This window comes from Ricinus communis, chromosome 8, assembly GCF_019578655.1.
Source record: "Ricinus communis isolate WT05 ecotype wild-type chromosome 8, ASM1957865v1, whole genome shotgun sequence".
Classification (NCBI taxonomy): domain Eukaryota; kingdom Viridiplantae; phylum Streptophyta; class Magnoliopsida; order Malpighiales; family Euphorbiaceae; genus Ricinus; species Ricinus communis.
In genome coordinates this window covers 7676525-7787065 of record NC_063263.1, presented here as the reverse complement: position 1 = coordinate 7787065, position 110541 = coordinate 7676525, and the positions used below count along the sequence as shown (strand labels likewise).

The 110541-nt window shown below is 32.3% G+C and overlaps 9 protein-coding genes and 1 long non-coding RNA gene across 17 annotated transcripts; 6 read left to right on the top strand and 4 right to left on the bottom strand.

Annotated features, from left to right (window-relative positions):
• Positions 1-15511: 15511 nt before the first annotated feature.
• LOC8266962 (protein ROOT HAIR DEFECTIVE 3) lies at positions 15512-25243 on the top strand. Its single transcript, XM_002527359.4, has 23 exons — positions 15512-15691; positions 16464-16613; positions 16972-17038; positions 17136-17238; positions 17799-17869; positions 17977-18040; positions 18126-18191; positions 18353-18400; positions 18474-18536; positions 18641-18697; positions 18990-19148; positions 19229-19297; positions 19431-19522; positions 19871-19949; positions 20592-20757; positions 20889-21013; positions 21410-21672; positions 21762-21858; positions 21964-22128; positions 22645-22749; positions 24186-24280; positions 24371-24467; positions 24624-25243. The coding sequence occupies exons 1-23, from the start codon at positions 15688-15690 to the stop codon at positions 24858-24860; spliced, it is 2442 nt and encodes an 813-aa protein (XP_002527405.2). The 5' UTR covers positions 15512-15687; the 3' UTR covers positions 24861-25243.
• Positions 25244-37745: 12502 nt separating this feature from the next.
• LOC8266961 (protein HOTHEAD) lies at positions 37746-42353 on the top strand. 2 transcript variants are annotated; one of them, XM_002527358.4, is made up of 6 exons: positions 37746-37957; positions 38831-39224; positions 40530-40840; positions 40950-41335; positions 41477-42045; positions 42144-42353. In XM_002527358.4, exons 1-6 carry the CDS (start codon positions 37879-37881, stop codon positions 42196-42198), a joined length of 1794 nt encoding a protein of 597 aa, XP_002527404.2. In that variant the 5' UTR covers positions 37746-37878; the 3' UTR covers positions 42199-42353. The 2 variants fall into 2 exon arrangements, with proteins under 2 accessions (XP_002527404.2, XP_015579817.2); XM_015724331.3 differs by having other exon boundaries at positions 37748-37957; positions 38843-39224.
• Positions 42354-43930: 1577 nt separating this feature from the next.
• On the bottom strand, positions 43931-49931 carry LOC8266960 (receptor-like serine/threonine-protein kinase ALE2). Of its 3 annotated transcripts, none has more exons than XM_015724343.3 (11): positions 49502-49931; positions 49000-49113; positions 47610-47735; positions 47322-47504; positions 47087-47215; positions 46898-47005; positions 46414-46785; positions 46048-46338; positions 45410-45802; positions 45037-45280; positions 43931-44897 (listed from the first exon to the last, which is right to left on the bottom strand). In XM_015724343.3, exons 2-11 carry the CDS (start codon positions 49061-49063, stop codon positions 44240-44242), a joined length of 2568 nt encoding a protein of 855 aa, XP_015579829.2. In that variant the 5' UTR covers positions 49064-49113; positions 49502-49931; the 3' UTR covers positions 43931-44239. The 3 variants fall into 3 exon arrangements, with proteins under 3 accessions (XP_015579829.2, XP_015579828.2, XP_002527403.2); XM_015724342.3 differs by lacking the exon at positions 49502-49931 and adding an exon at positions 49337-49484; XM_002527357.4 differs by lacking the exon at positions 49502-49931 and adding an exon at positions 49337-49484 and having other exon boundaries at positions 47114-47215.
• A 14838-nt stretch (positions 49932-64769) lies between these two features.
• LOC8266959 (NDR1/HIN1-like protein 13) lies at positions 64770-66026 on the top strand. The gene has a single exon (XM_002527356.4). It carries the CDS (start codon positions 64984-64986, stop codon positions 65773-65775), a length of 792 nt encoding a protein of 263 aa, XP_002527402.2. The 5' UTR covers positions 64770-64983; the 3' UTR covers positions 65776-66026.
• Positions 66027-69181: 3155 nt separating this feature from the next.
• LOC8266958 (chaperonin CPN60-like 2, mitochondrial) lies at positions 69182-76056 on the top strand. 2 transcript variants are annotated; one of them, XM_048377806.1, is made up of 18 exons: positions 69182-69450; positions 69555-69576; positions 69802-69933; positions 70418-70577; positions 71119-71294; positions 71599-71694; positions 71776-71880; positions 72118-72204; positions 72312-72401; positions 73288-73368; positions 73443-73511; positions 73583-73660; positions 74550-74645; positions 74725-74824; positions 74904-75007; positions 75095-75200; positions 75290-75427; positions 75532-76056. In XM_048377806.1, the coding sequence occupies exons 1-17, from the start codon at positions 69413-69415 to the stop codon at positions 75382-75384; spliced, it is 1635 nt and encodes a 544-aa protein (XP_048233763.1). In that variant the 5' UTR covers positions 69182-69412; the 3' UTR covers positions 75385-75427; positions 75532-76056. The 2 variants fall into 2 exon arrangements, with proteins under 2 accessions (XP_048233763.1, XP_002527401.2); XM_002527355.4 differs by having other exon boundaries at positions 69185-69450; positions 75349-75427.
• A 435-nt stretch (positions 76057-76491) lies between these two features.
• Positions 76492-78952, top strand: LOC8266957 (putative pentatricopeptide repeat-containing protein At1g17630). The gene has a single exon (XM_015724335.3). The coding sequence runs from the start codon at positions 76637-76639 to the stop codon at positions 78833-78835; it is 2199 nt and encodes a 732-aa protein (XP_015579821.2). The 5' UTR covers positions 76492-76636; the 3' UTR covers positions 78836-78952.
• A 153-nt stretch (positions 78953-79105) lies between these two features.
• On the bottom strand, positions 79106-81170 carry LOC8266956 (LOB domain-containing protein 22). Its single transcript, XM_002527353.3, has one exon. It carries the CDS (start codon positions 80762-80764, stop codon positions 80027-80029), a length of 738 nt encoding a protein of 245 aa, XP_002527399.2. The 5' UTR covers positions 80765-81170; the 3' UTR covers positions 79106-80026.
• Positions 81171-82382: 1212 nt separating this feature from the next.
• Positions 82383-85713, top strand: LOC107261918. Its single transcript, XR_001535824.3, has 2 exons — positions 82383-82901; positions 85306-85713. It is a non-coding gene; the product is annotated as an uncharacterized LOC107261918 (long non-coding RNA).
• Positions 85714-88011: 2298 nt separating this feature from the next.
• On the bottom strand, positions 88012-95284 carry LOC8288580 (beta-galactosidase 17). The gene is made up of 19 exons (XM_048378518.1): positions 94957-95284; positions 94767-94874; positions 94405-94600; positions 94213-94301; positions 93871-93951; positions 92934-93028; positions 92666-92736; positions 91786-91876; positions 91598-91715; positions 91417-91512; positions 91276-91324; positions 90585-90772; positions 90415-90486; positions 90040-90189; positions 89581-89631; positions 89184-89343; positions 88844-88989; positions 88676-88741; positions 88012-88398 (listed from the first exon to the last, which is right to left on the bottom strand). The coding sequence occupies exons 1-19, from the start codon at positions 95137-95139 to the stop codon at positions 88294-88296; spliced, it is 2115 nt and encodes a 704-aa protein (XP_048234475.1). The 5' UTR covers positions 95140-95284; the 3' UTR covers positions 88012-88293.
• Positions 95285-100482: 5198 nt separating this feature from the next.
• LOC8280380 (protein indeterminate-domain 7) lies at positions 100483-103514 on the bottom strand. 4 transcript variants are annotated; one of them, XM_015724338.3, is made up of 4 exons: positions 103206-103514; positions 102707-102913; positions 102195-102594; positions 100483-101728 (listed from the first exon to the last, which is right to left on the bottom strand). In XM_015724338.3, the coding sequence occupies exons 2-4, from the start codon at positions 102906-102908 to the stop codon at positions 100672-100674; spliced, it is 1659 nt and encodes a 552-aa protein (XP_015579824.1). In that variant the 5' UTR covers positions 102909-102913; positions 103206-103514; the 3' UTR covers positions 100483-100671. The 4 variants fall into 4 exon arrangements, with proteins under 4 accessions (XP_015579824.1, XP_048234007.1, XP_048234008.1 ...); XM_048378050.1 differs by having other exon boundaries at positions 102707-102908; XM_048378051.1 differs by having other exon boundaries at positions 102707-102878.
• Between the last annotated feature and the right edge of the window lie 7027 nt (positions 103515-110541).

The following is a 110541-nucleotide window of genomic DNA, read 5'->3' as shown; positions in this document are numbered from 1 at the left end:
GTATTTTTTTTAAAAAAATAAAAAATATATATTTTTGAAAAAATTACATAATAAAAATATATTTTTTTATTAATTTTAAGGCATTTCTAAAAAGTTCCCTTTTATATTTTTGTTTATTTTATCTAACAATTGGCAAAAATTTCACAGATAGTTTTTGACACAGATTTTCCAGACAAATATTTTGATTTTTCAATTTTGTATTTTTCATAAACTGTCTTCTAAAATTATAGTGTGAGAAAAGCAAAAATAAAAAATAAAAATAAGTTGCTTGCAACATAGTTTTTCTTCTTGTTTATACTTCTTGCAAATTCGATGCAAGTTTTTAGTTTATTATTTCATTTCAGCTTATTTATTTCAACAATCAAATATAGTTTAATTTACTAGTGTATAAGCTTGAATCTACATAAACTATCAAAAAAGTTTAGAAATGCAAGCAATTTTGATAGTTTGTGTACTGCAACACATTTACCACACTCGTAAAAAATAAAGACTCAATATATATCTCTTTTGGTTTTATGTCATAAAGAATTAAAAAATTAAAGATATATCTCAAATTGTTGTCAATTTAGTTGTGTTCTATTTAGAAAAATTAGAGACATATCCTTATTTTTATATTTTTTTTTTATTTCATATATAACAAATAGCATGTAATTTAATCGAATCAACTCACAAGCTATTCATCGTCAAGCTTATTTGATGTTATTAACTTGATAGATTTGCTAAGTTTAACAAATTTTTTATTATTTTAATTTTTTCGAACCAAATTAAGTATGATTATATTATCAATATAAATTTAAATTAAAAATAAAATAAAATTTATTATTATTTTATTTTTTACATAAAATTTAAATCAAACTCAGTATATTAAAAATATCACTAAGTCGAGCTTGAACTCAAAAAATAAACTTAATAAAACCTAGTAAAATATTGAATTTTTAGATGGAGTCTATTGGCAACTCTGATTCAATTGAGTGAGCTTTGGGAGTCATAAGGCATATACCATAATTAATGAAGAGATAAAGCATGATGATTCTCATTCAAAATTATTCCCATATAAAGTCAAAGGATATGATTGGTGTTCAAGATTTCTAGGAGCAACAATGTAACGCCTGCATTTTCTCATCATCCATGTTATGTGCATTTACATTTAATCATTGGGCATATGATGGTATATCAATGATATTTTTATTTTATGAGAACATATATATATTAATTATAAGTAGAGAATAAGAAGCATGATATTAGATTATTAATTTAGATAAGTTGATTAAGTACTTGGGTTATGTGTATTAAGCCTTAAGACTTAATTGAACCAATAGTTGAAGGTTGGGTAAATAGATTGGACTTAAAAGATACAATTAAAAGTTAGTACCTATATATGGTTAGTAAGAATTAATTTAGGGTGATAAAAATAGTTTAGTAGGTGGTGGCATTAAGAGAGGAATATTGGAAATTGGAACCATGAGTAAGCTCATTTTACCTCTTCATTTCTCTAAAATTCGTTCTTGGCCAAAAACACAAAATTTGGAATAAGAGAGAGGAGTGGAATACCTAGAAAAACTTAAGATTAAGATAGGATTTTGCCAACTATTGAAGGAGCTAAGCTAAAGCTAAAGGATTTAAGCATATTAGCAACCCAAAAGCTGAAATTGGTAAGTTGTTACTTGAGTGTTATTAATTTGTCATTAGGGTTCTTGATTACAAATTGGAAAAACTTCATTTGATGGTCTCATTGATTAATTAAAGGTCTGATTATCATGAATTAGTAGAGTATTGAATGATTGCATAAAGATTAAGCTTGATTTAAGTTTAAGTATGTTAAGATAGATAACTGTCAAAATTCCAGCAACCTTGATATTCTGTATTTTAGGCATAACATGGGTTATATAAGTCCAAATTAAGCTTAATTGGTGTCTATGGAAAGTTTAAAGAGTCCTCTATAACTTTGTAGTTTTGTGATTTTGCTATTTTTGCCGTTTTGGTTGCTTAAATTGAGCAAACAGATTGCTGCTCGGGTACAACTAGCTGTATGACCCTTGCTCAGTGAATTTGAAAATAATTAAATCTATAGAAGTCGGAATTGAGTAATTCTTCTTGGAGATGAAACTAGACGCATAAATGGATATGTCAATTTAATATGAGATTTTTGTATTAAGCCAATTTTGCCCAGCAATAAATATACCTTGGTACTAAATTCTGTCTAGAAAACAGAAATGTTGGAGATTAGTTTTATACAATTTATTGATGTTAATTTGAGTTAGATTGGTATTTAACTAGATGGGAAATGTTTATAGGATATTAAAACAGTAATTGAGAGTCTTAGAGGAAGAGTTAGACCTATGAATTAGAGAGGGGATGATCTTGTAATGCATTAGAACTCGCATTTACATGAATATTTGTAATATGCATGAAATGTGAATTGATGAATGTGTTGACAGGTACTCAAAGGCCTCGGAAAGGAAGTTGTGGAGAAAGGAGGTTCTTATATGCTAAAGGAATAAGTATATTTTGAGTAAGTAAATAGTTAATATTTGCTATGTTCATATATTTAATCAAATGTTCGCAAATGGTTGCGTTTGCTTAATATTGCTTATGTTTGAATGACTGAGATGGAAATGATTGGTGTTGAGTGGAACAATTGTTATTGCTGAAATATGATATAAGTGAAATGATTGAATTGTGATGTTAAGTGCATATGTGCATGTGAATGGTGGATTCCCTATGAAAAAAAAAAGATATATATATAAAGCCTTGGGAGGCTAAAGCCTAGAGAGGCTATAAAAGTGTATAATGTGAGATGAGGCGAGCTTACGTGTGTGATATGTGAGGATGAGGCGGAGCAGCACATTAAAGGGGATCCACAAGCCGTGAGAACTAACCATAATTGTTGAATTGTATTTCTTCTATGATGGTTGTAATGAATTGAGTAGAATGGTATGACTTTATACCTAAACTATGAATATCATGGAAAGTTATGTGATTGGGTGGAAATTGTATTAAGTGTATGTGATATAGATTATGTTGATTATTTATTTACCGAAATGGAGGCTCACCCTCTCCAAAATTTTTCTTTTCAGGTTTGTAAATAGTAGTGCATCCGTTGGTTGTATGCGAAGTCTAGCTTTTAGCAGCTTCCAAGTTGGGCCGGTTGTGAAGTCTCCTCCCGATGCATTTTTGTATGCAGTTATGTGATATATATGGAAGTATGCCTTATAAGGCATAAGAAGATGTTTGTAATACTTGTTAAATGATGTTTAAGTATAATCATATGTTTATATATTAATAACCTTGTGTCTGGATTCTTAACAACCTACATATTGACCTATCTACCTGTAGTATATATTCTACGACGCTTGTATGCTTCCTGGCTAATGTTTATTGGTTAGTATGTGATGGGGGTGTTACAAACAACCTCCTACATTTTTTGGTAATTCAGTAGATGGTTGAAACTACAATCAAGCTATACCTTTGATTTATTTCTTTCCTTAACTTTGTGTAGCTAATTTTACGTGAACAGCACAAGCCACAATTGTATTATATATCCTGCTTCTTTATACTTGAAAAAGTAGGCAAGAAATAATAAAAAAACTATTGTAAACCATCTCCAATTCTATTTTTTCTTTTTGGTATCAGAGCGAGTGACGATCTATGTCTTGCTCATTCCTTATATATATCATGATCTTTTTATCTCTCAAGGTGGGTAACTTTGTTACTCTGAAACTCACCTCTTCCAATTATCCTTTATGGAGAGAACAAGTCTTAGGCTTAGTAGAAAGCCAGGATCTAATACATCATCTTGACGCAACAACTCCCATTCCACCACAATATCCCTCACCAAATTTAGAAACCATAGACACAAGCATTACTTCATCAACACCAACAAAAGAATTTGTTGCCTGGCAAAAATCCGATAGGCTTTTTAGAGGCTGGATAATTGGTACTCTTTCTGAAGAAGCACTCGGATTAGTCATTGGGTTAGGCATTGTGTCTGCAGTTTGGGACGCACTCAAAGAGGCATATGCCCAAGACTCTCAATAACGTGAGTACATGCTTCACCAATAACTCACTTATCTGCGCAAAGATGAAAATAAAACCATTACAGACCATATACAGACATTCAAATGTTTATGCAATAATCTTGCGGCCATTGGGAAACCCATTCCAGATCAAGAATTTTTTTTTTGTCTACTTACTAGTCTTGGTCCATAGTATGAAACTTTCACTACAACAATGTTAAAACCTCCAAGACCAACATATTCGGAACTGATCTCTCAATTACAAAATCTGGATCATCGTCGGAACTGGTTCTCAAATCAGCCCGACATTTCTCATCTCTCTCCACACTTAGTCTTTTATGAGCAACACCAAAAATCAAATCGATCATTTTATATCTTGCAATCAAATCAATACCTTCACTTCAACTAGTCGTGGGTTTCAAGCCCAGCAATCTCGTGGTCAGCTCAAAACTAATTCTGATACTGCTATTCCTCAACAGCACAGGCCTCCACCACTTGGTGAACGAAGGATGACTGCTGCAGAACAAGATTTATACAAGGATGCTATCTGTCAATTTTCTGATAAACGTGGACATATTGCTAAGATTTGCTGGTGGTTACCAAAGAAAACGGGTCAGAATCATAAACTACCACAAGCACTTGCAGCTCTTACACTAGATAACTTGATCGTTGACATAGAATGGACATCGGACATTGGCGCATCAAACCACATGACTGGACATCAAGGTATGTTAACACATATTCATCAATATAATGGAACTGATTCCATCCTTATTGGAGATGGATCTTCCTTACCCATTACAGGTATTGGAAAGTCCTCTATCAAACAAAAAAACCATTTGTTACCTCTTCATGATGTTCTTTTAGTGCCTAGTCTTAAGAAGAATTTACTTTATGTAAGTCAACTCACTTCTCAATTTCCTGTTAATTATGAATTTTCTGACGTTGATTTTTGTGTAAATACGAGGAACACAGGTTATCCACTCATAACAGGAACACGAAAGGGTAACTTATATGTCTTGCCAAATGCGTCAGAAGCACATTTTTCTTACCAATTCAAATCAGGCAATTCAGAAATATGGCACCAACATTTGGGTCATCCCCAATCTTCTGCAATTCAATTATTGAAGAACAAAGGCTTCATTGAAGTTATAGGCCCTTTTAAAATGAATCACTTGTGTGATAGTTGTCAATTAGGGAAATTGAGTAAACTTCCATTTGGTTTATCTACACACACCAGTTCTAATGCTTTTGATAAAATACATTGTGATCTCTGGGGTCCTGCTCCAATTTTATCTCTTAGCAAATTTCGTTATTATGCATGTTTAGTCGATGATTTCACTAAGTATACTTGGATTGTTCCTTTGCTTAATAAATTAGATTTCTTTACTGCTTTTCTGGCTTTTGAACAATATGTTGAGCGCCAATTCAATAAGAAAATAAAATAAAAATTCATTTTGATGGTGGGGTGAATTTGTTAATTCACGCCTATCATCTCATTTTTTTAACACAGGTATTGTTCATCAGATTTCATGCCCATATACTCCTGAACAAACAGGTATGGTTAAGCGTCGACATCGAATTATAAGAGAATTAGATATAACCATGTTATTTCATAGTCAAGCACCTCTATACCTCTGGTTAGAAGCTTTTTCTACTGCTGTTTTTCTTCTCAATAGATTACCATCTTATTCTCTTAATTTTAATACTCTATATTTTATGTTGCATGGTCATCATCCCGACTATGCATCTCTTTGAATGTTTGGTTCAGAATGTTTTCCATACACATAGGATACAAAACATACCAAGTTTGATCTTAAGACTATCTTATGCATTTTTTTAGGGTACAGTGAAAAACACAAAGGCTGTAAGTGTTTTCATCCATCCAGTCGAAAATTTATCATTTCACGTCATGTCGTCTTTGATGAAACTGTCTTTCCTTTTAAATCCTTTAACTCTTCTTGTAGCACCCACACTCAAACATCCAATTGTACAGCAATATATATATATATATATATATATATATATTTAACTTCATAAACATAATTTACTACTTAGTTACAATATACATTCATACAATCTAAGTGACAAGACATACTTAATATATATAAGGAATATTCATACATTATCTTAAATCAATTTTGGAGAATACAGCTGCCCCTCTGAGTTGATCAAGCAAATCATCAATGCGAGGTAAAGGATATTTGTTCTTGATAGTAACTTGGTTCAACCTCCTATAATCAATGCAAAGTCTCATACTTCCATCCTTTTTCTTCACAAACAATACTGGAGCTCCCCACAGTGATATACTAGGTCGAATATAACCTTTCTCTAATAAATCCTCAAGTTACTTTTTCAATTCCTGTAATTCTGCTGGTGCCATTCTGTAAGGTGCTATAGAAATAGGAGCAACTCCTGGAATAGTTTCAATTTCAAAATCCACTTCTCTTTGAGGTGGCAATCCAGGTAATTTTTCTAGAAATACATCTGGAAATTCTTTAACTATTGGTACCTCTGAAACCCCTAGACTAACAATTCCAGTGTCTACCACATTCACAAGATAAGCATCACACTCAAATTTCATTAAATGAAAAGCAGTAGCAGTAGAAATCAAACATGTAGGCACAATTTTCCTGTCACCCGTGAATACTGTTTTTATTTTCCCATATATAACCATTTTTACCCTTCGTTAAACAATCAACTATGACATGATTTCTAGATAACCAATCCATTCCCAATATCACATCAAAATCTCGCAAATTGATCACAATTAGGTCTACTGACATATTTGTACCACAAATCATCACAGAACAAGCCCGAACTATAGTATTTACCATTATTACTCCTCCAGCAGGCATCGAAACATAAATATCATGTCCTAAAGATTCAATGGCACAATGCATTTTCAATGCAAAATCACATGAAATGAATGAACATGTAGATCCAGGGTCAACTAACACATATGCATCATGCCTACAAATAGGAATTATACCAGTTATTATCTCTGGAGAAGTAGTTGTTTCCTGCCTCGTAACAGCATACACTCTTGCCTGCGGTAAGGATTGGTTTGCATCTTCAATATGGACATATGCTGCTGTAGCTGCACTTCTACCTCCCCTACCTCTTCCACGACCAGTCGTTGTAAGTACTACATTATCCCCAACACTACTTTGTCCTTCTGAATGGTAGGTACTTGATGCTCCTCTACCTACTACACACATTGGCATAATGCCCAGGTTTCCCACATCTATAACAAACCTGCACTCTCGGTCCCCAACACTCTCCTAAATGGGTCCTTCCACAAGTGCCACAAACAGGTCTATATCCTCTACCAGTAAATCCAGAATTACCTCGCATGTTTGCTGATCCACCACTTCTACCCAAAGTTATACTACTTGGCCCTCTAAATTGATAACTACCCCTTCCTCTAAAACCTCCTCGCTGACTTCCTGATACTCCCCTAGGTATAAATGAGGCACCTCTAGAGAAAGATGGAGTAAATGTCCCAATTATCTTCTTTTTCTTTGCTTCTAATATATTTCTTTCTAAGAATAATTCTTCTGCTCTTGTTGCAGCTTCCAATAAAGCAATAAAGGTAGGTGGTTGCACTGCAACTTTTCACGTATCTCCAATCTCAAACCCCTCTCAAATCTATTTCTCTTCAGTTCATCAGTTGCCACTTCCTCTGGTGCATACCTAGATAACCTTGTAAATTATAATTCATAGTCGGCAATAGACATCTCATTTTGTTTCAATTCAAGGAATTCAAGTTTCTTCCTCTCTTGATATATTGATGGCATATACTTCATCTTGAACTCCTTTAAGAATTCTTCTCATGTCATTGTCAATGGTTGTGTCTGGCTACCTGGGACTATCTCCCACCAGTTTCTAGCATCCTTAAGAAATAATGAGGTTGCATACCTCACTTTCATTTGGGTTGTCGGTTGGGTATTAAATTATGTAAACACACCTTTAACAGACTTTAGCCATTCCTATGCTACAATTAGATCAGTTGTCCCCTCAAACTCTTTCTCGCCATGCTTTCTTAACTTTCCAAAGTTTGCATCCAATGCAGGTACATTTAGTGGAGGTGGTGGCTGTTATTGAGCTAATCTTCTTAACTCTTCAGCTATTTGCTGAGCATACTCTTCAGCTCTTCCTTGTGACTGTTCATTTTCATGCATCTGTTCTTGTTCAATATGATGTGCATGAACTGACTCATGTGAACCTACTGGGCCAGTGGAGTGCTCATCCATGCCTATATCATTAACAAACTTCACAACAATAAATGGTTGTGCATAATTAATATATGCTTGCATGTTATGCTCTTAATCCCCTCTATTCCCATCAATTCAATCACACAAGCATTTAACATATTGGAACATATTAAAAATTCCAACTCACTTTAACATATCACAACACATACACACCTTCATATAACATAACATAAACACAAATATAAGTACTCAAACTTATGTCCCAATGGTCTAATCCCCGCTCTGATACCAAAAACTGTAGCACCCACACTCAAACATCCAATTGTACAACAATATATATATATATATATATATATATATATATATATATATATATATATATATATATATATAACTTCATAAACATAATTTACTACTTAGTTACAATATACATTCATACAATCTAAGTGACAAGACATACTTAATATATATAAGAAATATTCATACATTATTTTAATTCACATAAGTTCCCAAAATGCCCCAATGCTTTAGATAACTCCTCTGGCCCATCTGATAATATTGACTGATGCAAAGAGAGCAATGCACAGCTAAGGCTATCTACATCTGCACTAACCTGAAAAAAAAATTTGCTAAGGAATGAGCTAGCGACTCAATAAGCATTTAATTTACTAAACTATAGCATATTAGGCTAGAAATATCAAGTCTTTATCAATATAGAAAATTATATCAACACTTAACTAACAATCACAAAATCAACCATTTCAATTATTCTCATAAACAAATAATTTTATCTCACATAATGCAAATAATCTCAAACTCAACCAAGTCAAATAATTCAATTCCACATTATTTCTATCAAATTAGGATCAGATGACTCATCCTTACATTTTCTCACATTTTTAAATTTCAGTAACCACTTCCCTTGCCATCTCACATACTCTGGTAGCTATCCGCCCGGCTCAGCTTTCCCGATCACACAATATCCATACAAGAGTCATCAATCTTTAATCACAATAATTTCACTTCACAACACATCACAATCAATTCACTTCACAACACATCACAATCAATTCACTTCACAACAAGCCAAAAACATAACTTATATTAACTCAGTCAACCAAGAAATTATCAAGTAATCAAACAACAGTTCCTACTCAATATACACAAAGTTTAGTCTATTAAATACTTACCAAAATTTATAGGAAAACAAAGTAATTCTATTCTTTTTCTCTTATCACTTCCTTTCCTTGGGATGAACCTATTCACATATTCAATACAAATACAATTCAATCACAAGACATAAATATACATATCTTTACTATCCATAAAACATCACATTTCAACAAAATAACATATATTCTAGATATTAATATGATGCATGAGATGAATGACAACAAATCAACATATTTGTTGATGAAGGCAGCTTGTAGGTACTGAATTAGAAATTACACCAAAACTTATGTACAATTAATAAAAATCTCATATTTTTCAGAATTATACTTCCATTTTTATAAAAACCATAGCAGAAAGAATTAATTCAAAATCATTAGTATAGAAATAGTTATGGCATTTTCTATACAGCTGCTCCAATTTCTATCTAAACAGAACAGTAAAAAGTTTCCTATTAAATGACCAATCAAACAAATAAATTTTCTGATGAAAATCTCCAGATATAAAGTTAATGTTCTAAAGTTTCTATAGACACTAATTTTACTCAATTTGGACTTTTCTAGCTCAAGTTGTCAAACACACAATTAGCAACAAATTTCTGAATCCTAAGTCCGATTTCTGCTTAAAACAGTTTCGAGCAGGCCATATTAAGTTCAACATATCTCACGTTATACTCAACCAAAAATTATGAAATTTTGCAGACATATACTAGATATATAAATGAACAACTTTCATGTTTAACTCTCTGCTTGGTTTAGCCTTTAAATGCCTCAAAATATCAGCACAAAAACCAGGTCACCTGCTCAACCATAAACAGAGCAGCAGCAAATCGAACCTCATAAGTTCCTACTCACTCAACGATCTGTAAAACCATTTTACAGAGATATTTTTGAAACATATACCTACAACTTTCATGTTTAGAAATTTTCGAGATAAAGCCTCTAAGGTCACGAAATCAGAGGTGAAAAATCTGCCCATAAATTTTAGCTTCAAGATCACAAGTAATAGCATGTTACTCTTGATTAAACAATTCCAAAACACATAATCATCAACAATTTCATATCATTAATCCTAATTTACAGCAAAATCAAGCAATTAAAATTACTCACCTTTGTTTTCCTTGATTAAGAAAGCCCAAATCTTTCAAACTTAAAAGAAGAATTAAATTTTCACTTACTAAAAGTTTGTAGAGTTTGATTTGGAAAATCAAAGTTGAAGAAGAAAATGAGAAGAATGAGAGAGACAAATAAGAAGAGGAAATAGGAAAGCATGCGTAGAAATGAACAAATGAAAGAGGTGGTATATTGGTGTAAAAATAGGCAATTTTACAATTTAATACTCTTTCTTTCTAACTTTCCAATTTAGTCCAAAATCATTACTTTTCAATTAAATCAATATGTAACTAAATAATTTATTTATCTACCACATAATATAATAAAATAGATCATACATAATCATGATGCAAATGACATATTTAATGACATGCTAATGAATATTAATTATTAATAAAAAAGAAATAAATAAATTTGGTTGTGACACTTCTCCTTCGGGTTCTTATGTGGAAACTGTTTTTGATACTTGGCTGTCATCTAGTATTTTTGAATCAGGTCTGCCTGTATCGGAGTCCAACTCCCTTTCTCTGTCGGACATCGCCTTACCAACCACTTCGTCTACGGTTACTACAGATGATCATTCACTACCCACTTCACCCATTAATTCTGAACTGTCCCTACCTCCTCTGCATCATGATGTCCTACCGTCAGGTGCAGAACTTCCCACTCCGGTTATGTCCACCACACCTGACGATATGTCTCTTGCTACTGTACCTACTCCATCTTCACAAACCACTTCTCACCCCATGACTACTAGCTCTCAGGTTGGTATTGTCAAACCTAATCCTAAATATGCTTTGACTGTAATTCCTTTTCCCATAATTCCTCGTGAACACGAAACAGTTCGAACAGCCTTGTTCCATCCTAGATGGAAAAATGCCATGCTTGATGAACTCACTGCTCTTTGTCAAAATCAAACTTGGAAACTCGTCCCTCGCACTTCCGATATGCATGTCATTGGCTCCAAATGGGTCTTTAAAACAAAACTGAAACCAGATGGTACCTTGGATCTACTCAAAGCCCGTCTTATTGCAAAAGGATACCACCAGATTAATGGTCTTGACTACACAAAGACCTTCTCTCCCATCATTCGTCCAGGTGCAATTCGTTTAATTCTAACCGTAGCTCTTGTAAAACGGTGACCTATTCGTCAACTGGACGTCAAAAATGCTTTCTTGCATGGTCATATTGTTGAAGATATATACATGACCCAACCTCTAGGTGTGACAGATCCTGAGTTTCCAAATCATGTTTGTAAGTTGTAACATGCTTTTTATGGGCTTAAACAAGCACCTCATGCTTGGCTTGATAGACTTAGTAATTTTTTACTCTATTGTGTTTTTTTTTGTAGTCTTGCTGATCCCTCTCTTTTTATATGTCACTTTGATCAAGTTGTACTTACCTTGCTTTTATATATGGATGACATGCTCCTCACAGGGTCTTCCTCTATACTTGTTAACTCTTTTATTCACACTTTAAGTCAGGAATTTTCCATGTAGGATCTTGGCCCTGTTCATCATTTTCTTGGTATTATTATCTCCCCTACATTCGGTGGTCTCCATCTTTTTCAGTCTCACTATGCTCTCACAATTCTTGAGTGGGCTCATATGGTGAATTGTAAACCCATGTCTACACCATTGGATGTCAAACTTCAACCTTCTGTATCGGCTCCTTCTCTTGCAGACCCTAGTTATTATCGAGGCATTATTGGAGCTCTTCATTATCTTACTCTTATGCTACCTGACCTTTCTTACAGTGTCAATTATGTCTCTCAGTTCATGCATGCCCCTATGACTGCTCACTTAAAATTAATTCACCGCATCCTTCGGTATCTCAAAGGCACACTCTCCACCGGTTTACATCTCACCTCCAATACCTCGCTTACTTTATCTGGTTTTTCTGATGCTGACTGGGCTGCCTGTCGTACAACCCGAGGCTCTACTACTGGCTACTGTATTTTTTTTGGGTCCAACATCATCTCTTGGTGCGTAAAAAAACAACATACCATCTTGCGTTCCAGCAGTGAAGCTGAGTATCGAGCTATGGCTCACACCACTGCTGAGCTCACTTGGCTTTCCTATCTTCTTAATGACCTTCACATTTATGGTTCACCCTCTCCAACTCTCTACTGTGATAACATTAGTGCTCTTTATCTTACTATTAATCCAGTTTTTCATACTCGTAGTAAACATATTGAACTGGATTACCATTATGTTAGTGAACGCATTGCTCGTGGACTTCTTGTCACCAAGCATATTCCTTCGACTCATCAGGTTGCTGATCTTTTTACCAAATCTGTCCCAAAGACCACCTTGGCTCGATTTCTTCCCAAACTGTGCCTTCGTCCTCAGCTCAGTTTGCGAGAGGGTATTGACAACTCTGATTCAATTGAGCGAGCTTTAGGAGTCATAAGGCATATTCCATGATTAATGGAGAGATAAGGCAAGATGATTCTCATTCAAAATTATTCCCATATAAAGTGAGAGGATATGATTGGTGTTCAAGATTTCTAGGAGCAACAACTTCCTACATTGTTTGGTAATTCAGTCGATAGTTGAAACTGCAATCAAGCTGTACCTTTGATTTATTTATTTCCTTAACTTTTGTGGCTAATTTTACGTGAACAACACAAACCATAATTGTATTATATATATTGCTTCTTTGTACTTGAAAAAGCAGGCAAGAAATAATAAAAAAACTATCTCCAATTCTATTTTTTCTTCTAGTCAAACTCGAATCTAGCAGTATTTCAATTTCGATTCAGCTCTAATTAGGCTTTTAATAAGAAAAATGCCAAGTAAAGATGTGTTTTTATTAATTAAAAAATGATAAATTATAAAAAATATATTATATAGCAGTGTATTTGCGACGGCATCTACTGCCTTCTCAAAATCTGCCTTTAATGAAGTTATGCAATACCCTATTGGTTGGACTTCGCCCATTTCATGCAATAAAATTTTAATTTTAAAAGAAAAAAAACATAAGTTCATTACCTATTTTAAATTTGGAGTATGGCATGGATCTCCTTGTGTCACTCTTGAACCCTTCAAATAAAAATCGAACTATAGTTGAATTCAGATTGAATAAAGGTAAAAAGAAAAAAATCACCTTATTTAAATTAATAAACATTTAAGCAAATATAAAATATTTTTATTTTCGACCAGGATTCAGGCTTAATTATGCTGAAACAGCACTACTTTTATTTCTGATCTTCACCAACTGACATCAAATCATCGATCATTTATAAAAAAAAAAAAAAGAAATTAAAATCCGGATCTTCAAAATTAAATAAAATCCAAAAGAATTATCAAAACCATAAGAATGTTGTTGGTCAGAAATGAGTTCGAGTGTACCGAAAGTAATAACAAGATCTACGGCAGCTTAGTTGAGCGTGTCTATACGCGCTATAAAGGTCTACCAGATCGCACCGTCCACTTACATAAAAATGATACAAGGGCGGCGAAGTGGATCCCACTAAAGCCGGTTTGAAGAAGGAAATAATATACGTGGGACCATTTTACTTTTCTTTATTATTTAAAATATGCTTAGCCATCAATATACTGACACGTCATCAGAGCACTAAAATCAATTTCATCAACGGTTGGTCCCAGAAATGATGAACAGGCATGGCTGCTGATCTGGACCGCTGAATGATAATTAGCCAATAGGATTAAAGTGATGATATAAGTTTTAGCTTTAATTAGACTTTTGATAATTGTAAGGAATTATGGGCAAATTCTTTCTTTTCTTTTTTTAATTGACCTCATGTGTTTGTGGGCATTTATAAGACTCGTGTCTGAAGAATCTGTAAACTAAAAGAGGGTACATATGCACGTGTTATTGTATTTACTCAAATTGGATTTTTCAATCCTAAGAAATTTAAAAAGATGCTAATGTCAGTTTTACCATACTCAATTTGTTATGTTACGTCTCTAATTAACTAGTTTAATAATAAAAATTGAACAGAATAATTTATTTAACACTATTATTTAGATATAAAAAATTACTCAATTAATTTTAAATTTAATAAGTCATGAACTATCATATAATAATTTTTTTGTATGTATGTTTTTTGAGACAACAGTTATATAAAATTAAAAATTATTTCACTCTTAAAATATATCGATTAGTAAGAATTTAGTAATACTTATTTTCATTAGTTATCATTATCATATTTTTATATTTAATAATATGAGTTTAGATATTAATAATTTAGAATTTATTATTTGACCATTAAATTAATTTCACCAGATTAAACTTTTTTTAAATTGTGATTTAATTTTAAAATAATAGAATTGAGAGTTATTAAATTTTAAATTTACGTCACCAAACACGAATAATATGATAATTATCACTGATTGAAGTAAAAATAGTTAAAAATTATTGTAAATTAATTTTTTTATGATAAGTTCTTTTTATCATTATTTGTGACAATATATTTCTCTATGTGAAAAAGAAATCGCATACTACAAGTAATAAAATAGTAAAATCACATAATATTATTTTTACTTAATTCATATTATAAAAATGGCAAAAACATATAAATATTGATGAATGATAAATAAAAAATTCGAATTCTAATGCAGCTATAATTCTTACAAATTAATATACCAATCTGAATACTTTATGCTAAATATTTTTATATTATCTTAATTTTAAAATAATTTTATATTATTAATTTTTAGGTTTAGTTTTATTTTTTATTAATCCACAGAGGAAGATGAGGTTAAAGAGAATTCTAAATTTGTTGTTGGCTATATCACTAGCATTTAGTTAATTTTTATTTTATTTTATAAGAGAAAATTATATTAAATTATATGTCCACCATTTTCTTATTCATCTTTCAATCGTCAACTATTCTCATTACTTAACCTTGTTTTTCAGGGGAAGAAATCTTTTTACCTTCTTTAGGCATATTCTTTTTACCAGAAAACCTGAAATCTAATTTATTTATTTTTATTATTATTGTTATTAAAAGAGACAGTCAAGCCTTTACAACTTTTAAAAATAAAAGAAAAACAATTGAAAGAAAAAAAAAAAGTTTAAAAGAATTCGTATTACCTTTTAAGATCTCTCTGCTTTCTTCATCAATCAATCGATCTTCACTACCCAACCTTATAGTTCTTAGGTCAAATTGAGCTCTCAATCCTCTCCACTTTCGATCCAATTCAAATGGGTAATCTCTCAATTTCAATCTCTTTGATCCATTTATTTATAATATCTCTTTCTTCATTTACATTTAAACTCTTAATTGAAGCTGTTTGAACCTTTATGCATCTGTAGTTGCTTTTAATTTCTTTGTAGTAATAATAAATTATCTTCATGCGTTTTGAGATCATTTTCGTATATAACTGTTTTTGCGGGTCTCTTTTGTTGTTAAAAGGGTGAATTATAACGGATTTATGTAAATTGAAACTTGTAAACAATAAAAGCAATGAGAAAGTTTTCTCTTTGAAAGATAGATTTGACCCAATTCGATATCCTAATTGGAGTTTCAAGAACTTTTTATGAATTGCAGATTTGTTTTTGCGTTTCGAATTTGGATCACTTTTGGTATTTGGGAAACTGATGGAAAAAGGAAGAAGTTCTATGTTTGGGGTATCTTTTTGTTGGAATTTGAGGAATTTTTTCATTTTCTTTTTTCTTTGTTTTCTTTTTCTTAGCAAACTAAGCTGAGGATTCCTGGTTTTTGCTTATTAATGGTTTCAATATGTGTTTTATTATTATATTAGCCTTTTTGGGGGGTGTTGGCGAAGATTTAGTCTTTATCAAGGAGTTCCTAGTTTGAGCTCATTGATAATTTTCAATTTTGGAAGCATAAATGAGTTATATGTTCTGAAGGTTATACATGTATAATGTCTTTCAAGCTTCAACATGAATGATATGAGATGAAAATTTGGAAGCTGTAGAGTTCATTTCCAAATTAATATGTTAATTTTTTTTCTCAGCAAATAGTGAAGAATCTTGCTCTACTCAGCTGATTGATGGAGATGGTACATTTAATGCCGCTGGACTAGAACACTTTACCAAAGAGGTGAGGTTGGGGGAATGTGGACTATCATATGCTGTAGTATCCATCATGGGCCCACAAAGTAGCGGTATGTATTCTTAGTTTCTTTCTCCATTTTCTCTAGTTTAAGTTTCTCTGCTGGTGGTGCTTCTTGTTTCATTATTTCATACTGTGATTTTCAATTTGTGCCATTATCTGTGCTATAAGTTAGAACAATATGACTCAGACAGCAAACAATTAAAATGCTTTAATTTGAATGTTCACCTGGAAGTAGATTCTTATTTGGAGGTGAAAACTGAAAAGACATTGTTGCTGTATATAATATGATCCGTTAATATAACTGTTTCTTATGCAGCTGAAAGCTATCATCATTTTCTCTTTCCAGCTCTACTTTTTCAATTGTGCTCTCTCTAAAAGTTTGACTTTGTTTTCTCTCAATTGAACAGGGAAAAGCACTCTTTTAAATAATTTATTCGGCACCAACTTTAGAGAGATGGATGCATTTAGAGGAAGGTAGTCTTGTGTTCCTCCCATATTAGATGTTCTTCTATTTTCTTCTTGAACAAAAACTATTTGCAATTTCAAAAGCTTGACTTGTTACTCTTTTCAGATCTCAAACCACTAAAGGAATTTGGTTAGCTAGATGTGCTGGCATTGAACCATGTACTCTTGTTATGGATTTAGAGGGTACTGATGGAAGAGAACGTGGAGAGGTGCATCTTCTTCATTTTTCATATCCTGTTTTGAGTAACATTACCTTATTTTCCATACATATTTCTCGTTTTTTAGCTCTCTATTCTCTCTAAACCTTTTTTTAAAGTATAAAATCATTCAAAGACTATGTTTCAAAAATAGTAACGTAATGCAATCGAGTTTCTCAACTTTTTGTTCGTCTACCTTCTCCACATAAAACCTTTGTCATTATAGTATCGGCAAGGTAATTGGTGGCAATATGGTCTTAAAATTTAGAATTGAACTTCATGATCCTTGTATATTTAGTGCCTGATGCTGTCTTGTACAGATTTAGATTTTTAATGTGCGGGGTTTAAATAATTAAGTTGTTGTGGATTGGCTATAATCTGATTTAAGCACTTGTAGAATGCTCTGGTTAAGTCTCTAGGCAACAGGTTGCATAGGATCTTGACTTTAAATTATATATATTGATATTGGTCACAAAAGGGCATCCCCACATGATAATTTGCCACAATCCTCCCCCATCCTTCCCTTCCCTGATGTTTCTCTCACTTATCAGTTTTCTTATCTCTTGTTTTAGGATGATACAGCCTTTGAGAAGCAGAGTGCTCTGTTTGCCCTTGCTGTCTCAGATATAGTACTGATTAACATGTAAGAATTTTGTTGAGTATTGGTTCTGAGTTGTTAAAGATGTTGGCTTTGCATAAAGCGGTTACCCATAAATAGTGTGCATGATCTTGCTGAGACATGATTTTTAGGTGGTGCCATGATATTGGCCGTGAGCAAGCTGCAAATAAACCTCTTTTGAAGACTGTATTCCAGGTATTCTCAGTTTATGGTTGTTCATAAGCTTTCAATCAGGATTTCATAGGTTTCTATGGTTCTATCTCACCTTTTTTTTGCCTAGGTCATGATGCGATTGTTTAGTCCACGCAAAACAACGTTGATGTTCGTTATACGTGATAAAACAAGGGTGTGTTTCTCTCTTTCCTTTAGTTAATGTTATAACTTGAGAAAGATATAATCTTTCTTAGTATATTTATATTTTCATACTTTTAGTCAATTGTTGCCTCCTAGTGTTAAGCAAACTTCGGTTAAATATGTTACTGTGGTTTGATCTTTCATTGTTTACAGACACCCCTGGAGAATTTAGAACCTGTTCTAAGGGAAGATATTCAGAAGGTAAAAATCGTTGCTTCCCTTCTTATTTGTTGACTTATGCACTGTTTGCTCACCTTCTTCTATTTAACTGCAGATTTGGGATGCTGTTCCCAAGCCACAAGAACACAAGGAAACACCATTAAGTGAATTTTTTAATGTGAGATATCATGCTTTGCTTTGTGATACATTTGCCCTCCTCTTTAAAAGGGAAAGCTTAGAGCATTTATGGCGGTCTTCTGTCACTTGTGATGTATTGGACAGGTTGAAGTTGTTGCACTTTCGAGTTATGAAGAAAAGGAAGAGCAATTCAAAGAGCAGGTAAGTCAGATGCTTAACTAGTTAGCTTACATCCTTTCATCATCTTGAATATTGATATTTTTGCTGTTTCTTCTAATTGCTGAAGAAGAAAGAAGCACTCAAGTTAGATTTATAAAGAAATTGTTGAATATATTTTTATGGTCTGATAGTCCTCAATGTTGACATGCGAGTCATTTCACCTGTTGCCTGAATTATATTCTGTAATGTAAAATATAGGCTAAATTTCTAAGCCAAATGAACTTGGCTGAAATTCATTTTTAAGATTTTTTTGGTTTACTGGTTCTTAATGAAGGTTGCTAGCTTGAGGCAACGCTTCTTCCATTCTATTGCACCTGGTGGGCTTGCTGGAGATCGAAGGGGTGTGGTTCCTGCTTCCGGCTTTTCTTTTAGTGCTCAGCAAATGTGGAAGGTTATCAAGGAAAACAAGGATTTGGACCTCCCAGCCCACAAGGTAAGTTTTGAATATTTGCTTGCACAGGGTTGATAAGTTTGTAGCACTTTGTTAATGGCTTCTATTACTCCCATTTACAGGTCATGGTTGCTACTGTACGTTGTGAAGAAATTGCTAACGAGAAGTATGCTAATTTCACTACAAACGAGGTATAAGGTTTTCACATGCTCTTCCACTTTTTGGTGTGTTTAATACCTTAATCTTGATTAGTATTCTAATTTTTATATTGGTTAAAACATTTTTAAAGGCTCATCCACCATGTTTGTTTAAAATCGTCCACAGGAGTGGCATCAAATAGAAGAGGCTGTACAATCTGGTCCAGTCTCTGGCTTTGGCAAGAAACTTAGTTCGACTCTAAGTACTTCTTTTTCAGAGTAAGTGTGTTGTATCTCCAATTCACAGTCCATTTATATATTCACACATTCTAATGTAACTTATGTGGTAAGTATGACTGTATGAGATTCCATATATCGAACTAGTCTGGTGTTTCAGTTGGTCATTTCTGCTTCACCAACATTACAAACTGGTGCCAATTTGTTCCATGGCGGTCTTTGTATGATAAATAGCTTTTGATGGAATCTCTATTTGGTTGTCTACCCTGGATGATATTATATTAACACCCTTCTTTTTGGAGCTCTTATTTCATGGTTTAGAATCATCTTCTAAATCCGCGTTGGTACATTTGTTAACATCATTAACTTTTTACTGTATTGTAATTCTAGGTATGATGCAGAAGCTATTTACTTTGATGAAGGAGTCAGATCTGCAAAGCGAAAGCAGCTTGAAGAAAAATTGCTGCAAGTAATCCATCTCTTGATTAGTATTTAGTACATTTGTTGTAGTTTTAAGCAATTTTTGATGTACAGAGAAGACTTCTGCATTGCCATTAAACAAAATGTTTAATGTTGGTTTATGGGTCCATGTCTGTCCACAAGTAACTATAAGCATTGGAATTACTGATTTAGCATCATGATTTGTTTGCAAGCAATCATTTTTAGGGTAGAAGCATCAATCATGTGGTGAAAGAGAGTATCCTCTGTTATATAGCTCCAGGTGTGATGGAACTTCCAATATATCTACTAATAATAATAAGAATAAGAAAAGAATTCCATGTGATTAGAATCAAAACTACTTCGGAATCAGTGGTTTCTTGTGTTGGATTGAGCTGTAGGCAGAAATTAGAAGAGGCAAAAAGGAACATGTTTAATTTGTATGCATGTGGCTAGACTGTACCTGCATATCTGCCCCTTGGGAGAGCTCTATACATCTCATTATGCCACATTGCATTTCATACTTTCAATATTTTGTGCATGGAAGATACAGCATCTTTGCATTTTTTGTGGAGTTTGACTTCCACTTTGTAATTAATTTTTCATTAGACAACTTGAAACAAATATGCATTTTCTTGAACGTCTCATAACATGTTTTCTTCATATTTGGTAGCTTGTCCAACCGGCGCACCAATCCATGTTGGGACATATTCGGTCAGGAACTCTTGACAAATTTAAGGAAGCATTTGATAAGGCTCTGGCTGCAGGGGAAGGATTTTCCTCGGCTGCTTATTCTTGTACTCAGTATTATATGACTGTCTTTGACGAAGGATGTACAGGTATGGTTAAGTCTTTATATATCACGATTCGATTGAAGGATGTAGAGAGAAAGATGAAAAATTAAAATGAGAAAGCACTCGACATGTTCACTTTGTTGAATTATGGACTAATGAACATATAATCATTACAGATGCTATTATTGAACAAGCAAGTTGGGACACTTCTAAAGTGAGGGATAAGCTTCGACGTGATATAGATGCGCATGTTGCTTCTGTCCGTGCTGCTAAACTTTCTGAACTTACTTCATCATTTGAGGTATAACTGGTTACATATTGTTTTCCTCATTAATGATTTTATTTCATTTGGCTATTGTTCCTCATGCCTGGTGAATGTTTAAAGTTTCTGGTAATTTGAAATTTACATAGATATCTGTGGATATGTTGGAATTTAGCTGGATGTTTGCTTGGGTTGAAGTGAATGTTGTTGGAGAAAGCATGTAGATCGGTGCCATTGTTTGATTTGATAATTCATTGTTCATGTTCATTGTTAGAAAATTATTAAATTTATCAATGTACTTATTATGCTACAAAAGCTTGTTGAACATGTCTAGCGACGACTTATGATTAGGAATCGATACGTAGGACTTTTAGAAGTTTATCCTGTTTTACAAATCCTCGATATTGTAATAAAGTTCACTGGGATAATTTACAGGCAAAACTCAATGAGGCATTGTCAGGACCTGTTGAAGCTCTTTTAGATGGTGCTACTAGTGAGACTTGGCCAGCAATAAGGAAGCTTCTGCAACGCGAGTCGGAATCAGCTGTTAGTGGTCTATCTAGTGCACTTGCTGGCTTTGACATGGATAAACAAAGTAAGGATAAGATGCTTAGTAGCTTGGAGACTTATGCAAGAGGTGTAGTTGAAGCAAAAGCAAAGGAAGAAGCTGGACGAGTCTTGATCCGTATGAAAGACAGGTAGCAACTCCTTGAGATTTTTTGGACCTAGTTATTTAATTTAGTTCTCAATGCATCTTTAAAGGCTTACCTGTAAATTACATATGCAGGTTTTCAATGTTGTTTAGCCACGATTCTGATTCAATGCCACGAGTTTGGACTGGAAAGGAAGATATTCGAGCTATTACCAAAACTGCCCGCTCTGCAGTATGTTGAAATTCAAGTTTTACCTAATATTGAATCATAATATTTCTATTGTTGTTATTTTTTATTGCATTTGGTTCTTAATTAATTTGATTTAACCTTTTCCAGTCCTTGAAGTTGTTATCTGTAATGGTTGCGATCCGTTTGGATGATGAAGTTGATAATGTTGAAAGTACCCTATCATCTGTTTTCTTGGATACCAAGAACAATGCTGCTGTTACAGAGAGAAGCATCACGAAAACTGATCCACTGGCCTCAAGCACGTGGGATGAGGTTGACTTTTTTTTTTATTGCTTTTCTTTTATGCTTGGACTAGAATAATAGGTATATCTAATTGCTTAAAAGAAAGGGGACTTTGAAGGAACACATTGTCCATAAAAATTAGACTGGTTTTCTAGTATAAATGAAGGCTGGAAACTGCTTATTTTGTATATATTAGAATCACCAAGCCTATTTCAATATAAAGTTTTTGGATCTTTTAATTTCTATCATATTCTACCTTTTGTAATTTAACTTGGAATATGGTGTGTGGCGTGGTAATGGATTTATTAATGGTACAACTATTAGTTTATATCTTCAAACAGGTTCATCATGTTAATACCTTCTGGCTCCTAGGTACTTTATATCAATGTCCAGATTCATCTGATAGATAAACTCTAGTATAACACACTTGGATAAACTAGTATGGATGTTGCACCGTGGCCTAGATGATTGCTCAAGATTTCTGCTTGTCCTTTTGCTTTACCACGAATCATTAATGAACACATGTTACTGATTCTTCTTTTACAGGTTCCCTCATCAAAGACATTGATCACACCTGTCCAATGTAAATCTTTGTGGAGGCAATTCAAGGCAGAGACGGAGTATAGTGTCACTCAGGCCATTTCTGCTCAGGCATGTTACTCTTAGATATTTCATGTGTGCGTGCCTGCGTGTGCACACATGCATGCAAACACATATGTTTTCTGTTCCCACCTGTACTTGAACTCCTAATGTCATTAGGGCTCCTTGTTGGATTAGGATTCCTAGTTGAATGAGGATTCCTTGTTCGAGTAGGATTCGTTGTGCTACATGGGTTCTCATCACCTGGTTATCTAGAGAACTCAGGATAGAGTTAGTCTCTATGTTTGGTCAACAACTATTGAGTTACATACACAGTTGCACATATAATGATAATCAGAATCAATTATAGATTGTCTAAGGTGCAGTGCTAAAGATCTGGTCGGGCTATTGAGAATAGTATAAATTTCCATCTTAAAGGGAAGTATTGCATGCTTATCTGCTTTATGGTCCACAACTCTCTGCTATCATAGCTGCTGTTATGTGGTGTCTTAGGTGCTATATTTTTTTCTTTTTTTTTTTGGGTCAACCACCAAATCATTTAACCAGCATTACGACTACATAGCTCTAAAAACAATCCAAGAATTAGAGAAAAACAGAAGAACAGCTGCAAGAACTATCTCAGCTGCTTCCAACTACTGTAAAAATATACAAAGTTCTACATATTCTGCATCTTTGAATACATCTTCAGCAGAACAACATATTTAATGTTTGCAATAAGTTTTGACTTTGCTAGCATTTGCATTCTGAAACGCCACCTCATTTCTCTCTCTTCAAATCTCTTATAATCTGGCAAAGAATATTATTATCTTGAGCTCTCCTACTATACCAGCTCCATCCTCTACTCCATATTAGAACATTCTGATTTAGGCTAGGTTTCAGAACAGCTTTTCATACAGTACAAGAGAAAAGGAAATGGAAAAAGTAGGTGCTCCCCAGTTTTCTTATCAGCCCTGCAGAAAACAGAGGACTCATCTTGTACACAACCTCATTTCATCAGTCTAACCTTCACCTATATTTGTTTCTTTCCACTTTTCTAGAAATTGGAAGTCTTGGTATTATAGTCAAGATATTGGTAAATGCATGTGATGTATTTTAAATTCCTTTTTCCCCTTCGGTGGCCTGTATCCTAATCGTGATCTAAGCTCATCTTGGTGAAAGGGCCTTCACAAAATTGTTCTTCTTCCGGCAGTAGAGAATTTTAACAAGTAATTTTGTATTCTTGTGTGGATGTTTAGGAAACTTAATAATTTGGTAGGACTATTTAGCAATTTCTTATGTTTTATTTCTCTGCATGAGATTGTAGCCTCTATAGGCATATTGGACTTTTGACTGAATTGGAATTTCAAGTGTAGAACTAAGTGTTTTCTTTTTTCCTTTTTGTTGTTGTTTGAAGCAGACCAGGGTTCTACATCACATTTCTCATGAATATCTCAATTGTTTCTCTTTCTTAGTGTATATTCCATTAATTTGCTCTCTTTCTATTCCAGGAAGCCAACAAACGCAATAACAACTGGTTACCACCACCATGGGCAATTGTTGCGTTGGTTGTGCTGGGATTTAATGAATTTATGACACTTCTGAGGTCCGTCTTTCTGTTATGAATAATATTTTGGTGCAAAATTGAGATCTGTCGTATGCTAACTTCAATTTTTTGGGGTAATTTTCATGGCAGAAATCCCTTGTATCTGGGTTTCATCTTTGTAGTTTTTCTACTTGTTAAAGCCTTATGGGTGCAACTGGATGTGTCTGGCGAATTCCGCAATGGCGCTGTAAGTGTCATGTTTGAACTGTCTGAATTAGACCACTAAGAGTCTCTGTCACGGGTGTTTAACTTTGTGCTTACCCAACTGTTGCTGACTTTTCTGCAATAAAGTAACTTTTAGTTTCTGCAAAGTTAAGCCTGATTTCAAATCTTCTGTTTACAGCTTCCTGGGCTAATTTCATTGTCAACAAAGTTCCTTCCTACTATTATGAACCTTATCAAAAAACTAGCTGAGGAAGGGCAGAAGCCTGCTACTAATGATCCCCAAATAAACCCAGCACTAGCAGCAAAGAGTTTCCGTAATGGAGTAGGCAGCAGCGATGATATGTCAACTGCTTCGTCAGGGGTAACTTCCACAGAAAATGGTACTGAATTCTCGAGTGCCTCGAAAGATGACTAGGGAAAGAATTATCCTATCAGAAAACACTTCTATTACTGTTTCAAGATGTCAGTATTCTGCTCAAAATTGTCACGTCTGTAAGCATGCAAGAGAAACAGATTTTGAAGGCATTAATTTTAGAGCATGTGCCGCATACAGGGGGCTATTTGATTTTGAGAAAGCCCCATTCGATAGTGTTCTTATGGTTTAGTATAGGTGTTAAATTTTTTTTTTTTTTTTTTTTATATTTTTCCTTTTCGTCTCAAATCCTTTTTCTATTTATATTTCGGTTCCTTATTATATGGGGCAGGCTGGTGGCTCTTTGTCTAAACATAAATAGAGGTTGATTTTGCTGGTTTGAATTCAATTTTGTCTTGTGACAAGTAATTGCTGTGTTTGATCAATTGTACTTGTCTTAGAGTGTTTTTTTTCTTTTTAATCCTTTTTCACTTTAAACTTCCTTTTTTTTGGTGAGAAGAAAATAGGGTGTTTCAGTCTGGAAGAAATTGTATGCTTTGGTTCTTGTTGCAGGGCTTATCTGCCTAAACAGATATGTAGTTTCGTATTTTTATTAAATTTAACTCTTACTAAAAACTTTATATAACTAATTCACAAACTTTTAGTATCTGAAAGAGCTGATATGACATTTTTCAGCAAAAGAAAATATTAACACATGGATTTGATTTTATTGTCTTTTTTTTTTTTTGTTGGTTGTGTTTTTACCCTTTTCAAATCAAGTAAGTTTAACTTATTTTATTTATTTTAATTGTATATTATTATATTAAAGGTAAATAACAAATTAAAAAAAATTATAAGAGAACTGCTGACGAAACAAATTAAGCAAAAAATACTGTTTTATATTATTCTCAACTAAACTGATTATAAATTTAGTATTTTAGCTTTTTGATTTTTTATATTTAAGTGTTTGAATTATTTTTTTGTTTAATCAAGTGTCTGATTCTATTAATTTATATATATTATGATGTCTCTTACAGGTTTTACAGGTTAAAGTAATAATTTTTAATTCATTTTACACGTAAAATGATCTAAATATCTTTATTCATTCTTGCAATTATATATATATATATTTTATAGAATCTTCTTTTAACACTAAACAAAATGTTGGATTCAATTCTTTTAATTTCTATTTATTTTTTTTAAAAAATTACTCATCATCTTTTAATTTATAAAAATTATTTTTTAAAACACTTAATACTTTTCTCTTTCTCTTCTTATTATTTTGAGGTGAAAGAATATATTTTGTTTTTACTTTTTAATGCATGAAATTTTTTTAAAAAATTTAATAGCATTTAAATTTTTAAAATGTACTTTGGCAAAATGTACTTGGTTCTATTTTCTTTAATATGTTCTCATTTGAGTTGTCCAAAACAAGCAAAATTATCTACATATAGCACTGCTGGACTTTTTTTATCAAATGGGAGATCACATGTTTCTTTGATATGTTGGATCATAGATCTCAGTCATATGCATTCTCTACTAACCTCGTGCATTGTCAATATTTCAGCATGATTAGATATTATGGCAATTAGAGTTTGCTTAGTAGAACGCCAAGATATAACAATGCTACCATATGTAAATAAGTAACCCGTTTATGGTTGAGCTTTATGTAGATCAGATAAATATCCAGTATATGCATATTCAATTGATTCTGACTTCGAGTCTTGTGAATAAAATAAGCTCATGTCTGATGTACCATGTAAATAACGAAAAAATTATATAGCTTAATTGAATAGATTTCTCGAGATTTTGAGCTACATGCTTCAAGTATTTTTAGTGCTTCAAGAACTTTTATATTTGTCATTATCAAGTGATCCATATAAATTAGTTGTAATAACATCCATAAAATGCATATGAAGTCTTTCTAAACTTGCCAGGCTAATTAAAAATCTAATTATAATTACATCCACAGCTAGAGAATAAGTTTCTTCATAATCAATGTCAGGTCTTTGCGAGAATCCTTATGTTACAAGTGGTGTTTTGTAGCTCACAATTTTATTTTTCTCATTTCGTTTATGCACAAAAATCCATTTATAGCCTACTGGCTTAATATCTTCAGGTATTAAGACAATGGGTCCAAAGACTTGGTGTTTTTCTAATGAGTTTAATTTTGCATGGATTGCATCTTTTCATTTAGGCAAATCATTTCTTTATCGATATTCGATGATAGACTTAGGCTCAATGTTCTCACTTTCTTTTGCAATGTCAATTGCTACTGCATATGCAAATACATTGTCGATAATAGTTTCACTTCGGTTTCATCTCTTATATGAAGTGACATAGTTGATTGAACTCTTATTGTTTTCATCTTCATGCACTTTAACCTCTTATGGGGTTACTTATTCATCTATGTCTTCTGTTATAGGCCCTTCAGGAATTTCAATTTTAAGATTGTCACTTGGTTTATTTTGTTCACTTTTCATTCTTGGATTTTTATTCTTTAGACCAAGTGGCCTAACACGCTTATGGCGTATCATGGAATTATTTACTATAATATTAACATGTCCTACTGGGACATCAATTCTAGCTCGAGCATTTTCAGCTCATATATGAGATTTAGTAACTCTTTTTGGATCACAAAATGTATCTGGCAATTGGTTTGCTATACTTTGCAAATGAATGATCCTTTGAACTTGTAGTTCACACTGTTTTGAATATGGATTAAGATGATTTAATGATGGCTCATTCCAAACAAGTTGTTTCTCTAATCGTTTATTCTCTCCCCCCAACTTAGAAAATAAAATCTCAATAAAATGACAATCATTAAATCTCACAGTAAAGACATCCCCCGTTAATGACTCAAGATATTTAATTGTAGATGGAGATTCATATCTAATATATATTCTTAATCTCCTATGAGGTCCCGTTTTTATGCGATGTAGGAGATCAATTGGGAGATAAACAACAAATCCAAAAGTTCTCAAATGAAAAATATTTGGCTCTTGGCTAAAAATCAACCACAATGATAAAAATTTATGATAACTAGTTGGCCTGATGCAAATAATAGTTGCTGCATGTTAAATCACATGTCCCTAAAAAATTATTGGGATGTTTGTTTTCATAAGTATTAGTCTAGCTATTAAATTTGAGAAGTTTAATAAAAGATTATGCTAGACCATTTTGAGTATGAACATGAGCTACTAGATGTTTAACAATTATTCTAGTTGACATGCAATAATCAACAAATGCCTTAAATGTAAATTCACCAGCATTATCATGACAAATTGTCTTAATAGCATATTCTGAAAACTGTGCTCTTATTTGAATTATTTGAGCAAGAAATCTAACAAATGTCAGATTTCAAGTTGATAATAAACATACATGTGACCATCTTGTTAATGCATCTATTAATACCATAAAAAATATTTAAATGGTCCATATGGTGGATGAATTGGTCCATAAATATCACATTGTATACGTTTTAAAAATCTAGGTGATTCATTTTAAATTTTGCTCGGTGAAGACCTAATAATCAGCTTTCTTTGAGAGCAAGCCAAACATGAAAATTCATTAGATTGAAGAATCTTTTGGTTCTTCAATATATGGCCATAAGTTTTCAATAATTTTTTTATATCCAAGATAACCTAATTGATCATACCAAATAAGAAAAATATTTGTCAGTAAACTTCTGGTTTACTACCACATTTGTTTCAATAGTACACATATATGTATAACATAAGTCAGAGGAGAAAGTATGTAATTTCTCTAATACACATTTTTTTCCTATTGTAAGTGTTGTTATATAGAGATATTTAATATTTTTCACATTTGTAGTTTTAATATGATATCCATTTCAGAGAATATTTTTAAAACTCAATAAATTTCTACAAGATTTTGGATAGAATAATGCATTTTTAATAAAGTAATATATACCTCAAAGTAGTAATATATTTGCTCTTTCGAAGCCTTCAATTACTCTTTTACCACCAGATATTGTATTGACATAAGTTTCTCCCATTGTTAAGTGAGAAAAATATTTCTTATATTTCTGCAAGATATAAATCTGCATAATTTATTTTTAATCATACTAATGATTTAGTAGAATTCATAATATTTTACCTTTCTATATAAAATATAAATAACACATCAATTAGTATCAATTTTTTAGAGACTAATATATTTAGTTCTTTAGGAATATAAAAATATTAATTTCTTAATAAATTGGGATGCTAGATTTCAAAATACTTAATTCTTCAAAAACTTATGGTCAAAATTCTTCTGGGATTTATATCTTTAATTATTTATTTAATTAGTTCTTCAAGAACTAAAACTAAAACTAGTTCCTTAGTAACTAAAATTTATAATACAAGTCATTCAAAAACTAAAATTTATGATACAAGTTCTTTAAGAACTAAAATTTATAATATAAGTTCTTCAGAAATTATATATAACACTAGTTCTTCAGGAACTAGAAATTAAACATTAACTAATATTATATAATATATTTACAATAAATACATAAATAAAAAATAAGATTGAAATAAAATAAAACTATAATCCTACAAAGTATACAAATAAGATTATAATTACAATATAAATTAGTATTTGGCTAAAATAAAAGAATTTTGTAAAAATTCAAAAGTCACAAAATCAAAATAAAAAAATAGGTGTTATTTACTCATTAAGACTGTCACGACCCCATCCGTGGGCCCGTGACCGGCACTAGGGAATGGGTAGGCTTAAGGCCACTGAAACCCGTAGTAAGCCTGACACTCACTGATTTAAACAAATCTCATCTCAAATTAATATTATTAAAACCACAAATTATCTTAATAGCTACATTCTACATAAATACTTGATGCGCGGGAAAACTAGGCGAGACCGGGAAGCTCGGAAAATTTACAACTGATACATTTACTATTACTACCGCGGAGAATCTAAGATTTACCAATTTACATACCAAATCAAATACATCACCCGATGATAAAGGAGTCGGGTTCTTGAATAAGAGTCATGGAGAACTAACGATCACAAATCAAAATAAGTAAAAATGAGATCCGGTCCTAGAGTGAGTTAAAATCATATATCCGGGGACTATTGCTTCTTCTCGGAAAACATAGATTATTCAAATCGATATCAAACCATACTATAATCATACCCTACTATTTCCTTCACATAAAATATTAATCATTCGAATCAAAATATCAACCATGCACGTAAATACAATCCATATTATAATCATACCATAATAAATAAATAAATGAATAAATAAAAATATATTTTTATTTTTACGGGACGAGTGGCTCAAGAGAACCCTAACCCCAAATTCTAATAGCCTTTCGGCTCTCTTAATCCAACAGTCCGGCACCCAGAGAGCAAGCTCGATCGGGGTCCTTACCTCCGACCGAACACTTGAATTCCAAATAAGCCGGCCCCGAGAGAGCATCGCTCGATCGGGGACCTTAACTCCGGCAATCAATCGAACTCGGCCAGAGCAATGCTCGATCAGGCGGTATAAATCCATAATAATCTTATATCCATGATCATTCCGATGTAATCCATCGGTGGCATGTTCTACAAGCCACATTTCCCAAATCGCAATCACCACATTTAATAAATATCATTATCTGATGAACTCATCCAACACATATCGAAATAAAGATTAAAGATTTAAGATAAAACAACGTGCAATTTGTGAGGGGAAAAATAATAACGTTTGTCTTATTATAACATACTAATAATAATATTTATATTATTTCAAATATTAATAATCAAGTGAAATCATTTATCTTGCGATACTAATAATCATATTAAGCACAAATTCTAAATAGCATATTAAAATCAGACTAGCAATAGCGCAAAGATTAAATGACTTTAACTCACAGGATTAGGCGACCTCCTAGCTCTGCTCCGGTGCCTCGGTTGGAGCAAGCCGAACAGACAGATCATCTAATCACGGAAAACAATTTATCAAAACGCTGAAACAATCGATCATTAATCCTAGGTCTAGACTCCTGGGGACCGACATCTAAGAATTCGACTCGGAGAATTCTACCGAAAATCCCGTGAACCTCCCCTACAACACGAACATTATCCCCCGTAAAAACGGGTCCAGGACCTGCCAGAAGGACACTTCCAATATCCAACAATTTAAACAACGGGAGTCGGGTCCCCAAACATCACTATTTCCCGACTCCGCCACACAGCACAAAATACAAGGCAGGCAAACTGACAGACAATTATTTTTGACTCACAATATCATCAAATACTCAATATAAACCATTAGACACAATTAAACCAAGAATTTCTAAAATTAACGGGCCAAAGAAAAATTACCGAGACGCTCGGTCGCTCGGTCGACTCGCCTCCGGCCGCCGGAGTCCGATCGACGATCCGAACACACCATCGGACTCACAACGATGCGCTGACGATGATTCCCGCTTCCGATTTTCCGATCTGACACCCGATCATCCGGAGAGATTTGCGGACGATCTCGACCGTCGATTTGCCAACGAAGCCCGATCGCCACGAAACCAGTGCCATCGCGAAGCTTGAGCTGAGGAGAGTCGGGATACGTCCTCCGATCATCCATCCTCCGCCGGAGCTCGCCGAAAAAGCCCAAAAACGCGGCTGCCTCCACTTCGCCGGAACTCTCTCCTCCGGCCACCAAAACCGACGCCGCTGCCGCCAAAAGGAAGCTCTCTCCAAGGGGAGTTGATCGCCACCGAGATCGGCCGGAAAGGCCACCGGAAACGGCCGGAACGACGCTCGGAAGCCGCTGCCACACGTCGCGCGATTCCGCCGCCTCACGCTGCCGCTTTTGCCGCTGCTGCTGCGCTCGCCGACGCCAGCAGCGCCTTCGGCCGGCATCGCACGCCCGGCAGTCGGCCGCCACCGGCTGACGACGCAGCACCCGGCTCCTCCTTCTTCTCGCGCGACGCCCGCTTTTTCTCTCTCTTCCTCTCTTCTTCCCCGATTTCTTTCCCTTCAATATCGACATTTGACCCCTGAACTTTTCCTTATTACAATTTGGTCCCTCAACTTCTTGAATTACTTACAATTTCATCCTGCAGAATTCCAATTTAACCCTCAAACTTCTTTTTAGCCTTTCAATTAAGCCCCTAACTATTTAATTTGGGCCAAATCCGAATTATTGAAAATACACAATTACAAAAATACCCCTGACCGACATATTTATTTACAAAAATACCAAGCTCACAAATTTCCATTAAAACCCCATAAAAATAACATTATACTTTCAATCCTTATTCCAAAATAAATTTCCAATTTAGTCCTAACACATAATTAAATTAAATAATCAAATTCCAACTTAAAATTTAATACTACTAATCAATTATAATACCAATTTTCCCAAAATTCTTTTATAAAAACATCCTTTATAATTTCTTCCAAAATTTTTCAATATATAATTTTACTTATATAAATATGCATTTGGAAAAATTTTGAATAACCAAAATATAATCATTTCTCAAATAATTTACTTGAATAATTTCTTAAAATTTCAAACTAATTGGGTATAGAAAATAACTGATTTATTTGATTAATATTAAATTTTTCATTAAATCATTTCAAATTAGACCCAATAAAAATAAAGCTAAAATTAACTTAAATAAAAAACTCATTATTAAATATATAAAAAAAAATTCCGGGTGTTACAAAGACTATCAAAATGGGTCATTGTAATTCAATAATGAGTTCAATAAAAATAAAGTATAGCCTCATGTAATTTTTTTTTTTTAAAAATAGCTATACCTTGAATCTTATTTTAAGCAATAATGTTTATATCGTGTTATAAAATAAAGTGCAACAATAAAGAGTATTGTAAATAAAAAACATGAATAAAAATAAGAGAAAAGAAAGAGTAATTTTTTGTACTTGTATATATATATGCGTATTCTATTGATTGTAACACATATTTATAGAAATATGTGTAAGTGTAACGGAGATAGAGTTCTATTTACATAAGAAAATCTATCTATAAACCTAATGATATACATCCAATATAACCAAAACACTTTAATATTATCATAATATATATATATATATATATATATATATATATAAAATATTAAATTTGAGACTTAAAATTTTTGTTTGACATGTCCGCTTAATTTTTAACATATAAATTTTTTGTTTTGATATGTGTAATTATTTTTGACACATGAAATTCAAATTTATATATAATTTTATAAATTTTCTATTAATTTATTGATTAATAAGTTATGTTCCTAACTCCTAATTAAGCACTAATTCAAATTCTAAGAAATAACATATTAATTATATTTTAATATTATACTAATTAATAAATAGTTTTCTAATAAAAAAATTGATGCTAATCCTATTTTAAAAAATAACATATTAATTGTAATTAGTATTATATTAAATAATAAATTAATTCTCTAATTAGATAATAATTGTAATTCTAGAAAATAATATCTTAAATTATATTTTTAATATTATATTTAATAATAAATTAATTTTTAAGTATATAATAAATATTTAATTTAAAAAATAATAATATCAGTTATATTAATAGTATGAATTTATATAACACTAAAATTAATTAATAAATATTTTTAAAATAATTTTATATTATTATACTAATAAAATTAAATTAACTTGTTTTTAAAAAGTAGAACAAGTTATATATATTTTCTAGAAAGTAATAACAAGTTAAAAAAGTTAGTTTGGTATTATTTTTAAAAATACTATTAACTAATATTAAATATTAAATTTTTTGTTAAATTATATATAACAATTTAATCTTATAATCAAAATAATAATAACGACCGTGTAATATATGGATAACTAATTAGTTAAACTAAATTTATAAATTAATTTTTTGTTAACATGTAAAGTGCAAACATCATTAAAATACTAAATTTGATTTAAATATTTTAGCTTGTGATTAAATTCTATAAATCTTTTTATATTCACGAGGATATATAACTAGCTTTTTGACCATCGAATATGACGTGTAATTTATGCATTAAATTTGGTTGGTTAATAACATTAAGGGTTGGCCAGCTTAAACCATCTCATCTGTAACAACTGTATCTGACAGAAGTTGAACTACTGCCATCTTTCTGTTAAATTGTTATGACATAAAAAGACCATCTTTCTATTTTTCTCTCATTTTCTAATGCTCTCTTTTCTTGTCAACCCTGAAACCAGAGATTAAAGACTGATTCCACTCAGCAAAATCAATTAATTAAGCTTTATTTTCTGTATTATAGTTGATCATAGTTTAAAATTATTTGGTATCACGTGATACTGCTATTATTTTTAATAAAAATAAAATTATTAATTTTTTTTAAAAAGATTATATAATTGATGAAATAAAATATAAATATTGTTAAATTTTACGTTTATATTTTACCAGTATCATATCACACTGAATCAATTACCTTTTAAATTATTGAGAAATTTAAATGTTTGCATTAGTAAAACTATTTAGAAGAGAATTTGAATCATAAAAAAGAAAAAAACAAACTTTTTTTTCTTTTAATTTATGGGAAGCTCAATGAATCGGGGGCTATACAACTAGAGTAGACATCCTTTTACACTCATAATAATAAAAATAAAAACTCACCTACCTAGTGAGGATGTGAGAATTTAAGCTCAGATACAATAAAAATAAAAACTCATATAGTGAGAAAATGAGAACTTAAATTCAAAAACCCTATTTCTCAAGAGCAAACATTCCTACCACTTAACTTAAATCTCAAGATTTTAATTTTATCATATATATACACACACAAATATAAACATATAAAACTCCATGGCCCAGCTCATAAATTGGTGGTGCCATATATAATAAGTGTTACAGTATGGAAATGTTGTTTCCACCCCAGAAGCAATTGATAGATGGGAGATTTCTTTCACACATATGTGTCTGAATTATTTATTGATACAGTCAGTGTCGTACATTTTCCTCTTACATTAATTGATAAACACTTGCTCCTGCAATGATCTGTAAACTTCACATGAAATATGAGAGAGAGAAAAGAATGCATCATAATAGGTTAAAGTTCAGCAGAAACAATTTCATTAAATACATGTGGTAAATGCTCAAACAAGCAACACACAGTGTAGAATCATGTTATTATAAGTAATTAGTTTTTGTATTATAAACAGAAGAGAATTGGTTCATTTTCTTAACTTACCACATAAATATGATTATTTCTTTTTGTTTTTTTTGTTAACAGCTGGACAGGTGCAACTGTCTGAACATCAGAGGCATCAATGAAAGGGGTTTGGGGGTCGGCCTGAAAGTCTTGAATGTGAAAGTTAATGCAGTTTATCAGACATTGTTTCCAGGGGTAAAGGAAAATGGGTCTGGCTGGGACGGGACTTTAATATTAGGTACTCTATTTATCTTCTTTTTTTTTTTTTCTTTTCTTTTTTTTTTTTTTGCAATTTTTCACTCCTTCAGGATTTATGTATTTGGACTGCTCTAATTAATGGAAAAAAGAAGCTAACTATATAAACCAAGATTAAGATTAATAATTTTACCAACATTCCATTTTAATCTCTAATTACTAAAACAGTCTTTCCTTTTCTTTCCCCCCATTTTCTATCATTGCCTGAGAATTGATTGATTGCTCCTGTTTGATATATAAGGCAACTACCGATGCCATCAAAGTTTAAATAGGAAATGAAGTCTCTTATCAATTCTTTACTATCAAAATCATTGTCCTTCAATTGACTGGATTCCTAATTACCATTTAAAAAGAGAAGCTAAAACTTATTATATGCACCAAATGATTCAAAATTAAGATAATTAGAAGATAAGAAATTCAATAATTATGTATAATGTAAATTCAAGATTATCAATAAACTAGAACTATAAATAGATATGGGTAATTTAGGTGGATGTATCCCTTTGCATTTATTTTATTTATGCCTTTGATGCAAAATTGCTATTACCATTCTGAAAATTTTTTGGTTATCGATCCCATCATCATCTTTAGTATATAACCCAGAATATTAATTTGCAATTGTACTATACTCAGAAAGCACATTTACTTCTAGAATTAATAAGGTGAAGGTGAAAAAGAGAGAAGGGCCTGTTGTTGGTTGGTTTGATTTTCTTTTATAAATAGAAAGTTTTTGTATCACAAGTATTTATAAGGGGAAAGCTACCCTCATCACAAGCACTGATTAGACTTGACCCAATCAGCTAAAGAACTAGAATCCTGCAAAACCTGACCATATCTAGATTTGATTGACCACTCATGTATGTTTACACCAGGTGAGTAATTAAATTAAGATTTACCCATTGCAGAAGACCACTTGTATAGTTAACATTATTCAGAAATCCATTAATCATGTTCAGATGTTCTGATTTCCAACTGTTTATACTTGATAGAATTATGATAATGTGACACCTTATTATTGGAGGAGGAACCATAGCATTCCCAATGTTTAGGGTGAAGTGACATTTATTATATTCTAATAACAAAAATTTAACTAAAAAGAATGACATTTATCTTTTACAGTTTACAGTGATCCGGTCCGAGACAGCAAGCAATCATATATACATACCAAAAATCAAATACATATGAAGATGGTTGCTAGCAGAATTCTCATGAGATACTATTTGTGTACTCGTATGCATCCATTTCAATATTTTCTTTCTTTGTTCGTAATAATTCTTTCGAATACTTGTGCAAACTTGTTAAGTTTTTCCGCTCTACCATGACAACTTGTTAAACAAGCAAAACCTTGATGTTTCATGAAAGTGTAGGGTGTAATTCGAACTAGCCGTTGTATTTAGAAAATTTTGTAACACAAAAAAAACAAGAGAGAATTAATAGGAACTTAATTACTTAGAGCAAAGTAGCTATAGTTGCCACTGGCCCAGTTTTGAGGAACATTAGTGTTTCAATTTTAGCAACTGTCTAATGATCAATTAGAGAACATCTCTCTCGTACCCTATTTCCTCACAAATTTCTCTAAACCCTTAGGTATTGGATGTTATGTATGGCCTACAATTGATTCATGCATATATATATGTGTGCTTAAAATGGTCCCTTGATTTACATAACTCTCTATTTAAATGCTTCCTACTCCTATCAATTATATGTTAACTATATTTGTATCTTTCACATTATGCTAACTATAATCTGTCATCATCTAGTTTTACAATGAATAATTTCTCTAACTTGTGCTGCCACTGAATTCCTTGACATGTTTTTACAATTAATGGTGAGAAGCAAAATTTGTTAGGTTTATTTTATTCATTATTCATCAAAATAGCATTTCCAAGCTAATCAGTCTAATGGTAGATTAGTGGATACGATTTAAATAAAGTCTCCAATTCGAAAAGAATAGTTTTTTTTTTGTTTTCCTTTTTGAACAAATAATCATTAAATATACCTTTTATTAATTAACATTAATATTACCACATATAATTAGTTCTTACATTTTAATTTTTAAAATTATACTTTTATAGAAAAGTTTAATAAGGATATTTTTATAATGATAAAAGTTAACGACATTAACTAAAAAAATCTACATTTATAATCCATAACCGGCATATAATTTAAAGTGAACTCTTTTTTAGTATGGGGAGAAAGTAGTTAATTAATTTTATTGAAAGGAAAGCTGAGTGATGAGATGGACTGTGAAAGGAGCTAGTAATTGACTGGATGGATGGACATGATGAGATCAAATCCAACGGCCGATTATCATCCAACTGTGGCATTCATAACCACCATTAATGTCTCCTCCGTCCAGCTATAGTTTCAGTCATCTTTTATTATGAGTGAGAGAAGAGCTGCATTCTTTGTCGCTTGTAACTTTTCTTGCTTTCTCGTAATTAATGATATAAATGCAAATTGTTTATAGACCATTCTTTTTCTCTTAATTATTGAAATGGTCTTTCTAATAAATTTTCTTGTATACTCTGTACAGAGAGTGCATAAATATATATATATAAGAGTGTAAAATACACAAAACAAGGCCAACCAGGAAGAGCCACATAGAGGTTGAAAGAAGCAGCAGCTTCTTCTGTGACTGAGAGTCTTTTAGTTGGCTTTGTCTCTCTCTGTCTTCAATGGCTTCTTTTGGGGCAGTCAAGAAAAACCTCTCTCTCTACTTGCTTTTGCTGCTTTACACTCTCTCTTCTTCTCAAGGTTCTTCCCTATATCTTTAACCATCTATAAACCTAGAGAGATGCATCTTTCTTTTTTCTTGAGTTTAACTTGTTCATTCTTCTTCACTTTGCTCCTCAGTTGTCTCTTTATTCCTTATTTCATACAGACATACATATATATATTATGCATACATATTCTTTGATCAAGATAATCACTTGATAGTCTGCAAATGAAAATGAGCTCCAACCTTCATTCTTTTATTTACTTCTAGTTGCTTATATTATTCTCTTCACTTTGACTTGAAATTTCTGGTGATTAGTATTATATATGATTATTTATCATTGATGAAGAAGCTTAGTTGAAAACCTTCCTTCATCTTACTGTAATATGAGAAGAAGAAAAAGACTGTCATTTTTATTTTTCAAGACTGCCTGTGCATAAACTATCCATGGATCCATGATAAAGTTCTCCTTGTTGTTCTTCTTCTTCTTCTTCTTCTCCTTCATTGTATTATATATGTATTCATGGCATTTCTTCTTCTTCGAATTATGTGTCAATGGCATTTCTTCTCTTTCTCTTTTTATTCTTTGACATACAATATGATGATTTTTCAATATAATTTACACATATAAATCAGGACGGGGCAGTTGGTTGTTAGGGCATTTATTTTTGTCATTAATTTCTATATTTAACTATAGCTGTGGGAAGCAATTGCTAGCTAGCTAGCTAGTTCACCAAAAATTCTCTTACAAAATTACAATTTCTAATTTTAAGAAAAAGAGAGCTGCATTTTGAGGAAGACACGTGTATAGGTTTTTTCATTTGATGCTTTTTCCTGAAATATTTTTATTTGAAGTAGAATTATCTGTAGCTAGAAAAGTAGAAAAGGTGATATTGATCATTAATTGTTAGGGAACAATGCAGCCGGTGAGCCATATTCCTATCCATCTCATTACCCGTTCATCAAGAAGGCCAGCTCATTCTCATCATCATCATCATCATACTCATCAAGTGGCGGAGACAGTGCCTATGACTATATAGTAGTAGGAGGTGGTACAGCTGGGTGCCCTTTGGCTGCTACATTGTCCCAGAATTTTAGTGTTTTATTGCTTGAAAGAGGGGGTGTGCCTTTCACCAATTCAAATGTCTCATTCTTAAACAACTTCCATATTACTTTGGCTGATACTTCTGCAACTTCTGCCTCTCAATACTTCATTTCCACTGATGGAGTCCTCAATGCTAGGGCTAGGGTTTTGGGTGGTGGTACTAGCATTAATGCTGGCTTCTACACTAGAGCAAGCACAAGGTATGATATATTTATAAAACTATGTATTAATATGTCTCTAAGTTGTTTAATATTTGTTACCATGTTCACTGGGTCAAGAAATCTTGATTTAATAAAAGAAACTATTTAAGCAACATTTCTTTTCTTTCCTTTTTATACCAATATTCACTGAAGTTGGAACAACAAGAAAATGGGAGGCTTTCTGTTGTGGGGTCAGAAAGGTAAACCTAACAATGGCGAACAGTAGTTGCCAGCCGAAGGTGTTTTAATGCCATGTGAAGTTAGTTGTAGTTGGAGAGAGGAAGCAGAAAGGAATTATAGCTATGATCGTTTATTTGGTAATGGTGTGTGCATGCCTTTTGAGAGGAATTTTGTTACCTGGATTTTGTGGTTGAAAAGTGATCAAGACAAATTTTACAATTTCCTAATTAAGCAATTGGAGACCTTTCTATTTGTGGAAAATTCTTTGTCTAGTTAAGCTGTGTTTGTTATTTATAAATTTTAAGGTTAGTTTTCCTTCGTGAGTTATAAATGAGGATTGATTAAGTTAAAATATGTATTTATCGTCTGACTAACACGTGGGTTCCGAATTTTTAAATATGTACGGGTAATTTAGAGGGGACGTACGAATTTAATTTGCATAAGTCATGAAATGAAGTCAAAACACATGCATCAAGTAATTAATAAATATTAGTGGGTATTGGGATGTTTTTGATAGGAAAATATATGGTTATAAAAATTATAGTTTTCATTGAATTGCATGATAATGATATGATGATAGGCATTTGAAACAGATAAAACTATATAGATTATGATCGGCTTCATAAATTAATCAAATGTGAAGGCCCATCAAGATTCCTGATCATGTAAAAATAAGGTGAATTCAATGTTTAAAAATGTAGCCAAAATACAGTGGTCACAGTTTCTTGGTTGGGACACACATTTATTAGGGTTTTGAATGTAATGACGGTGACCATATGATATTCATGACGACATTGTCTTAGTTTTGTACTTTATTGAATTCATTTATGGCTTCTCCTGCTATCTTATTGATTTGATTCATGTTTCTGTTATTAGAATTATTGAAGTTGTTTTCCTCAAATTAAATGCTAATCTTATAGGGGAAAACAACTTGTTATTGCTCATTCATACTAACGTATATATTATCTATAGAAACATGAATATTTAAGAAGCTAACTTGAATTTGTTTGGTTAAATTTAGAAACTAAACAAATAGTTGTTTAAAGGCTGAGGTGAGCATATTTTCTTATTAATTAATTGATTTACTAGTCATATAATATAAGGCAATTATGTGTTTGATTGCAGGTTTATAAAGAAAGTAGGATGGGATGAGAAGTTGGTGAATGAGTCATACCCTTGGGTTGAGAAACAAATTGTTCACAAGCCTAAGGTTGCTCCATGGCAGGTTACGTTTCGGGACAGTCTACTGGATGTTGGGGTGTCACCTTATAATGGATTCACTTATGATCATATCTATGGAACTAAGTTCGGTGGCACCATCTTTGACCGGTTCGGCCGCCGACACACCGCCGCAGAACTGCTTGCTTCTGGGAACCCTCGGTTGCTCACTGTCTTGGTACATGCCACAGTCCAAAGAGTTCTATTTGATACATCAAGTATGTCACAGACAGTTTTTAATTATGAAATTCATATGAACGTGTTAATGTGATTTTGGACTGACCAACATGAATGTTGCCATTAATGATTTCATAATGGCTAATACAGGGAAGCATCCAAAGGCAGTAGGTGTCGTCTTCAAAGATGAAAATGGTAACCAACATCAAGCATTTCTTGCAAATAATCCAAGGAGTGAAATTATATTGTCAAGTGGCGCCATTGGGACACCTCAAATGCTGCTGCTGAGTGGCATTGGCCCAAAAGATGAACTTAAAAAGATGGGAATTCCAGTAGTGCTTGACAATGAATTTGTTGGGAAAGGCATGGCTGATAATCCCATGAACACTATTTTCGTGCCGTCTAAAAAACCTGTTAGGCAGTCACTAATACAAACTGTGGGGATTACCAAGTTCGGTGTGTATATTGAATCTAGCAGTGGATTTGGACAGTCCAAAGATAGCATTCATTGTCACCATGGAATGATGTCTGCAGAGGTAAGCATTTCAGTTGAAGTCCTGAAAATGAAATCTTGATTATGTGAATTGTATTCGGTGAACCCAACTGTTGGTTAGGCACTAACAGATCTTGATACCTGCATAATACAATGAACTATTGCATTTTTATTGTAAAAACAGATAGGTCAACTGTCTACCATTCCTCCAAAGAAAAGGACCCTGGAAGCAATTCAAGCCTACATTAAAAGAAAGAAGGACCTACCACATGAGGCATTCAAGGGAGGCTTCATTCTTGAAAAGCTTGCCAGCCCAATTTCAACTGGACAGCTAAGCTTGATCAACACAAATGTTGATGACAACCCTTCTGTCACTTTCAACTACTTCAAACATCCGGAAGATCTCCGAAGCTGCGTTAATGGGGTTCGAATGGCCACAAAGATTGTACAATCAGAACACTTCACAAACTTCACACAATGTGATAAGCAGACTATGGAGAAGATCCTCAACATTAGTGTTGTTGCTAATGTTAACCTTATACCTAAGCATCCTAATGACACCAAGTCCATAGAGCAGTTTTGCCAAGACACTGTGATCTCAATTTGGCACTATCATGGTGGGTGTCATGTTGGCAAGGTTGTGAGTCCTGACCACAAGGTTCTTGGTGTTGATCGGCTTCGGATCGTCGATGGATCGACCTTTGATGAATCCCCTGGCACTAATCCTCAAGCCACTGTCTTGATGATGGGCAGGTAGGCTAATGAAAGCCTCATTATTTTCTTTCTAAGTAAAGCTATTGACTTAAATTTTCCAATTAATATTGAAGTGATTTTATTGTTGTTATATGCAGGTATATGGGACTGAAGATTTTGAGAGATAGACTAGGAAAGGAAGCTGGTGCTTGAGGACCAAACACAAACAACCAGAAGATTGAGAATGTTAGTCAAGTAGTGGAAAATGTAATCTAGCAAAATATGTATTCTTAGCTATCAGCTTTGATATGTAGAAAATGTCTTGTTTTAGGAAATTAATATTTAAGCTTTTAATATTTTCAGCTTAATTTTCATCTGTTCAATCCCATAACTAAAACTAAGAAATGAAACTAACAGTTTGTCTCTCTTTCTGTTCTGATAAGGAAAACGTGACAATCTTACTTCAACCAGTCAGACTCTTAAATCAGATTATTCCTAGGACTGGAGCAGTCATACATTCACATTTTGCCATAAATGTATATAGTTACATATGAAATTTCCCATTTCTCAATACCTTTATATGCAATTAGTCCATTTTCATTAACAAGATTATGTACTCTCAAAGTAGTTGAAAATGTAATTAAGGGGTGGAGATTAGTTGCAAAACACTATGGAACTTTCTGGTAACCACAACATTAAGTGAGCTAATACTCTGTCACATCATTGCATTATTTCTGGTAGCTGTTAGCATTTGGACAAGAAGCATTAATTTTTCCTCATGTAGAAGGCCTCTATCTTTTTACTCTGTATTAAGAATGGGGGACCATCTGGTATTCTGGTTATTCAATATTTATCTAAAGGTGGTTGAAAAGATTAATGGCTAGGAGGTCAGGAATCAAAGAAAAATGCATCTTTTATTACTAGAAACACTGGATCCAGACGTATATAGGCATGCTACACTGTTATCTATTTTATATAATACAAGGGTTAGTAATCTTTAACTTCATGCAATAGATGTGAGCTAATAGCAATAATCATAACACAGCTACAGGGCAGCAAACAAGGAAAAGATGTTTTTATTTTTGTTACAGACATCTGTGAGCTTTGTCTTGTCCTTTAAGACAAAAGACAGATGCTGTTTGCTGTTTTAGGTTTTTAAAGGAATGCAACGAAAAAATGGTTTTATCTTAAGCTCAGTTTCCAACCAACCTAACGCAAATCCATTCTCATTTGACCTCTAATTGATGCATCCTTCCCTGTCTCAATGAGTACCGAGTTTGGTATGCAGAGTTATTTCATTGGCTGTTCTTTATTTCAAACAGTGACTACCTGTATTAATTTTGAGAACACTGCTTTTTTGGACAGTGGACACCTGTTGTCAATAATATTGTAGGAGGAAACAGACTTAGTTTATACAAATTGCTAGAGCCTTTCAATAATTGAGGGATCAACTGATGTCTTCTTGACTGAGAAAGAAAATTATGGGCATTCTGCTACTGCTGGTAGAATTAGGCAAGAGTTAGGTTTGAAAAGAATTATGAAGGGAAGCCAAGAAAGTGCACTACATAATATTGTAATGAGAAATGAATGAGATTACTATGCCAAGAAAGGTTATGGGCTCAAGGTTTTCTTCTGCTTTCTGATATTGTTGGTGTTTAAAAGACTATTGGATCTAACTAACTAGCAAGACAGGAACTCAGCTCCAATACGTAGTAGTACTGGTAAAGTAGACTTCTTTCTGGCAGACAAGATTCTTTGCAGTAGACTACAATGCACCCACCTGATATTGGCAATGTTCTTATGCTTACGTGCCATATTTTCATGAGTTGCACCGGCAATTCACGTGTTTGTAAAATGTAGTTGAACTTGTTTTGGTTTTCAAGCTTCAGATTCATAAATTCGCTTATATAAAAGGCAATTTTTTTCACAAAAGGATTCTTTAATATCAAACAAAAATGTTAACAAATTCATAAATGAGTGGACTATGAATAACTGAGGATTGTTTGGATTAAAAAACAGACCTCTTCTGAAACCAAGATAGACAATCAGGCCATGTAATATACTGTTTGTGCTAATGGTGTTTACAGATCAAATCCGTCAGCTCCAGGCTCAACTTCATTGCTGGTTGGTTTCTAGCATCAATGAAACCCGAACTTGAAAACTCTGTTGAAATCTTCCTGAGCTGTTGGCAAGAGGCATGTGACTTCATCTTACGTTGATCTGCACAAATTGGAGATTTACTACTTGGCAAAATTTAACTGGTTCCTGGCCATAGCTTGAGTGAAAATCCATGTTCACTCATGCTTCCTCCAGACAAACTTCTTAATCTCTGCCAGAACTGTCTTCTCTTTCCTGTACTCAAAGGCCCTGAACTAGAGTACCTCCTGAAAGACCCAAACTCCTGCCCCTCAAGTCCCGTGGATGTAGTGAACAAATCAGATTTTGATAATGGAAGTGGGAGATGGGATTGTGAAACTTCTATAATTTCACCTGGAACTCTAATTTTCTTGCTATCTACATCAGTCTGAAGATTCTCATTACTGCGACTTCTTGATGGCTGCACTTCTGTTTCATCAAACTCATTACAGACAAGCTTCAAAGCCTGAACTACTTCACCCATGAAAGGACGGTGAGATACTTCTGGTTGCACACACATTGATGCAATTGCTGCTACCTTGAATATGGTATCAAAGGAAACAGTAGACTTTATAGCTGGATCTATTACTGTTTCTAACCCCTCCTTGCTTGTGAGTAGAGGACGAGCATAACCAACAAGATTTTCTTGACCTGGTGGTTGGGAAAGGTCTAGAGGTTTTCGTCCCGTTAAAAGTTCAAGGAGGACTACACCATAGCTGTAAACATCACTCTTCACAAGAAGATGTCCTGTCATTGCATACTCAGGAGCCAGATAACTAGGAACAAGAAATTAGTCAAATAAGATATATTTTCAACAAGAAAATTCATTGACAGATTTCAATCTTATTCACTTAGTTTTCCTAATAGAAATCAGATGAAGAAGCATGAACATAGAATGTAAGAGATAGCATATACCCGAAAGTTCCCATAACATGCGTAGATATGTGCTTGTTTCCATCATCCATTGCTGCTCGAGCCAAGCCAAAATCAGAAACCTTAGGTGTAAAATCATGTTCTAGCAAGATGTTACTGGACTTGAAGTCTCGATGTATAACTCGAGGGCTTGAGTCTTCATGCAGATAGGCTAAACCTCGAGCTGCGCCAAGGGCAATCTTCATTCGGGCATCCCAATCTAGTGGATCAGTTACCTTGTCAACTCCTACAAGAAGTAAAAAAAGCACTATGAGAAAGCATTTGCTGAAGAAAAGAATGATGTGATAATTATCATACACTTTGGAAAATCATATAAAAATACGCAAAACTACAGATGCTTAAAAATTATGCCTACCATGTAAGTGAGACTCAAGACTTCCACTTGGAATAAGTTCATATATTAGGCTGCGAGTATTTGCCTCCGTGCATATACCAATCAACTTAACTAGGTTTCTATGATGTAGACGGCCAAGCATCTCAACTTCTGCCAAGAACTCACGACCACCATGCTGATCAGCTCTCTTCAAAACCTTCACAGCCACCTCCCTGCCATCATCTAACTTGCCATGGTAGACAAGTCCAAACCCACCTTCACCTAGGATCCTTGAAGAATCAAAGTTCTTAGTGGCCCTCTCTATGTCAATCAAGGAGAAAACTTTAACAGATCCTGTATATGTCATGGCACCAGAACTGAAGGACATTGATGCAGAACTAGGCATGCTCCCATAAGTAACAGGCACAGCAGTTCCTGCCAAGTGTAGATGTCAATATATACCTTAAATTAAATGGCGCATAAACTTAAAATTACTATAGAAAATAAAGGTTGATAGGTGATAGAAGAAAATTGCAAGTTAAAAATGAAAACATCATCAAACAGGTCAGGCCGCAATATTGAAGACATCGTATAGAAACTTTTCAAACATGACAAAGTAATGCAAAAAGTCTTAGCTGGAAATCAATTTGGAATCAGTAAGTCAGTCAAAATTATAGTACCTGATGGTTTTTCAGGGAGGGAAACTGAGGCTTTTATAACTGGCCAAGGTTGATGAATACAGTTTCCACATTTCAACAGCAAAAGCCAGAGAACTGCCATACATATAACCAAGGCAGTGACAGAGGAAAGAACTATTATAGCCACCATACCTCCAGCAAGCCCATCTTTTTTCCTCCTGGGCACATTGACTCCTAAAGGTTTGTTTGTTATTCCATTGTTGTCATGGTTGGAATATGGTTCATCATCTATAGTAGAAATGCTTAAAGGCGAAGGTGGAGAGGATGGAAGACCTGCACGTTGAAAAAGCATAAAAAATAAGAACTGAATGCATAGAGCATCAGAAGCAAGAAGGACCCAAATTTTACCTGGATAATGAACGTATAATACATCATAGGTACCAAAGAGGGAAGCCTTGATATGAACCTCTCTATTCCAGAACTTCCTGTAGATTGACATTGCAGAATTATCAGAAAATTTTACACCCCCTGGTACCAGATTGATGAGAACATTGCTTTTCTCTAGTTGCCGGCTAGCTGCATTTGCTCCCATTATGCGAACTTGGCTGTGGTTTAGTGCAACACTGGCTGCAATTTCTTCAGCCAACTCTGTAACCAAAGTGAAGAATGTGTATATTGCAACGCCAAGTCGGAGTTTAACTTGAATGGGAAATACACACCCACAAAATGTGCCAGGAGGTGTATAAGTTAGTGGTTCTGTGCATGTAATTGATGCACAATCTGCAAGACAGATCAAAATCATGAGATAAAAATATGCTTGATAGGCAAAAAAAAAAGAAAAAAAAAATATGCCAAATGGATGTGAAGCTACAAGATTCAAGTATATATTTACCTCCACTAGGAGGTGGGGGTGGTAGAGACATAATTTGTGATGGTTGCGGAGCCTTCATCTTCTTCAAGTAAGAGCCCAATGGAGACGTTGCAGGAGGATGAGTGTGCACTTGCAGACAGAAAACATGATCTCAGTGAAGTGCTGGTTAACGATGACCACAAAATAAAGTAATCAAATCCAAGGTTGAACCAGATTTAGAAGTAAGTCTTCTCGTACTACTAAAATGGCTCCAGTGATTAGCCGGCGATAATGCAGGTGCAATAGAACCCCAGCTCATTGATGAAGAAGAGGGAGAGCGTAATGTAGGAACTGAAGGAGCTACATATTTCATATAAAAAACGTTCAGAACTTTTTAATTGCTAAAATATAAAGAATGACAAAAAAAATTGATTAAGGATGTTTATGGTCAGTGGATCTTACTTACCTCTCTGAATGTAACTTGGCGAAGGATTTAACCGAGATGGTTCAAGAGGTCTGTGATGACTCCTTGCATGATAATGATTTCTGTGTATTGAGCTCGAAGGCGAAAATGCAGGACTTCCATGTGATGATGTAGAAGGTGGAAGTGCAATACTTGAAGGCCTAATAGCATTAGGTGGATGAGGGACTGCAATCAGAAAAACTGTTTAATCGCTCATAATTATCTACATGAAAAATTTCATCTACTAGTATTCCGTTACAAGTGGAAAACTATGCTAGATTTCTCTCTGACCTTTAGTTGGGAATTGATCTCCGGATGAGGAACTGTGGAATGCTCTGTTGGGTGGTAAAGTGCCTAGCCTTCCATGTCTGCTCCTGCCGAAGCCGGAAGGAGACTGTTTAGGGGAGATGGAAGTGTCTGTGGCAAAGAACATAAAGAGAAGTTGACGAACAGTCAATTAAAAAAGTATAGAACGAAGTAACTCTTAAGGTACAGATACACAGCATTTGGCTTATTTCTATCATCTATTTTTTTTATTATCATTCTATAGCTTCTTCTGTCAGCTTACAACAGAACATGGATAACACCATAGCCACTTCGACTTATGAATCCTTGGGGCCTCGACATGACTGTTCTATTGTAAAGTAACCAAGTTGCACTGATTTAGACTGCCAATTGCTTGGCAAGCAATGTCAAATAAAATATGAATGTACTGCGACCTTCCTATCAGTGCCTGACTTTAAGACACATAATGCAGCTTTGATGATACAAGTTCCATGACCAAGAAGTGGCAGAGAATGAATTAGCATTTGGCAATTCAATTGTTGTTATATTTACAACCATAATAAGCGGGAGTCGCTACCACTGGTTGCCCCTCTCCCCCTTATTTTTCAACAAAAAGAAAGAATAAACGACCATAATAAGCAAGAATGTTCAGAAACTAGTTAACAACCATAATAAGCAAGAATGTTCAGAAACTAGTTTCAAATTTCTCTTAATATATAATAGCCATATCATTTACAGTATGCATTGCTAATTAACTTTAAAATTAATTACTTTTGTGCATTATATGCAGGGTGTATGGTAGATCCACATTTTATTTAGATTTTTATTTTTTAATAAAATACAACAACAATGAGTGACTCTATAAATATATAACCAATATTTCTATAACGTTAATATAAATAAATAAATAAAATTCATAATGGTATAAGTTACTTGCAGAAATTGATGACTACTTAATAAAATAATTGACTGAGGGAATCTATAACCAGCTATAGGCATTAATCAATAGTACTTTAAGAGAAAACAAAAAATAAACAAAGATTAAGCTTAAAGACACTAGATTTATTAGAAATGACATGCTGGCATAATCTAAACACTAATTGCAATTCAACAATGCAGAGTTCTTGAAATTATTAAACACTAATTTCAAACTGCACTACCAACCCTTTTGAAAATGCATGTCTCATTCTGAAAAGTAAATTAGGTGTTGAGGATGTTTTTCCTTCCTGTTGATGGTAGAAACAACAAGTCTACATAATCCAGATTCTAAAATTCAGTCCAAGCTCAAAACTTGACCAAGATTTTCACATGTAGCATTTAACAGCCAAATGTAATGATCATGCATAATTCAAAGCAAAAACCAACTCAAAGCACTAAAACATTAAACCCTCATTACCTGCAGATCCAAGAACTGAAAAGGCAGACATGATCAGCAGCAAAAGAGCCACAAGCATCCCCATTTCACTGCTAAAGTACCAAAAGATTTTGAAGTCTCAAGATCTACCAAGCTCTGACCCAGCCATGAAAATAAGATGGAGATAATTGAAACAAAGTAATAAAAACTGGAATAACATTTTGAAGCAAAACAAGAGTATTACTTAAAGAAACAACAAAACAAATGAGACCACAAAAGAAAAAAAAAAAAAAAAGACCCACATATAGTACAAGAGAAGTAATGAGAAAAAAAAAAGACTGGATGGTAAAAGAACAAGAATAGATTAGGTGGCAAGAACCTCAAGAATTGTACTCCCTTCTGAAACTAACGACTGTAGCTTGCAGAAGTTAGGGAGGAATAATGGTAATATAATAGTTTTCTTTTTATTGTATATGCTTGAAAGGTCTACTACAATTGGTCAAGCAAAAAAGCTACAAAAAAAAAAAAAAAAAAAGAAGTTCACCTTAAAGAACTAAGTAGGTGACACTTTTTAGTAAGAAGTTTGGTGCAAAAAAGAAGGAGAGAGAGAGGATTGTTCCATAAACCATAACAATGATGTATAGGTGATATGATGGTTGAAATTTTGAAAAATTCCCTGAATTGTTTAATGTGGAATTTCTTGACTTCTTTTTCAGCTAATACTGGTAAAAAAGTTGATTTTCTTGAAGCAATATGGCCATGGTATCTTAAACTTTTTCTTTTTTCTTTTTTGATAAACACTTTAACTTATAATTCTAAGTCCATGATTACATTTCAAATGCTATTGTTTTCTACTTTGTTGTATAATAACTTAGATCTTTCTCTCTTTAAAGTATGTCTTTCTCTCAACTGTTTCATAATGGATCTTTTGTTTTGTACCAGGAGAGATTGAGCAATCAACTCTTGGTTATTGTTCTTCTATATATTCTGACTTCATTAATTATATTTAAGAACTAATGAGAGTCCCTGTAGCTCCTCAACTAAATCAAACAGATTGTCAAATTGAGAAGGAACAATAATTATATATGTAGATACCAATAATTCAGTGATAGGAGATTAATTAAGATTGCATTGAAGAACCAGCAATTTTAGTAATGGAGGAAATGAAAGCTAAAGGCGACAAAATATGAAGCAATGATGTCGATAAGATATTTGCAAATATTATCGCAAACCCAAATCAAGAATGGACATATATGCATTGGACCCACTTCGGACAGAGTTGGTAGTTATGTTGGAATGCAGTGTCGGATACCAGCCATGTAAAAATGTTCCTTTTTGAGTTTTAAACAATGAGAATGGTTGGTTGCTACGGCCTTCATCTTGGGGGACTTTATTAAATTGATGGCAAGTTTAAAAGTGTCGGTGAATCGGGTTTTCCTTGGCAACTGGCATTGAGCTGTTTGTTTAGGTAACTCATTGAAGACTCGCATTGTGTCAGGTCAACAAATTAACTTAAAATGATTTGCATAATAATAATAATAAACTCTTACCTTAAGTAATAACTAAACTTGGGATTACTCTTTCTCACCTCACCTGTTTTACATTTGGTTTTCCTTTCTATATGAAATTCAATTTTGAAAAAATAGAAAACAAACTGTATTTTCTTTAAGTGCAAAGTAAATTATGTACTTTAGATTCCAGAAATCAAAAATAACAAAATTTAAATTTAAATTCATAAAAATAAAATACTTAACATCAATATCAAATTAGCCCTACATTATAAGAATCCAAAGTCTCTCTCATAATATCTTTTATATATACTAATTTGATAAATCAATATGCCATCAATGCTAAATAGCTTTTTATTATTATTTATTTATAGATGGTGATATTTATTTATTTTAGAACTCCTATTAATCTGTTATTCTTTTTATATATAATTTCATTTTTTCAATTGTTCCATGGTATTAATATCTAATAATCCTTTTATTTTTTTCTCCTTCAATCTATTTTATAAGGAATATGATGGTTTTGGATTCTCTTTTTAGAGAGTGTTTGGTTCAGAAATTTGATGCAGTTGATAATTGTTTCTTACTTAACAGTTATATTAAAGCGTTTGGTAAAGACTTAAAAAAATAGCAGCAGATAGTTGATTTAGTTTCAATCAGCTCTTAATTGTATTAGCTTTATTTTAGAGTTTTTTCTTATTAGCTGATAGTTGATTGATTTTTTATTTATTTAGACATTATTATCCTTATTAAAATATATTAACAATAACTTATTTTAAATTGATATCATATAATTAAATTATATATTTTAAATTATTAATTATTAATTTAAAATTATTCTTAATAGTTAAATAATTATAATATTTAAAATTAGAAATTTTTATTAATAGAATTTAAACTTAAATTTCAACTTTTAAAATAATTTTTATAAATATTTTTAATGATAAATACAATTGAGCTAAAAGAAGATTACCTATAGATTTTTTAATTATTATAAGTTATTTTTATTAATTTGTACCATTGAATATAATATAATATAATATATTTAACGATAAATTATACTTTTAATAGTTATTTAACATACTAACAGTAACTAACTGCTAATAAAATTCTACCAAACAGTTTTATTTATCAGCAATTAGCTATCAACCAGCTACCAGCTCCATTCATCAGTTGAACCAAACAGTTCTTAGTCTTGAATTTAATTGGAATAAAAAAGAAAAACTAATTTTTCAATTATCCTTTATGTAAAATCCTTGTGAAACTATGCAAATTGATAAACCTCTTTTATTGAGTAATTAATTTTAATCTTCCATGATAATCACACACATGGACTTCCACCTCATCAATTTATTAAGATAAAAACTTTTATAAAATGCACATATTGTTTTTTTTTTTCTTTTTGTTTGGAGAAATAATAAAGGTGGTTTGGTTTTTACATCAAAAATTAAAATGCAGGCAGGCCCACCCTACTTCTCTTTCTTCTTCCTTTCAACTCTTTATTTCTCCATCTCTTTCTTTTGCTTTATTTCTTTCCTCACTCATTACTCTTATACTAAAGAAGCATAAACTTTTATTTTCTCTCTCTCTCTCTTAGGATGTATGAATTATCTTATAATGAATAAGTATAAAAATATATAAAAAGTTTTATAATATAAGTTTAGATTATATAAGCATAAACTTTTTTTTTCTTTCTCTCTCTTCAAGAACACAAAGACCGGCGATCCTCGACGTCATCCAGTGCTAGCAAAGGGGTAAAGCAGGTGTAAAACGACTTGAGATGAAGGTTTGATGGCGGGATGTAGCAAAACGTCGATGATCTGAGGAGGTGGATAGGCGGCGACGAGAGAATGCTGTCGGAGAGAGAAAATTGCTCAGGGTCCTAAGATGATATTGGCAACAATGAAATTTACTGATAGACCCCTAAGATAAACCCCCAGATATATTTGTATATATAATTTATAATTTAAAGGGAAAAATTAAACTTTTAGTTTATAATGCTCGGGTTCAAAAAATACTTATATTAATTAAAAAATCCTAATAATATTTATCAATAAATTTGGACTGAAATAGAGATGAAAATATATTAAAGAAAATATAATATTATTATTAAAATAAAATATATAATCCTAACAGGGTCCAAACATATTTATCTTTTAAAATATATATTTATTTATTTTTTAAATACAATCTAAAATAAAATAAAATATTAAATTAATATTATAAAAATAGAATAACACACACAATAGACTTATTAAAATAATTAGTTAATTTTGAACACAAATAAATATATTATTAATTTCATATGCTAGTTATATACTAAATATATACCTAATATAAATTTAATCTATAATAAACACATGCTTACATATTTTAAAATAAATTTTAAAATATAATTTCAGATATTTTATATATATTAAATATAATTTTTTTTATACATTAAACATATATACTAAAATATATGAAATAATTACCGAAAAATAGCTTTATCTATGCTTGTGGGTCGGCCAAGGGATATAAGGATGAACCGAGTTTTAGTAGAATTCCGCTTCTTTCTTGTATGTTACATTCGTGTCTCAGTGAAGATTGTTTTTTAGTTGCTCACTGTGCCTACTATTGATGGCTGGCACCCTGCATTGCTCATCCACAAAAAAAAAAAAAAAAAAGAAACAAATTCATTTTGCTATGTTGGAGTATTCTTTATGAGTAATTATAATTAAAAACACAAGACTTTGATGAGTTTTAAATATTTTAGTAGCATTTTTATTGGAAAAATAATAAATAATATTGTTAGGACATATATGTCAAACCCTAAAAATAATTTTCTTATATTGTTTCATGTATAATCCAACAACCAAAAGAAGAGTAAAATAATTTCCTTGGAAATTTAGTTCTGGAAAAAATATTTCTCTTTTTAGAAATAAATTACTTTCAGTGAAACAAATAGGATTTGTTTGCTTATAAAAAATTATGTCAGTTTTTTAAGAATTTTTTCAAATGAAACTAAAAAAATAAAACCTTGTGTTTATTTATACTACTTTTCTAAAATGAAAATGAGAAACAATTTTTTATGTTTTTAAAATTATACCTAAAGTTTTAAAAGAAAAATTTGAAGACAAGTTCAATATATTTTTTATTTTTTATTTATATAAAAAAAATCACTTGTTTTTAAATACAAACAAATAGTTTTTATTTTATTTATTTCAATTTTATTTTTTATATTTTAAAATATTACTTAAATTAAATCTTTTATAAATCTTTTATAAAAATGCAAAGTTTTCATTTTTTTTTAAAAACTAGAAAATAAAAATAGAAAAAATTCTTTATTAATAAACAGACACATAGAACCTAAGTTTGATTCCTATTTGAAATAAAGATGTGAAGTTTCATGAAAGGGAGATGCTAGGTAAATTAAGAAACCGCATGGTCAATTTGCCTTTAAACTCTTGCGTAATGATTAAATATAACCAATTTAAATATTTTTAATAAATAATTTATTAAATTTATATTAATAGTCAAATACATTCAATATAAAAAAATTTAGTAAATAACCTCATAAATTTATGTCTAAGGTTAAATATATCCAATTTAAACTTTTTTAAAAAATCAAATAACATTAGACTTTTAGGTTGTAATTGAAATATAAAGATTAAAAATAATATATTTCATTAATTTACTGATATAATATCTAGTGACATGTTATACAATAGCGTACTTGGCAAAATCTAAAATTTGGATTTAATTGACTTAAAAATAATAAGTATTAAATAAGTCAAATTTAAATTTTTTAATCATTAAATAACTCAAATTTCAACTCTCAAAGGATTGAAGAAGTCAAATCTTAATTTTCTTAATAAATAGGTCTATAACTTATCTTTTTTAAATTTTAAAATTTTTATTAAAAACGCTATTGTATAATGCATCACTAGATATTGTACTATTAAATTAATTAAATAAAAATATTTTAAATTGGATGTAAGGAATTATTTACTAAAAAATTTAAATTAGATATATTTTTTTATTGAATATAAATTTAAAAAACTATTTACTAAATTTAAATTAAATATATTTAACGCAACCACATAATTTAGGGGAAAAGTGACCTTTGCCGGGGTAATTTGTCCAGTTGGTACCAATACTTGGCACTATATATCAATTTGATACCAAGACTTTAATTTGAATCGATTTGGTGACAAACGTACATAAGACTATTTCAATTTAGTCCCAACGGTCAAATTCCGACAAACGGTGGTGACGTGGCATGCTGAGTAGGAATATTTCGGGTGTTTTTCCTACTCAACGTGTGCCACGTCAATTAATGATGCTGACTCACCAAATCTCCAAATTAAACCACAATTCCCCTAATTTCTCCTAATTAAGCCCTAATTCTATTTCCCTCTCTTATATTCCCCTCTCTTCTCCTATTCGCTTCTCTTATTCCCCGTAACTCCCGTAACTCCTGTTACCCCCACTGTCACAGTATTCTCGCATTCAAAAATCTCTCCTTCTTCGAGTAACTAAAAATGTGTCCTATGTCTAGTTCGTTCTCGATTCTCCACCTGCTTAGCTTCGTCAGAAGCCTTAACAAAGTGTGACAGTTTAGCTTCGGTTAAAGTATTGGTAAGTTCTATTTTGTTCTTTTGTTCTGTATGTTAGTTGCAAAGGATGTTCTTCTGTTATTCTGAATTTTCTATCAATTTTTGTTTTCTTCTGTTCTGAATGTATGATGAATCTTTGGTTTTGTGGTTATAGGCTTAGAGTTGTAACTGAATTAGCATAGTTGACCTGACTAAATTCAAGCTTAGACAAACTTGGATTGTTGGTTGTAGAGTTGAAGTTGGTACGGTTCTATTTTGTAGCTGAAGAAGGATGTATACTTTGTGGTTGAAGTTGGTCATATCTGTCTCCTTATTAAAAATTGGCCATTTTGTCTTCCTCGAATCAATATCACTTTCATCAAATGAGGAGCATGACATAAGCTCATCACTTGGTGCATAAACAGTCTCTTCTGAACCCTCGCCACTAATTATTTCTTCATTAACCCTTATTTTATCCCTTTCTAACTCCATATCAATAAATTTTTCAAATAAATCATCATCATCTTCATCATGCAAGTCATAATCAGAATCAATAAATTCAGGGTCCTCTTCATCAGTCTCACTTTCAAACTCCTCACTATCATCATCCCTAATTTGAAGATAGGCATGTTGTTTAGTACTTTTAGGCAGTTTAAAGATGCAGTGAAGAACTACTCAATAAGGAGCAGGAATCAAGTAATTTTTGGTCCAAATACAAAAATAAAATGTAAAGCAAAGTGTAAAAAGGGATGTGGATTTTTTATTTGGGCTTACTTGAAGACAGATGATAAGAACACTGTGCAAATTAAGTTTGCAAAGTTTGATTACAGTTGCACTAAAAAGCACTATAACAGACATGTTAATGTACATTTACTTTAGCTTATGCATGTGCAAAATGTAACTCCTTCACTGTCAAGCCAAACTGAGTTTGACATACCTGGTCATCTAGTAGATCTAGATGATTTTAATCTTCATTGGACAAGTTTGTCCCAAACTGTTGCAAGAACACAAAGACCTCATTAAAATACAAGAAGCATCAATGAGTTGCTAAGTGATATTCCAACTCAATCAAGTGGCCTGAATGAAGACTCCTAGCAGAGTAATATGAACACAGTTAAGAAGAAGGACAAGGGAAAAACAGTGAAGAACAAGGGCAACAAGCCATTTCTGCCTCCTAGATCTGCATCTCTTTCCACAGCATCAAAGAAAGCTTATGGATCTAATCGTACTCCAAATGAAAGTTTGGGAAAGGGGAAAGATAAGATGCAAGCAACAACTCAGAAGGCTAAGAGGAAAGGAAATGTTGAGACTGCAACCTCAAACAAGAAGAAGCCTTGGATGCCTGCAGGTCTTGGAGACAACAACAAGCCTTAGCAAGGCATTATGATTGTTTAATATATTAGGAATTTGTTTATGTGTAGGAACTTTTGTTTTTTTGCTTTTAGGACTAAAGATGCTTTTGTGGTCCTCTAGGACAGATTTCACATGCTTGTTTATTGTGCTCAATGTCAATACTGTTTTTTTATCAAGACCAGAAAATCATTTAATTATTTTGTCATGTTCTTGTGTTCCACACTTAATACAAGTTGCTATTTTGTAATTACTTAAAGTGCACTACTTAATACTTTTGTAACACCACCACTTCAGCATTTGTAATTTAAGAATTATTTACATATATAAATAGAAATAAATATTTCTTTTATTGATTTAATAGCAGGTTCTACAATAAGAAATCAACTACTACAACTGTGAAAGAGGTGCTTAAATTACAAACTACCAACACTAACAACACCTCTCTTATACGCAAACAGTTAACAAAAGGTACTACAACACTAACAAAAGGTGCTACAATACCAACACTAATAATTCAGTCGGTATATACAAACAGCTTTTTGCTAACTCCATAAGACAGATTTTTGCTAACTCCTCTGTCGTTGTCTCCAGTTGAGGCTTTTAGTTTAATGAAAGTATACACTTGTTCAATTTGTACCTCTTCTAAGCTAGTGTCATCACTACTTAGCATTCTCACTTCCTCAGATGATTCAATATTATCAGCATGCACAACATTCTCAGCTGGTTCTAAATGATCTTGTTGCATATTTACCTTATCCCTAGCATAAATATGAATCACTCTTGACTCATCAACACTTAAAGACATCTCAATATTATCACTGTCATTATCTAAATTTCTCAAACCATCTGTGTCACTTTTCTTTGGATGTTTCCATAACATAGAAAATGATGCAGGTACCAGACCTAATTCTCTGGCCATTACATCTATCTCTAATCTTGACATCATATCAGCAGAATAAAAATCTATGCTCCTAATATCTCTAATTTTTGTCCTACTCCTAGCATCTACCCCAAAACAATGCCATTCTACATTGAAGTACTCTGTATAAGGCACTGCATATAGTAAAATGGAAAAAATAAATCAATGCCATTCTATATATTACAGTTACTCAATGCAAATACTAAGCTATATCATACAATGAAAATCAATAAGGAAAAGGGTTTCAAAACACCAAACACCACAACAAAACATAGAACAGAAGATCATCCTTTGCAAGTTACCAAGAACCAAGCACAACCATCAACATGCAACATACAGAGCACAAGAACAAAATGCAAGTTACCATTATTTTAACTGAAGCTAAACTAAAATACAAAATGCAAGTTATATGACTTACAGTACACGGGTTGCCTTTCGCTTTCTTCTCTTCGCCTCCATTCAGGAGACATTGTGCAATGCGATCAACAATGAAAAATGTAAAACGCACTCTGCAATGTGAAACAATCGACAACGAACTAAGAAGAATGAGAGATTTTTGAATGCGAGAATGCTGTGACAGTGGGGGTAACAGGAGTTACGGGGAAGAGGAGCGGGGAAGAAGAGAGGGGAATAGAAGAGAGGGAAATAGAATTAGGGTTTATTAGGGGAAATTAGAGGAATTGGAGATTAATTGGGGATTTGGTGAGTCAGCATCATTAATTGACGTGGCACACGCTAAGCGGGCAAAACACTCGGAATATTCCTACTCAGCATGCCACGTCACTACCGTTTGTCGAAATTTGACCGTTAGGGCTAAATTGAAATAGTCTTATATACGTTTGTCACTAAATTAATTCAAATTAAAATTTTGATATCAAATTGATATATAGTGCCAAGGATTGGTACCAGCCGGGCAAATTACCCGACCTTTGCCAAATAATAATCAATATTGGTAGGAGGAGGACCATGAAATTGAAAATGAGAATCTTCAAAAATTAATGATTTTTGACAGACCCAACTGACAAGATTCTGTGAACAAGTGAGAACCTGTAGAATATATCATATATATATTCGGTAGGCCCGACTTCCCATTCTTTGGTGGGCCTCGTACCTATTCCATTCCAGCTCCTAAACGCTAACAGATAGCCCATTCACATTTGCCATGGGTGGGGCCATAGATCTTCACCACTGGGCTTTTTTATATTTTGTTTCCTCACTCTTCCCCGTTTTCTCCGACCCTATTGCGGGATGATTTCCTCGGTCCCATTTTGATATAATTAAATATACTTTTTATTAATTAACACGTGGATCACCGCTCATAATTAATAGATGAATTCGATGAAAAATTATTAAATATTTTATTAGAGTAAAATAAGATAATAAGTAATTTGACGAGTCTATAAATATTTAGTTATAAATTTTAATAATATTAACCAAAAGTAACTAATTTTCTTAATATATGTGTAAAGTAAAAATAGATTATTAAAATGAGATGGAGAATTTTGAGAATTTAAAATTTATTAATTTTCTTAAAAATTTTAGAGTAGGATTCTTTTTACATATGTGGTTTTATATTTTCTTTTTGTTTCAGTATGCGCATGTAAGAGATCTATTTTATGGCTTTTGATTTTATGTGTTAGTTAATTGGTTAATAGTATTGTTATTTGGATTGTAAACTAGTTTACCTTTTTTAAATTATCTAGTTGCACGAAAATTAATTAAATATTTTATTAATAGATTGTATATATTATATTTATAAATTAATTTTATATTTATATTTTATGACTATATTTATTAATATTTTATATAATAAAATTTATTTTTATTCAAATTATTATAATTATTAATATAACCTAAATAGTTAATAGAGTGTGTGTGTTTAATATTTTTTATTGATGTTAATTTGTGAATCAAATATAAATATTATCCTAATATAAAAGTAAAAATTCTGGCAATAAAGCCAATCGATTTTGATGCACAATTATAGTTTTAGTCAGTTCTAACTAATTTTTTTAAAGTAAAAAAGATAATTAAAATAAATTAATTTTATGAATTGGAGTTGCATTCAATAATTCAGATTTCAACTGAGAAAAAACTGATATTGAATTGGTCTCTTACTTTTGAGCTGGTTTCAGTATATTTTGACCAGTCCGATTCTATTTATTTAACTTATAAATTCATGTTATGAATATTGAAAACTAATATAACTGATGTTATAATCTAAAAGACGTAAAAAGAAATAAAAATTCATACATAAATTTTAAATTCACCATTAATAAAAAATAAAATAAAAAAATTTGAAATATATAAGCATAAAAAAAATAAAAAGTTGATGCGGTTTAAGCAAAATTTAAAAGACTTTAATACTTTTTAAGTAAAATAATTTTTTTGCTTTATTCTTTAAAGCTGTTTGTAGGTATAGATTATAAAATATTATAAATTTATATAATGATTAGAATTTTTTCACCAATGAGTAAATAAAAAATAAAAAAAATTGTTGAAAAAACTAAAAGGTATAAATAGATTAAATGAGTAAAATCAAGAATGAACAAAAGAATAATTAAAGTGCATAAAAGAAAAAAGAGCACAAAATTCATTAATGTAACTCAAACTAGTTAAATATATATATATATATATATATATATATATATATCAAAAATACTATAAGAAATATAATTAATTAATTAAAATAATAACAAAAGAAAATACATGTAAAATTAAATTTAAATAATTGTTATTATTACAATTATAGATTAAAAAGAAAAGAATAATTTCTTATAAATTAGTATCTATAGAAATGTAACAAATATCAATTTTTTTAGTAATCTTACATGGCAAGTTATGGTTAAACCATTATCTTTGTCTCAGCTTAATATGTACTAATTGTTTACAAAATAAATTTAATAAAATATTAATATTTAATATTTATCCATTATATTTTAGAAATAATATCATATTATATTTTTTTAATTTTTCTTCTTAATTTTTTTAATATTTTAAGATTTTATTAGTGTAATAATATAAAAATTATTCTAAAAATATTTATTAATTAATTATAATATTATATAAATTAATACTACCAATATGATTGATATTATTATTTTTTAAAATTAAAAGTTATTATATATTTAAAAATTAATTTATTAATAAATATAATATTTAAAATATTATTTTATAAAATTAAAATTATTATCCAATTAGATAATTTTTCTTAGTTAATATAATATTAAAATATGATCAATATGTTACTTTTTAGAATAATCAGTATTTAATTAGAAATTAATTTATTATTAATATATGTTATTTTTTAGAATTAAAATCAGTAGTTAATTAGGAATGTAATTTATTATTCAATAAATTAATAGAAAAAAACCACAAAGTTACACATAAATTTGAATCTCATGTGTTAAAAATAAATACATATATCAAAATAAAAATAAGTACATATATTAAATAAAAATCATATGTATGAAAAAAACAACATATTCAACAATTAATATATATATTAGATTTCTTCAACTCAAGCTAATCAAAAGGAAAACTATGCACCAGCAGTTTGAGTGATTGAATGTAAGAGATAAAGGGTTCAGATTCTGGGACTTCCTTGTATATTAAAAAAGATTATCTATCTCACTTTTAAGCTGTATTTTTTAGATTCTGGCACTAGTTAATGCAAAGTGTCAAACTCATTTATCACAATTTTTAGTTTCTTAAATTTATATTTGACCAACCCATAAATTGTTCATAAACTAGTTTATGGCAGTAATGTTATTGATGGAACATAATAATGGATAAACCCATAAAGTAGTTATTCACCTACAATTATTAATTAATGGAAGATGAGGAAGGACCAATCTGTAGATAAATTCATCAAGAGCTGATATTTTGCTTTGTAAAACTCAAGTTTTCTGTTTTAATATTATTATATATGATCATCCAGTGAAATGGACTTGGCTCAATTCAAGTACAGTATTATCTAAAAAGAATGTAATGTTAATAATTTTACAGGTGCTTAAACAACTACAAAAAGAAACACCTGATAACTTATTGGTACAAAATATTTGAAATACAAAAGGATACACCATTCAGACAATATTTCCAAGCAAGTTGCAAATGGATATGCAAATTCATCCATCATTGATGGTTCTAGGGCAGTTAATTCTATATGGGAACTTGTCACAAATACTCTAAAATTAACAAAAAAATAAAATAAAATTATCTAAGTTAATATCCTATATAAAATATCTAATTCGACATGGTTAAGTGAAGTGTCTGATTTTCTAATACAACAAGGCACATCTCAATTTGACTCTTAAGCACCAACTTTATTTGAAGCTTGCGGTTGGCTCTGTCAGTGTGCGTATTTATTAGAAAGAAAATGGAACCGAGTGGGCCACGGTGGTGATCAAGGTTTTGGTTGGTTGACAGATACCCCAACACTGATTCATAAGACTGCCTTGATAAATTTATTAGTGCGGCCGGATTTCTAGCATTGGCTGTCATCTGGGCGATATTTGTTGGAAAATTCTTGTATTATGGATTTCAAGCATGTGCTCTTTGTATACTAAAATTTCTGCATGTATTTGATATAATGGTCCTATTTAAATATTAAACTGATAAATTATTGATACATATTTATTAATTTTAAATAATAAAATACATTGTCTATTATTAATATAAAATATTTAGTCATTTTCTTATTAGTTGTAGTGTACTGCTTTAGATAAGGATCTCTCCGAATTTGTTAGAATTTTTTTGATTAATTTATTGATGTGTTTAGCATGGAAATTGTCCTAACCAAAAATAGACATATTTTATCTTTACCACAAAATTAGTGTCGAAATATTTTCTAAAAAGAAAAGTTGTAAAATAAATTGGAATTTTTTAAACTTTAGTAATTGTAACGCTGGCATTTCATTCACTATTTAAATTTCGCCAATTTTATTACTTTCTAATATAACAATCAAATTATTAAAAAGTTTTTTATGTTACTATACTACATGTAATCCTTACAAATATAATCAATTACATTTTCTCATTTTAAAATACTACTTTACTTATTTCAACATTTTCATATATAACACATTAGTTATTTTAAAAATCTATTAAAAAGTTGATTTCAAAAATAAAACTTATTAAAAATCGCTCATTATTTAAATATTTTATTTTCACCTCGATGTTACTTTATTAAAATCTTTTAGCCACGCTGTCACAGTTATTTTATGATCTAAAAACTGAAGATCGATTGGAATAGAAATATAATGCCTAATACCATTAACTCTAGAATAAAAAAAGAAAATAAAACAAAGGAAACATTCACTCACAATACATTACAATTAATCAAAACTAGTTGCCAACTTCTCTTATTTTGAATACAAATATTCCCGTGTTAATTACCAAATGATAACAAAAATAAAAGAAATTCATCCATTGCTTTTGGAGCTAACCGCAACACATCATGATTTCTTTCTTTTTTCTTTTTTCTTTTTAACAAACAAGATAATTTGTCTTTTTTACAAGGCTATGATACAGTACTACATCAGCTAGACTATGTTGGCTGATTATATTTGAGGATTTTAGAAACTTGACCATATGATTATTGACTTTAAAATCACCCAATTGATTGGTTTGGATCGTGGGAACATGGTGGGTCTTCACTTCATAATGGAAGATACCTTGCACACGTGTTCAAAACCCAGCTAAGAGATAGAGAAATATGACAGTCCAAAGTAGGTAATGTGGGCACATAGGTTGAGGAAATGTTGGTCCTAATTTCCTCCAATTGTGTTTGAACTTAAGAAAAACTTAGTTTTTAGGATTTTTTTTTTAAATCTAGAGCTTTATATACCTATAATTACATAATGAATTTCCCAAAATGAATAAAATATATATTATATATTTTTTCCATATTAAATAAAATTTTATGACGAATTTCAAAAAAAATAATTAGTTATATGATACTATACATCTAGCTTCTCCACTCTATTTTCATTTAAGTTAATCTATAGTTGTTTATGTTATATTAACTATTAGTCCATATTGTAGAGATATTAATAAAACTATAGGTTTAAATATTAAGAACATTAATTAAGTTAATTTATAGTTAGATGTTTTGCTTATAGAAGGTTAGGATTTAAATTCGTTGTTTTCTTTTAGTGACAAATGTTATTATGATTAAATAAGATAAAACTAACACTTGAAAATAGAGATTAAGCTACTTTGATAGAACAAAATAACCAACATTTGAAGAAATAACATAATGATAATTAAGCCTTGACCAACCTTGAGCTCAACAACCCCTTACTTAAAAATTAATCAATTAGAACTCCATGGCATATTATTATTAACTAGGAAAATTGGTTAATAGACCGTGAAAGTTGCTGACAATGGTAAATGTATCATATTAAGTTAATAGATGAATAACACATAATTTGTATGATTTAGAAATATAATCATTTTTTATCCGTTTTAAATTATAATTTATTTTTTTAATTATTATTAGTTTAGTAAGCAATTGCTAAAATATATTATTTATTGTTTAATATAGATGTGTTAAATATAGATATTAACACATGTAATTAATTTTTATATTTTAAAATTATAATTTCTATTAAAAAATAAATAAGAATTTGTATACAATAGTTATAAAAATTAATAATATTAAATAAAAAATTTATATTTCTTAATTTAAATTTATCTCTTAAAATAGAAAAAAATATAAAGATATTTAAAATATTTGTGATTCAGTTTATCAGTTGAATTTAAAATTACATTGAGGAAAAGAAAAAGTCACTCTCAAAAATCCATAATTTGGTGAAATATCATTAGCAAGCATAATCTGCCCTAAACCCAAAGCGATAAACCCTTCATTTGTGATAACTAAGAGCCTCTCTAACTTGCTTTTTATTTATTTTCTCAATTTTTTTTTGAGTTTTTAAATTTATTTGTTGAAAGAAACAGGTAAATATAATATTTTTGACAACCGATATCATAAAAGTAAAAACACAAAAATAGAACTCTATAAACTAAACTTTGGCCAATCTTAGAAAACTTTAGGTCCAATTTGGAACATAATTTTTAATTTATTATTATTTTTTTCAAAATACTATAAAATTTATTTTTAAAAATATAGAGAAAAACAAAAGAATGATAATTACTACTCCAAAAACAATTTCTGTACCAAATTGGCACAATTAATTGACTAAAAATTACCTTCTCTCTCATTTTTTGTTTTGTTTTCTTTCATCTAAAAAATGCAGGAGGCCAAAGAAACAAAATGGGCAGTAAGTTTTAACATCGGTTGGGATGTTGCTATCTCCTGTCTTTTTCCTTTCTCTATCTCTCTCTTTCCGCATTCCCCTCGCTTTCCTTCTATCCATGCCTTCACTTTCTTTTCCAACAGAGAATACTTCTTCTTGATTTTCGTTTTTTCTTTTTTTAATATTTATATTATAAAACATTTTTCTTCATAATTAATTGTTTAATCTTCAATGTGACTATTTGTATATAATTCATCTCACTTATACTGACTTAAAGGTAACCGATAATTCTTCCTCTCTCTTTCTCTCCCTCTCCAAAGAATCCTTTCCTTTCCTTTCCTTTTATTGTACAGTCAAGAAATCAAACAGAACAGCTCCTCTCTTCTTTTCCTTTTCCTTTTCTTTTAACCATGGCAGAGAGGGTCTACCCTTCTGCTAAGCCAACCACTAATGGCACCGCCGCCGCCCCCACCACTGCCCCCACCACCACCAATCCTTCTTTCCCAGCCACCAAGGCTCAGCTCTACGGTGCCAGCCGCCCTGCCTACCGTCCTCAGCCCCAGCGAAAACGCAGTCGTCGCCGTTGCTTTTGTTTCTGTTGCATCTGGGTCACCATTATAATTCTCACTCTCATCCTCCTCGCCGCCATAGCCGGTGCTATTCTCTACGTCATCTACCGTCCTCACCGCCCTACCTTCACCGTCTCCGCCTTCAAAGTCTCGTCCCTCAACCTCACTTCAACTTCTCATCTCAGTACCAATATCAACATGAACATCACCACAAAAAACCCAAACAAGAAGCTTGTTTACATCTATAATCCAGTTACCATTTCTGTTACTACAGCTAAGGATGATATTGTTATAGGAAATGGACTGTTACCCTCTTTTGTGCATGGAGCAAAGAACACAACTTTGCTAAAAGGAAGCATTACAAGTAGCAATACTCAACAGCTGGATGATGCCTCTGCTAGCCAGTTAAAGTCTGATTTAAAGAGCAAGAGTGGTGTTGGGTTAAAGATTGGGTTGGAAACAAAAGTCAAATTGAAGTTGGGAGGATTAAAGACACCAAAAGTTGGGATTAGAGTAACTTGTGAAGGGATTAAAGCAACTGTTCCGAGTGGGAAAACAGCAACTGCAGCCTCTGTTTCTAATGCTAAATGCAAAGTTGATTTGAGGATCAAGATCTGGAAATGGACTTTCTGAGTTGGAAAGTTATGATGATGATTAATTTAGAAGAGAAAAGGTGTGATGGTTGTTTTCTTTCTTATTAATCAATATGCTATTCTTTTCTTTTCCTTCCTTTTCCATCAGACATATATAATTTTTTTTTTTCAACTTTTTCTTTGTTGGTCATATATATATATGTTTTGTAAATTGAAGAAAGTTTGGAGATTGATTGTGTTAGGAGATGGTACTTTCATTTGTTATATAAATTTTAAAGATTTTTTTGTTTATTTGATTCCTTTTTCTCAATCCCCTGAATTGTTATTCTGTTTTCTTTACTGGTTGAGCTTCCATTGCCAGTAGTGTGAATTAGTACAACCTAGTACGTGTGCAGTCCTTATATATTTTAAGTAAAGTTCTTACAACTTGATGGATTAAGTAATTATTTCCTTACTATTTAATCTTAAAATTTAATGTGAATTAGTGCTGTACACCGCATTGTTAGCTCATTGGTAGAGTTGACTATCTCATGCCAATTATTATAATTTTGCCCTTACTAGAAGGGGCACCCCCCCACCTTCGTAGCTAGCTTTCAATGCAAATTTATAGTAATAGATTTTGCTAATTATGTAATTAAGCATCAAATTAATGAAATTTGACATAGTCTAGCCTATGTTTGATTATCATATGATTATTATAAACTGTTGATTTCTTCTGGGGAGGCTTTATTTGCAAACAATAAGATTGCACCGACAAATGGTGAGCTCATTATTCATTTGAATTTCTTTTTTCTTTTCTTTCTTATGATTCAAAAGAATTTATGAAAAGCAAATTTCTTGCCTTATATAAAGGTAAATAAGAAAATATATTATTTCCAAAATTAATCAATTTTTTCTTCCTAGAGAAAGCACCACCCTTGCCCAAAGATTGAAATGGACAAAAAATATATATAAGTAATTACCACATTGGAAAATCATTGATTTTTTTTTTTTAAAAAAAAGGAGATAAATAACACTAAAGAAAGGAGGAAAATTTCACTGGCTTCCCTTTGATTCCAAGCTGGTGGTGGGGACAATTGGCCAAACATTTTTTGTATGTGATGCACACACATATTATATATCCTTTGGTGGGTAGTGGTTGTCATGTCATTAACTAATGTGTCAAAATAGTCTAATTAAATTCTTCTAAATTAAGCAAAAGAAAAAACATTTATCATTTGGTAAATGTTGGCTTGTATATACATACATGTTCATATAAAAGAGCAGAAATTTAATTTCTGGGTGTCGGTGGGGCATTTAGAAAGCTATGTATATTGCAAAAAGTGCAATGATTGTGGTTGTGGTTTTTGGGAGGGTAGGGCCAGTAATTGTCTAGGGTGTGTGTGTTGGATTGATTTCTAGAACAATTGAAAACGGATCTTCTATTTTTGCCTTTGCCTTTCAAAGAATAACATGTGGCAACATGCCTTCAATACTGTGATTATATCACATGAAGATGGACTTTATGGTCAGATTCATTTGTTAATGTTAATGCTTTTGGTTTCCCATTGGGTTTATATCTACTAAAAGTAATTCTTATTCTTATTAGTGATTATAATATTAAATTACCTATGATTAGTGTGTTTTAGCTGGAGTCTGTTGGTCTTAATAAATTGGAAATGGAAAAAAAGAAAAAGAAAAGAGAAAATAGTAAAAGTTGTTTGAGGAACAATATAAAGCATATGACATTGGAAAAACTTTTGTCTAAATCTAGTTTTATTTATATATTTATTATTAATTATTTAATATTAAAATAGCTCTAAGAAAATTCAACAGAATTTTAAGAATATATCACGCTAATTGTGTTAGTAGTATTTGGTGCCATGCATTCATCTTTCTATGACGTGGCTTTCCATTGCATATTGACATGCTAGTGTACACTTTTCGGCTTCTGAGTGGTGCATGTTACCACGTGTCTATGACCTTTAAGTATCTGCCACACGGCTTTAGGTGATGTGGCGTCTTCCTACACATGTCATTATATGTATGGCAATGAGAGCATGACACTGTAGTACGTAACTTGGTGTATATTATTCGTGTCTCACAATGTGACATGTCACAAAATTTCATGTGTTTATCGTTATTAAGGTCTCGTATAAAAAGGTAATTTTTAAAATTAGAAATTAAATATATTTAGTATATAATTTAATTTTTTTAAAGTAATATTAATTTATTTATACTTTTTGAAAGATATATCCTTCGTAACAAAAATGACTTATGTATTATTATTTAATATTACATATAATTTTCAATATACAATAGTTAATGAAACCAATTTTATGACAATTTTAATTCAAAAGAAAAAATAACAGTAAAATAGACTTTAAAAAATATTAATAATTTATTATTTTAAAGATAAATTCAATAATTTATTTATATAGCTTGTTTTGTATTCATTATTTATAATTAATTTGCACTTATTAAATTACTAGGATAAAACATATAATAAATAGTATTATATAATTCATATTTAGTTTATTAATATTAATCGATAACAAATAGTGTCAGTTTTTCTAGGTATTTAAGTGGAAATGTATTCATTAACTCACTTTAAGTAAATTATTTTTTCTATACTTTTATGTATAATTTTTTAAAAGAAAATCAAAATTTTTATTTTTGTGAGAAATACTATTTTCTTTTTTCTACTTTAAAAATATCATATAAAGTTAATCTATTTATCAGTGATAAAAATATTAATTACAAATAATATGGTATTATTTAATAATTATAATTTATATTAATTAAGTTTTGATGATATTAGTTAATAAATTTTAGTTATTTTATATTGCCGTTAATATATTAAATGTATAATTAATTTATCTATAAATATTTTAATAATGTAAGAATCTTTATAATAATTTTTTATTTTAAAATATATAATTTTTATAATAAAAATATTTTAAAAATATTAAAATAAAATATTTTATTTTTTATTATTTATTTTCATAATATTAATATTTTATTTTTACAATTTTTATTATTTATTTTTATCAATAAAAAATTTTATAAGATATTTATTAAATATAAAATGAAAAGTGAAATTTAATTTTTATATATAGAGTTAATATATTTAAAAAATAAAAATATATTAGGATGTTATTTTTAATATAGTTTTTTAAATAAAGAATTTGATTAATTTATATATTAATCACTTTTTTTACGCTTAAATACTTCACGGTGACTTTTCTCAAAAAAAAAAAAAAGAATAATAGTTCATGGTGACATGTGTTCGTCTTTTTATGACTGCCTCTGATTGATTGTCAATGGTGACGTGTCAGCTTCGTTATGCTATAGTACACATGTCGGGTTGTAAGTGCCGCATGATGCCACGCCGGAATCTATTGTTGTAGTGGAGAGTATTTTGACCGAGAGCGACGATTTAGATTGTTGAGGGCAGCGGTGAAATTAGCGTGGAAACTCGGGCCGTGAGAAATGGGCCTGAAAAAGAAAAACCCGGGAGACGGGTGAGAGGGCTTTCATTAAATCAAACCCAAGATTTCAAAGCGAAAAACCCTACCAAAACCCCACTGCTTGCTTCTTTCTGAATTGAGAGAAGCTAGGAAAACATCGCACTCAAAATACAGGCTCTCTCCCTGTATTAACCTTTTTAATTGCTGTATATTATTGGATCGTGAATAATGTATAGAATAGCTTCAAGATTAGCTTCATCCTTTGGGTAATTTTTCCTGCTCTCTCTATCTCATACGTTTACTATGTGTTTACATTTGCGAATACAGTGACTAATCAACTGCTTTTTCTTTTAATTTATTTTTCCAACAGCTCCTCCCCTTCGAAGAAACTGGTACTAATCAATCTCTTTCTTATAATCATTATTTCTTTCTGCATATTTTCTTTTGGTTTGGTTGTCTCGTTTGAGCAACAAATGGTGGTATTACTTAATTAGCTTGATGTTTAGGAAGTTAAAAATTGTACTGAATGGTATTCTGTCATTTATTATCCTTTTCTCCTTGGCTACTTTTGCAGCTTGTATATGTGGATTTTGACTTCTACTTTTTGGAATGTGTAGGTTTATGGTCAGCTTATATGCAGCAGAAGTTATGTGGCTAAAGATATCAGTTTTGGGGTTGGGGCTCGTGCAGCTATGTTGCAGGGAATCAATGAGGTTGCAGAAGCTGTCAAAGTTACAATGGGACCAAAGGTATTGAACTTGCAATTTTTGATTTTATTTTTATCTACTACCGTTATAAAGATAGATGTAATTTTCTGTTTTAGGTAACTAAAGTAATTTATGCACTTCTAGAATAGTTCTTTTTTGGGTAAGTAAAGTAATTTATGCACTTCTAGAATAGTTCTCTGTTTCTTGGGGGACAACTTAGTGGTTTGAACTTAAGAATTACGATTTGAATATTACAAGTTTTCAAGTCCCATTAGGTTTTATGCACTTCTAGAATAATTCTCGTTTAAACCAAAATCCAGCATGCTGAGAAAACGACCAGAAAATCTTTGCTGTATTTGAGTTAACTCATGTAGTTTACTTATTTTCATTTTGTTATTTTATTTATATTTTATGGTTATTGGTGTTAGAGACCATATTGGACGCTTAAAGTAATGGTAAAAATGCTGCGACTTGTTAGCATATTTTAACTCCTTTTACTTTCTTTTTTGCTTATTGTGGGATTTAGGGTCGCAATGTTATAATCGAGAAAAGTCATGGGGGTCCCAAGGTGACAAAGGATGGTGTCACTGTTGCCAAAAGCATCAAGTTCAAAGAAAATGCTAAGAATATTGGTGCAGACCTTGTAAAGCAGGTTGCAAATGCTACAAATACCGCAGCAGGAGATGGTATACTTATTTGTATTTCTCAACTTTATGTCAGAAAAGTATGTCAATCTGTCATAAGTTTGCTAGTATGCTGCAATTTGGAAACAAACACTATATTGAATCGGGTAGCTTTCTATTGTATTCAAGGGTCAAAATCACTTTATTTCTCTCTTAAGCTGTCACAACCTATCTGGGAAAGAATAAAAAAGGTGGCAGTGTGATGGAGTCAGCAATGAGTTACTTTACCATTCTGAGGTTGGAATACATTTGCATTTTCGTTTTCTGATTAAAATATTCATATACAAAATAAATAAACTTGAACAAGTCACTTTGGCATGGTCTTGTTACTAAACGATCTTTTGAGATCAGTATCATCCTTATTGTCTGTAATCTGTGGTATACATTAGTAGAAGAGGATGAGCCTATATCTATGATATTAAACATTAGAATTCCTACATTTAAGGCACAATGACATTCAAAAAGTTATGCCATTGGTCACCTTTCACGTCATGTGGGACTGGGAATTCTGATTGTGGGAGATATGTTACTTATCTGGTTGCAGGTACAACATGTGCAACTGTCCTGACCCAGGCAATACTCACAGAGGGTTGCAAGTCTGTTGCTGCTGGTGTTAATGTTATGGATTTGCGAACTGGTATTAATATGGCTATTGATGCTGTCGTTTCTGACTTGAAAAAGAGCGCACTAATGATAAGCACACCAGAAGAAATCACACAGGTAATACTGCTTCTTATACAAACCACCTTGTGTTGTGGGAAATTTCTCTATGGTTGATAATCATAGAACAAGAGCTCTTTATTTTCCATAAAAGTTGGGATGTCCTTCCTCTGGCTGTGAACACATGTTTATTTTCTTAATAATTTTCTTGTTACGAGAAATATTTGTTATGTTTCTAAACTCATTGGTATGCATGTTTAATTGTTCCTGCTGTGCTTACATGTGTTTCTTGACCCTCTTTGCAAGCATATGCTTTGTGTCTATCTTTGTTATTGATCAGCGCACCATAATTTGTTGTGAATAGGTAGCCACCATCTCTGCAAATGGTGAACGTGAGATTGGAGACCTGATAGCAAGAGCAATGGAAAAAGTTGGGAAGGAAGGAGTCATCACTGTTGCTGTAAGAAAACTTTCTTCGTCTGCGTTGCATGATCACTAGATAAAGTTTTTCATAGGTTACAATTTATATCGAATTTTGCAGGATGGGAATACTTTGGAAAATGAGTTGGAAGTAGTGGAAGGAATGAAACTTGCCAGAGGTTATATATCTCCTTATTTTATTACTGATCAGAAGACCCAGAAATGTGTAAGCTCAGATCTGTGTGGTTTCTAGCATAGTGTCAATATCTAGTTTGAACAGCAGACAATTAAATATTTTAAGCTAGAATATAAATTATGTGATGAAGTATCCAAGGGGTGTTTTTTCTTCCCAATTTTATATCTTTAAGAGTTTTTGCTAGTCATATCTTGTGCATTTCCATGTAAATGTTTTGGTTTTTACTTTATTATTCCAGATAACAAAATAATGATTTCATGTTTATAGGAACTTGAAAACCCTTTTATCCTCATTTATGAGAAGAAAATTTCAGACATGAATTCACTTGTAAGAATATTGGAACTGGCAGTAAATGTAAGTACCTGTTCTTGGATTTCTTTTCCTCCAACAAGTGCACGGTTAAGTGAACTTGTAGAAAAATTTGTAAGCCCTTGCTTTTCTAACTGTTGAACTTTAAGCAGAAAAACAGATCACTTCTAGTTGTGGCTGAGGATGTGGAGAGTGAATCTCTAGCTATGCTTATTCTCAACAAGCATCATGCTGGAGTTAAGGTAATTCATTAGACTTGCTTTGAAGTTACTATGTCAGGCACACTGCATCTATGTTTCATAAATTTTATTAAGATTCGAATCATGTGGTGATATGAGAACAATATATGCGATTACTTTCACATGCATGAACTTTGCAATCATGACACTGAAGTTGCATGTCTTGCTCATCTGGCCTTTTCTCAACAAATAATCTTCTACGGGGGATGGTTTGGAGTAGTTTTCAGTAACTTTTACCTTCGATGCCTGCATCAAACCCAAAGAGCATTTATGACCTGTTTGGAATTTGCTGTTGGGTGTTAAAAGGGTAGGTTTAAACTTTTCTTTTTTGATTTAATAATATTGGCTTTTATCTTCTATTAATTGCTTTTCTCAAAAACATCAGTGTACCTTTTCTTTTCCCAAATTCAGTTGTCAAAACTGTTAAATTAAAAATATTTTTTTGAAAAGAAAAAGTGCTCGTAATAGTTGAATGCCCTAAGAAGTGTAAGTGTCTAAATTCTTTATAAGTAAAAATATTAAGACTTGAGCAACAAATCTTTCCATGCTAAACCAATAATAAGACAACATTCATTATGCCCTTAAACTGATGTACCTATTGAACTAATATACCTATCAATCTCTAGCTTTTGAAGTGTTAGGCTTCTAGGCATGCACAGGCTTCTGAGTTTGTTCCTATTACCAAATACATTTTGAATTCCTCAGTTTTCCAAATAAAGGTGGTAAATAATGACATGTCACTTCAATAAATACATAAATATATGCATGTGCATATGTAATTTCTTGTATGTGGCTCTGGATGTTAGAAAATCTTGTAAACATGATGGCATTATTAATTCCAATTTTAATATTGGCGCGCAATATTTACAAATTTGTTTGGCTCTCTTAGGTTTGTGCCATTAAAGCTCCTGGTTTTGGGGAAAACAGAAAAGCAAATTTGGATGACCTCGCCATTCTTACCGGTGGAGAGGTTGTGCGATTTTCCTAAACTCATACATTTAATAACATATGATCAAGTGGCAACAGTAACTCTTTATTGTACAGGTTATCAGTGATGATCGTGGTTTGACATTGGACAAAGTCCAAATTGAAATGCTTGGTACTGCTAAGAAGGTCTGTGCTTAACTTTCTGATATTATTTTTTTGTACAAGAGTTTGTGCAACTTAATGACTGATTCTGGCAGGTTACTGTTTCTCTTGATGACACAATAGTTCTTCATGGTGGTGGGGATAAGAAACTGATTGAAGAAAGATGTGAGGAGGTATGGTGATGGTTAATAGGTTTTACTATTTTGTCTTCCTCTCCCCCAAATTAAGATTCGGCCTATTGACTTCGACATTACTGGCCAAGTCTCCTTTGTTAGAGCTCTTTCTTAGTTTGCATCAAATTTATTAGTTTATTGATTTTGGGTTCTGCTATTAATGCTTCAAGTGAAGCCCTTACTGCCCATCTTGTGTCTATGCCCTTTGGTTGTAGACTATAGTTGTCTGTCAAAGGTTCCCTGTTTCTGTAGTGGTCATATGTGGAGCCTTGTTCCATAGTAGCATTTCTTGCAGGTTCATGAGATTGATACATGAACTTTGACAGGCAGGAGTAATCATTGAGTTTTTTTTCACCATTCTTTATTGTCATTAAATATTACGATTTGATGCATCTTATGACAGCCAAGTGATAAATCCTGTAACAATGGCTGTCATTACCCATCCTATTAAATTAAAGCTTATTCTTGGTTAAGCTATGCATGGGGTCTTCAGTTTCCAGAACTTAATTTCCTTTTGGATGGTGCACCCACATCAGCAGAATTCCCATCTCAATCAATGTAACAAGGGCTGGTGCATCTAGAAAATAGGCCCTTAAGCTATCATTTTTTTGAATATGGATGACTTCATGCTATCTCTCTCTCTCTCTCTCTCTCTCTCTGATGTAATAAGAATCCTTGTTTTCTAGAACCAATTGAAGCTGCAGCATAGGATTGTTAATGCTGCTATTGTTTTTTCTTGATTTGACAAAAATATTGCATGTTTCATGGCTGGAGGATATAATTTCATGAAGGTTCAACCTTAGGTTCGATTTTCAAATGCGGACTAGATGTATGAGAAACAGAGAAGATTATTCTGTTATACAAGACTGATGTCTATGATATCGTACAGCTGAGGACAGCCATGGATAAGAGTACTGCCATGTTTGACAAGGAAAAAGCTCAGGAACGACTGTCAAAACTGTCTGGTGGAGTTGCTGTATTCAAGGTGTGCTTTTCAGTTTTCTAAATTCTTTATTGGCATATGGTGAATGGCCCCAACGGAAAGGTAATCATAATTTTTGCAGGTTGGGGGGGTTAGTGAGGCAGAAGTGGGAGAGAGAAAAGATAGGGTAACAGATGCTTTAAATGCTACCAGAGCGGCTGTGGAAGAGGGAATTGTGCCAGGTAAGTTTGATTTCATGACTCAAAGGTTAAGTTAGTATCTTAATGCCTTTCCAAAATCTCAACATGTTTTGTGCATTAGGTGGTGGTGTTGCCCTTTTGTATGCCACAAAAGCCTTAGACGATCTTCAAGCTCAAAATGAAGACCAGAAAAGAGGCATCGAAATAATTCAGAATGCTCTCAAGGTTTGGGAATTATCAGTTGGCAATACTTTTTAATTCTCTGGTGTTACTTGCTGTCGTCATTGGCTGACTACAAATTGGATGCTATAGGCACCTACGTCTACAATAGTATCAAACGCTGGATTTAATGCGCCTGTGGTTCTTGGCAAATTGTTGGAGCAAGATGATCATAATTTGGGTTATGATGCTGCTAAAGGTCAGCTTGCTTATATATTGCAAAACCAAATTTTTGGTTTGACTTATTAAAGCATCTTCTCAGCTGGAGTCCGGTTTTTAACTTGCCAGGTGAAGAAATTTCTTTTCATATCTTAATCTCTATGATGATAAGCTGTTTCTGGAAACAGGTGAGTATGTTAACATGGTCCAGGCTGGAATCATAGATCCCCTTAAAGTTATCAGGACAGCGCTGGTAGATGCTGCCAGGTGATTATCACGGTCATTAGACAAAAAGTTTGGTTCTTGTGCTGGATATTTGAACTTCAGAATTAAACATGTGTTTTTCTTTTCTTGTTTGTTTTCAATTTCAGTGTTTCATTGCTATTGACGACGACAGAAGCAGCTGTCGTAGATAACCCAAATGAGAAAAAACCGCCAAGCCGTATGCCAGACATGGATGCCATGGACTATTAGATTGATTAGATTCCAAGAGCTACTGCTGTTCAAGTGCTTTGTATGCCATAATCTGAGGCTTAATTCTTTCTTTTAAACTGAAGAACTCCCTCACCCGAAAGCAAAACCTTGATAGCTTTTGATGGAAAGTCTTTCCAGGAAGTCCGGCTTGCAAGCCCTCATTACTAATGCCCGACAACTCCAGGAGATCCGCATTGAAATCGGAAACCGAAATAATTACGGCGAGATTTGAAGTGTTACGACATTGTCATGAAGCTTTTTTGATGCTTTGCTTAATCATTTGTGGATAATTCCTCTTGATTTAAATATTAAAACTCAACTGTTATTACATGGTTGCCTGCAGGACTACTGTGTCACTACGAGGCTGATGTATTTGTATGAAGTAAGTAAAGCAAAATGGGATACGTGATACTTGTACCTTAGGAGCGCTTTGATGGCATATGCAAGTTATTTATTTTTTTTTTTTTACCATTTTTAACACAATTAGTATTTCTGGTCAATTCATTATGATAAATTAAATTCCTTACTACAGTTGAGATTAAATGATAAAAATATTCATAAAATATTAATTTCATTATTTAGGAAATAGAATCATGTTCTTATAATAAAAATATAAAAAATAAACATTTTGAGTTTGAAGGACTTAAACGGAAAATAAAAAAGATACTAAATACAGATATTTATATAGTGAGTAAGAGTTTCTTTTTCTAGAAATAAACACTGCAATAACATTTCATTTATTTTAATTTTAATTCTTGCTCTTCTAATGTAATATTTAGTATTTTTATTAAATTATTTCTTAATATTTTGTGGTTAAAAAGTAATTCTGTGAAGTATTATATATTGTATCATGTGTCCAAGAATTGAGATAAAATTGAGAAAATTAATAGGTGGATTGCAGAACATTCCTTTTAGCAATAATATACTAAATTTGGCGCCAAAAGAAATCATATTTAAGCAATTACAACTTAACAACCTAGCTCTCTGTCGCTATTCATCTTCATGCATCATGCTGCTTATTCTCGAAGTATCCACATATCAATCCCTTTAAGAATCCATAATTTCCCTTCAATTGTCACCTCTTCAGTCTCTATATTCGACTACAGCCAAACCCACTTCAAACAATATCACCAATCTTCTAATAATAATGCACTTCTTGATTTTTTCAGTCACCTTCTTCAACAATGCACTACTATTCAACACTGTCAACAAATCCACACCCATGTCACTGTCACTTCTAGCTTTTCCTCTGCTTTCTTGGCTGCTCGTCTTATATCTGTGTATGCTCGTTTTGGCTATCTCTGTGATGCCCAGAAGGTATTTGACACAACCCCTTTTGAGTGTAGATCTAATTTTATTTTATGGAATTCAATCTTGAGAGCTAATGTTTCTCATGAATGCTATGAGAACACCATTAAATTGTATGTTAGAATGAGAAAGATTGGAACTTTAGGAGATGGGTTTACTTTCCCTTTGGTCATTAGAGCTTGTGCCTATATGGGTAGTTTTATTTTGGGTAAAACAATTCATGGGCACGTCTTAGAAATGGGGTTTCAGAGTCATCTCCATGTTGGAAATGAATTAATTGGTATGTATGCAAAATTGGGTCGAATGAGAGATGCACGCCACCTGTTTGATAGAATGAGTGTTAGAAGTTATATCTCATGGAATACTATGGTCTCAGCCTATGCGTTTAACTATGATTGCAATGGTGCACTTGAGATTTTTCAAAGGATGGAATCTGAAGGAATGGAGCCAAATCTCGTTACTTGGACATCATTGATTTCAAGTTATGCGCGTTCTGGTTGGCATGAGGAAGCAATGGAGTTGTTTGGTTTAATGAGGATGAAAGGAGTTGAAGTGAGTGGTGAAGCACTTGCTGTGGTGATATCAATTTGTGCTGATCTGGGTGCTTTTGTTAGGGCTAAGATAATTCATGAATATGCGGTAAAAGGTGGGTTCGAAGAATACTCATTTGTGAAGTCTGCATTGATATGTGTGTATGGGAAACATGGAGATGTAAATGGTGCATGGAACTTGTTTCTGGAAATGAAAAATAAGAGTTTAGCAAGTTGGAATGCGTTGATAACATCACATGCAGAGGCTGGTTTATGTGATGAGGCTCTTGAAATATTTTCACAGTTGGAGAGATCAGGAGATTGTCCAAGGTTGAGGCCGAATGTAGTAAGTTGGAGTGCTATAATTGATGGCTTTGCTTCCAAGGGCCGAGAGAAGGAGGCTCTGGAACTTTTTCGACGAATGCAGCATGCAAAAATATTGGCAAATGCCGTGACAATTTCTACTGTTTTATCACTTTGTGCAGAGTTAGCTGCACTGCATCTTGGTAGGGAAATCCATGGACATGTGGTTAGAGCTGTGATGGTCAACAACATTCTGGTGGGAAATGGCTTGGTTAATATGTACGCAAAGTGTGGATGTCTCAAGGAAGGGCATATGATATTTGAGAAAACTGAGAGGAAAGATTTAATATCATGGAACTCTATGATCACAGGATATGGGATGCATGGACTTGGTATGAATGCTCTAGAAACTTTCGATCAAATGATTAAATTGGGATTTAAGCCGGATGGGGTTACCTTCGTTGCTGTTCTTTCTTCATGTAGTCATAGTGGGCTTGTTCCTGAGGGTCGTAGGCTTTTTGATCAGATGCTTAAGAAGTACAGGATTGAACCCCAGATGGAGCACTATGCTTGCATGGTTGACCTCCTAGGCCGTGCAGGATTATTGAGAGAAGCAAGTGAAATTGTGAAAAACATGCCAGTGGCACCTAATGCTTGTGTCTGGGGTGCTCTTTTGAATTCTTGCAGAATGCACAACAATACGGAAATTGCGGAAGAAACTGCTTCCCATTTGTTTAATCTTAGCCATAGGGAAACGACAGGAACTTACATGCTGCTCTCTAATATATATGCTGCAAGTGGTAGATGGGAAGATTCGGCTAGAGTGAGAACCTCGGCAAAGACAAAGGGCTTAAAGAAAAACCCTGGTCAGAGTTGGATTAAGGTGGAGAAGAATGTCTATACATTCTCTGCAGGAAACAATATGCAAAGAGGTTTCGAGCAAATCTTTGAGATTCTCGAGGAGCTGACGTTTCAAATGGAGAGGGAAGGAACTGTGCATGATACTGATATCACTCCACAGGCTGTATATCAAGAAACTAGATTGACTATGCGAGTTTAACAATATTAAACCTCAGTCCCAAATTTAGTGAGGATTGACTGTACAAATTGGTTTTGGCATAGTGTTAGACAATTAATGCGATTCATTTCTATAGTAAAATTTGTTTGATTGAATGGAGATTGGAGAATAAAAAAATGCAAAAATAGTGTGATATATTAATATTGTGGCGAAGAAGAAATGACTTGATAACACGATTGCCTGGCGAACACAATTTCACAATCTCAGTATGTTAAAAGGCGGAACAATGAATGATAGTTAATCTTACATGAGACTTTGGCAAATTTCCACTTCGCATTTCTTATGAGGTCTTTTACACCAGAGAGTGATAGTGAAAATTGCATGAGACTCTCCATAGGCGTAGACACATTGCAAAATGTAAAGATTTAAGCTGAATATGATAGGTAATGTAATCTTGTTTTCTCTTTTAATATGATTATATATGGTTATCTACACAAGTTTTAATTTTTGAAGTTACATCAACAACAATAACAACAATATAATAAAAATACAACTGACCGTCAAACTCACTTAAAGTTGGATTAAAAGTGGCAATGAGACACCCATTTTGTGTGAATAATGCATTGGATGCAGAAGTACTAAATTAAGTTATTTAACTTTAATAAATATGTGTCCCTCACATTTTATCAACTTAGATTATAGGTATAAATATATATTTTTGCAGTAGATAACCATTTCCTAGAAAGAGACAAGGCAGAAATCGTGTTACTACCACTGAGGGAAGGCTTGTCAAGGAAATCCTCATGCAAATGAAAGATGGCTTCTTTTCATTTACTGTAAGAAATAAAAACTAGAAATCTTGAAAAACTCAAAACCAGAATTGCTGTGCCCTTTTGCCAAAATGTGGTGCAAATCTTAGCTGTGTGTATCTTTGAATTACAGTAACCAATATGCTAATAATGTTATAACTTCTGTTTAGGCCTACTCATACATCCTGAGAAACTTATGCATTTGATTAAAGGAAAAAAAAAAAAAAAAAACTGTTTCCTTATAAAACTCATAATTAGACATGTCATTTGAATCCCACAAAATATTCAGTCTACTATGTCAATATAAACACAAAAAAAAGAGTTCACCTCTATCGACAGAGCAAATTCAAAGAAGAGGTGAAGATAGAATACTCGATCGATCTCTTCTTTTTCGCATATATGATGAAGAAGAATGTGGGGTGAACTACGATGAAATAACTAACTGGGTCGACTGCAGAAACTTCCTTTCAACTAACTCTTCAGGCTCAAACTTGACATCGTTAATATCAAGGAGTGGCTTGATATCGTCACATTCGTTGTCAAAAGGCTGCTTAAGATGCAATGATGGAGATGATGGCGAAAGACTAGATTCTTGAATAGCCAACGCATTAATACTTTCTTGTAGTTGTTGATTATTATCTTGAACAACAAATTCTTCTTCTTCTTGTGTTTGTGCGTATTGATATTGCAAAATTGGATCGTAGATATCCAAAGAGTCGGCATTAACTATATCACAACCCAACGTTGCTGAATCATCACTTTCAAGGATTTGGAAATGAGGCTGCTGCTGCTGTTGAGTTTGTGCCCGACATATGGCTAGTTGGTGAAGAACAAGATCAAGCTCATTCTTATGAAATTCGATCTGTCGTTGGAGCTCACGAATGATTCGATAACAGCCTCCGACAGGATCATTGGCACGAACATCTGATTGAAAAATGATAGTACGCATGGCTTCGTCCTTGTCAGGTTGGTTAAGGTTCTTGATGATTTTAGTAATGTTGCTTACGCCAAACAATTTATGGGCATTAAGGAATTGTCTCTGGCGATCGTGGGGGAAATAAGGGGCGAGAATGCAATCAGGAGCGCACTTCCTGCGCTGGTATTTGCAGGCAGCACAAGCTTGGGTGGTGGTGCCGTTGCCAATCCTTGTAATGCTGCTCATATTGTTGAATTTTTATTTAATCTTTTTTTTTTGTTTGTTTGTTTGTTTTGATGGGTGAGATATCGGTTGCGTTGCCGACGGGGATGGTGTTGTTTCTGTGTAATGGGGGGTTCTTTTTGCTTCTCTGGTTTGTTGCTGATCCTTTCTTTTCTCTATGCATGCGAAGAAAACGAAAGAAAATGGGAGATGGAGAGAAATGACAGGAGAAACAGACATTTATGTTCTTTAAGATGCAAAGTTATTTCTATGTCTTAACAGATTCAGTTATGAATGATATCTTTGGACATTGATCGATGCTTCTAATTATAACAAAATGAATGGAATTGTCTGTTCATTGGAATCGTAACTAAAAATAGAATAAGATCACATTGAAAATTCTATATTATATTTAGTAACTTTACAATTTGTTTAGGACGCTTTTCAAACAATCACCACAAGTTGACATATATCATTATTTATTAAATAAAATATTTATATTAATTATTTTTAAATTATGGATAATTAATATCACCTTTCAAAGTATAAATTGTTTTATTTACCCATAATAGATTAAGTCTATTTATGAATTTGGGGCAAAAAAAATTATATACAAGCAGATCAAAATCAAGAATTTACAGGTGAATGAAATATCAGTGTTTTAATTGTTATATAAACACAATTTAATTATTTCATGGGAGGCCTTTTATAATGTCATATTTATGATACCAATTAATGAATGATTGATACTTAATGAAGCATGTAGACTTAATCTTAACCTACATTTTGGGTAAATGAACCCAAAAAAAAAATGCTATGGTAATATCATTAAATCATAGTCAAATAGTGTATTATTCTTCATATTTACAGACTGAAACATTTAAACTCAAGCCAATTGGATTCGGTTATTTTTACTGTGAGCTCCAATTAATTTAATTGGAACATTCCCATAGTGAATTCCAGTAAAAAGACAAACCCTAAAAGTTTTTATCTTTTTCTCTTATTTTTTTTTTTACTTTTTATTAAAATCACTTTTAAATAAGAAATGATCGATATTTTTTTTAATCTATATTAATTAGTTATTAGTGTATTTTATTTATAAGAATTTTATATTTTTCTATTATGAGAATGTTGGGCTCTCTCTATAAGAATAGAGAAATAAAGAGAAAAAATAAATTTAATTAACATTCATACAATTAAACTTGTTAAAAGATATTTATAAAATTGATAAGTGGTTTAGTGCGACCGAATGAAGCATTCTTTCTATAAAATTACTATTCACTGTACTGTCAATATGAATAATAATTGTTAAGAGTAAATTTTTTTATATATATTTTTTAATGTTTGATATATATTTTTATTTTTTATAATAAAATGTGCTTATTAATTTTTATTAATAAAATATTTATATTTCTTCTAACGACTACCCTATTCAATTAGCACCCCAAGTTAACATCTTATTATTGAATGTTATAACTTTTATAAAAGTGCATTGAAGTCGAAATTTTCAGCAAAGAATTTTTCAAGATTTATAACTTTTTATCAAATTTGGTCTTTAATTAAAGAAAAAAAATTTAAAGATTTTTAAAATTCTTCATGGACTCTAAAGATCTAGACAAGTGGTATTAGATTTTTGTGAAATTTTTCATTTTAATGGAGGAGTAATTGTTTCAATTTTCTATTTTCTCATGAATACTCCTAACATTTCTTTATTCGATATGCAGATCAAATAAGAGAATATTAACATTTATGAAATTAAGATTCATAAAAAATTTTGCAATCCGTTGATTTTAGTAAAATACATAGATTTTAAAGATCTCTTTTCTGAAAAAGAAAAGGAAGAAAGACAGAGAAATAGAATGAACGACATGATTGTAAATACCACTAAATAGAAAGAACAATATTGTAAATACAAATAAAATAAAAGGTTGGAACAAAAATCTGCAAAAACAAAGAACGACACTTCGTATTGAAAATTGTGGCCATATTCCAAAGAGTACAGTTTTTGCCAGTTTCAAGCAAAAGGAGAACGGGGTCTATTGACAGAACCAAAAGAAGAGGGTCTGCTTTAAATAATCTCCATCTTTCCTTCATTTCTTCATTTGCTCTGCAACTATTGTCATCATCAGCAAAAGGAAATTATCGATTTTGACAAATTTAGGTTCTTTCTCTCTCTCCCCCCTTTTTCTGTTAGCTTTATTCCTATATAGTTGTGTGTTTTTGGGTGATTTGACATGGAATTTTTTTTTATGCTATATTGAATCTTGAAGCTGAAATATGATCTGGGTATTTGTTTAAAATTCACTTAATTTGATGGTTAATGTGGAGGTGGTGTTTTTATTATTATTACCAGGATTCAATCATGCATAGCTAATTTGTGAAATGAGTGTTTTGTTTGCATTTATATTATCCGTTCTGGGAAATGTAGATAAGACTGTTCTAGTATCTAATTGTGCCATGAGTTTCCTATGTGGCTGTATCGGGCAATGCTCATAATTACTTGTGCATCTTTCTATGTATTGTGGACATAGTACTTGGGTCGTGTATGTTAAATGTAAAGGAGACTGCTTTTTTCTTTTTAACCAGTTCAATTTTCAATCATGGGAATTGCTGTGCTATAAGCATGTAGAGGATCTTGGGAAATGTTAAGATACTTGCATTGAGGGCTTGTCCCTTTGTGAAGCTGGGATTACTATTTCAAATATGTTGCCCGATGTAATGGTCTTAAAATGCTATGCCTTATGGAAGAAGTGAGATCTATGGTACCAAGTTAGGTGTGATCTTTCACTTTGGTACTTGGTTAGGAAATGAGTGCATAAGACAGATGGCAATTTCTGAGCACAAGCATGCATCATTGACTAGCCTGGTTTTCCTAGATTCTGCTGATTGATGTTGTTATTATTCATTGGTAGAACTTCAAGGGAAGGAGTCATTGACTCACTGCGGAGCCTGGATTTCTCAAATTCTAGGGCATTGCTCTTCTTTAAAACATAAAGGGAAAGAAATAAGATGTATGTATTAGATTTGTTTGTGTTCATATTCATGCATGATTCGACAGCCTTGTTTTCTCAAATTTGGCTAATTTCCCTGAGATAGAAGTTCAGGGAAAGGGGAACGGAACAATTGTGTATTATAATGCAGTTTCTTTGGGAATTGCACTCTTTAGTCCTTCAGGTGAAGGTGAGTGGAAATATGATGTTTTAGACTGGGCTTTGAGCTGTCTGTTGCTATCTCTTTCCAGATTATCCTGCTGAAGATAGATGTCGGTAGACTGGAGCTGTTAAGAGGGTAAAGCAAAAAAATTAGAAGGGAAAGGGTCCTGCTCTCCTATGAAGTCCGGAGCTATTTTTAAGTTGCAACTATGGTAGTGGAATTGATTGCTAATCAAAGATCAGAAATTGGAATAGACTTCATAACAGATTAGATGCGGGCTATTAACTCAGGTTTGAAAGTTGGGTTGGAGTTCAGGATGCATCAATCTTATCTTGGAGATGAACTCCTTGAGTTCTATGAAACTGATTGATATTGACTGGACATAGATAATTTATCTGCAGGAGTTGGGAAATGAAACCTATAATTTTTTATAGAGAAGCTAATGGCTGTGTGGACTGGCTTGCTAAGTCTGCCTGGGCCCTTGGCAGGAGGTCGTGTCTTATCTCCTCCTTCTCTAGTTTGAGGGAGAGTCTTCTTAGGGACTTAAGTCCAGTAGCATCACCTTGTCTTCGTCTGTATTGAGTAGTTTTTGGGCTTTTAGCTCGACTGCAACAAAAAAGGCAAAGGTTAGAAGTTGGAGGATTTGGGGGATCAGAAAACAGTCTCTCCATAATCTTGTCATGAGAAAATTGCCTCTTAGACATTATTGGACATCCCAAACACCAAATACTTGGGTTTTGCATGATTTGAAACTGCAGACTCTTCTTACAGGGGAATATAATCTTCTCGTGAAGCTTTAAATCAAGATGGAGGTAAACAGTTCTGAAGGGGTTGTTTCTTGTTTCGTCCTTTATAATTTGGGTTTTCTTTTGCATGTCATATTCAAGAGTAGATGATCAGTTTGGTTATGTTTTGGTTGCACAGGAAATAGGACCTCTTGTTCGAATATAGTGGTCCAAATTCATTTACCTACACTAATATAGTTGTATATAAATTATGAACTAATATCAGATATACCTGAATGCCAAAATTATGCTGAAAAATGAGATGACAGTAAAAGCAAATTAAGTCAAACTTGATGAAATATGTAGCTGCTTAATAGAGACAATGAGATGAGGTAACTTTATTGCTTGGATAGGAGAGGGGGAAAAGCCTCTGCCTCCCATGAAATTTCTCCCCTATCATAAGATGCTACCGTTTAAGCAGTGAGTCAAAGGAGTGGAGTTTAGACCATTGAGACAAGTTTGAGTATAACATAAAAAATCCACCATAGGCATTGTTTTAATTAGTTGTTAACATTAGGTAAATTGGCCTTATTGTTTATTGCATTAACAACACGAGCTTCTGTGACTTTTCTTATTTTGGAGTGGAGGGGATAAGCTTTTGTGTTTGACATGCTAATGCATTTGCAGGAACATTACAAAAATGGCAGTAAAACCAACAGTTGCTTTGAGGGCTATATTTGTTGGAGGGATAGCTGTATTTGCGAAAGTAGCTGGTGTTATGAAGGCTGCTGGAGGTGCTAAGCTGGGTGCTGCAGCGACTGCCATGACAATAGCTGCAAGTGCTGCTATATCAGGAACGAAGCAAGATCAGAAAGATGTTTCACCTTCAAAATGATTTTTTTTCCCCGAGTTTAGCTTAAATAGTAGAGTTTGTATTACAGTTTACTGTCCCCCATGTGCATGTTGGGAGCAGAATAGTGATGTTTGATCGGCAAAATTGATCATCTTCAAACAGGACTTGTTGCTATTGATTCGATGATCCCCATAGGACAAACTACCAAAAATAATAAAGAGGACATTTCATTTGCATTGAAATTTCTGATTTGGAGCTGTGAGCTTCATTCTAAAAAGAGGGAGGATAATAGTCACTGGTCCAATCAAATGCTTTGGTGGTAAAAAATATTATTGATTCCGTTCCGTTCTAGTCGGAGTAGTCGGAATATCTCATTTTATTAAGAAAAACAGAACAATATATTTTTTATTTTATATCGATTAAAATCTCGCCATCTCGGACCGGAACGGCTGAGATTGGATCAAAATGGTAGTTGACATTAACGAGATAGGTCGAGATTAGGCTAATTTTATAAAAAAAATTATATTATTAAATTGAGTTAAATAGTTCTTAACGAATTGAGATCTAAAATTTCAAAATTAAAAATTTAAAAATCCCGCAATCATTTTATTTTTATTTTTATTTATCACCCCATTTTGTATTCCACAATTTAACTATGTATTCTTTTTACTAATTCATTAAAATTATTTTTATGATTTAATCTATATTATTTAATAATAACAATTCAAAGACTTGTGCAATTTGATTTTCATGGCTTGTATCTTAGGCGGTTGTATTATGTAAGGAGATTTTATTATTGTAATTCTATAATAATGAAAAGTTAGGGAATATGTTTGCTTGTTGTTTCTAATATACTATTTAATTATATTATGAGTAATAATTTTGTAGCGTTATATTTTAATGGTTTAAAATTAGAGTATATATATATAATTCGAAACAGTTCAAAATGAGATCCAAAAATACTCTGATACCGAAATATTTCATATCAATGACAAATTCAGAAAATACGACGGCTGGAATGAAATTCATTATTAAAACATCAATACTTTTATTATTAGCCCAATTGGATAACTAATTTGATTTTAATGATACCTTATTATAATACAAGAGGTGCTTTCTTGAAGCTTTTAATGGAGAAGAAGTCTCACCAGCATGATTGATGCTTCAAGGAAGGTAAGATACCTGATTAAGAACAAAACTCGAAAAATTAGTAGACCAAGTATCAGAAGACTCTGGACTAAATCAAAAGAGTTTTTAGTTTCGTAATGTCGTTAGCTTTTTGTAAATAGAATTATTGATACTAGTTTTAAAATGAATAAAACTAGTATCAATATAAAATCAGAAGTCTATGTTTTCTATAAATATAATCGTCTGATTTACTATTGATGCTTTATAAAGTCAGTGGATAAATCTCAACTTTAAAAAACAGTTAATTTCAAATTTCTAGCCAAAAAGAGAAAACGAAACGAGTTGTTCAAATTTTTTATAATAGCTCTATTTGTTTTTAGCTTAGTGATTAATAAATGTTTTGCTTATTTATCATTACATGAATGAGCAAACTCGAGTTTATCTTTTTCTGGTTGAGTTTTCTAATACCGGAGCAAAACAGTTCTATCTAGGATTTAGTTGTAAACATGTTTCAGTTTTGGCTAGGTAACAAGCACCTTGAGAAAAGCTTGTAATTAGAAAGAAAGGTGTCACAGCAGCCTGTAAAGTTTGTGAGAAGTCCACGGCATTTATTACAGCTTGTAAAAGGTTGCACAAGCCTGTGAATTTCTATGGCAGGGACTTGAATATTTTAAAATTAATAAAAAAGTATTAATTTTACTGTATAAATTATTTTTTCAAAAATATTGTTTTTAAATTTACAGTGTGGTTATTTATTATTTTTAATAGTTAGGCTCTATTAATCTGCTGCAAAAATTATATTTTTGATATTTTAATACAGTAAAAATAAAAAAATAAAAAATACAGTAAATTTAATAAAAAATTTAAATGGATATTTCTAATATCTTTTTGTAAATCTTTTATACTACTTTTCTATTATATATTTGCTTTTGCTCACTTTACCTTTTAATGCTTTATTGTATTTATGCTTAAAACTCAATAATTTTTTTTAAAAATTAGTTTAAATCTAACAATAGCTTAAAGTGATTTTTAAGTGATAATGATCTAATTTTTAATGTGCTTAATTAAGAATCTATTTTAAGGAAAAAATTCAGAATTTTTTTTTGTACTTAATGAGATTACTACTGTTCTTGGTTTTTTATTTTTATTTTTTATGTGTTTGTATTGCTGCCTTATTGATACTAACGCACTTACTTGTTGACTAGAATACTAGAAGTGATTTTTAATAATAAAAAAAAAATTGTTAAATTTTTAAGTAGTACAATTCACCTGCTCTTTGAACCCATGAGCGGCTGTCGTTAAAATCCTATCAACACAATGAAACGGTTGCATCTCCACCCGTGAGCATAGCGGTCCGTAAAGCCTTGTTGAAGCTAGTTTGAACCTAAGAATGTGGCAGGAGTGCTTGGAAGTGCAAGTAACTAAACATTAACTTGTAAAAATTGCAATTCTATTTGGCATACAAATTCTAGTGAGCGAGAGGACTATTAACATGAAAAACACCCTTCAGTGACTCTTGACTCTGTTTGTTCTCCTCCCGCCAAATGCTTATATTCATGTTACACAATCGGTGCACTCTTGTGTTACAATCATGCATGGGCTCGATCTTCAGACATAAAAGGCAAGGAAGGGCAATTGTCCAGTTACAACATTTTCGTCTTCCAAGAACTGTGCATGGCGTATACGATGTGGCACTAGAGCTGATGCACATTCAATCTACTTGAACCACACTTGAAGTCTGGCTGGCTCACTGAATGTATCACAAGCTCTGAATGAGGAGATTCTAACTCCAGAATAACCTGTTCAATGGCAAAAAGAAACGGCAAGTCAACAGAAAAAACATCTATTATCCTCGCCCCAAAATGAATCATTTAGGCAAAAAAGTGGAAACTGAAACTTGAGAATCTCCAGATCCCAAAAAGTAATTGCATGACTAGTATAGAATAAATTTAGATGTAAAGCAATTGATAAATGAGTAATTACAAATAAACCTTCCACATTCAGGCACACACAATCAGATGAACTCTTTATCATTCTATACATACTGCATAGACATGAGGGTTAGGCATCTCATACCAGAACATTTTTCCCATGCCTGAGGACTGGAGAAGGGACATAAAGGTTGCATTGTGGTCCAAACGACTGCAAAATAAGCCAGTCATAGAACCCCAGTGAAACTGATTTTTGATTTAAGAGAAGAAAAATAAAAAAGAAGAGAGAGAGAAAGAGAGAGGCATTATGTACCGGCCAATATCTTCCTAAGTTAAAATCATTTACAAAAGCTATCCCTTTACCCCAACCGCTGAATGATATGAATGTATCTTTAACTTGGTCTTCTTTCTCAATAAAAAAATACCCTGTATAGAATGCTGGTTCTATGGAAAAACTCCCTGCAAAGTGAAGACAAAGCATACTAATTAATTGTCTTATTGCCGTCATTACTTATAACTAAAACCTTAACAAATAAATTGAGCTTGCTAAATCTGATGGAGCAAAGAGTCAAAAATCAACCTGGAATGCACAATAGAAAAATGATGCATAATATGGTAAATGACCACTCCTGCATTTTACATTGAGAACCTACTTGGGTAATCTTCTAATTTTGTGCGAGTTGATAATGTTGAATGTACAGCTTGAATGATGGGATTGATTTTTGGCACCTCGTTCAGATTGTGAAGAGGAAGTGAAATCATTCTCCACCCATTCAAAATTCTACCGTCCAGATAAACAGATGACAAAATTCCCTGCAAGAAGCGAGACAAGATCGCTGAAGATCAAAAGCCAGGAGAGAATACTCAGCAATGCACTTTAGCAGGAAAACAATGCAAATATTCAAGTAAGCATCAAGAGAGATGGCAAGTGCATTAGACATTATATGATAGGGAGAAAGATTCTACTTTCTGTGGTTCAACATAATAGCAATGTCAGCGAGAAATCATACAAGTAGCTTTCCAAGTTTTTGGCAAAAGAATTAAAATTACCTTCCTATCAAACATGTACCGCCCATAATTTACACGGCCCATGTTCTCGACCTATAAGAGAAAATAATTTATTAGAAGTTCAATATTAATATCAGCATAAATAGTCCAGGCATCAAAATTAAAGGGACTAACACAGGAACGAAAAAAATTGCAGAGAATATCTGAAGTATTCACATAGGCTGGGTTACTAATATACGTTATAATTATCGGTTTTAATTATCATCATTTCAACTGTATTCATGTCAGCAGGTGCATGAATATACTCAAAGGCCTTTCAAATAGGAAATGGACTTCAAAAGGTAAAAGAGACCAAAACATTTCTGCCTAGCCAAACAAAACTTGATTGCCCAGAGGACAATAGGAAGAAATTAACTAACAAGTAGAGTCAATAGTCGGCGGTCTTTACACCTTGTGACACCTGTCCCAATTTGGAAAGTGAATAAGAAAGATGTGCAGTACCAAAACAAATAAGCTGATGTTGGAAGCACATTTGGAATTAGGAAGGAGAACTTTTTGATTCGACCACCTTTCAATTGCACCAGCATACACTGGCCTTCCACTGCTACCATCAGAAGGGCACAATGTAAACACCTGACCTCTATCATGCACCTGTAATATGTGAAAATTAATTTGGTCAAATTGCCTCGAGTATTTTCTGAACTGATAATAGATTAAACTGAAACTTAGCTTGCATGTAAATGAGGTGATATGATGTAGCATTTCCTTTATAAAAAGATGGAAATAGTGTGCAACAGTTGATTATTGGAAATTTTATGTAAACCACAAAGAAAGTCATCTGAAATCCAGATTTATAAATCTAAGATAGTCTTATACCTCTGGTATATATAGAGTACTCCCATCAACCTTTGGAGCATATCGAGTAACATATACTAGAAATCCAAACATCTGAAAAGTTAATAACAAAACAAAGTGATAAGCAATCTTGGATCCTCATGGATAGACAAGTCATAAAAGATCATGAGCAATATGAAAATGTGAAAGACCTGTCCCGCAGATTCCATTGAGACTGGGTTTTTGGATTCAACCACATCAGCAGGATTTATCGTATCAAGTAAATCAAACAAAAATGTTGTTTTATGTAGTTGAATAGGTCCATATCCTGTCTTGTCATTATTGGGCGGAACTGAGGGAAGAGATGCTGCACTATGAACCCCTATAACCCTCCGCAGTGCTGAAGTATACATTCATAAAGACATCTTGTTGAATTGTCATCAATAGCAGAACAATTTAAGAAACCAAAAATTAGAAAAATTTAAGAGAATAGTGAAACACTAGGAAGCCCCTCAAAAAATGCAAGGGTAGGTACAACCATAAATTTATGATAGCATAACAGGCAGTCCTGATAAACATATGATGCCAGTCTTCTTTTATGAGCAATTCATACCACATCCATATTTTCAACTATTCCGCACATCTAAATTGACAAACCCCTTGAGCCACATTATCACAAGAGGCTAAAACATATCAGTGAGAAACTAAAATTTTCCATAAGACCAACAAGAAACATAATTGATTAACCATACACTTCAACTTATATTTTATTAGCCCTCCACTATTGTCACCATGGAAGCAAGTTTAAACAAACTATATTTACAAATAGTAGTGAGCACTTAGTGGTTAATAGCAGAAGAAATAGATCCAGTGACTCAACTCAAACCAATGGACTTAACATACCATTAAATTTTGCATTATCCACATCACCAGATTCGCTAATTGGTGCATCCTGGAAAATAGTTTTATATCAGTTTGGTGCATATAGCGTATTCAGGTGAACTAATACCAAATGTCTAAAAGCTGAGTTAGTGACGCCCTCACATAATCATAGGAAGTGAGATCTGGCTTGTAATCAGACTCGTCTGCACCAGTATTTGCCCCATTGTAAAATCCAAAGTTTGTTCCACCATGTGCCATCTACACATTAGAACAGACCAGATTGTAGCATTAGCATATAGATCACCACTTATTTGCAGTGTATGGTTGAAACATCAGAACATACATAAAGCACAGCAGAACCATTTCGTGATAAAATCTTTTCCAAGGAAGATGCTGTAAATTCAGCATCTGTCTGTGCAATCTTCTCTCCCCAGTGTGTCAGCCAACCAGTATAGAACTCCCTGAAAATGATGAGCATTATGAGGAATGAACACTGGCCAAAAATCATGATCTATTAAACAAGGCACTTACGCGGAAAGTGGTGGTGATTTCCCTGGGGCATTGAACTTCTTTTGTAAATTGAATATAGGCCAAGGATCATCACCGGTAGCGAAATCAACAGCTGCATAGAGCATACAGGTAATAAAGATTAAGCAAAATGCATTACACAAGCTGAAGATCTCAGTTGATATTAAGAAATCATGGCCATTCGTTACAATGATTGTGGAGTGTTAGACTGCTAATAGTTTGGGAAACTAGTTGTCTCGATCTCTTTCTGTTACATGAGTTAGTTACAAGTGGTTGTCAGTCGAGGATACATGTTAATAGGAGATTGGTTTAAGATGAATTATGTGAAGCTGTATCTTAAGCTCACAGCTCGTGTAAACAACTGCCGATTGATCTATTGATAAAACCTTCTGTTTCTTCTGTATTGCACTTTCTCTCTCTATTCCACCATTTCTTTCCATCTTTTATTTGCCTTGTATAGTTATTTCATATCTTCAGTTTACCTTAGAGCACCCACATTAGGAATGCACAAAAGCAATTGAAATTAGTGGAAAAAACTATGCATTTTTGGAAAAAAGGCAAGTCCAATGTCAAAAATTGCCTCTACCTCTATCCAATATCTTAGGCAAGTCCAAGTAATATAGCCAAAGATACTTAATCCTTCAAAAGCAAAGTTCAAGTAATCAATGAATTCTAGATCTATGCAGAAACATCAGCAACTACTCAAGATATTCATTGTACAGGAAAAAAAAAAAAGAAACAGTCCTTAGGAAGTAGACTAAACAAATAAGTCGAGTCCTAAAAGACATAAAAACAGACTCTTCATTGAAAAGAAAAATATATATGAACAACAGTATTAATTACATAAATTATAGGTAACCACTAAGAAGAAATTGAACTTGACCTGAAAAGACAGTATCTCCACGAATTGTTCCTTTCTCAAGAGTTTCCCTAGAACCTCCATCTGTGGTATATCTAGAACCTCCACAAATAGGATGATATGCCAAAATTCAGTCAGAGTAAAGCAAGAGTTCATAATCTTTTGTAGGACAGCATCCAATATGTCATGAGAAGAAAATCATGATTCAATTATAAATAAGGAAACAAATGCACAATGCAGGCACAAATTGAAGAAAATTCAGTAAAAAGACTAAAGAAATAAAGCATCTTACAAAATTATCCTCTCCCCAAGATGTTCCCTGGCCAATTTGATCAGGTGATGAAGATAAGCTTTGTCATCTCCATATGACCCAAATTCATTTTCAATCTGTCAGCATAAGCTTCTTCACTATTCTTTAATTGAAGAATTTTTATTATTAAAAGTTTGAAATATACAAGAATTTTCGATGATGAACTGAACAAATTTGTTGTTACTCAAGGACTTAGGTTCAACAAGATGGTATTATGGATACAATCTTAAAGGACTACCTTCAAATACTCAAGAAAATCCTACCCTGTATTGTGCAAAGTTAGTAATATTTGATTCCACAGAGCACCAATTGAGCGAGGAAGGCTCTTTATATGCTTTCGCAACCTCAATTTATTAGAACTATTATCTTCTCTCCATAGACCAAAGATCAAGGAAAAATCATAAGTTCTATCAGCTAGACAAGGTAAACTCTGAAAACCATGTCATACTTGATAAAGAAAAAAATGGTCAATGTATAATGAATTTTTGTAAAAGAAATTGTGGCTTAATCTTGAATGCCAACAGACCCTTTTGGAAGACACCTAATGCTTGACAAGGCAGACAGCCGGATATTATAGTTAGGCTCTATTAATCCGTTCTTTAATGCTTATATTAAAATTCCCTTAAGGTGCATTTGGCGAATTCTGACCAGAACTCAGGACATATTAAAGGCAGCTTCTGACAATTCTTTGTGAAAAGCACCTAAGTGTTTTCTTTTAAGCACTTTAAAACATAATGCGAGAGAGGCCCTTAGTGGTGAAGCCTCAAGCTCTGCTCAATCTTTGAGAAGGAAGTTTTTTTATCTATAAATTGACATTGTCCAGATTCTGCACTCTGAAAATGGAACCACCAACACTTTTGGCACCATTCTGTTAAAAGCATTTAAGATACACTAATGGCATATTAACATTTTCACATACCTGAACCATTATAATAGGACCCCCATTGCTATAAAGCAGAGGAGTGACCTTTGGTAGTAGGACTCCCCACCATCTGTCAACCTACAACATTGATGTCTATAATAATTCATGACCATTGAGCAAAAATCAATTCAAGCTAGTAAACTAAGATATGTGCAGCAAACAAGGTTTTAATTATCCTTCATCATCTTCTTCAGCAAAAATATCAAGAAAGTGCTCAGCAGGCTGATTTGGCATGTGTGCTATATTACCAACAACACATAACAGCTCAACTTTGTGCACTATGTGAAATGGCATAATCTCCCTAATTTGCAAGCAACAAGGGCATTTGCAAAAGCATACCGACTTAAGATAAGCGGGATCAGATGATCTGAGTTTGAGAGGTGGTTCTATAGCTAGTAACCAAGCAGGGAAACCGCCTAAATCCCACTCTGCAACAAATACAACAATTCCACTCATTTGCTAAAGACTTACTTTCATATATACCAAGAATGCATTTCCATAACAAGTAAAATTGTGAGAAAGAGAATAAACCTGCACATATATAAGGGCCAGGTCGAAGCATAACAAGCAAATCCAGCTTCTGACAGAGTTGGAGAAATGAAACTAGGTCGGCAATACCTTCAAAAACCAACCTGCCAGGTTGCGGTTCATGTAGATTCCAAGGAACATAAGTTTGAACTGTATTCAAGCCCAGAGCCTTTGCTCTCAATAACCTATCTTCCCAGTACTTTACCAAATTACAACAAACAAGAAACTCCATTAATTAATATATTATAATAAAAGATTAGCATACTAATACTTCCAAACATAGAGAGAGAGGAAAGAAAAAATCTATAGTCTAAAGCATTTGAAAATAACACAAAAATGCAGGCAATCGAAGATCACAATTCTACCTGAGGAAGAATTCGAAAATAGTGCAAGTCACCACCGATTATCCTAAATGGCTTACCATCTCTCCAAAACATATCATCATTAATCTCAAAGCTTCTTCTGGCATTTACCTGAAACACCGATTTTTAATAATGATAATAATTACAATAATAACGGATAAAGTTTGGAGACAGAGAAAATTACAGAAAATACCTTTCTGTGACGATGAGAGTGAGAGTGAGATAGAGAAGGGAGAGGAGCGAAGACCACTGGAACCAACACTGCTAAAGCTAGCAAGCAAATTATGACTGCTAAGAACAGAGTCGTTTTAGGATGTGATCTCTTTTTCGTCACCATTGTTACTGGATTAGTGTCGTTTCTTTTGGCTCTGATCATTCGTCGTCGCCTTTTTAGGGATTAAATTGCTTTGCTAGTGTTGGGTATCAAAAGTAGTAGACGGTTCTTTCTCTCTCATTTTTTTGTTGACTGCTGTTGATGAATTGATAGAAACGTTTTTCTTTCCTTTGGACAGTACCTACCTGTGATAGAAACGTTTTTTTAGTATTTGTGGCGCCAAGAATTATAACGGAAAAGGGACTTAGAAATGGTAATTAAAATATTAATATATTAGTTGTTTAAGAAAATATGCTTATTAGAATATCAATTTCTTCATTAACTTTTTATTCTATATACATTTCGTTAGAAAAAAAGAATACATGCAATAAAGGTTACGATAATAAGATAATAGAAATAAATAAGTAAAAGATTCTATTTCCAGTTTTTATCTATACTATTATTATGATAATTAATTAGTGGACAGTGACTGTTAGTTAGTTAGATAGTTATTCCTACATTTGTTATATAATGATAAATTTTTAAATATATAAAATTTTTACAAAAGAAAATTTAATTATATTATTTTTTAATTATTATAATTTATTTTTTTCTTTATTTTTCGAGCTTATAACGAATTACAGACAGAGTTTGAAAAGGTCAAATTTTTAATTTTATTTGTTTAATTATTTTATGTGACATATACTTCGACTCTAATATATTTATGGCTTAAAATCGTTGATTACTTTATAAAAAAAATGAATAAACCATTAATATAAAATATTTTTTCTTGTCATCTATGTGTATTAGGTTGTTGAATTTATTATTAATTAATTAATTAAAATTGTCATTCTCGTAACCTAAACAACAGATTGTTATAGGTATTGAGCCCAATACTCTGTGGACTTGAAGGCCTAACTGGCATATAATTTGGGCTAAAAAGCGAAGTCAATATTTGTGAGGAGTTCAAGAATTCATGTGCATGCCCTTTTATTAGGGGCATTAGCAAATCCTACCAAATGTTCTTGTCATTTTGCAACCATTTGCAGAAACTTTTACCAAATCAATTTTAAGATTTTAAATTCCTCAATGTCATTCACAATCGTTTACATTCTTCAATATTTGTTTTGCAAATGTTACGGTATATATATATATATATATATATATATATATATATTACGTTTTAAAGTTAAATGATTGACATATACTTTATTATTCAAAAGTAATAAATTTATGTCAATTTTTATTTTATTCTTCTTATTTATTTTATTTATCTTGTCTAATTATGAATTTGTTATCTAATTTGATTATTCTTCTTTTGTTTTCTTAGAAAAAGTTTATTAAGAAAAGAATAATTAGCCACATATCAGTATTATTAAGTTAAAGTATGCCAACGCTAATAAGCAATGTCCAAATACATCCTAAAAAGAAGAAAATAATATTTATTTTATAAATACAAAGTGTAATAATAATAATCTTGCCATTTCAGTACTGAAGGAAATCTGCATGTGGAAAAGTTCATCTGGAAATGAAATCATGTGTAAAAATTCATTATCTAAAATTTAAATTGTATTGCTGAACATCTAGACAAGCAATAATTATGTAAATTTGCTGAAGGCTTTTCTTCTTTTTTTTTTTTTCAAAAAAAAAAAAAAAAAGGGTTTTCTCAACAAGCAATAAACCCATAGCTCAAATAATTCAGCTTATCAATGGAAGATAAAATAAAAATAAAAGAAATTGATTACTTTAGTATGCTCTAAGTCTTAGTGATATTGCACACTCTGCCTCAGTTCTTAATTGGCCAAAGTCTTCTAAAATCAATAATTGTAACAGGAAACAAAAAAAATAATTGATCCATTATGGGACCAAAATAATTTGCTTTATCCATTTCATGCGCCAAAGCTATCAAAACATTTTCATGAAAAGTGCAAACACTATTCTCATAAAAACCTGTGGGAGAGAGAAAGAGAAAGAGAAAGAAGAGGTGAGGTGGGGTAAGTCAATGAGAAAAGGTAGCATTATTATTAACACAAAGGCATTAAGCATCTTTTTACAAGGACAAGTCAACTGGATCTCACCCATGCATGCTCTTCCTCCCATGAAAATAACCCAACTGATTGATATATATATATATACTCTCTTTTCCTTCATTCAAACCACAAAGAAATCTAGATTTTTTATCATTAATTTTCCTTTTTTTATAATTTCCTTTTAGAAAAAGATTAGAAGTTCAAGTATGAAGCTTATGTGAAATTTATAAAATTTTAGTAATTAGTCTCTAAATAGTATTTCTTAAAGGACAAAACTTGAGTAATTAATTGCTTTTTTTTCCAGCCAACCTCATAAAATGATTTATCATCATAAAACTTTTAGAGGTACAAAGGCACATGTTTATTGGTTTTGGGGATTGTGCCCTCTTAGCCCACCACCACCCTCATCTTTCTTTGATAAGCTGCTTGCCATAACCTAAGAAAGAGAGAGATGCCATTGTTTATAAGTTTGTCTACAGAGACAAACTCTGTAAAACACACACACATACAGAAGTTGGACTAAATGGCAAACATCTCATCCTTTTACACATTAGAAAATGGCAAACAACAGTAAGAGGGAAAGTACTAAATATAATAATAATAATAATAATATCATGAAACAAGAACACAAAAGAGATCAAGGAAAAAGAGGTTTGAAGTGGGTATGCATATTCAGAGGAATCTCATCTCATCTCATTGCATTTTAGTTTTTCTTTTCTATGTGCATGTATTTGTTTATACCAAAAAATAAAAAATAAAGGTTTAATGTTAATGGAAAGGACAGTTGCCAATACCACATTAAAATTGACCTAACATATTTCAAAAAGAAAATCTTAGGGATAAGCATCTTTCTCTTCTATCACCACTTACTGATTTTATATAAAGTTTTCTCAGATCAGAACTGCTTTATCTTATGATGGCCTAATCATACCTTATTTGATGCCACACAAATTTTATTACTCAACTCTCTCCCTCTCTTTCTCTCTTTATATATATATATATATATATATATATATAAATACACACACACCATACATGCAAACTAAGGACCAGCATCCCCATATGCTAGGGCAAGAATGTAGCTTCATAACAAAAGAAAATAGAAAAAAGGATGATTGTTTTGTTAAAATGTCATTCAGAATCATAAAAACATTAATGCTTCACCTAATTATTCTTTAAATACAAGTGCCAGAAATGTTCATTTTTAGAACAAATACTTCTTGTTCAAGGGAGTCAAGGGCATTAAGTAACTCTCATTTGTAGCTTACTCAGCAATGTTCATGTAAGAAATTGCTTTCACTTCCACATGTGACCATATAGTATAAGTACAGAGGGTACTCTTTTCTATATTTGCATGAATCATGGCAAATATGGTCAGTATTGTACATTCCTAGCTTGTTCATATATATTTCTTCTACTCACTGGGTACTTAATATTCCTGAGTTATTTAATAGATGGTAATTATTTTTTACTTATCATAATTATTGAACCCACTTTAATTATCACATGTGAAAATATCAACTAGACCACTTTTGATGGAGATTCATTTTCTTTTAGTCCAAATACAAATATTGTTTCTGCTAATTAACTAATTAAAAGGAAATGAATAGGAAAACCTATAAAGGTGACAATTTTACTCATGATTTTGTTATTTTTGAGATTTAAGTTTCTAGTGTAAATTCAGTTCCAAAAGAAAAAAAGAAAGTTTCTAGTGTAAAGAACCCATAATCATGAACTGGACTAGACAGCTACTTGACATGAGGAATATCAGAAAGTAGGAAAGAAAAAGGAAAACAAAAAACTTACAGCAAAGTTTTTTTTTTACACTTACACATGACAATAATAGATAAAGTGCAAGAAAAGAAAAGAAGGGCATAGGGTAAGTAAGCAAGTCTATGTCCTGATTGCCTTACTGAACTGTATATATAAATATGTACATGGATTCTGAAGTTACATGGAAAAAGAAAGAGAGTACATCTTTCACAGGCCAATGAGCATAACAGATCTCTCCCTCGGGATTGAATCCCACTTCCCACTTCCCACTTGCACCCACCCACATTAGCTCTCCAGCCCCATTTCTTTCCTTTCCTCTCCACATCTATTATCTATACCTAGCTAACATGCACATCAATATCCTCATTTTTCATCCCTCTTTCTCTTTCAGAATCCAATGCCCTTTTTGTACCCATTATCCCCTTTTATACATATATTATATGTATGTGCTTGCACTTTATATATTCCATGTATATACTCATTTTGTTCAATGTTTCTTGCTATAGCTTCACGCTCACTCCCACACAAGACCTTAGCTAGTACTTTATATACATATATATTCCTTCTGCTATACCTTATGAATACCCCTTTTTTTTCTTTCTTGAAAATTGTATGGCCGAAGAGAAGAAGGTACATCGTTTAAATTTGAAATCTCTTATGTGTAATTTAAAATTGGAACTTAGATTCCCATTGTTGGTTAATTTTGGTATGAAGTGAAAAGGAAAAGAAAATGGAAATTGTTAATTGTTAAATTTATTTTGATATGTAAGTGCGGGCCAGCAACTGGACCACCATATTGAAGGCATTAATGGAGAATATATCATAAGTTTACCTATAATGGAAACTTACCTTTACAGAAATAAGACAGTGAATCTTGTCTTATTATTATTACTAGGTTTTAATTGAGGAAATCAATTGTTTGCTAGTCAATCCTCCATCACAGTGTCAGTATGTACCAAATTAGCAAAGATTGCTTTTCAGAATTACTGAGATGCTAAATCCCCAATTTGAAGAAGAAAAATAAGAAATGAAAACTCAATATCTTCCCCAATTCTGACAAGTTGTGTATCTGATATATGTGCTGTAGGATTAGTGCCATAATTTCTTGGTACAAACTGATTTCTTGATAAGCACTTAAGGAAGCAGCTAAATCTCTTGTTACATTAAATGGTGTATGCTCTAATCAACCATAATTTGATATGAACAATTTTCCTAATCATATGAATCATTATTAAGATTATATTCATAATATAATCATTACCAATTTACTATCATCCACGCAATTAGTCCTATATCCATATTCAACTGTGTGCATGTGACGCACTAAAATTAATTTACCTTTTATTAATAATAATAATAATAATAAATTATTCACAAACAAAAAGACATCTCTATTAACTCTTGCATTTATATACATTTCTTTCTCGAAGTTGCTTAGTTCTATTTAATTAATTCTAAAGTCATTGTCCCTTGAAGTGATTACAATTTACCAACATTAACCAATAGCTTCATAAGCGATTACTGTTTTGCTTCTGATAAAGTGTTCTTGCATGTTCAGTTCTTATGTAAGGATATGAATTAAGAATTACAAGCAAAAATGGAATTAGAAAGAAAGGCCAAAAATTTATAGAATTATAGCTGAATATATAAGGCAATGAACTATCTGAATATTTTTAAGATGTTTCTTTTCCCTTTGGGAAGCTAGGCAACAAAAGAGAAAAAAAAGAAAAGAAAAAAGAAATAAAACATTTAAAACTATAAGCAAAAAGAGAAAGTAACTCCAGAGAGCTAGCTAACCTCGCCATGTTTTTTGAGACTGATTTTGCTGTTGTTGTTCATGAGAAGTATTAACGCAATTACCAAGACCAGCAGCCATGTTCAGTATATCACTATGAGAAAAAGCCCTAAGACCCAAGAAATCTCTAGTCAAGTCCTCGCCACCATTATTGCCGTTTGTTGTTGCTTTTGATAGAGAACCATCAAGAAAGTTGCCATCTTTCTTAGAATTGTTCAAGACCCCACTAACAAATGCATCTTCAAAAGAGGTAGCAGTAGCAGTAGCAGTCCCTTCAAACCCAGAAGCAGCAGAAGACAGAGAATTCATCATTTCTTGAAGAAGAACACCATTAGCACCTGCAGCCTGCAGGCTATGAACAAATGACCCACCACCACCACTAGCTGCCAGTTCTTGATCACGTGAGGACAAATTCAAAACAAAACCAGTTGTATTTGCGTTGTTATTAGTAGAATCTGCAGTCACGTGAGCTTGTTCGTGTTGATGTTGGTGTTGGTGGGGTCTCATCATCAAGCCAGCGGTAGTTGTTTTACTGCTCATGGTTGCACCCATCTGAGCGGCTTTTTGCAGCAATGCAGTAGCTGACATATGTGGGGATGGTGGTGGTGCTGCTTGGTAGTGTGGTAGAGTGGGTCCAAGACTAGGGTTAGGGTTTGAAGAACCCAAATCTTGTTGAAAGTTAAGGATTGATGATGATAGATGATGATGCTCAATTGGTGTTTGTTGATGATGTGGTGGGCCAGGACCATGACCAGAACCAGACCCTAGTACTCCTGGTGGGCAAGCAAGCCAAGGTGGCAACTCTGGCCTTAGAGCAGTAGTAGTACTAAACGTTTGTTGCTCTTTTTTAAGTGAAAATGCATGCAAGTTTTGATGGCTATTCATCAACTGGGGTACTTGATGAAGACTTATAGGGTTTTGGGTGGCTGAAGAAGCAGCAGCAGCAGATTGATTAGAGGGGATGAGAAGTGGGTTTGGTGCATCTGTAATGGCTCTTGCACTCTCCTCTGCCAAAGCATCACAGAATGCTCTGTGTGTTATGAAGCTGTCCCTCCTGTAAGACGCACCATAAAAGAAAACAAAAACTCACACCACAAGAAAACAAAAGATAACCCATCAACAAAAACTAAGTGCCTTGTGACAATAATGCCAGTAGTACTACCTGACTTCTCTCTCTCTCTCTCTCTCTCTCTGCAAGTCTTTCTTTCTTTTTACTTTTTCTTTGGGAACTAGGGACAGATTGTCCACCTAAGCTGCTGCAATTAAATTTTGCCATACTAAGGCATCTCTTTCTTTCTCTTTCAAATAATGCAACAGTTAAGTCAAGTCTATATATCCACAATCTGGGATTTGTAAGAGGAAATATTTATTGCCAATCCTTCTTGTCTATTTTTTTCATATCCTTCACTCATCACCAAAATTAAAGAAAACCCTATGACTGTTGTGCTTGAAAGGGTACTCTTATTCTGAAGCAAATATTTCCTAAAAAATGATACAGAAGGGTTATTTTTGTAGTTTACCTTGAGAAAAGGGTTCCACAGTCACATCTGTATTCCCTAGTGCCACAGGTCTTGGAATGAGCTTTCCAATCTGATTGAACTGCATACCTTTTTGAGCACTTATCACATTTCCACTTCTTCTCGCCATGCTTTCTGCTAAAGTGTTTTTTGATTCCTGTCAGGTCACCAAGTGCCCTCGATGGGTCATGATGAACACAGCTAGTTTCCGGACAAACATAAACCTTCTTTCTTATGACTTCCTTGTTTGTTCTTTGCTTTAGCTTCCATGGCAGATTATGCCCTCTTCTATGGAGTTGAAGATTCTGATCTCTTTGAAACCCTTTGTTACAGATCTCACATACAAATCTATTTGTTGCCATCAAAGTCTTTGGTGATAGAGCTATCACTTCTGCATCTGGGTCTGAATCAAACAACACAACAGCAACACAAAAGCAAAACGATCCCAGATAAGCAAAAGCAAAGGTAATTGGAAAAATACAAGAAAACTGATGGTGTAAAGATGGATTTGAAACCTGGGTTTCCTGGTAGGTTTCTCTTCTTCTTGGCAGGAGGTTGAGATTGAGGAGGAGGAGGATGAGCAAAGTATTGTTGAGGAGGATAGTTGGTTTCATTTCTGTTACCCGAAGAAACACTTGCTTCCCCAGAAGCTGAAGTCAAATTAGACATGTTTTCCTCTTGTTGTTGCTGCTGATGAAATATCAAACCTTTCATCATCTTTTCTATAAGATAAAGCAGTTGTGTAGAGAATTAACTCAAGGTTGCATCATGGACTATATAGAATATAAATCTTTGTCAAAAATATGTATGTAACTAACTTGCTAGTGTATGTAATATTAAATAAGATCTAAAGACAAAGATAAATCCAAACCTAGAAAAAGCTAAAATAGAGAAGAACTGGAAAAGAGAGAAAGAACCAAATATAAAAAAAGAAGTTGAAACTGATTTCTTTCTGAAATGTTTAGACAATAATACCTATAAAAACCCTTATCATGATATATTTATATATTTCACCTTGATAGTTTCTTCTTCGTTTGGCTTCAACCAAAGAGACAACTTTTGGTTTTTTGATAACTCAAAACAAACAAAGAGAAAGAAAGAAAGTAATAGTAAACTAGAAATCAACCCCAGATGCCTAAACTACTTCTTTTCTTCAATTTCTTTATCTTTTTCTCAAGAAAAACTTGCTTCTTGGTACCAAGAAAATCCAACCATAAACCACATGAATATATGAATTATAAACAAAAATACAAGAGAGAGAGAGAGAGAGAGAGAGAGAGAGATAGAGAGAGAGAGATGTGGATGAGAAGAAGGGTATGCTGTGTGTGATCCTGAAGGAGTCCAAAACAAAAAACCAAAGAGAAAGGGAACCCTACGGGCTGAACACTGACGTTGCACTTTCTGTCTTTTCTTTTGTTCTCTTCTTCCTCAAACCCCAGAAAAAAAAAAAAGGAAAAAAAAAAATCTCTCCTTTTCTTTATTGTCTATTTGCTTTTACAAAGCTACACCTGTTTTAAATTTCCTTTCTTTGCTGCTATAAAAAATATTGAACCTTTCTTTTGAATTATAATCACTGTACTCCTGCCTTTCCCTTCTCCTATAAAGTAAGAGCTAAACAAACAAAAATATTTATATTAAAAGGTAATCCTCCCATATGTGAAAAGAGAGCATCATTTCTCTATCAATCTCGAGAGAGAAAGATTTATATATTATATACAATTTAGATTTTAGATATTTTTACTCACATCATGTTTAGTGTACATGTAGACCCTTCACTTGCTAGCTTTTTAATTTACAATTTTACAGTGCTATGATTGATTCGTTGATTAATTTCTAACAGGTATGGCAAAAAGTTATTATTAATATATTTTGCTTTACTTTTGTCTTTCTATTCTTTCATTATCATTCAATATCCTTAAAGATTGCTGAAATTTCTGACATTTTTGCATGGTTCCTCCAATTTAAAAATGCAGGTGGATGATTAGTTTATTACCTATCTAACTCGGATCATTTTCACATCTCAGTGTGATTATAAATGGTTAATCAATAATATAAAATTGAAATTTTATATTAAATTACTCAGTTATATTCTTATGATGAGAGTTACTTATTCTATTCTATGATTCTTTGGACTCTAATAAATAAATTTTAAACAAATTATTCTAGCTAAAATCAACTTAAAAAATGATGGCTTAATATGATATTGGAAGAAAAAGAAAAGAAAGAAAGAAATGATGTATTTGATAATGAAGTATGATTGAAATTCATGCAAAAATAAATGAGGATATAATAGCACAAATGTAGATAAAGATGCACTACATACAGTTGACTTGATTGTCAATAATTTTGGGTAGCTTAGGTAGGCTATATAGAGACACAATCCTTCAACAGAATTTGACCCATGTATAATTGTGCTGCCTTGTTTACAACTTCAAACACTAGAAACATGCATGCACTAATTTTCTTTGACTTAATAGTGTTGTTTAAATGTTGACTTTTTTTGATCGAGTCAACTAATCTAAAATAATATGGTGGGCTGTGAATTTCAAGAACACAAAGCACAAATCTTGATTTGTTAGAAACTTTGGTGATGAGGGCACAATGCCTCTAATTTGTAGTGTAGCAATTGGAGAATTCATGTCAAAATAGAAGAAAAAGAATATGGAGAAGTATTAAATATTTTGCTATCATTGTTTCACAAGTAATTACACTTAAAAAGATGTTATCAGCAATAGTAGGAAAACATTGGCAAAATAGTGGCAATTATTTTACTTCCACATATACATACACTTGTCTCTCCAACCCATCATTTAAATTATATTTTTGAGCACTTTGTGCAACTACATTTGTCTTTCTGTTAGTCTCTCTTTTCGATGAGTTTTTCTTCTTACATGAAAAATAAATATATATATATATAGGGAATAATGTGTTTTTTCAAAAATAAAAATAAAAAAGAAATATGCTACTACAATTTAAACAACCATTAGGTTGTTTTGTCATTTTCTTGTTTTATTCTTCAATGATATAGTTTTTGAAAGTTTGGGATCCTGCAGCTCGACCCAATTCTCAATATGCTCACAGCTCATTTCTACTGTTAATTAATTATAGTGTTTAACAAATAATTATTAACCAAAAAAAAGAAAAAGGCGAATAGGATTGATTTCCATGTTTGTTATGTACGTGAAGTGTTCCCTCTGACGGCTTTTGGCAATGATATATAATATTGCTTTTTTCCTTGATACGCATCAAAGCAAAATTGAGTGCATAATTTGAGCATGATTAATCATTAGCCACCCCCTTTTTGTTTCTTTGTTTTTTCAAGAAAGTGAATCGTAATTTTGAAAATTCATAACTGTATTATTCTGAATGGAGTTTATTTTATCATTCTCCTATGATTTTACTTTGTTATTATTCGCTCACCTCTCCAAAAAAAAGAGAATTCATCGCTATTTTAATTGTACTATTAAAAGATTTTAAATTACGTGATGTTAATAAAATTGATTTCGCTTAATTGGTACTAAAGCCGTCAAGTTCCAACATCATGTATTAATCAAGAGATAGATAAATAAAACTGAACTCTTCACTTAATGGGTACATTATAAGTTTTTTAATAATTATGAAAGTAATATTTAGGTTGAAGATATCTTGTATATAGTTTTAGATTGAAAAACTCGGATAAGAAATGAAGTCTTTTGCATCTTAAGATACCACAAACCCTAGAAACATGTTCTAGACTCATCAAGAATTGTTCATATTCTATAATCATTAGCATGAATGACTGAAACTTGGGAACTAGAAGAAGGTTCATTGATTCTGATGAGAAGAAGTGCATATACACACACCCATATCTTGTATAGAAAGAAAGGTACACCTAAAAAGTATATAGCTTAAAGAAATTAATTATAAATTGATTAAAAAATATATGTAATATTTTTTTTATTATCAAGCAAATATGTCACAATCTATATGAGGCGGCTAAATATATAATTATATCTATACATTTAAATAAAAGGGGTCGGCAATAAGTCCTTTTTTGGACCAGAAGTTTACTCGGTGAGTCGGTGGTAGGTAGAGGAAAAATGACGCCTTCTTCATTAGCAAACCCTAAATGCTATTCTTTTTTTGTCAAAGGCCTAAATTGCTATTAATTCTTCTCTTTTCAATCACCATTTTACATATGCAAAACATGACATTCTCTAATATTTCCATGTTTATCAACTAAAATGTATTTTATTTTGACATAAGGACTGAAGTGTATTAAAAGTATAAAGTGAAAAGAATAATCTCATTCAATATTCAAATAACATGAATATAAATTATAAATTTTGTCAAATGTTAGGTGTTTTTAATAATTTTCTCTGAATTTAATAACCAATATTGATAATGATATTATATAATTTACAATATGCTGCTAATTTTTGTAGTTCCCAAGACCGTTGGCTTCAAAAAGCACCAAATAGACCTTTATATTATATATAATAAAATGATGTTTGTTGGGTGTGCAACTTGACTAAGCCAATGAAGTTTGGCCAAAGAGTAGAGGACTCAAACCTAAGGCAAATTCAACCGAGTTCAAAGCTTAAGTGGTTTGGTAAGTCACTTAATTGATTGTGACATTAGACTTTGAAACTAAAATTTATCATTTTGTGTAAAAACATAGAAAAGTAGTCCCCCTATGATTTCACATAATCTTATAATTCTCAAAGTATGTCACTGGAACAAATTTACATGCTTCACAAGATTACAATAATAGCTGCGAAATCTTGACTACAAGATTGTGGATGGGTTTTCAATTTTAAACCTGTGCTAAACACTTAGGACTCAAGCAATCACGACTCCAGCAAAGAATTTGATGTTTGAAGTTGAGATTCAAGACGAGAGAGGAAAGCCAAATTAGCTAATAGAAGCGGAATTGTTGAGAATGAATTAGGGAGATCTAGAATTGGAATTTCTTTACCATCGTCTTGTTATTTTACGTTTCTAGATACATAGAAAAATAATTACTCATTGTTTAGTAACGACATCGGACGGTATGGATACTTAATAATAACGATTTTAATAGAACATATTTAAAAATATATATATAATTTTAGATTTAGATAAATTTAGATTTTTAGTATTCATGACAAATTTAAATAGAAGTCGAGTTTGTATATGTAAATTTGTGTTTAGTTAAGGGATGTTAGATATTTGTACTCGTTGCCCTTTTAATACTCTCTACAAATGTTAAAAGTTTTATAGTCATAGACAAGTTCGGTAATTGAGTACTCATTCCATTACCCAAATCCATATGCATAAACGAGTAATTAGAGGTAAGTTAACTGCTCCTCGATCAAATAATATCCAAGAAGACATATTCACTTAAATCAATGAATTTTAGGAAAGAAAATTAGATATTTATATTCTAAATGGATCCAAATTTAGATCTCTATTAAGGTCGGGTACTTAATTGTTTGCAATTGAATAAATTAAATTTGGTATTATATCATGTCTAATGATGTCCTGTTAATTTATTTAACTAAAGTGTCAAGATATTAAATTCAATTATGATTTAAATGTTAAAAGATATATATATATAGAGAGAGAGAAAATAAATATATTTAGATGTATTTATTTGTATTTTAAATTTAAGTCTAATTCTGAAGATTATAAATTCGTGAACCAAATGGACTATAAAAAAATTTAAATTTTATTAGGTTTCAATACTTTTTCTCTTTAAGAATTTCGTTTTTATAAAAAGAAAAATTGTGAGGCAATGAGTTAAAAAGATAAATAATACTTCAAGGACGAATTGATGCCTCATCATAAATTGTATTGTATCATCTAACAACAACATTGTAATTAATTATTAATCATAATTACAATCCATAGCCACGATCGCTTAGAAGGAACCATATCCGCCGGGGTAAATTGGAAAGTGATATTTCATGTATTGAATGTACGATTCAAATTTATAAATAGAAAATATTTTTTTAGAATAGAATGATTCATCATTATATATATAGAGAGAGAAAATAAATATGTTTAGATGTCTCTCATAGAATATATATACATCTTACAATGATTAAGAATTAAAAGGACTTGGGCCTTATAAAATTTAATATAGTACCTTCCTCATATAGGGGTCATTCTTTTTTTTTTTATAAAAAATAAAATCATAAAGCCATAAGCTAAAAAGCAGACAATACTTCAATGGCATATCACAATTTAGTTTATAGATTAATTCATTATTATTATCATCATCTCCCTAGATTTTGATTCGAGGTCAAGTCCTTTTTAACTGATCAGATATATAATGATACCATCTATCACATTGACTACAAAAAAAAAAGAATTTAACTTCATTAGGTTAAATACTATCTCTCTTGAGATTTTTTTTTTTTTTTTGCAAAAGAGAAAAATCGTGAGACAATGAAATAAAGAAATAAATAATACTCTGAAAGAAGAATAGATGCATAATCATAAATTGTATTGCATTAATTATTAATCCTGATTACAATTCGGTTGGAAGGAACCACATCAGGCTGTGAAAATTCATGTACGATTGAAATTCATAAATGGAAACAGAGGCAGCACCGACCCACCCACCCAACCGCTAACATTCCTACGAATCAAACACCGAGTCAACAAGATTCATCATCCCCACCCAACCCAAATGCCTTAATCGAACTAACTAATAATAACCTGATTTCTTTGCTTTTTCCTTTGTACTTTTCCCTCAAGGATTTATATGCAAAGTGAATTCCTCCATCTCGTCTCAACTTCACAAAGATAAAAACAAATCCATTCACGAGTGCCCATATTTATATTTATATTTATATAATTGCACTGAGCATTCACGAGTGAGCATTTGGGTCCCTTGATAAATGATTGAAAATTAAAGTGGCCCCCTCATAGGAAAAAGAAAAATAATTTAAAAATTGTCAAACACATCATCTCCCTGCTGACTCAGCTCCACCATCATCCCCCCAAGTGCAGGAAATCAACCATATGATTGCCACGTGTACTGTCACATCTCATGATGGTTCTTGGAGAATAATGAACCCGAGAAGCATATTAAAGCTGCAGGATACACGTAAGAAGGACTAATCAGACTCCAATTTGCCCCACAATCACACACGTGGCTAAGAGTGACTGGATGATAATGTATAAACCCCATGCAAAAGGTGCGTGTCACTGGTTCTCTCTGTCTATTCTTGCAAATTCATTGTCGGAACAGGCGGCAAAATTACCTTCTTTATTATTATTATAATTTTCACATCCGTCGTCAAAAAGCTTTGCTCTTTTACTAGGTAAAATCTTTACCATGTGTCTGGACAAGACGACGGCCTCTTGCTCTTCAGTTTTTTTTTTTCAATGTTTTTTTAGTTTTAACCATGCCCATATTCACAGCCAAAGCCAACTTAACTTGCATCAATTCTTGGTATAGTGAGGGAATAAATATTCGGCTTTCAAGTTAAACCCGAATCGGACCAATTCCGGGGTTAACCAGCCCGTGGTAAAATCTAGTTCCATTCGCTAGGAGATCAATAATTTAGCTCTTTGACGACATCATTTTCTCAAATTACTATAATTCCAGGCTACCGAGTCTGGAAAAGCAAATATTGAACTCATCTCGTCTACATTGGAGCAATCCCACTCTAGAAAAGCAAAAAATAATGAGGTCATTGCAACCCCTGCAAGCATTCGCAAACACCCTCGTAATACCTAGAATGGAACAAGTATCTCTGGAGTATTTCATTTGCAAGTCTTGTTTCTGTTATATGTTGGACCAATTTCAAGTTTTGTATTTGTAGTGTTTAATACCATAGGTCTCTAATTATCAGTCCCCCCCACTTCAACATATTAGACATTAAAAAAGATAAAAAGTAAGGTAAATGGCTTGACATAAAAATCTTTTTATAACTTTTTGACATTAAATTGGAGATAAATGCCCTACTTCAGGTAGGAAAGTAGGTGGCAGTCCTACCATTATTGTTCTTACTATATTTAGGGCATGTGAAAAACCTGGTATCAAGAAAATCCTGACCTTACAATTTAAAATGTCTAACCTAACTTAGGACCGAATACTAAGCCACTTTTCGGGAAATTTTCTCATAACTAAGTTTTACCAAAATAATTCACTTCCAGGATGCTTGGTTTCCACTGTTATTTGATCCCATAGGCACCCGATTTTTTCTTCAACTAGGTTCTGTATGCTACAATCATGAAGTCTCCAATAATTTTTGTTCCAATTCTTTTGGAACATTATGGCCCTTCCAAGATCGGCCTTGATCCTGTATTTGACAGAGTTGTACTCAATTGTCATAACACAGCCCTCATCGGTTAAAAAACAGAAGTCACAGCACAA

Coding starts and splice junctions, on each gene's coding strand:
- LOC8266962 (XM_002527359.4), top strand. Junction 17,039..17,135: donor ATGGATGCATTTAGAGGAAG/GTAGTCTTGTGT, acceptor TACTCTTTTCAG/ATCTCAAACCACTAAAGGAA. Junction 21,014..21,409: donor AACTTACTTCATCATTTGAG/GTATAACTGGTT, acceptor GATAATTTACAG/GCAAAACTCAATGAGGCATT.
- LOC8266961 (XM_002527358.4), top strand. CDS start 37,879: ATGGCTTCTTTTGGGGCAGTCAAGAAAAACCTCTCTCTCTACTTGCTT. Junction 40,841..40,949: donor AGTTCTATTTGATACATCAA/GTATGTCACAGA, acceptor TGGCTAATACAG/GGAAGCATCCAAAGGCAGTA. Junction 41,336..41,476: donor ATGGAATGATGTCTGCAGAG/GTAAGCATTTCA, acceptor TTGTAAAAACAG/ATAGGTCAACTGTCTACCAT.
- LOC8266960 (XM_015724343.3), bottom strand. CDS start 49,063: ATGGGGATGCTTGTGGCTCTTTTGCTGCTGATCATGTCTGCCTTTTCA. Junction 47,736..48,999: donor TTCAGTTCTTGGATCTGCAG/GTAATGAGGGTT, acceptor TCTTTGCCACAG/ACACTTCCATCTCCCCTAAA. Junction 45,281..45,409: donor TCTTGAGTCTCACTTACATG/GTAGGCATAATT, acceptor TACTTCTTGTAG/GAGTTGACAAGGTAACTGAT.
- LOC8266959 (XM_002527356.4), top strand. CDS start 64,984: ATGGCAGAGAGGGTCTACCCTTCTGCTAAGCCAACCACTAATGGCACC.
- LOC8266958 (XM_002527355.4), top strand. CDS start 69,413: ATGTATAGAATAGCTTCAAGATTAGCTTCATCCTTTGG. Junction 70,578..71,118: donor AAATACCGCAGCAGGAGATG/GTATACTTATTT, acceptor ATCTGGTTGCAG/GTACAACATGTGCAACTGTC. Junction 74,646..74,724: donor GTGGAGTTGCTGTATTCAAG/GTGTGCTTTTCA, acceptor TAATTTTTGCAG/GTTGGGGGGGTTAGTGAGGC.
- LOC8266957 (XM_015724335.3), top strand. CDS start 76,637: ATGCATCATGCTGCTTATTCTCGAAGTATCCACATATCAATCCCTTTA.
- LOC8266956 (XM_002527353.3), bottom strand. CDS start 80,764: ATGAGCAGCATTACAAGGATTGGCAACGGCACCACCACCCAAGCTTGT.
- LOC8288580 (XM_048378518.1), bottom strand. CDS start 95,139: ATGATCAGAGCCAAAAGAAACGACACTAATCCAGTAACAATGGTGACG. Junction 94,601..94,766: donor ATTTTCGAATTCTTCCTCAG/GTAGAATTGTGA, acceptor AATTTGGTAAAG/TACTGGGAAGATAGGTTATT. Junction 89,344..89,580: donor GGTACATGTTTGATAGGAAG/GTAATTTTAATT, acceptor CGCTTCTTGCAG/GGAATTTTGTCATCTGTTTA.
- LOC8280380 (XM_015724338.3), bottom strand. CDS start 102,908: ATGATGAAAGGTTTGATATTTCATCAGCAGCAACAACAAGAGGAAAAC. Junction 102,595..102,706: donor AAACCTACCAGGAAACCCAG/GTTTCAAATCCA, acceptor TGTTTGATTCAG/ACCCAGATGCAGAAGTGATA. Junction 101,729..102,194: donor TGTGGAACCCTTTTCTCAAG/GTAAACTACAAA, acceptor TGCGTCTTACAG/GAGGGACAGCTTCATAACAC.